General features: G+C 39.2%; 3 protein-coding genes and 2 long non-coding RNA genes across 6 annotated transcripts; 2 read left to right on the forward strand and 3 right to left on the reverse strand.

The window, feature by feature from the left end:
• Positions 1-3,730: 3,730 nt before the first annotated feature.
• On the reverse strand, positions 3,731-9,623 carry opn6b (opsin 6, group member b). The gene is made up of 6 exons (XM_069192941.1): positions 8,855-9,623; positions 7,736-7,941; positions 6,871-6,970; positions 6,304-6,408; positions 5,248-5,471; positions 3,731-4,589 (listed from the first exon to the last, which is right to left on the reverse strand). The coding sequence occupies exons 1-6, from the start codon at positions 8,961-8,963 to the stop codon at positions 4,080-4,082; spliced, it is 1,254 nt and encodes a 417-aa protein (XP_069049042.1). The 5' UTR covers positions 8,964-9,623; the 3' UTR covers positions 3,731-4,079.
• Positions 9,624-13,042: 3,419 nt separating this feature from the next.
• Positions 13,043-54,300, reverse strand: scfd1 (sec1 family domain containing 1). Its single transcript, XM_006632166.3, has 25 exons — positions 54,196-54,300; positions 52,979-53,049; positions 52,767-52,855; positions 51,428-51,518; positions 51,186-51,308; positions 50,991-51,078; positions 50,342-50,431; positions 48,472-48,527; positions 47,053-47,138; positions 46,758-46,857; positions 39,545-39,684; positions 37,898-37,988; positions 36,460-36,533; positions 36,241-36,322; positions 29,231-29,327; positions 26,427-26,497; positions 25,032-25,111; positions 23,029-23,091; positions 22,325-22,400; positions 21,806-21,859; positions 17,680-17,732; positions 15,035-15,068; positions 14,014-14,079; positions 13,404-13,472; positions 13,043-13,291 (listed from the first exon to the last, which is right to left on the reverse strand). Exons 1-25 carry the CDS (start codon positions 54,224-54,226, stop codon positions 13,268-13,270), a joined length of 1,899 nt encoding a protein of 632 aa, XP_006632229.1. The 5' UTR covers positions 54,227-54,300; the 3' UTR covers positions 13,043-13,267.
• A 3,118-nt stretch (positions 54,301-57,418) lies between these two features.
• On the reverse strand, positions 57,419-64,109 carry g2e3 (G2/M-phase specific E3 ubiquitin protein ligase). 2 transcript variants are annotated; one of them, XM_015350078.2, is made up of 10 exons: positions 64,011-64,109; positions 63,123-63,212; positions 61,836-61,930; positions 61,243-61,344; positions 60,963-61,087; positions 60,189-60,363; positions 59,389-59,495; positions 58,965-59,081; positions 58,547-58,671; positions 57,419-58,463 (listed from the first exon to the last, which is right to left on the reverse strand). In XM_015350078.2, exons 2-10 carry the CDS (start codon positions 63,166-63,168, stop codon positions 58,411-58,413), a joined length of 945 nt encoding a protein of 314 aa, XP_015205564.1. In that variant the 5' UTR covers positions 63,169-63,212; positions 64,011-64,109; the 3' UTR covers positions 57,419-58,410. The 2 variants fall into 2 exon arrangements, with proteins under 2 accessions (XP_015205564.1, XP_015205565.1); XM_015350079.2 differs by lacking the exon at positions 64,011-64,109 and adding an exon at positions 63,916-63,989.
• LOC107077728 (uncharacterized) lies at positions 63,151-64,444 on the forward strand. The gene is made up of 2 exons (XR_001478730.2): positions 63,151-63,238; positions 64,213-64,444. It is a non-coding gene; the product is annotated as an uncharacterized lncRNA (long non-coding RNA).
• Positions 64,445-79,046: 14,602 nt separating this feature from the next.
• On the forward strand, positions 79,047-88,167 carry LOC138241008 (uncharacterized). The gene is made up of 3 exons (XR_011190190.1): positions 79,047-79,278; positions 82,768-83,717; positions 85,721-88,167. It is a non-coding gene; the product is annotated as an uncharacterized lncRNA (long non-coding RNA).
• Positions 88,168-113,223: the final 25,056 nt, after the last annotated feature.

The raw sequence follows: 113,223 nt of genomic DNA on the forward strand, positions 1-113,223 counted from the left end.
GTGGGCTGCCAGTTGTGAGTTGCTGGGTGATATGGCTGCTGGTCCCTCTCTTTGACTCCTGTAATGCTGTAAATAAGGGTGTCACATTCCTCCTAGTAATCCTCACTCATGCTGGTGTTTTGAGAGGTGGCAAGATGGGACTGTAAGAATATAAGAAAGGCTACTAACAACAGGGGTCCTGCTTGAGTAATGTTCCATGTGGTACAGGCACCACCTCCTCCAGTCTGCTAATCAAGCAATACGGTCTGGGGAGCTAGCCTAGGGAAACTGCATGAAGAATATCTTGCTGAACATCAGTACAACCCGATATTTTGCCCGTCACACAAACCCACCTGCCTCCATCTCCCCAAGAAATCAATGGGACACAACAAACTGTGGTAGAAATCAAAAGTCAACATCAGAGTCTTTAAGAAGTGCCGGTTCTCTGTTGAAGCTCGAAAAATTAACTCTAAACACCCACCAGAATCTGATATTGTGGGTGAATTCCAGCCAAACTTTAAAGTTACTATGTAGTATCATATTGGTATCATTGACAGGAGTAAAAAAAAAATCAATTAATTCTTACTGTACGTAAAATGCTTCAAAACACAGTATACAAATGCCTGTTTTATGACATGGTTATGGTAAAACGTCTCCTAGATTAATATGAACATTGAAGATTAAATTTCTTAGGGTTATAGTGTTACAGGGTACAGTATAATGTGTGGAAGTTTTCCATTTATGGGATGCGCCTGCCCTTTTTATGCATTTAAACCACTTTTTCCACTCCTCTCCCCAAAAGCTGCGACATAAACCCTAAAGCCTAGCCTAGGGTTGAGGTAACCTCATCACCCCCTTTTATTCTAGTCTGAGCAGCTCTTTTACCAGCAAGACATCCCAAAATCCATGACTTCACTGCTGCCTGAAGGATCCCATGTGCTGTGGTAGCAATGCCTCTGTAGGGGAGTCAAGTTGATTACATGTGCGCATCATCCCACTAGATTTCAGGCAATCAACACCTGGACTGCATCAGACTTCCCAGCATGACTTATGCCCCAGTCTTCAAACACCTTGGTGATGGAAGCCCTTTATTTAACCCTTGACATCCCCGCTGTCTGATTGTTAGCAATGTACCCTTGCTGCTGGTCACCTCTGAAACAACTTCTGTCAAGCTTGGGATTTGGAGATTTGGGCAGCCTTCAGGTTCCGACAAACTCCTTTTTCATCAAGCAGGTGACCATCACAAGAAGAAATTGGCTACACAGCCCTTTTTACTAAAACCCTTGGTGTGGGAAAAAAGATAAGCCTTGTGCAGCAGTGAAGTGACGAGAACTGACACTCTTGATTCTGTTCAGTCCAACGGCCTTGTGTCACGTTTACACCAATGTGATCCTTCTGAGAAGCCTGTTCCCACTGATCCTTTACAAGTATAAGTGCACTTGCTTTACTGCAATAATAACGGCTGTCAGACTGCCCTTGATGTTTATTTCTCTTCGAAAGAATAGAAAGAAAAACTAATAACAGAAAAAAGTCCTCATAACATCATTTCGAATTGCAGAAATGATGTGCAGACTGAGAATGCTTAATAGTATTAGCAATATAAAAGCCACAGTTGTCATTCTATGGGAATCATAATGAATTTGTTTCTTAATTAGACAGAAACTAATCTGCAATCCACTTTGTTATTAGTTTAACAGTCGTGACTGTGAGGGGAACTTGGTTATTAGTTTGCTGATGTGAAACTTAGTCCTATAAATTATGTCGCGTATTATTTCTACATCAATTATCAGTTATTTCTCATTTCCCATTTGTTTGCTACACGATAAAATACAAATTCTGCCGTATTGCTAAGTATCAGTATATATATAAAAAATTTCAAAGAGCTGTTAAGACAGTAGACCCAGTCAAATTACCACAATTAAGAAAATGACATGCAAATTTGATTATAATGAGCATATTCTGCATAATCCCATCAAGTTTCAGCTTGTCCTTGCCAACTGTGGTAAAATGAATAAGGTATAATAACAACCTTTCTCTGTTTCATGAATTGTTTACAGTATGTGGACTATAACATATGAGTTAAAACAAAAATAAACATTTATATCCTTCTAAAAGATTCCTTTTGAAGTTACTTTAAAAAAATGCATTTCTCAGTCAATATGTGCTCAGTCCCGATGAAGATTTATACAAGGTTTCTTCGCTTTAACACTAACAGTAAGGCATTCGTTGAATTGCGTTGCTAGAACTTAAAATATAAACTTACTCTTCCAAACAGTTAACAACATCCTCTGAAAGGGTGACTTGCTTCACAACCTGGATACCAGAGCATGCTGAGAATCCAGGCTCGTGTTAAAAAGAGAGAGGTTTAGACAGTCTTCCCGAGTCACAGTTCACTATGCTGTGTGTCCCGGTTTTGAACTGCCTTGTATACAAGGTCTTCCTCCATTTTGCTCTCTGGACCCCGTGTCCATGCTGAGTGCTCTGCTCTCCCTGCACTCTGCCAGCCAGGCCCATGTCTGCAGAGACCGTAGCGGCCCTGCTCCGTGAGACGAGGCCGTGGCTCAGTCTCGTTGTCAGGGGCTCACGTGTCTGAGACACGGGTTCCCAAGCTCCCTTCTTTCGGAGGGCAGTGCAGGACAGGCCAGCAGGCCGGAGGGATTAACGAGTTTGGGTCAAACTGTTTTTTTGTCTGCTGCCTCCTTTCAGACTTCGGCTCATTATTTTCACAGAGAGTGCATCACGGGGTCATTGTCACCATTTGTGTAACTGCGGGTTCCTGAAGTACCGATTACTCTCTGTGTAGCTTTAGCTTTGTTTTCTTTTTTAAAAAGGGGAACAACCTTCGGACAGAAAGTTTCTTAACTCGGGGCTTTAATTGTCTTTCACAGGCAAACACATACAGCTCTAGTTCTGTAATTCTACACTGTGAATTACTGTGATACTGAAATAAAGTCTTGAAACAGACTGACCCGCTTTATTGCAGTCAGCCCATTTAAAAGATGATGTGAATGGAAACTGAAAGAATACAGTAGTTGGGACACATACTGTAATGAAAGAGCTGATTTTGTCCTTCGTGACAAGGTATCTAAACCAAGGACCAAAGCATCTCAAATACGTTGTTCTGAGGATTAGGGTTTTTTTTCCTATTTCCTATGAGAAGAGCATTATACCTATTGAGTATCATCTTCTTACGGATCAGATTAAGCAAGTCGGTTCCACGTGATTTGGCTTCATTCTGAGACTAAAGTCATGTCATTAGTTTTGCAGTTCCAGTTTCTGTATATCAGCTAACTAGCCGGAGCTTCATGCTGAGACACACACTCTTGCACATCCTCCCACCTTCCTCTCCCATGTGAGATCTTCTAAAAAAACCATGGGCCTCAAATTTCAGGGGACTCTCTACGGACTCTCTTCCATAAAATGTATTAACAGAATCGCTGCTCCCAGTAAGTGATAAGCAGAAGTCTCTCTTCCCTTCCCTGTCAGCCCAGTTTCAGAAATATGCTCAACTGCGGATTCTTAATTTTTATAAAGCTGAAACATGATATTGTTTCGATTGACCAAAGTCAAAGACTCACCAAACGGTTGGTGTGGGAAACAAGGGAGAAGTCTATTACAACAGAAAGCAGAACCGGCAAAATATTTTACTAGCGAGGGTTTATGTGACTTAGTGAACATTTCGTGATAAAACAGTTTTCAAGTTTATTGATAAACAAAGAAAATACAAAAGACATTTTAACCACTCTGAAGGGCCAACAATTCAAAAACGAAAGAATTATACAAAAAATAAGCTATGGATTTATTTATACTTTAGTTATTTACTTACATTACAAATACGGATGCGAAAATCATGCGACCCGCATACACAACAGCACTGGCATCCCTGAATGGGGACACGATAGATAAAAGCAGATCCCCGAGGATATTCAGGGCTCCTCTAGAAAACACCCGAGACCTAACTTCCATCTTTCGATGTCAAACGCCATGTGTTCATTCAGCGCTGAAGCGTATCAAACATAAAAACTTTACACTTTGCACTTTACAAAAGGATCGGGATCAGTGACCATATATACATAGGTACAGACTGGGATTATACGGGATCAGAGGCGCCCGGAGTCACTGTGTTTCCTCAGGAACGCTTTCGTAGTGAGGTGAGCGCTGCTCTCGATCCTGGGGGAGGCGGGCTGGGCTGGGGATCCCTCATCTATGAAGCTCTCATGGTTGCCAGAGTCCACACCCGAGTCCGCTGTGGAGTCGTCGCCCTTCGGCCCGGCCTCGCGGTCCTTCTCGGCCGCATCCATGGCGACTTCCACGTGCTCGGGCTGGACCGGCCCCGGCTCCTGCCCCCCCTTCGCTGGCGGCTGGAGAGCGGGCGTCTGGGTCTGCCGCCCCCTCGCCTGGAGGCAGCGGAACAAGAGGCGCAGGTCCTGGCGGAACTTGGAGCTCATGCCCACGTATATGAAGGGGTTGTAGAAGCTGGCGGACTTGGCTAAGAGGCTGGCCAGCACGCTGGTGAGGGGAGGGACCTGGTACCCCCACGCGGACCACATGGAGATGACGGCATAGGGGGACCAGGCGAGCAGGAAGGCCGTGCACACCACAAATGAGACCTGCAGGGGGGAAAGGAGGGAGAAGCCGTGCCAGTGTCAAGGAAGGACGCTGGGAATCCTGCACTGCAATGACGCCGGGAGGCACTGGGGTGATGATTCAATGCCGTTGAGCACTTCAGCTTGGTAAACTGATATTTCTAATTTGCATGGATCATCCTCTAAAGACTTTTCCATCACTTTATGACTCTGCACTTGTCTACACTAATATTGGGGGTTTGCCCAGGCTTGAATTTGATCTAAGCCTTTTTTTTAAATTTCATCTGCTGCTAATACAGTATTTGCTGAGCCTCCAAATATTGTATTATCAGCAAACATCACTAGTTTACTAACTGTAGCAGTGGTCCTAATACAGACCCCTGTGGTACTCCACTAATTGCATCATTCCAATGTGCTGAGTTAGTAAGCTTTTTCAACTGAATAAACACTATGTAATCAGTGTTACCACCACTGTGTGATACACTTCGAGACTTTGCTTATTCAAATCCAGTTAAGGTGTTCCCTCCCTTAAAGGTACCCGCACGATCCTATAGTTGGAGAAGAAATGGTTTATCCCTCTTAATAAAGAAGCCAGAGGCCCAGGCAGTGTGGAGATAGGATTGCCTGGTAAAGAACTCGGTGAGAGCAGGCAGCTCACAATCACTCCTGCTTGGTGTCTTACCCGTGTAATACTGCGCTCCATGTGTCTCTGGCGCTCGCTGACGTCTCCTCCACGCGTTGACTTGTGACTTGACCTGACCATCCGGATGATGGACACGTAGGAGAAGACCATGATGATTACTGGCACAAAGAAGTTGAAGAAGAAGATGCCGATGACGTAACACTTGTAAGACAGAGAGATCCCGGCCCTTGCCCAGTCGATCTCACATGTTCCATACTTGCGGGCTGTAAAGAAAAACAGAATGCTGCAAAAATGCTCTAAAACCGGAGAAGATGGGGTGTTACTGTTTTTAGCAGCTTCAGTTCGTGCACACAACCAGCATTACTTCGTCTCATTCCTCCCAATTGAATTCAAAGCTGTTAAAAAGGTTTTGTTGATTTAACCACTTTAAGGTGCTTTTCCTGGTGTTGCTGGGAAGCAGCATGATAGCACATATTTGAAAAGAAAGCCTGTCTCTCATGGGAGATGAAAGCCTGTGTGATTGTGTCCGCAGTGATATAGCCGAGGTTATGACTGTTCACACACACTCGGTAAATACCTTCCCGGGAGAACAGCGGGAATGATCTGTGCCGAAATGAGAGTGATGCTCCAAAAATACAACGGAATATCTAATTTATTATCAGTAAGTCCAATATTGCAAATAAAGGAGTATGTGCACTCCACACAGAAGATGACCTACGCCGGAAGTGAACCCCAAGACTTTGAGACAGCATAACAAACCGTCACACCACAGTGCTGCACACAATGAAATATACCCCCATTTCAATCTGGATTATTTCATGTGTGAGCAGTCAATGGTTTAATTTACAAAAACAATCCCAAGTAAGATTATTCAACAGCATTCTCCACTAATACATTTATTGTAATTATTAATGCAAAGTCATTCTTGAAATTTTTATTTGGGAGGCACTAACCGATGCTCATGATTTTTTTTTAATTATGGATTTAAATTTAAATGATGGACTTCTCTTCTCTGGAGTGTTAAAAATGACACATCACTGCACTGCCAGATTCCCGTGAGAGGGGACAGGCCAGCCCCTCTGCTGATTGTCCTACCTCTGTAACTGCCCCAGCCCAGCAGAGGGGCTCCAGCCCAGAAGAGAGCCCAGAGCCAGGCTGCAGCAATGACAAGCCCCACACTGCGCTTGTTGACTCTGTAGGCTGTAGAGAAAACACGACCATGAGCAAACCTCGCTTGCATAACAATCAATTCATGGACTGCAGATCGACATAGACTTGACAGCTGGACGTTTTGTGGTTAACTAGCCAATAGAGGTGAACGAAAACGCCCCACAGTGGTTCTTTATTGAAGAAATGGGTGCTTAAGGAACATGTGAAGATTTGTTATTCCTAATGTGGCGTGTATCCATAGCAATAAATCATTCCGTACACATAAATATATATATATATTTTGCCCTATTATGAAAAATATACCCTTTCTGATGTTTAACAAACATAAATTAACCCGGGGCTGTACCTTTTAATGGAAACACCCCGAGAATGAGATGTCTTACACTGGAGGGGCCGTGTGACAGCGTTGCCTTGATAATCCTGTCAGCACCTTTAATAACAAAGCCTCAGCGAGACCTGGACAAGCTCCAGCTTGGCAGGAGCCTGGCATACCTTGGTGAGCCTGGCATCCTTTGATGTATCGGATGACACTGATGGCTGTCAGTGTATTGATGCTGATCAGACCGAAGAGCAATATCAGGAATCCGTCCACCTGGCAAAGACACAGCCCTCTCAGATTAGGATGAAGAATGAGACCTGAGCCAGTCTTCTGCAGTAATTCCTCAACACTACATCACTGCCCCCCGGCAGTACCGCAGAGCACACACAATCACAGGGCCAACTGGTGTTGAAAGATAAAGCATCGCTGCGCTGGAATGTCTCCCAGTCGTTTTTGTAGCTGAATTTATTTATTCAACAGCTAATGATGGAGAAAAGCCTGCACATCATGATGCTCAGGTGCTGTACATTAAAATTTAGCTTCAATCTAAATTCTCAATTAATCACCATTAGAAGCATAAGGATAATGACTGGACAGATTCCACAGTTCTCAGGAAAAACATACCTTGCAAATACAAAACAAGTGTTGTTAATTATAATTTTAAACAATGCAGCAAGCATGGGAATAAAGTAATCCTAATTGTATTTTAAGACTGTTCAATATCAGTTCAATAACAGGGTAAACAACCCAGTTTAATATCAGGTCTGATTGACATTCTCCCATTCTTGTCTTTATCATCATGAATAATATTAATTGATCTTGAGATCATGATTAGCTTCTTACTAACATCATATATTTTAACATACTAAATGTCTGATATTTTCAGGTTTTATTGAAAAACTAGATTAAAATGGATTTTTCTACCCAGAATATTCAGATTTCAAAATCTGCCGGCATGCTTAATACATACTCATATAGCTTACTGTATATTACATACATTACAATGTATACATGTATAATTATGTATATTGTGTTTACCTTGCAGGTCCATATAGTCTTTATGATAAATCCATCCTCTCTAAACACATTAAAAACCTCAAGAATCCCTCTTGAGTATCCAAAGATTGAAATGCTGGCATCTGAGACGGCCAGGTTGAAAGTGAGATAGTCCTGTGGTTCCAGAGTTTGTCTCTGCTTGGCCATGAGGAAAATCACGACACCGTTCCCAATCCAAGAAAGCCATCCTGGGAAAACGCACAGCAAAGAACAGTTGGGACATAACCAAGAGGGGCACCCGGACAGTCAGTGATGGGATGCTGAACAGATCCTGATCGTCTTTGATGTGTAACTCATCTGAAACATTCACACACTGAAACACCAGTGTAGGGGTGTGCACCACAGGTCCTGGAGAGCCAATGTCTTTTGGATTTCTTTCCAGTTGAGCTCTGAAGGGTTTAACTGGTGCATGCAATTGTCTAATTAGGCGTTGACATGGTTTCCACATCACTGCTCATTAACCAGTTAAAGGTGCCTATTCGAATCCTGGAGCACTATGTCTCTCTAGGAGCTGGGCAGACCACCACATCAGTCTATACTGTACCATCCATACAACTTCTAGCCTGTTTATCCAGTACAGGGCTGTTGGGGAGTTGGAGCCTATCTCAGCAAGCAACAGGCGCAAGACAGGGTACGGCCTGGACAGGACACCAGTCAGTGTATGCATTTCTACAATTTCATTTAGGAACCAGAAACGGTTCATGATAGCTCTTCAACAATCACGAACAATCATTTCTTTACAAGTAGATTTAAAGGTTACTCTTGACTGAAATCCACCTGAAACATTATGTGTTATGTATATAGAGTCTTTTAAAAATAAATGCTCATAGAATAGCAGAATAGCACAATCTGTCAATCTGTTTAAAATGAGAATAATCACCATCGTCAAAAACGTACAATAAAAAGGTTACTGTCAGCCTACATGAGAATGAATTGATACTTGAAATAATCACCAAGAATAACCTATTATTGTTTTTGGAATAAAAACGTTATTTCAACGTTAATCATATTGTATTTCTAAAAAAAATAATGATGAAGTAAATTAATAACATAATTCCAAAGGCAAGCACGATATGACAGAAAAAAATGGTATTTACTCACCTAAAGTTACCAGATAGATACCGATGGCGGTTTCCCCTTCTTCGGAGACCCTGTACACCGTCATATTGCTCAGATACATATTGGAGCGATCCATCAGCACCCCTTCCATCGTGGACCTCAATGACTCAACCCAGCCGCAGCCCCAGAGAGACTGTCACGCCACTCGGAGACACCAGCGCCACGGGTACGCGCCGACCCTCGCTGTTTAAATCGTGGCTCTAGCAACAGCTTGCGTGACGCACGGAGTAGTATCCACCTGTCCTAAATCTGGCCTTCAGCTTTCAGTGTCTGGACTAAGGACGGAGGAGGGGGGGAGACGAGTCGAAATGCAAGGCATTTTCTCGCAACCTTTAATCTTGTTAGATTTCAATTGCATTTTGGATGCCGCTGGTTCCCTCGTTGTAATCAGTTTATGGACTTATGCTGTGATAGGTAGCATGAAGCAATCCTCTTACGGAGCCAGACGCTCCCGGGTTCCAAGGTGCAGAGCCCACCGGGGGTATCTTGTGAAGAGCCCACACGTGACGACCGCCAGCCGCCTTCGCACAAGATGGTGGTGGGCAGCTGGCGAAGCGCGGTGACCCTTCAGGGAATCACGTCTGCCACACTGTCCTCGGTGCAGACCTTTGGTGGCTTACTGTAGCTGCCATTGCCAGACCTCAAGCAGACGCGAGACCACCCTGACTAAATGAATCTGATTTATCTGCCCCAAAACAAACGCCCTTTAACTTACATGACCATCCTCTAAAAGTTGAAGCTCGTTGGATGTTTATCCTATAAAAATGTGCTTCGAAGAGAATACGTCTTTAAGAAATAAAGCAACAATAGTACCTTAGTTACCAAGCCTGATTTTTTCCGTGCTCTGTAATGAAGGGAAAAAAAAACCACATTTTCACCAAAGTAGGGATCTCACAGTGTCCTGCAAAACGGACACTACATAACTTTTTTTTTTTGTGTATTCAAGTAAAGCCTCGGTCTGGGAGCAATGAACAACACGTTCATAGGCAGGAAAAAAGACTGAAGGCTGTTGTCATTTCCAGACCTCTTTTTGTCTCGGTGCCGACCAGTGGCAGAGCGCGAGAGGACCCGTGTGACCCTCCAGATGAAACGGGGGCACAGCTCACATGAACAGGAGCGAAAGAAGAAAGACGAAGTTATGGTTTGAAAAGAAGGGGGGGTCAGCCATGACACCTGCCTTCGGTTCCTTCACAGGACTTCATGCTGCGCTGGTCCCTAATTGCTTAATTACCCAAGGGGCTGCAGAGCACTTGGAACACTACAGCAAAGGGCTTTCTCGGAGACACATCTTCCAATTGTTTTCCAACAAATCCAATATGGCACTAAATCTATCTGTCCCGAACGAGTCTATATCTTAGACGATAGGTAGAATTGTGCACCGAGTTTCACATATTTATATGGTGTAACAAAGACCACCAATTTTCAAACTTCTGTACTCACTGAGTGTGAGAGAAGAACGATTGTCAAAATGTCAGTTTGTCAAAAACCCAATATGGTGACCAATCCATGTAATCAACAGGTGTAACTTTCCCCTGACAAGGTAGTCCATATGACTTTAGAGTCCTGCCAAATAATTAATAACCCATCTAATAACCCAGAACCCGTGCAGTTTAGTCCCCTAATTACAATACTTTCTTGAATATACAGTAAATGTTTTGTTCTTAAGTGCTTTTCATTCCTAAACATTACTAAGCAATTTACTTACAGTATAAGAGTTAGATAGATAAGACTTTATTGATCCCGAAGGGAAATTGATGTTACAGCAGCCCAAGACAAGCAAAAAAAAAACAGACATCAGGATAGACAACAATTTTTGAATACGTACACTAATACAAAATAAATATAAAATAAATAAAAATAAACACATAGGTGTGTGCAAAATATGATCATGGTCACTGTAAAAGCAATAAAATATGTGCAAAATGTGCATAGGTATATACAGATTGAGTGTCCAAAAAGTACAATGGAGCAACATGCTGTCCATAGACGAGCAGATGAAGGGCTAACAGTCCCAGCCCAGGGCAGCGTTATGCACACCGAAGCTGATCGACTTCATTAACCCCTGAAGTGCTGCACCTACCTGGGTGATGTGAGGAAGCCATTGTGTGCTGGAAATGAAATCAGAAATGACTTCCCCAACTGACATAGGGGGGAACTCAGTGGCTGCGCTGTGCAAGCACAAATTGTGGATTTTAGCCAGGACACAGAGGTTAACATTCCTGTGTATGAACAATGTTGTGGGATCTTTAATGACCAAGTAGTCAGGACCTTGACTTCCGATCCTCTCCTGCAGAAGCTCCCCACACTGAGACCCAGGTTCAGAAGTGCTGGCCCAGATGGAAGGCTGCCACCTACTGGACCACCACATCACTAACACCAACATGCAGGAGTTTCGAGAACTCCCATCTGAATGCAGTCCAGGCCAGGGCTTGATTTGTTTCTGTTTATGTAAACATAAGACTAAAAGATGGTAATTCTCCTGTCATCAAGAGTGTGTGGGCACACAAAAAAAAAAAAAACTCTGGCAACTTTAAATTCCTTGATCACAACGTAGCACTGTCAAAGGCCAAACCAGAGGATTATCCATATCCCACATCTAAATGCAATGAAATTCAGACTTCTGTTTCTTATCATATGAAAATCAGTTATTTGGTGAGATAGAATTACAGTTTCTTTCAGCAGTTATATATTTTTACTTATTATCTGTCAGTTTTGGCAAGATATCAGACAGGAAACCTAATATATGCGCTCTCTAATGCAGCATAATCCAACTCATTTATTGCAGATAATTAGAATTCTAAATTTCAAGGTAATATCTTCTACTTTAATTAAAATATAGTGTTAGAATAACGAGCTTTAGAAATTAAAAAAAAACTTTTTGAGTTCAGTGCGAACTACGACAGATTCTTAACATATTCACACTTGATGAACAGACTGATTTAGGTCGAATATCCGGGTGTGACAGTGATTTAATGAGCTGAACTACAAATACTGTTCCAAAACCTATTTAAACTTGTCAGCATTAGAGAGTAAACAAGCCTTTATTACAGCACGTACACCCAGGTGTACATTCAATATTTTTGGATAGAAACAAATCAAAAAGTATAAAAGACTTGCATGAAACTGAAGTCATATATAATGGAACATCTGTCAAAAATGTTATATACGTTATAAAAATGTATGATGGGCAAAAGAATCAGAGGTTCTCCTGATGACATGGTATAAGGGGTTTTCCTCCTTCAATGCCCAGTGGCAGTCAAGGTGACCTTCATAAGCTTTACAAAGTCTCTGAGGCTTTGTGAAACTACCAGGCAACTGATAAACATACAGAAAAAAAACAGGGTTACTTTTTAGCATTTATTTTCAAGATATTTTCAGGGTATTAATAAACATGCACACCATATACATTCTGTAGAAATATATTTGTTTGATCCTGTTTTGGTATGGATATATTCAGGACTCCTTTTCATATCGATGAATTTCATGTCCATTTCACAAATTTCATACCTGAGCTCTCCTTGCTATGCAAACAATTAAGTTTAAGTTACAGTTCATGGGTATGAATAAATTAGGGGGTTACTGTATGTGAATCAGTGAATTATCATTCAGTGGCACCGAGACAGGGACTGACCAAATCTGCATTGTTGAGCTGTTAACGCCTGAACGGGTCTGATTCTTTGCTGTAATATTCAGGACACTGATCAGTGGAAGCATACTGTCTTTTGAATTTCTAAAAAAGCCTTTTCAGTTGATAAAAATAAACTATAATACAAAAACCTAATCATGTTAAATCTCAAGAGAAATTGTTTTCTTTTGCATTTTGCATAAAATGCAAATTTGATAAGACAGCCAAAGTAAACTGCAGTGTTCTCATTTTTTACAAAGACATATTTTCATCAAGCAAATGACAGTTAACCCAGGCTGACTAGATACTGATCTGATTGGGAGTCTAGTTCTCTGAATAAATGATGTGTTTGGGAATGAAAGTCCCACACAAAGGGAGATATTTCCACAGATAATATAGTTAAACCAGGTATCTGTCAAAATGGCATACACCTGAAAGCCCAGTGTAAACATGATTTTTCAAGCCTGTCATCAGGAATGAGAAAGGCTTCCTCAAACCACATACTGTGTGGGGGGAAAAACACAAAATAAACTAGAAGGCAAAGCTTTGTATGGCTGTTAATAAACTTTAATTGCTTCATGTACAGTATACAGAAATGGAAGTAAGCAAAGCATTTAAAATAGCAAAGTTTATTAAATATGATCAAATAAGAGGAATACCATCAACTCAGGTCCTACAGGGGAGTTCTAGGATACTGTGGCATGATGTTGACAGTAGTCTGGTGTGTTCAGAATTCAGTGAACACTGGGAAAGGCGCCGAGATACTGTTCCTATTTCTGCCCAAGTTGAGATAACTGCAAATCGAGAAGCCAAAGCAAAATTAGATACAGCAGAGCAGTACATTCTGCACAGTGATGATAGACCGATTCCACGATGAAGGTCAGGGATTCTAGCAGGTGGCCCTACCTGTTTAAGAAACTGGGAGGCGTTGAAGAGCTCGCTGCAGCCATACATCACACGTTTGCCTGGCTTAGTCTGCGAAAACAGGGTCCACAGCATAAGGCCTTAAAGTAAGAGGGCTCTTCGTCAAGCTTTCTGAGCATGAAGTACCTGAAGCTGTTAAAATCAATACCCCGGCTTCTTTCAATAAATGGCTGCATGAGATCCTTGGATCAATTAACTACGAATTAACAAATGAGCTAGACGGGCCGAATGGCCTCCTGTTTTTTTGTGACCTTTATGTTTGCATTTTAGGAAATATGGCTGATCTCGCATCTACAGGTTGGTCGTTTGTGATCCTGTGCCGAATATGATCCAAGATTTACAGTTTTTGTTCACGATTCTAAAAAAAAAACAATTAAAAAAACAACCTTAAAATCAATAGAAAATACTAAGAAAAGTTATGCGAACTGAAATCATAAATCGCTCAGTCATGACATAATGCATCTCCTGTATATATCAGCCCCCTATTAAATGGATTTCAGATACTGCCATTATCTCCTCTGTGCTGCCCTTGTTGCAGTGCAATGCAAATCAGTTATTACTCGAATGGTGAATTCTGTAAAATAACATTTACCTTGGCATAGTCAACAAGATTTTGATATTCAATATAATTTCCTCCACCGACCACAAACACAATTGCCTGGAAAAAAAATGGTTTTAATACTGTAATACAGCAACATGGCACTCAATAAAAAAGAAAATTGGAAGGTATTTTCATTGCATTGTATATATAGATAATCTTCCTCCGATTTACAATTTTAACAATTTAAAAACTAAAAACATTCTTTTGATACTAATAAGCAGATAATTAAATAATATGATAAGCTTGCTCCCAGAACAGGAATGCAAGAAAAATACAATAATACTGTCAGAAATGCATAAACATGAGGTATTTAAAATATCTTTCAGAAAAACAAGTATGTCCTAATCGCTCGATAAACGTTTTGCTGTGTTTAAGAACAGGGCTGCAGATAGCTTACACCCACAAGCCAATCAAGAGCGATCTGAGAAGTGATCTGGCACAGGAACTAAGCCACTGCTCAGTCAGGAAACATCAGGCAGGCCAAAGAGCAGTGAGTCCTGACCCAGTGCCACCTGCTCAGCACTAACATGGATCAACGTAATGCTGCTTATAGGATTTGGCACTCCATGACCAGCGCTTGATGGCGTCACTAGGTCACTGTCCTGAAATACTTTGCCACAGATTTTAGGATGCTGAACTAAAAAACATGCATGTACAGTATGTACGCAGTTCACTTAACACAAGCCTTCAAGGGGCATTAATCAAGAGCTACGGATCTGAGTGAGTTCAGGAAATGAATGAAGGAAGAAAAAGAAGGGAATGGGGAAAAGGGGGGCTTTAAGTACATTTTTCTTCCATTTCAGCTGGTTTATAGAGGTCCAGATAAAAATCTCATGATAAAACAGCAGCCTATAGATTATCATCATCTTAATTGTGATGCCATTACGAATATGCACTACATATATATATGATGGAGAAAGATGGACAGATTGATTCAACAGTCTTTCAATGAGATGCGAGAGAGATTTACAGACCAGCATCTGACCAGGAAACAACACTTAGTTTGACTCACCTCCTGGAATGGATTCTTGTTTCTTGGGATTGAACTAGAAATAAAAACAGATGCTGAAGGATTCTTATTGCAGAGATTATGATTGATGATCCTACATCCTGTGCAGGCATATGATTTTCTTTTTATGTTCACTCATCTGGTCTTACTCTAGTGCTGACACAGTTAAATGAACTGTATGCATCTGACTGGACTGAAGTTAGAAGCACCCCCAACATAGACCCCATGAATGGTTGCAAAAGAGACAATCAGGTTTGCACTTGCAGTTAAAGAGCTAAATTCCCCTCAGTAACAGCACAGCTCTATTGGAATTTTAATCTAGTCTCCAACTAGATTAGGTTTGTCTGTCCAAGATCACTCAAGCTCATTGATTAAGTTTCAGTTATATGTAATTCTTTCATCTGTTTCAATTAGCTACTCCTCGACATCAAGCACTATACCATCCTTTGAATGCTGGTAATCATGTACGAGATAGTCCAGAGAAGACATCCTTCATAAAGTCTGTAAATTCTACAGGTCTGAGAGCTGATTTAATTAACAAAAGTTTCATTTGTGCTTAACATATCCTGAAAAATTTGTAGCTGCAAAGCCTCATTCCCAGAGCAGTGACACGTATTGAAAAACAAAATGCACATGAAACGTAGATCAATAAACAGTGGTCAACAGATCAATAAATTAAGCTGAAGCAGTCAAGGCACAGTAGCTTCAATGGGTTATTTGGAACAGTTTCTCCCTAATGACAAGCCCTGACAATATTTCCTTTGGGTATCTTTAAACATTGCAATACTTTAATCATCAACCAGAAAATCTTATATACGACCTTGATCAGAAAAACAAATAAATTTTCCCATGGCTATTTTGCACTGAACTGTAATTCAATGAATATAATGAGATGTACAGGATCATTGAATTATGACTTTGGACACTGACTGTAAGTGTTTTTAATATTAGTAAAGAAACATATAATTTTATGGTTAACATTTTCCATCAAACACTATCAAATATCATTCAGTTGAGTTGTCTACACTTAAACCTATACAGGGGCTGACACATTTTCAACAATTTTCAACCAAGTTAAAAGAGAAGCAATACTAAACAGTAAAGACATATGTCCATTCTGCTAATTGTGTGCTTACAGCTGTTACAATAGCCAAGGAAGGCTAATAATTTACATCTCCTGGGGTCAACCCAGTCCAACAAGAACTGCTACAACTGTGGTGCTTCACGCATATAATGATTTTGGATAATTGATGTGTTGAAAACTGAACGTTTTCACTGACGTTTGAGGGATCATTTAAATGTGATCGGTATGTAAGAGCTGCCAGGAGCTGTGTCGACAAATGGAAATGAATGTAATCTGCACCTGACTTTCGACACGAGCATCTGAGGGGTAATTCAGCGCAATGTTTTGTGAATGAGGCTGGAGATCCCTTCCAGCACCGGACCGCTTCTTTCTCCAAGAAAAACGCAGTTACTTATATTCTGTTCTGTTACGTCTCTAAATCATTTGAGCTCCGTTTGCTCTCCTAGGGGAAGGGCACACATTACAAAGCCCAATGCCAATTAAGTGTTTTCTGAATTAAAGGAATCATCAGGAACAACCTTTGATTGCAAAGGTGTGCTGCTGCAAACCCGAGTTCCTCCAGCTTCTTCAAACCAAACCAATGTCCTTGCAAACATCTCTCTTTCATTACCTAACCCACCACACAGGGAACAGGCCCCATTTGTAAAACCCTGCACTTGGGAAGTCAGATGATGCTAAATTACATAAAAATATTATTTCATGAATCTCGATTCATGGGGAAAAAAAACGTGACACTCAGATTATGTGGTTTTTATGAGTTTCAAACATGACACGGCTTTGAAATAACAGACGTGGATAAATGTACTTACAGATAATGCCGTATGTTATACATAAACCCATTAAAAGCAACGCTGAATTAGGCAAACAGATCTTATTTAACGTCACAATGCCAGACTGTCATTTTACTTCTGAGCTGGCATTTACTTGCAATCCAAAGATTTGACAACAAATTAAGAGGCGATTTTCTTGTTATGCACAGGGTAGATCTTCAATATGATGGAAACAAAAAAAACCAAACAATCTGAACGAAAAGTACATTATGTCTTACCAACAGATTTGTTGGTTTTCATTACAGCTCAGCTCTTTACTTAACTGAATATTTTAAACTGATTATGCTCAAAGTTTGGACATCTATTTATTTATTTATTAATTTATTTATGATACACAGCAGATAAAGAGCTCCGACATAACTGAATACAATGGAAGATTTCAAATTAATCCTATGTCCTACTATGTCAATTAAAGGTTACATCATGTACTGTGAGAGCTCAGGTGAAATGAGAGCCAGCAGGCGTGCAGGACATCAGGGCTGGGGCTGGGAACACCACTGTTAAAACCACAAAGTCATCTGGAATTGGATACATGCTGACCAAGGATTCTTTAATGTAATTATATATTTAATTATTGATCAGAATTTTTTTTAAATAAAACTGTTATATTTTTATGATCATCTTAATTTGGATCATGGTCTGAATAAGGGCTTGACGTTTTTGTATGAACTTTAAGTTTAGAGAGCTCCTGTGCTATGTACTGCCAAAGGCTTCGCAGAGCAATGATCTCTTACCTTTCACTGCCACGCAGCATTTTTGGGTCAAAATATCTGTAGTCATCTGTTTCCTGTCAGGGAAAAAATATGTTTAAGAACTGCAAACACTAGAAAACATAAAGAACTATTTATATTATGTAGATTTACTTAAAGCACTGATATACACCTCCAGCACTCTTTACTGAACAGGACAGAAGACTGTGAAAAATGAATATCAAGACATGTTGCAATTCTGGATCATCAAGTACAGCCATCAGTGAAACAGTTAGAAGTTTGCTGGAAAATAAATTTGAATAACTGAGCACAAGTGGGTACAAAAATGCAATTCAAAAAGTTTTATCAACAATAACCTTCAGTGCGACAAGGTACAGTTGCATTTTATCATGAAAATAAAGACGTTTTTATATTATTCATATTAAACTCATGTTAAAATGTTCATATCAAAAACAGTTCATATTTTAGATTTTGTATATACAGTATGACACTTTTGTTTAGGGAAGGCCAGCTCTTTTAATGAACACTTTATAAAGACGTGGTCTAATTTCATTTTGACCCCTTAAGCATCTGATTTCCTCAGTTAAGTATGAGAGACTATTTGCAATCAAAATCCCCAACAGCCTGTACCTCTTTAAGTCCACCATTGGCCACTCTTGACCAATTGAATCAATTAACATACTATATCAATCACAAGTCACACGGTCTGTGTTTTTATAATTCTACAATTCGATAATTTAAAAACTAGCAGATAACAGCTTTGCAGTACCAGAATTTACTGTCTATTTTATAGAATTATGTAGCATGACCAGTGAAATATGCATGACCAGTGTTACGAAAACAGCACAAACGTAAGACAACAAGATTTAGAGTTTAGGTAAAAATAAATTAAATAAAAACCATTTAATTTGAAAAAATCTCACTGAAAATAATAGCTACATCAATTAACAGAGAAATACAAAGATGGGATTTAGGATAATTAGGTTATGGAGTCTCATACTAACTAAGCACTAGATAACACCATTACACTTTGCGCAACAACAAAACCAAGGAAGAGACTGCCTGAGAGCAGGGGTGGCCCAGGTGGACTGGCTGACATCCAAAATACATTGACATTTTGGAGCTGCTAATGGAAATCTCTCCCTAATTCCTAGGACCAGGGTAGATTTCCCTAACCCCCATGAACTGAAGCAGGAAACCCCATGACCACAATCAGTCCTCCCCACTTGCATACCTTCATATGAGAAGAAATAGTTTCCAGTCAGGCTGGTGAAAGAGCAGCTTGCACTCTACTCCAACTGTGAAATGCTCCAGATTTTTTAGCTATCGGCTTACAAAGGCAGACCTGCATTAACTGTCGAAACGCAGATTTTGATATAAAATCTGAGCTGGCTTTATTAAACTGGGAGAAGAATGGCATTGTTTTGGTACAAAACACGACAGATCACATTTAGCTGCAGGGTCGCTGGATTTAGGAAGCTGCTGAATTTGTGCTTTTTCTACTCGTCCTGGACGAACAATCCATGCATTGTGTAGGCAGCCGTAATTTCAGAAGCTGAGAAAATGATAACATCATTACAGCTAACTCACCTTTTAGGATAATTTTCAGTCAGAAACTTGATATTTTAGCACACACTATGCTCTCCAAAACAGTCCCCCCCCCTCATTAAACAGAAAAACAGAAAGAGAATTCAGAAGCATCTTCAACTTCTATAATGGATTGATGTTGCTTTTTATAAGGAATCTGATCACCAGGGACCTGGGCATTGCCAGCATTCATTCAGCAACACGTCTTTGGCAGGGCTGTCTCTGCAGGTGACACACAAATCACACCAGAGACATGCACAAAAAGGGTCCACAGAGCTCTCCACATAGGTCTAAATCTCATTGCCAATCGTCATCGGCCTCGCCATGCTGGTAATAAATAAGAGTTCCCCTTAGAAAAACTCATTCCAGCTCCCATTTTTCTCACTCTGAAAGACTAAAGGCTGATGCATGTTCTTTCAAGAAAGGTTTAATGGAAACTTCACGGCGAGGGAATTCAACAACTGTGTCAGTTTTCCGAAACGCTTAGATTGAGGTTTTTTTTTTTTTGAGGTTACAAACATCATGTTGTTTCAGCTGAGAGACACCAATGACTTAACACTTACCACAACAACTAAGTCTGACCTGATGTGGTTTCTTTATTAGTTGTGCTGAAACGCTTGCATATGTTTATGTACAAGTACATTTTACAACCTGGGTTCACGTGAACTGCTTTAAGTTCCTACCAGTTCACAAAAAACAGGATGTAAATAAGAATCTGGGCTGCTGTTTGTGCTTAGCTAAATGTCCAACACAGCATTCCAAAGACCACACTTTTAACTCCTGTATAAAACAGTTGTCATGTGTTGTCATACAAACTGGATTAACCATTGTGTAGGTCATGGGATTCATGAACATCCACTTCCCACTAATTCCAGTTATAACTCATCGAAATGCCACAGTTCACATGGATATGCCCTCCCTCCCCCAAAAAGGAGTGCATCATTATATTTCTAAACCCTCTCCCAGGTGGTAAGTGAATGAAGGAAGCCCCTTTGCACAGACAGACCACCTTGTTTGTGGTTAAATAACATCAGTTGACATGCACTGACGAGTACAAAAGCAGAGCAGCAGGGTGCAGCAGTGGTTAAGATTTTGATCTTGTAACTAGAAGGTTCTGGGTTCAAACCCCAGGTGAGGTTATAGCCCTCAGCAAGGCACTTCACGCACACAGCTTCAGTAAAATGCCACCTGTATAAAGTGGTACCAATGTAAGACGCTTTGTATACAAGTGCTACATAAAATTAAGCCTAAAGAATACAGCTGCTCTTTTCTGCTAAAACCTAAACTTGGAAAATGCAGCCTTGTATGAGCTGAAAAAAGGCTTGGCTGTTAAAGAAATCACTGTGAAAAATGATATCCTTATTTATCTAAGGGGAACACTGCTTGGCCAAGGAAATAGTCATTACTGCTTTGGAATTCCAGCTCAATAAAGGAGAAAGAAAATCTGGGGGGTGGCTAGGGGTGTTGTCATTTAAAGGATCTGATCTAAAATCAGACCTTTCAAAACGCCAAGGTGCATGCAGCAGACAGCCTTCGAACGCATGTGAAACATCCGACTTATAGCAGCTTTAAAAAATTCCAAATAAATGGAGTTCCTTAACCAAACTAATTAACACATTATAATTCATAACATCTGCAATTTCCCTCAGGGGATCAATAAAGTATCCATCTGTTACTCATTCTAATTTGCTTATGCTTGTTTACAAGTGAAAGCTGTTTTATCCTACGTTGGGGGCATCTGGATATCCAGCTTCCGATCTCAAAAGCAGTTTTAACCAGCATTTGCTTTTTCAAAAAAAGAACAGGCCCCGATGTTTCTACTGAATTATTTGCACAAAAATCAACACTAGATAACCAAAATGATTTTTTTTATTATAACAAGCTGAATGTCTTCATTTACTCACTAAATGGGGTTACTAACTGCCTCAACCTAGTAAAAAGTTTTTCTTTGAAATATTTTTAAATTCCCAGTACAATGATTTTTGATTTTTAGTAATATGTCAACTTTTTTTCTGTTTTTCACAGCAGCCAGGTTAAAATACCCATTACAACACATCCACACATCTGCTAAGCTCAAAATGTAAAATAAACAAACAACTGCTAATGAAAGATTCTGCTGCTTTGAGCACGGCTCCTGACATGTCTCACTGGGCACTCCTGTAGGAAAAAATGGCTTCAGTACCATACTATGAGCTCCTAGACTTCACTGACCGTCTTTTTGGGGTTTTTCTGCTCTATACATTACATGGAATAGCCTTTCCCTGATAACTAGTACATTTAGAATAATAAGGAATTTGCCACTTCATTAATTATGTTTAATTAGGTTTGTTACAGAAAGTCATTAGCAGGCCATGATCAGCACTGACGAATAGGAAGATTCACTCTTTGAATGAAGAGGTTATTGAAGAATTACTGCTTTGCGAATTAATTCATGGAAATCTTGCATCACTCTCTCATTCAAATTGCTAAAAGAGCCGTATTAATATCCAATATTATGCACACGTGCAAAAGAAGGCTTGCTTTCACACAGGAGCGCAGTGCACAACAACTTCCAGAAACTTACAGGATTGCATTTCATGTCCATTAGGTTATCCAGAATGCGAGCCACTGGCAGGTTCTGCAAAACAATAAGGGTAAACTGTCAGGGTGAACTTGTGCTGCCTGTTGCAAATTTAAAACACTTACACACACACAGTCTATTTCACCAACATCTAAACACCAGATCAAAACAAGCAACAAAATCAACAAAGTGTCTGAAGGCTGCTAATGTCCGGTCAGGGTTGGAGCAACCAATACACCCAGCCAGTGTGGTACTGGAATAGGGGAGGAAACTGAAGCACCTGGAAAAACCCAACAGCAGAATGGGCAGAGCATGCAAACTCCACACAGTGTCAGAATGAAATTCAGGATCCAGGACCTGTGAGGCTGTTAGTGACGGCAGAACAAAATTATTATTTAGGAACTATCAGCACAGTATAGCAAAAACAGATTTGACACCATGCATTCCTTGTAATTTTACGGCAATAAGTAAAAGCTTCATTTGCTGTGGGTGGAAAAATACAGCTCCTCTGACACTACTCACATGCTGCTTCAGGACTAAATTTTTCACCCCTTCCATGACGAACTGGGAGCCTGTATTCATTACCCTTGAAATTAGGCTAAGAAAAAGACAGGAGAGTTAATAATACTGATTGGCTCTGTTCTACAAAACTGCTTAATTAGATGAGAGAGAAGTGTGTGTAAAACTCATGCTACTAGAATGAAAACACCTGTAACAACACAAAGGGTGCCATGAATTGATTAATATTTAAATACTGATCAGCTGGCACAGTCATGCAGCCAGAGTGTCAACAGGAAGTTTTCAGGTAAGCATTTGATACCAAGAACAGGCTGTGCTGTGAGTCTCTCAAAAATAAGATTTCAGACACACTGGAAAAAAAAAACTATAAACCATAACAGTAGTTAATAAACTACAAGTCTCTATAAACTATACCAGTATGAACTTTGCTGGCAGGATGCCTTCAGAGCTTTCAAGCTCTGGGACAGAATGCTGCACAGGAACATGGAACAAAGCCCACTACTTCCCAATGTAGGATGATTGTTTTAGGAGTTTAAGAAAAAACAAGGTCCTAACTTACTAAACGTTTGATTCCATTAGTCGATTGATTTTGGCTGTGTGGAAAAAATAAGGCAAGAGACTCCTAATTGCTTGCAGCAGACAGAGCACTCGGAGGACGTTAATGGCACTGGCCTTACTCGCTGATCTGAGTGAAGCCAATGTCTTACCCCATTGGTTTAGTTCCACTGTTCCCATAACTAGCGGGTGTGGCAGCCATCTTGGTAAACGCTCTGGGGAAAAGCCACAGAAATAGACTTATTAACATTTGGTGCTTACAATAACTTAATAAATTTGAAAACTTTTCAAAAGATGCATTTTATTGTGCTATCAATGTTAATATTACAGTGTGAAAACTAGCAAATATGTTTTGTGCATATTCCGCAAAATAAGTAAAGTGTTGGATTGGAGAAGCATTGTCTGCAGAATTGCAATTCATAATAATGCGTGTTTAAATTGAAACAGAGTTACAACAAAGGGCTGAATGATCAAATTAAGGAGATGCAATTGGTGGAGTACCACAGGGATCTGTGCTAGGACCACTGCTTTTCCCAATTTATATCAATGATCTAGATTTTGGTATATTTTGTCATGTTGGCAGATAATTAGGAGAATTACCAAACACTATAGAATTAGGAAATAAAATTCAAAATGATTTAGATCAAATTCAATACTGAGCAAGCTCTTGGTAGTTGGGATTTCACATAGACAACTGCATGATTATGTATGCAGGTAGCAAAATAAAACTATAAATACAAAATGGGACATGTTGGGCACAGTAAGCAATAAAAAGTTAACCAAATGTTAGGATATATATTTAAAAGAGTATATATCCTCAGTGTGTTTAAAATAAATAATACTAAAACAGTATAATGCACTAGTAAGACCTTATTTAGAATATGGTGTACAATTATTGTCACCACATTATAGAAAGACATTACAGAAAGATCTGTAATGTGTCCAGAGAATAGCAACCAGATACCTTCTGGGGGTTTATGTCCTACACAGACAGGCTGAAGGAACCAAATCATCTTGGTCTTGAAAAAAGAAGATTGAGAAGGGACCTGATCCACTTATTAAAAATTAAAAGCCCAGAAGATTTCTTCAGAATGCACAATAAAACATAGAACAATGTTCCAAACCTTACTGCTGAACATACCTTGGCTTTTTCAAAGAAAGGGCTGGATGTCATCCTTGGATCAATTAGCTACTAAATACCAAATGTGCAAGCTGGGCCGTTTTAACTGTTCCCATGTTCTTATAATGATGCCATTAATGATCATCAGTATTCAAAGAAAAGCCAAGGGAAATTATGAGCTAGCCTAACATAAAACAGAGTATAATGACTAAGAAAAGTATAGTTGTGTAACATTGCATAGTAGAACTTTCTGTTCAGATGCTCAACAGAATACGGTCTTTATTTGTAGTAATTTGTTGTATACTGTTCTTATTTATATTAATACAGTATATAATCGAAATTCTAACAAAAGTAGATTGCCTTTCACAAAAAAGTAGCACTTAATTTAATGGTAAAACGGATTACCATTTTGATGCTGTTATAAAAGCTGAAAATACACTTAGTTTTAATAGTTAAGTAGTGAATATTAGTTAACATGCAGATGATATAAACCTAAATGACAACAGCAAAGATCTAGTTGAAATTATTTCAATTTTTAAACTTTCAATTTTTTAATCTACTGTAAAATAATCCTCAGGTAAACCAGTCACAGCCTTAATTGCTTTGGAATGCTGGGCGCCTGTTTTATATACGAGAAAGTGAGATCAAATTCTGAATTTGAAAAAGGGAAGTGATAAACAATCGGAAAACAGAGCTGTTACTAGTCCCACAAGGCCTGGAGTTGTAGAATACAGGTACAGAAATATTCCTGTTTATTTCGCTCAGGGACCTGAGCCACACATAAGCTACAACAGTATAGCGTGTAGCTGATCTGGAAATGCCTGGGGAGGGGAGGGGGATGTCTGAACCTGGAGCTGATGTCTGGGGCTGAACAGGCACCGCTACTGCAGAACCTCAGTCTCACCAACTTCAACTTGCACAAATTGCTCAGACCTCAATTCAGAAGAGTAAAACAAGAACGCTCGCACACACTGGAAACGGAACTAAACACACGAGAGAAGAACGGAAAACAAAAAGCCGTTTGAGCAAACTTACTTCCACTGCTTGATGTAGTTTAGTGGAGCAAGGTTGCATCCAGCATCTGTCAGAGCCCTCTTGTACTGTTCCAGATCAGTCTACAAAAAACCCACTCAGTCATGGCCACAGACTCAAAGGCACAGGCAACTGTTCAGGTACACTAGAGGTGGGTTCACATTCTTTCACTGATTCACATTTAGTTTGCAGTATTACAAAGTTACAAAGAAGCAACAATAAATGTTCCATAATGTGCTGTGTAAATGTGCGCTTCTAACTCAGAATGGAAAAGAAATTTGGCATCGCAAGCAGTAATTCACTGCAACAAAACAAATAGAGGGCTCATTCTCAGGAGTTCAGCCCATCGCTCTTGTGCAACACAGGGAATAGGATATTATTTTACATGTTCCATATTATTTCTCCTTTGATCTTGCTTGACTTCAGTTGCCAGATACCCACCTAAAGAGACAATCAGCCCCAGTATCGATCAACAACACTGTTGATCAACAACACAGTATCGATCAACAAGACATCACTTTACATTATGAGCCGTTTTACCCAGCAGAAAGACAAAACACAAGGACACTAGCCCTCACAGCACATGTAAAAGAAAACTGCTGGGAAGAATAAATAACACTCTACAGCTGGGGTCTCCAGTCCTGGCCCCCAAATCACTAACTGACTGATCAGCATAAATCGCCTGCTTCATGGTCTTTGAGAGCTGCCCGTTTCTTTTCCAAACGTTCTCTAAATGACTAAATTTAACTGTACCACAGTTACACCATCAAGAAAGAGAACATGCTAAAAGTCTCTTTCTATTCTTTGCAACTATTGCTGTAATGTTACAAAAAGATGTACATCATTTCAAAGTGATTAAAATGTTTTAATTAATATGGATCTATTACTTCATTTATTCCTAATGAGAAATTTCCTGAAAGAGAAGACATTGTTAGAACTGTAACTGTAACTTTTAAGTTACATGCACATTTGTTACTTAGAACTCACTGCAAATTGTTAAATAAAGTCTCCATATGAGTGCTTTATTTGCAGGACATTCACCTTCATATAAACACAGAAAAGATCAGAAAAAAAGAAAACAATCAAAGTATTGTTAAGCGCTTCAAAATTGTTGCTATGCATACTCTTTCAGTCAGATCATTTAAAAATAAAATAATAAAACAGTAACTTTTTTCAAAGAAAACTGGAAATGAAGATTGTAGAGGAAAATAGTTTCACAAGACAGATTAATGGATAAGAATGTTTATTCAATCGCACCATGAACATGATAATGTTCAGACGGCAACAATGCCGAGCCAGCACTTATCGGGGGGCTGCACTGCAGATCTGGGGGTGACGCTTGCCCCTGCTGTGCCTGTACTGAACAACTGAGGAGCGTAAGTGGTTTAAAAGTTGTACCTCAGTGGGAGGCTGCTGGGATGTTATGTAGTAGATCAGGAAAAGCCTCATTTTGTCTTCAGGAGTTCCAGCTGTGGGAGGACAAAGCACACACCCTTTAAAGAGTCCTTATCCTGAGCAATGATATGTTTAGATTACCGTGTACAGGCGCTTGCAATGCCTTGTTTCAAAAACACAGAATATGTATTAAGTGTTCCAGATCACAACATTGTCACCAGCAAAATACTTTCTCCTCCCCACCTGCTATTTAAACCAGCCATGGATTGTTTTCCTATGGCAACACAATAGAAAACAGGAACTTATGACAATCTATCTCCTTGCTTTCCCACGTCCTTATGGAGAAATGGGATTGAAATAATGGGGGCCTAAGGGGAGAAAGAGGGAATTTTTTGCAAGAGAGACCAGTAATTGCCATGGTTAAAAGTCTGTTTTCTCTAATTACTGAACGGATCTTAATGAGCTTAATGGACACTGACTGACAATCATTCTGCAGCTGCTAATGTGGTCCAGTGGGCAGTGGAGAGGAAGTTTCTGTAGAGAAGAATGGCTAACAGGGAAAACAAAGCTGCTAAAACAATGTTTCACACAAACGCAGTTTCATCCACAGATGGGACACAAGAACCAACAGAAAAAAGGATAAACCTCTAATCTGAGATCACTACTGTATGCCCTTCTTTTTCTACAAGACATATATGACATGTAATTCATCTCAGAATGCCTAAACCAGAAAATAGATGCAGATGCAATAGATGCAAAAATCAGAAGTGTTGTGACTTTGCAAATTCACTGTTAGACTTTACATTTCATTCTTTTGTAAAAGTATACAGTCCAATAAGGAAGAGACCATTTTACAGGCTATCTTTTGGAAAATGGTACTAAACACTATTATCAGTAAAACAGCAATAAATGCCAGCCAGGAAGGCATGCTCCTTCAGCAGATAGGCAGTGAAACCTCTCAACACCTCTTTTTTGACATCTAGACAATGATGCATATTGAAGTTTTCAAAAAGTCACACTAGTTAAGGTACCACACTAGTACCATTAAAGTACTTAGGATTTCTCTGGTCCAAAAAAAAAAACAAAAAAAAGAACATTAGTATGGTTAATTTTATCAAAAACATAATGAGTAGCAAGTACATATCTTTATATTTGTATTTGCTCATTAAATAAGAAACTACAGTCCTTGGAATTTCAATTCTGCTCTTGTGGGGGTTGAAAACACGCCTTGATACAATAACGCCTTGCCTAGGGCTGCTTCATCTTAGGGCTCCATATACACTTGTATAAAAGAATGTGTGCCTGTCTGGGGCGCACACACAGGCAGGGTGGAAACACCCAGAACACACTCAGCAAAGGCTGCAATTGCTTATCCTGCTGCTACTCATGCTAAAGGCAAAATGCAAAGGAAAAATGAGTGTGTGGCCAGTAAGAGTGTGGCACGATGCACATGGTTACAACTTAGCTGGCGTGGTTTGTAATCGCTCATCTGAGAACATCTCAGCCCCCCAGAAGGAGCCAGGGCCTGGCCAGTCCTGGCAGGTGTAGCTCCTTCCAACCTCCTGCCTCGGGAGCAGAGAACTTATCCACTCGAGCTCTGGCTGAATGAATCGGTGTGCTGCTAGATCTGATGTTTTTCTTCTGGAACAATCATTTTCAAATAAACCCCTTGGATTTTAAATTCTCCTCTGTGGTAAAAATATCAGCAACACCATTAACAATACCCCAGTCCAGCCTTCATACGTCGCTCATGTGTAAGAAATAGCGCTCCTGGGAATGGATTCCCGTTAAACCCAGGCTATAAATACCTTTAATAGAGCCGATTCCCACAGCGCTACTTCTTCTGGAATACATCCCTCAGTGCTGAGCGAGGCAATGTGGTATTCAAATTTTTTTTAAAAGCTTTCAGATTGCACTACCCTCTACATTTTGAAAAAAATTCAAAGAGAGCCAGGATTAAAAGCTTCTGAATCCTGGGGAAGTATCAGTTAATTTTTACTTCCATCTTAGGAGAAATGGCAAAATTATGTAAATTCCAGAATCTGCTTAGAAACTTCAGTAGCCTAGGCACACTGTATTCAAACTAAGAACAGTAAAACAGCACCTGTAACTATGAAGGCCCAATAAAATAACCTACTTTTTTATACCTCAGAGACACACAGTGAATTAATAGTACCTTAACTATGGCAGCCATGCAAATATTTTCTGTGTTTGTTCTGAAACTTCAGTAACTATGGAAGCAAACATTATTAAAACACAGTTGACAGACTGTGGAGTGGTACCACAGCGCCAACTGTCTATGACTCTCTAATTAATAAAATTCAGCTACTGTTTCTTCAGACAGGAAACACTGTCTGGAGACTGCCACTACCATGGGCATGTCCTGTGAGAAATCTGAACACTTTCTGCTCGTGCAAGTTCTTGATATGAAAGAAAGTTTCTTTCGCCCTCCCGTATTGACCAGTAAGGAAACACTTTGGCTGGAATTCACCAGGACTTTGGAGCCAAATGCAATTCACACAAAGCCATAAATCCTCCTAGACTTCAGAGAAAACGTTCCAGGATTTCATTTGACACCACAACGCAGGTGGGACACATTAACTTAACATGCTCCTTATATTAAAGGATCACACAGTATAAGAAAAATGACAGCATTATTGTTCATTATTTCCATCTCAGATATATAAATAGCCCCTATTTGATCTGAAATAGTCAACAGAATTTGAATGGCCAGCGTGTAGGGGAAGTGGCACAGTAGCTTCAGTGTTCTGGGTGTAAGGTTACATATTAAAACCGACGACACCTACCATCTGGATCACTGATCATATCCAGCAGAGACTTGTCTAGGGTGGATTTGCTCATGAGCTTCTCTTCATACTCAAAATACACATCAAGCTTACGTGTCTGCAAAATAAACAGTATCAAGATACCACTTCAGCAGCTGAAACAACTGTAACAAAGAAGCAAAAAACAATCTACCACCACAGAAAATATTTTTCAACATTGTACTTCATTGTATTTCAACATTGGCCGATCTGCAAATAAAGGGAAACGGAAAAAACAAAGCAAACCAAGAAAAAAAAAGATACATGGTCCATAGTCCATGCTTCATGTTGGAGGTGAAGAGAAGTGGTAACATCTGACACATCTGGCACCACATAACCTTCTGCCAGAGGTTTTGGCTCTGCAGAACCCAGATGATTATAGGCAGATGGTGATCCCAGAAAGAGAGCACAGAGCACAGAGATAAGCCCTGGATAAGCCTGAAAAAGACTCTCTGATATGAAATGATGTTGCTGTGGAAGTGTTTATGAGATGAGATTTATCAGTGTGTGCTGATTTAATATAAGGAGTGGATCAACCGATGTAGAGTCAACACATTTTAAACAAGTGTCAGCTTGTGCTTTAAAGCTTATTGTCATGGTATCCGCTTGATCATTTGCTCCAAACAACTGTCTTCTGTGCCTTTAACTGAAATTTTGGTGTTTGATTGACTTAAACAGTCATCTGGACAAAGCTGAGGAAGCTCGTAAGGATGCGATGGGAGGAATGACTGCATGAGAGATATTAAGTTATGACAACGCAAACGCAGAAGATGAAAGATTCATCTGCTTTCATGTTTACATATTGTTCTTATTCCTTACTGCAGCTGGGTGCTACAGTATCAGAATGCTTCCCACCAGATTCTGACTGTCAAAAGCTTTTGATCAGTGTGTCTATCAGAACAATTCAACATTATTCTCTTTCAAGGGTTCTCAGAAAGGCTATTTAAACCGTCTTTGCCAGGAGATCAAAGTGGCTGGAGGATACAAAACATAATTCCTTGTGCATCAAAAATAGTTGCATTGTAAATCAGAAGAAAACAAACCCTATGAAATTGAGCAGTATTAATTTGAGGATTTCTGAAATAGAAGGGAATGCCAAAGCAAAACCTTTAAGAAAAGAGACTGTGTTCAGGAGCAGTGGGATATAAGAGTAATAAGAGCTCTTGCGGCAAAGCACAGCAGTGAGGCAGGAAATCTAAAAAGCAGGCATGGAGAGTGAGATCTCTGTTCTGTTTATGAAGAGACGTTTCCAAAACCCTCCACTTCACAACAGAACAACAGCTCCATTATCACTAAACAATAAACCTGAAAATAGCACAGCAATGAAGGCAGGGCTCCTGGTGGTCTGCATATAGAGAAATATCACTGCATCCTCAACTGTTATATTTTAAATAAGGACAAATGGGATGAGAGATCTCTTTTTATGTTATATCTTGAGAAGTGAGAAGAAAAAAATCAAAAACGTGTATAAGGAAATAGGACGACCGCTGCTTCAGTGCTCAGGTGAAAATGGCTTTTGGAAGGAAATTATGATTTTGAAATGCATGCTTCCCTGCATGTTATTCCCTGTAGAAAACTGTAAAATATCCCTACAACTTAGTCCAGGATCATCATGGACTGTACCAACAGGTGTACAAAGACACACTGCAACCTTAACGCAGAGAGATGACTTTGCAAAGAAGAAAAGACAGTTATTGATGGGAGGCAGGAAATGGCCAAATTAAAATGATGAAAACATTATGTATTTAAATATAATGGCTGCAATATTTTTTTGTATAAAAATGTTTTGCTGGAATCTGTTAGTTGCATTACTTTTTAAATCTATTTCAATCTTTAAGGGAAAACTACTGGGGCAATTACCTGGTAAGAGTAAGCAACCCTTCTGCTGTTGATGCATCTCAGCTAGGCTGAACTACCTGAACTGCTGCAAACCCTCACATGGTGAAAAAATAATGAATGCAATGAATCCCCTTTGACACAGATCAAAAACACTCCCCTAAGGGTTTTTGCAGTCTTCTGATAAATAAACTGGAAAACAGCTCAGTGGTTACATTAGTGCAACACACTGAAGTCAACAGCTGAGAAGGCGATTTTTGCAGGAAACAGGGGAAGATCTAAAGTGATTGTATCAGTGGATGAAAATGTTCATTTCATATATAATATATCAATATAATGTAGAAAAACTTTCACATATCTGAATAACCAAATGTTTAAATTAGATTTGATCACTGTCCAAATACATGCGTTCTGGAAGACATTTTCAAATGTTTTATAAATGTAAACACTCCCATGTCATACCTGCTCTTCCTAAAGGATCAAATGCATCATAGGGTTATGACTGTCGTGCAATTTGCAATTCAGTGGTTGAGCAAACATTAGAGAAAGCAAGCAAATAATTTTTGCCAGTGTGTCTATTTAAGTGTACAACTGAGCATTTTACTGATTATGCATATTGTTATTAAGGAGGCCTTAAGGTCACATCCTGAGGCTTACAGTAAATGATCCATTCAAAATAATTATAATATTAAACATTCCCATCATAAATCCTGCCTTTATGAGTTTATGTACATGTTAAGCAGGACTTTATTTTCAAATAAATGCTAGATAAGAAGAAGGATCATGGAACTGAACTGCCATAAAAGAAATGTTAAAGTGACCCTTAACACAGTAGCACAGATGCTGCCAAGATTCATGAATGTACCATTTTTTCCAAATTAAATGCAATGGATAACTTGTGCATCTGGATGGCCGTGGGTCTCTCTTATGTAATCCGGTTACTTCCCATCTTTAGATTGTATCAGATGGGTACACCGTCTTTCAGCGTACTGCACTTTCAGCTGTCGTTTCTTGGGGCTTCAATAAAGAGCTGAGGGACCACCGAAGGGAAAGAGCTCTTTCCAAACAAGTGTTTCTTTCTTCTCAAACTCTAACATGTCTTGACATAATTTATTATAAACACTCTCACTGAAACCAAATTAAAGTGGGCTATTTATGCAAGTCTTTTTCAAATATCTCAGCATTAAATATGACAGATTGTACTAAAATGCTACCCAATGCTTCAGTAAACACAAGGCAGATGTCTCATTCTTTACAAAATTCACCATAAGGAAATAGTCACCCTATCTGCTGAGGCGCCTGCCTTTGTGTGCATCTAGGATAAATGAGATCAGTGTGTTATACAGTAAGTACATTATTTCTTCATAGACTTGGAAGATAATTCATTCTGCATGTGCACACATATATGCACATAATCACTGAAAAGAAAACAGTATACCTCTCCTCTCAATATAACTAAGAGAAAACATCCAGGACAGACTAGAATGACACCTTCTCCCATAACTTAATATGTTTTAAACACTGCAAGGTGTACTGTACATACAATCTTTAGGAACAACGTAATTAGACCAACAGTAGCATTCTGAGAAATTCCAGAACTCCAGTGTCATTATGTGTCCATTATGATAGGCTGAGCAATAAAAGATACAGGGGTATCTTTACAGGTATGTATCTGGAAGCCATACAGCTTAATTGGCTGCTGGTACTCAAAGCACAGGAAGGACATCAAAAACACTTGTATATTTAAGCGATCATTAAAACATGTGTGCAACTATGTAGCCTGGTGTGTACATAATATACCAAACAACTGCAAATCCCATGGGGAAATCGTTTGTCTTTTTAATATTAATTTGATGTCTGAGTTTGCATTAAGAATAAAAACAGGGGAAACATTCTTTATGCATGTTGTGCATACAGTTTAATACTGAGTTTTTTTTTTTGGGCTGGTGAGCTCTAGCTCAGTCATTTTAGTTCTTGGTCTAGCAGAACCACTGTCTGACTGGTTGTCATGCCTGAAGAGCCCTGTTATTTGTATTAAACCGTTATCTAAACTTATGGGTGGCATATTTCGACCTCTACAATAGTTTGTAAGCCTGCAAAAGGAGAAGGTAGTTAGGGTGAGTGCTCAGTTAATTAACTGACAAGTTAGAAAGAATGAAAACCAGTCAAGCACCGTGGGTCTATAGGACCAGAAGTGAACAGCACTGGTCTTGCTCATTTTCACTGCCATAAACGAGCAGGAACAGCTATTTTAAACGCCCTCTAGTGGTCACTCGTTTGGACAACAAATTAATTTCATTTAATCTATTTACCAGACAGCCTCGAAGAAAACAGAAAAAGTCCTGCCAATTCCAAATACAAATTATTCAAAGTGTGTGGTCTCTCCCCCACCTCAAAATCATATGGTATCAATAAATAACACTGGTTTGTCACTCTGATAATAAACCTACAATAAAGAAAGTGTTAACTGAAATACACAATATTTAAAATTAAACTGTGTAATAATACTCTTGCATATAACCATTTTCTGATTCTAAAAACACTTTATACCACACAGTTCAATCTGTCATTTATAGTATATTTTTCACAGTGCCTTTATCAGTTACATATACAGTATACTGCAATGTTCTTACTGATTAAGGTTTCACCTTTCAGTTTATTAAAGCACAGCACGACAGACATTTTATACTGTCTGCTCCAAAGCAATTGGAGTGTTTCTATTTCAACACTCACTGCCCAACCCACGTATATGCAGGGTCTGATGAAGACCCAAACAAAGAAAAATGCAATAAAGAAAGTTTTATAGTTTGGAGAAGCACGAGTTGCCAGTTTGGGCTTGGAGATGACAATAGAAAGGATTGCTTTACGCTGCCTATGTGCCAGTAATGTGTCGAGGTCCGTCTGCAGGAGATTCATTTCTGGTTTCCTCGCATTTGAGACAGATACAGAAATATCTGGAGAGCAGCCATGGAACCATAAGTAGACAGTATTAACCTTACATGTGAGGGAAGACACCAGTCTAGAAATAACAGTCACAAAGAAGAAACATCACAGAGTTTGGAAAAGTTACTTTTAAAAAAGTAATACATTCTAGTTACAAGTTACATGTGTAAAGGATTAGTTTATAAACATACGTTGCGGGGGAGGGATATAAAAAGTCACCTGCAACAGTATTCCATCTAGTGTGTGTATAGTTGCTATGTAAAATAATGCATTACCTCTTAAAAGCAATTTCCTCCAGTTCCTATTAATTTGAAAAAAGTAATCCCTGACACGAGTAACTGTCGCTGTAATGGTGTCATTCTTAAAAGTAACTTATCCCAACACTGCACACAGACCTAGCTGACTGGGGACGCTAATGCTGACGCCAACAGATCCCTTGTCAGGGACAGCAGCATACAGTGTATTGCATAACTTCCTCTCGAGAGCGTCAAACGTAAACACATGACAATGGCACCTGAAGATAATAGGCTCTATGGGAGGTACCATTTGTCCCAAAGAGGAACACCAAAATGGCAGAGTGAGAAAAGTGGATTTATCTCTATCCACTCCTTAATGAGAAGACAGAGCTTATCAGAACAAAAAGTGTGTGAAAACCCATCACCCTTATTGGCGGTTGGAGACAGGGCTGTAAGAGCTGGTATTAGAGATGATGGGGGAGGTCAACAGGATCAAGTGGATCAACCGGGAGCAACAGTTCATGGTAAGCGATCAGGAAGAGGGACTGACTGGGCTGTTTGAACAAGAAGGTCCAAAATCTCAGCGCCATCCCATCACCCCTTACAAAGCTGAGAATCACAAAGCAAATGGCGGTCTGCAAACAGCCTGCAAGAGAAAGCATATGGCAAAGCTGCAGGCAAAAGGCAGATGCCTGCAAGCTGGTCCAATGCAATAAGAAACTTGCAAGCATGCAGCCGAAATAAAAATGAGAGCACTGTTGAGATGGGGCTTTGACAAACACTAGCAGCAGGCAAACCTGCATAAGCGAGTAAAATACTAAACGCCACCGATAATGCCTTGGAGAGTAAGAAGAGAGCAGTATCGTCTATACGACCAGGATTATGGTGTTTGCGCTGCATACGAAAACCAGGACAGATCTCCAGGAAATTCCCACTGAGGAAGGGGAAGCTGGCAACAGTGTTCAGGACAAAAAAAAACGCAGATAGGGGAAAAAAAAAGATCAGCTATAAGGAAAAAGAGCTTCCCACGCAGAATGGCAGCTGTCTCCCCAGGGAGACGCGGAGGTGGTGGAAGGTGAGCTGCGCTGGCAGGGATACGGACAGCCTGCTTTTCCTCTCCCCGGATTCCAGCCACGCTGCGCCGGGCCATGTGCTCAGCAGCTCTGGTCCTTTAACTCAACGCCCTCACCCTGAACCATGTCGCAGAACACACTGTTCCAGTTAGCTCAGAGTTTCTCAAATATTGTGCATGGCACTAGGGACAGCAGTTTAGATTCTATTTATTTCATAATCTGATCAGCACCCAGTGTGGAAAATATGAACAACTTGCAAAAAAAGCGAAAATCTGATATGTTCAGCACAGCACACTGGGGCTTGGTCTTACAAAAGCCCTTTATTAGGATGATACAAGAGTTTATATTATTAAACCCCCCTGTAGGATTTATATAAACTGCACTGGTAATATTGTATGTCTATAGCAGACGCTCAGAGGCCCTATTTCCAGTTCTTAGTGCTGTAGTTACGATGAACTCCAAACAGACAAGAGTCCCATTCAGTAGCAGTGTAATCCAATTTCATTTCTATGAGCTCCCAGTCTTTGTGTAGAAGCCAACAGCAGGTGCTGCACAGAAAAAAATGGCTGCCAAGGAGAGGCCATTTGGCAAGCAGATATTTCCTGTTCGCTGTTCCACGATCTTGACCAAACATGTAGAGTGATGTGGCATTAAAAATCATACTAAAATGTATTACTGGTCTGGTTCTTCTCTAAAAGTTGTTCAGGTATCCGCAGCTCAAAAAAACTTGAAAAGATTCAAAATCCTACAAAGGACTTTAAATTTGAATATTTATCCATAGTCACTATTGTGGAAAATAAAACATTCCGTTGTGAATATGGAATCGCTAAAAACACCCTTGTATGATGCAAGACTTGAGCTTGACCCTGCTGGCTCATACTAGCAACAAGCTGTAATTATTTACCTTAATGTTGTCCAATACAGCCGTAGCAACATTTGTGTGAAGATCGATCAGTCTTTTTTTCTCCAACAACTCAGGTAGCGAACTATTGAGAAAGCAAATGTGAGGAGTCAGAAAATGAAATTAAAATATTTTAATTCCTTCGAGCTCTTTTGCGAAAAAAAAAAGCTAAACTGTTAAAGCTAACAACAGTCATACAGATGTGGAGCAGCTGAATCTTACCTAACTGCAGAAGTGAGTTTCGCAGTGTTATCAGACAGCATACTTATTGCTCCTTCATCCTCTCCTTCTAAGCCCTTGAGGAAAAAAGAATATCATCTACAATTAATAAAATCTAGAAAGGGCAAATAACCTAAGAGAACTCCAAACCCTCTGCATAATATTTTATTTAGGAGAACACTTTCTTCAATTAACTTTCTTCCTGTTATAGATAATATTGGCTAGCTTTTACAGAATGTTTAGGTCACGGAGAGATGCATGTTCCACAGAATAACATTACCATTAGCATTATAAATATGGGGTCAAGGCAGAATAAGGGCTGAATTAATATTGGTGGAAAAGCAAAATTCCTTATTAACTGGTCATTATTCCCAGAAAAAATCACAGCCAATTCAGACCAATAATGAATCACAGCACAGTGAACCACCCTCTCTACTGTCAGAACCTGTCTCCTAACTGGTAGCCAACTGCAAAGATGACTGATGGACGCTTATGGAAATCTAATTACATTCACAAGCTAGCCTTCTAGTTATTATTTATTACATTATTATTATATATTATTTCTTACTGTAGTTCATTACTTTTGGTTCAAGTAAAATTAATCAACAGCCTTTTCTTCAGCACATCTAAAAAGAAAACTCTGAAGATCTGATACAAGAACTAGTTATTTTCCTTGACTATAGAGGGTATTAATGACATAATGATTACATACTGTTTTTTCATTCTGCATTTTAACCTATGCAATATTTTCTTCTTTCTGGAAAATTCATGCATGTTTTTAAAAAATTGGACATAAAGAAACTACAAACATTGATGATGTTTGTGCTCCAAACACTGACAATGGGCAGAAAATGCTAATAATTATAATACCTGGTTTAAATGCTTGAGGTATTAAAATAATGAGTTCGCTTATTGCAGCCACATTAATCCCTTTCAGAATAAAGCTTTTGTTGCGTAACTGTTCCAGATAGGTTGCACTGTTAGTGATGAAACCAAGACAAACGGTCTTCTAATTACCCATAATCAGTTGTAAGCACAGCCAGTTTTCCTCAACAGCAAAAACAGAGATGTCAAGTGCGAGTGATTCAATGTCTTTCTTGTTTGTCCCAGCTTTAATTCTCGTAAAGATCACTGGTATAATCTTTAATGGCCTTTGGCTGAAATAAATGTGAACCATCATCCAGAGGGCAGCTACGACGGAGCTTTTCATTAGCCAAAAAAGAAAGCCTGTCCTCCAGTTTGTCTGTCTCAGAGCACAGTGGGCTCCAAATCCCTTAAAGTGATTAAGCCACCATATACTTGCCTGGTTCTTCTAATACATAACATTGCAGATTTGTATTGGATACTAGTTATAAAGCGAATTTATAATCTCATGATGTTATACTTCATTATTACTTAAATAATTCAAGAACACTGCATTCTGCAGCAACCACCATCATACCATGATGCTCTTAAGACGTTTGACCTCATCTTCTTGGGCCCTGTAGGTGTCCAGCTCTTGCTGTACGGATTCAGCTACTTCTGGGAAAGGACTGCAGGAAAGAGCAAACACATTACCATTAACTTTATATCACCTTATATCTCCATCCCTTATTTACATAAAAACTGCAACATCTGTATCCATTTTCTTCATAAAAATGAAGGTTTCTTTGTATGTCCTCATGGAGAGCAAGCTGGGGTATGCGAAAAAGACTAATTCCTAATACAAGAAAATTGTATCTGGCCAACAAAGTGATCTTATCTTATCATTCCTCACCAATGGTTCCATCCAAGTCTGAGCAGGAGTCAAATAAGGACGAGCCACCAAGCTTTATTTTCACATTTCCTGCACATCATGCCCCATCTGATAGCAGACAAGATCCTGGAGTGCATATTTGTTAATAACTTGTGTCTAAAACTGAAACCACCCCAGCTTCACTCACTGAATTCCAGTAAGATGATAAGGCATATGTGAGAATCAGTCTTATACTTAACACTCAGAAGAACAAAATTCTTCATCAGCAAGCTCCACATGCACAGACCACAGCACTGCCAGGTCTGATTCATGATGTGTACCTGAAGAATATAGAGGACTTCCTGTACCTTGAAAGTCACCTCTCACAGAAGACTAATATTGACCAAGAAATCCGGCGCTGCCTAAATTCTGCAAATGCAGCTCCTGGTCACCTACGGAAGCAGGTGTTTAAGGACTGCAATGTCTAAAAACCAAATTAATTTGCCTACCATACAGTCATTCCAACTATACTGTATGGGGGTGAAACTCAGAATACACACAGGAGACTCTTAGAAGGTCTAGATTCACATGCTAACACTCTTTGAGGAACAAATGTATCAAGTGGGAGCACAGGAACACCAGCATTAGTGTTCTCTTCCAAACAGGCGCCACAAACACTGAAGCTATGACCATCCACCATTAGAATAGTTGGAAAGGAATAAAATGCTTTAAGACCAAAAGAAGTCTGATTGAGAAGGCAAGGTTCACCACGCAGGGCAGGGCAGGGCAGGGCCGGAGGCCAGATATCTCTTAATACGAGACCTGCTGAGCTTGCAAGAGAGAGTACAGATCACATATTGGCCTTATCAGTCACCTTCTCGGTCATGCAAGACATTCCTTGACCATGAAGGTTAGCCAATGAATGAAATAAAGTGATTAAAAAAATTCCAAGGTTTTTATATGCTTTGCAGGGATAAAATGAGATGAATATGACAAATTTCCAGAAAGCAGAAACTTGTTGACAAGCCGCTACAAGAGCCTATGAAAACAATGTGAAACTCAGACTTGCGCTGTTAGGTAAACAAATGACTTGGCAGGCATCTAGTATTACTGACAACAACTTAATCAAGGGCATGAAATTATAGGGGCTCTAAACGGTTAGGATTGTATCCAAATGCTAATCAACACCATGGCTTAAAAGGAGAAATCTCAGTTCAAATGGCTTGGCAAAGTACTCCTGTGGCATGCATCAAACAGATTCTTCCAATGACAATTAAAAATAAATTGATTCAGAGGCTGAATTGATTATATATTCGTAATCCTCGCAGGATGCCAAAGTGAAAGAAAGGCTAGCTGCTGATGTATGAATCTCACCTGCCCTTGTGCTTCTGCCAGAACCTGTCAGCTGCAGTCAGGTCATAGCTTTTCTTGTTTTTCTTCTTTGGTCTAGCGCCTGACGGGGAGGCCTCGGGCCCTGAGGACTCCTCCAAGTTCACCCTGTTCAGGTGGAAGTCCTGCAAGGACATGGCAGTGGTCATTCTGGAAACCACACCCACAGTGTCACCAGACGAAAAGGCAATGCCCCACCCCTGTAGTCACAGACATTATCAGCCTACCTCTACTGTACTGAACAGTTTTTTTTTCCCCACAATAACTTCTTGAAAGCTTGAAAAGTAAATCTGGATGACCAAAGTGAGAAAGATTTAATCATATTTGAAAGCAGTGAAAACTGGGGGCTTGGCAAGACTCCCATGTATGAAATACTTTCATAGGCCATCTGGAAAGGGGTAATGAAAGGGAGGTGAGCCTCCATCATCCATCAAATGTCAATAAGAAGCCAAATACTAGTTATTTTAAAAAGTTAACAAAGTAGCTGGCAGAAAAACTAATCCTAAATTATGCTAAATCGCATCCTTCAGAGATACAGACACATGATAACAGCACAGCAGCACCCTAGACCACTGTGAGTGATATAGTGAGAATTTCACAAGAGAATCCTGCCTCAGCATCTTAAAACCTGGAAGTCATGCTCCATTATTCAGCCCCAAAGAGCAGAACGTAATAGATGTGATGGTTCCTACATGTAAAATGATAATGCCAGCTAATTTTATAAGAAACAAAAAGATGAAGATAAAATAAAAATTCTAAATCATTTCAGTGTATCATTCTACTCTAAATGAAGTATGACATCTCAGACTTTCAAAACAGGAATTTTATGATCTCATAACCCAAAAATTAAAGTAATTATGAATTCCTTATGGTGCAGGTTTGAAAGCCACAAAATAGAATTTACAGTTTTTTCTTTTAAATATTGCTCATTTCTAAGTATATATTTTTTAAAATACTAAAACAGAATTAAAATAATAAAATGAACCCAAATTCTTAGAAAGCAATGTAATAAACTGAATGGACATTTTTATGGTGCAAAAACAAAGACGTGCTGCTACATTGATCTAACCTGTTAAAACTAGCTTTCTTCTATAAATTAGTATAAACGCAAAAAGAACGGCACTGTTCTAGTCAAAAAGAAAAAAAAAGCTGTACTACTAAGTCCTGGCTTTGTTTTAACACTGTTGTTTCTTAGATTGTTTTACAAAAAATACAAAAATCAAAATTCCAGTATAAGAGCAAAGGATTTGACTTCAAAATTCTGGCATACTTTTCTTACTGCCTGATACTCACCAGAATCATTCAAATTATCCCTACATTTGAGGACTTAAAACCATTAGAAGACACAACGTGCCTTTTATAAATTGGATACCAACCGAGTCTTCATTCCATGTCAAAAAAATTTTAAAGTGCACTATAATGTTACTCATGTGGTGAAAGACAGGAACCAAGAGTCTTTGCTAGAAATCATTTTCATGTTCTCATTTTTGGATTAAGGGAGAATATTCAGTATTTGATGGAATTCTGGGGAGACGTTTCATCAGCTTTCCCACTATTCTCTGTTCCTCCAAGATCAACTGCTGAGGTAGCCCTCTGAAGAGACTTTCATGGTTGCCCATTAAAACTATCCCTTACTTTAGTAAATCTGTACAAACACAGAAAGAACAGCACTGTTCTCTTCACACCATCTTTGTTTTTCTTTCCACTTCACACCATCTTCACCCACTGCAGTACAGAAAAACATCCCGTTCTCTCATGACAACATCTCCCTCTCCCGACACGCTTACTGGCAAAGCTGCTTGAAGAAGCTCTTCTGTTTTAATCACGCATGCAATCCATCACTGCCATTTTACTCAACAAAATGGCACTGCCACAACGGTTAATCTTGTGACTAAACTGAGCTCTTGCTATGAGGGTAAGAAAACTCGGTGGTTTTTATTAACTGCAAAAAAAGCTGTTGTTCTCCCTCTCAACTCTGGGATCACTCCAGCTGCGTCTCCCACTCTGGAAAAGGAATGTCAGAGAAGTACACTGAGACATCGTGGGGATCTCTGACATCCATCTGGCGGAGGGAAAGCTTGGCCACGAGAGCGAGACAGTTGGAGCCCCCAAGGTGCAGCCGAGCAAAGAGGATGCAACAACGTTGGCAAAGCTTTACCGGGGGGTCCGGCACAGCACACAAAGCACTTAGTAAAAGGATGGAGTTCTGGGAAAGCAAGATGAATGTCATGTAATTACATGGAGGAAAGACGCTGGGCCACTGGCACGAGCTGGCGCTTGTCTTTCCTCCTGCTCTTGAGTTTTTAAGTTCTCTTTAGGACGGACTTGGCTGCATCCCTTCATTAAGGACTCTCCTCCAACGCAGCACTTCTGATCTGAATTCCATCATCGAACCCATTATTTGGATAAGAGGTGACATCACCTGTATTTTAGAGCTTACCCAGATGCTGACTGAGAAGACCCTAAAGCCTGTATGTAAAACGCAACTCCTCCTGCTTGTCAGTATGGAACTAGTATAGTGTCCATCTCATTAGCTACATTTGATCCACACTCATCATTAAAAAAAACAACTTAAACTTCTGCCTTTCTTCATTACATAATACAACTTATACCTTTCAGAAGTATCAACTGATTTCTCGTAAAGCATAAATTCTGGAATCTTGAACACTAACACTGGGTTAAGTCAACTTTTTATTGCATGAAGCAAAAGCGAATAAAAGATAAATTTATGTGTTCCCATTAGCTTTGTCTAATTTCCAAAGAAAGGCTTTTGTCTCAACAGCAAAGCTTTGTCACCGGAGTCTCAGAGGAAATGGTTCAATTTCAGAACAAACACTGATACTATCTCCACTGCATTCAGGATCCCTGTAACCAGCTGTGTATCAAAAGAAAGTCGTTCTATGTGCCAGAAATCTTAAACAATAAGTCATTTTCAGAGGAGCAAGCAGCACAAGAACATAAGTTATACTGGGGAAAAATACTCACTAAAAAGCAGAGCTTGGCACAAGAATGAGGAAAACTCTTTCAAGCTGGGTGCAGCAGGAACTAAACTACTTAACTCAAGAAAAATGCAATTTATATGTGGTGCTGACATTCAGGTGTACTGCAGATGGAAATGATATATCCAAGTGTGGCAGGGCAGAAGTCTATGTACAGTATGCAGTCACGGGGAAGGGGTACTGGCCTGCTGACATGGAACAGTCAAAGAGGTGATAGAGGCAAGAAACAAAGTTAGTTACCACTTAAGCCCAGGCACAGATGTACGAGAGGCAAAAAGCTAGTTTCGTAATTCAACTGTGGCCTCCACGTAGCAAAGATATATTATTTTGCATGCCCCTTTTAACCTATTTACTTAACTTGTTTCCGAAAGACCTTTAATACCACAGCAACCCAACTAAGCCGAGTTATGTTTGTCACTTTAACTACTAGCCAGCAATTAGTATCACTTCCCGTTTCCTTTGTTTGTTGTGCATATTGTTGACAAGCTTAGGCACTCCTTCATGAAGAGGTCTTCCAAAACTATAATTAATTTTTTTTTAATTATTCTAAAGTCCATATTTTTAACATCTTTGGTTTGTGAGATCCAAGTAGCTCACCAATAAATATAATTTGGGGAAAAAAAAACTGCTGCAAAAAGCAGATGGAAACAAGATTGCATGCGCTTTGAAATTCTGAATATCATGTTTTCAGAAAGCGATCTGGTCATCACCTGGGTCGCAAAGACAAATCCTAAAGAAAGGTAAGGCTCCAGAACGGAGATGAAATTCCCATGCGACCAGATCAAACTCTGCCCTGGACAGTGTGTGAATCAAAAGAACCATCTTGCGGCAAAATGTGGCCAAAAGATCAATTAAAGAACACAGGAGATTGCAGTCTAGATTTTTGGCCAAAACAATTGCTTAAGTGTCTTCACGGTGATGTATGAAGTAGCTACGTGCTGATGTGCTGCTCAGTGAAGGAGTGACATCTGGAGAAAAGGCAGGAATTTCCTGTCTGTACGAGCATGGCTAGGAAGAACACTCTCTTCTTATTCTGGCTGGAGAACAATAACTTGCACACTCAAGGTCCCTGAATTCTGATGAAAGTAAAATTGGTTACAGAAAAAATAACCAATATCTGGGGGGGGAATGAAATAAATGGTTTGTCATTGTTTCATCGGCATACTATTCGCTCTTACGACAATCTCTGTCATTCTACCAGAGGACCATACATAAAACGCCATTAATTACAATGGAATGCAAAAGATCTCTTAGCTGTTTTGCCCTTCTTCTGAGACAGAAGGTTGTTTCCAGGCCAAAACAGATGGGCATTTAAACAGTGAAGAAAAAATTTAAGAGCTGTTAGGCCAACCCCCAGACTGAATGATGAGAGCCACTGTGGAATGACTTGAACAGAAACGGGTATCTGTGCACTTCAGAAGATGTTGTGACAGGCAATGTGCATGGAGCATGAAAGGAATATAATGACTGCAAGGATCAGGCAGGCTTACAAGATCCTTTTCACTTCATCACATACTAGCCTGTGAGAAGAGTTAATAGTTCAGTGCCAGCAAAAATCAGAAGCTCCTTTACAATTCTGTATTTTGTACACAGACATGTGATCTTTTCACAGTTTTCTAAAATCTCTTACTCGGATAAAGATGTTTTTTTTAGTGTTAAAAAGGAAGCAATCTGCATGGGGTACAAAAACAGAAGGAAAACTCTCACTTTCACATCTAATCTGTTCTTATTTTAAAATGAGAAGAATTCCCTTCACTGAAGAGTTAAATGAGGTTTTTCTTTTTGATACTGGCCTGGCTTAAGCCTTGCACTTAGTCCAAACTGTGGAACCAGACTTCAGTGCGTCCGTGATAAATGATGTTGCCAGGCACTGCAAACTATAAGACAGTCTGGATGACATCATTATAGCAATAAATACTAGAAGCGCTTCAGGGAATGTGAGACCCCAGACTCCTGATTTTTTTATTTTGAATTTGCAATTAATCAACACTGTTTTAGAGGTTTTTACAACGGAGATTGACGATACCTGGCATCACAGTCTCTGCACCACACTTGCCACTACTACACCTCCTTCCTGCATGCCTGTTTTTACTGGTTCTCCTTTGTCTTATTTCTCTCAACAGGACACTGCATGCCTTAGTCAACAGCTATCATATGTGAAACCCACCACCTGTCTGCTAGATCCCATTCCTTCCGTTTTAGTTCAGTCCCGTTTCCCAGCCCTCTGTCCTACTGACCTCAACATCATACAGTAAATAAGTCCTTGAGCACCTTGAGTGGTACCAACAGCCTCTAAAATGACTTCAGTTAGACCTGTGCCTTAAAAAAAAAAAGTTCAAATTTGCCATTGCAATACAATTTACCCATCACCTCATTGCAAATAACCTCTTCAAACCCTTTCAATCTGGCTTCAGACAATTACACTGCACAGATACTGCCCATCCAAAGTTACTTCTTATGGCAGCAGTCTCCAGTTATCAAACTCTCCTGTTTAGTTCAGAAAATGGGCTCTGGGTTCGTTAGGTCTGGTGTTCCCCAAGGCTAGATATTGGGCTCCCTGCTACTCTGGAACTCTACATGTTCCCACTTGGGCAGAAATTAAAATCACATGAACTGAGTTATGTTAGCATTAGCATTTCTGTGCTGATGATACTCAAATCTATGGTAATCTTTTTTTTACACCTACTGTAACATGCTTTAAGATACAACTGTAAAATAATTATTATAATAATAACAATAATAATACAGAAGTGGGTGGGAGGTTCAGCACTGGTGGTCTTCCCTGATGACAGCGATGGCCTGCAGGGGCCTGGGGAGTCAGAGTGATCACTGTTTTGCTGAGAGCCGAGTCGTTCCTGGCGACTGTCCTTACCCCCAGAGGACCAAGACAGCTGCACGCCATCAACTGGGGAATCCTGGTCACAGTTGGCTGGCGACACGACCCAGCATCAAGCTCACAATGTCTGCATCACAGAACTTAGCCTGTTGTCAGACCAGTTCTTTTACTGGTTGAGCCACAGAACCTCCCACCTCCCCCTACTCCCTTGATAACGTGATCCAGTCTTTAGTCACCTGGATGATTTCATCCAGAAAAAAATCTAAACCACTCCACAATCTTAAATTCAGACTGATGCTGCCTCGGTCCAGCACCAGATGGTTAAATTTCTCCTGTTGTCCGTCGCAGAAACTAAATTACTTTTTTTTTCCCCTGCACAAGGCATAGGAAAGAAGGAAACAGACACTTCAAAACATTGCTAAAGCCGCCAGTGACTCACAAGGCTTTTGCTCTGGTCTTGCTTACAAATCTGCAGCTTTGTTAGAATGGTTTTAATTGCAGATGGGAATGTAAACATTACAAAGCATTTTTCTTGCTTGCTCAGAGGACGTACTATATAATCTACTAGATAAAATTCACTTCCAGATGGCACCCTTCTTCAACCTGCTGCAACAAAATGCACTTCAGATGAAAGTGCTTGACTGTAGCCGAGGCTAAAGATGGAAATAATTTGTTCTGGTTACTGCCTGCAACTCCAGCTGTGACACAGAAGTGGCAAAAGTGACTAATATATTTTATGAATTAGCCTGTCTCCAGATAGAAAGTTAGATTAAAGAAAAAAAACAACAAAAGTTGATTTGTCTTCATCTCCTAGTAAACACATATGGCTGTAATTTAAGGAGATTTCATGAACAAAAGTTATTTTCATATTTCTGCTTATATAATACTAGAAAATAAATGACTAAATGGTTCAGTAAAAGACACATGGGTTTCATTGTGGTATATCCTTGGAACTTAGAACCGATGCATTATGCAATACAACGTATTTTTAAGCAATGGATTATGTGAGAATTAGGGTATTAAATCAAAATTATGAACTACATTTTTAATCCATTTTAACAACTAATGAAGAACTTAAATTAGTCAACATTCTCATATCAAGACTTATTGGCTTTACCACCCAAATCGAGGGCTCAGTCTAGCTGCTCCTACAATGCAAATACAAAGAATAAAAACCGTCTGTGAGGTTTTGTCATTATTAACAAGCAATACACTTGCACAGTCCAGGGCCAGTAAGAATTCCCAAATAACTTGTCACCTTCACCGATATCCATGGGAGTGACCCTGAGTCATTTCCCATCGGAGGATACATGAAACATTTTCTCTTTGCAGGGTGTCGTGACCTTGCGTGTCACATTCTTACCAGAACGTCGTGTATGAGGGCTTGATATGTCCAAGTGTGGTGGAGCGGCGTTGCCAAATCGAGATTTCGATCAGCAAGGACAAATAATGGTCTTTGAAAGCTGAGGGGCAGAAAAAAATATTAAATCTAAGTCTTCAGCCAGCAGCATTGTAGTAAACGCAATACATGGATATACTGGAAAAACAAACAAATATATATATATAAAGGTCTCCACGTATATGTAATGTTTAAAGCAGTCAATAATCAAGGCAGTGCATGTGTCTCAAACTAAGGAGAAGATTAAAAAAAAGAATACCTGAATTGTCCAGCTCCCATTGTGTCTCCAGTAAACAGGCTGTTGCGGGCATCTCTCAGGTTTTCACGAAGTTTCTTGTCCAGTTTCTTAAAAAAAAAAAAGTAAAGTGAAATGACACGTAAACCATTCGGCCCTTACAGTTAAAGTAAAAAAGCCAAATTGCCATAATTCTACACTACTTTTTAATGAGAATGCATCTATTGCTGCGTTGAAAAGCGGCATTTTGGTTAAAGCATGCTATGACAATTTAGATTTCTTAATTAATTAATGTCGAGTTTGTGAAGGCGGTTCTTCAAATCTCTCTTTGGTGCCAATTACTTGATCACATGAAACTAACAAAGATTACAACTGTCAATCTCTTTTCACTTGTAAAAATCCAATTAGATATGCCCCAGTTAATACATATAAAGATAAACCAAAATAGATTACTCGGAAATCAAATCAGAAAAAAAAAACTGATTGTAACGGGCAAAAAAAAGCCTAAAAACAACAATACAATGAGCTCGATTGTGTATGTTTTTCATGTTAAAGTGGTTGTGAATATGAAATTTATGATTTAGGAAGAGGATAATACAGCTTAAATGATGGGTTATTTTTCTGTTATTTCAGATATCTAGAACTTTCCACTTTGAAAAGACAAATCTTTTCTTTCAGCACTGCAGCCCCAGTGAGCTGCTGTAAAAAGCTGCTGCCAACGTGCAGCTGCGCCACTTTGACACAGATTTATATTTTTGTACTTCACCGTTCTTTTCCTTTGAAATCCCATCTTGTTAACTTCCTTCCCAAGTTTAATTCTTTAACTAGCCTCCAGCACCTGGATCAGTCTCTTTTATTTTACCTTGACGCAACTCATATTTTATGATTTTACGTCCATCATCTTTTTGAGAGTTGTCAGATGTCAAAACACCTCATTAACTCTGAATGCTCTTAACACAAATCTAAGCCCGCAGTTAAAACAGCTTTTCAAACAAAGAGCCATTCTTTTGAAAAGCAGTTAGAGCTATTTGCCACTACAAGCAAAACATGAAAATGCGAAAATATGTTGCCCATTACCTTCTGCATCCTAGTCTAGTAACAATGCAATAGGCAAGACGTGCCTTTATCAAAAAAATTATAACATGCAATCTGTCCTTGAGTACCCTATAGTCTGTCAGTGCAATTGTACAATTTCAGTCCACACTTTCTCTATTTGAATCACAAGGCTATAGAGTTTCAAACTCAGGATACACTTCTATTTACTTTTTATGTAGGCTTCCAGATCTACAATTATTAAGTTATTTTCAATCTGAACAGCCCAGGCGGCCAATAAATACTGACAAACAGAACAAAAAACAACTGGATAGGCCACTAGCTTATACTGCTGTGCAACCGTGAAACACTAAACATCCACTGCAATAATAATACAAGGTGGACTCTTACCACAGCTACCATTTCTGCTGCATTTCCCCGTGGACATCTTATTATTGGGACAGCACCTGATAGATACAATAGACAGTCACAAATATGAAACTAATAGTTTTGACATAACACGGATCTAACTCACCAAGTTATTGTTTGCGGCTTCTTGAGAAATCCTGGACTGCTCAAGACACTTTAACATAAAACTCTATGTTTGGACATTTTGTGAGACATTTAGCATCTGAAACGTATTCACATATAGTACCTAATACGCCACTTCCTTTAGATTTCTGCAAAGATTCAGTATCCAACAGGTTAAGATTCACTTTTAATGAGATTCAATTTTCCCTGCTACCACAATTTAGACAGCCTGATAAAAATGACTACTTTAAATATGTTTTTTAAATAAAACTACTTGGAGGCTCTGTCATTTACTGTCAGAATGACATCACTTATACATGTGTAATATGTTATTATACTCTCCTGCTGACTTAATTACTTTAAATTACTTAAGATCAGAAGAATGGTTGTATCCAGCTTCACACTTGAGATGGTGAAACCCAAGATAAAATACGGAACAAAGTGAAATGTACAGCAAGTCTCTGGCCAAGACTTGAAGAATTATATCTGATTTTTTGTTCTGGATCAAACTTCCCCCCTTAACAGTAGCAGCATTGAAAGTTTTGACTGAGCACAGAATAAGTCACATATGCTGTACTTGGGAGTTAACATTATTAGGTGTAAGACAATCTTTCAGCTGTGTTTTATTATACGTGCTGGTTCTCTGCCTCCTTTTGCGAAAAGCATAACTTTCCTGGCAGACGACCCCACACACTGGACGTGCATGGAGAATCGGTTAAACGAGTGAAGCTGCCATTCGGCTGCTCACACTGCCCTTCACAAAGTCCTTGCTTTTGGCATTTGGTGACTCTCTGTAACTGGAAGCAATAAAATTGCATCTTAACAAATGCCTGACAGTCAGTTTACAATGCTCCATACCATTTCAACGATAACTGAGCTTGCACCAATCACAGTTTTGAATGCTGTATTTCTGAACTCCAGATCACGAAGGCAACAGTATTCTGGGTCTCTGCAAGTCTTTTAAAACTTATCAACATGAGGGAAATAACGAATCAGACAAACTGAAATCTCAGCTTGGAATTCAAACTCATTTTCCTCGTTTTAAACTGCTGACTACGTACAGACCTTGAAAACCAGCTGGATTAGTGCCTCAAAGGACCCTGATCTCCGCAGACAACCTTTCAGCCACAACTCCCCAAATTCTTAATAAGCGTTTGTCTAATCCCAGCAAAGGCTGTCAACACTCTGGTTTCCAATGCACTTAGAAAATACAGATCCTTTACCAATTAAATAACAGATGAACTGGGGAACTGCTGCCATCTAGCTTACAAAGTAAGATCCTCTAAAGAGGTCATTTACTTACACAGAACGGAGAACATTATTAAAAAGATAAAAACACTTGCACTAAAAATTTGCAAAAAACATAGGCTGGCAACATCATACCCATTTATTACACAATGCTTTCAATTCCTTATCTGAAGCAAATTTAACAATGACATGTTACATATGAATTCATTACTCTTAAAGGGGAGATGGTGCTTACTTACAACTGAGAAGAGTAACTTTGTAATCATGGGTTTAACAGGGTTAGTTTATTTGTTTTGCTTCTGAAACTGTCATAGTCAATTTGTTACAGATGCAAGAAATCAATTTTAAGATCCATTTGGAATTGGCTACAAAAAAACTCTCAAACTACATGATCTGTTAAGCATGACTGGATACGAATGCAGGTTCATAGCTTTTGGAAAATGGAATGGAGGTTCATTAAGCGGTGTAGACATGTCAAAAAGAATTACTGAACTGAGCTCACCCAGTGTCACAAAGAAACAGAAAAGACTGTCAACTATTGTGTCCATTATGGCATCCATTTCCGTGTCCATGATGTCTGGCTTGTTAATGGCTGTTAAAGGTAAAACAGATTCATGAGCACAAAATAAGCCATGTCCTTTATAAAAGGAGCACATCTGTCATGGTACTGTCGAGCAACTTCATATTTTGAAACAGACTTCTAAAGCAATGAAATCATCAGTGAATGTGGCAGACCTTAATATACAGTACAAAAACATTTCAAGGTATTTTGTAAAGACGCAACGTCATTTTATTTTGGTGACTCAAATTAGATATTTGGGCATTACAACACATTAACTTATTACGCAACATTGTATTCATTTGTAAGCATTTACTAATCAAATCCGAGTCTTACGTCTCAAAATAACTAACATTTCAGTAAAGGATTATAGAATCGTGGTTCTGCATGAAGAAGGTAAAACACCAAATGAAAGGTAGTCAAAATGCAAATTAAGACTGTTCCACAGAAATGTATATCTTGAGAACAAAAAAAAAACATTTTAAAATTATATGAACAAACATTCAAATTGAACATCTTTTTATGCCCGTATTATAAATAACTCTTTACATGACACAATAAAACAGGGACCAGATGACACTAGGGAACTTACCATGGTAGGAGATGAGCTCTTTATTCTGGTTGCAAAGAACAAACATGTCATCTTCCAGTGTAATGAAGTTCAAATACTGATCAAACACCTGCAAAAACAATGACTTGCTTTTAGATTGTTGCAATCAAAAATGAAGCTTAAATCGATGCTCAGTTTCCTGATTTTTAGCCATTATAAATAGTAGCATTTCCCTACCTTTGTAACTTGGCTTACAGCATTAGCCCCCAGGGCAGCACCCGCAATATCTTCTAATTTACTTCTTGATATTGCAGAAATGAAGTTCAAGTAGTAAGACTCATAGAGCTGGTTCCTTAAATCCTGAAAAAAGGACATCAATACCTACTGTAGATTCATATACTGTAGAATGGGTTCTGTGCAGAGTTACTAAAGTTAGAAACAATTTTGTAGAGCATGTTACAGGACACTATTTTCATTACCTGACATATTCTGTCAACGTTCTCCTCAGTGGGCATGACAAAATAAATCGCAGGAACATCAGGAATTGGGTCTCGATCTGAATGCAGGAGGCTAAAGAACGACATTCACATGTGCTTAAAAGTTATTTCCTAACCCAATTTTTAACCAATGTAACGATCAACTCGGTATTAAACAGTAAATGATGATTAGATGGGAAATCTAATTATTCTCATTACATGATATAAAGTCACGGTTACAAAAATAAAATAAAAAACGTTATGGAGTGAAGATAGATACAATGGGTAACTCTTGGGTATTGTCAACATTTCCAGCTTCAAAGGAAGGGGATGTTTGCTGAGATGTTTGTGTCCCAGATTCATTGATCAAAGCAATTGTAAAGTTTACTTTGGTTTACCTTAGTTAAGTTCTGGGTAAATGGTTAGGTGTCAGACAGCTTAAAAAAGGCAGGTATAGGAGAAGATGGGGGGTAGAGTAAAGAGGGAAAAAGAAGATGAGAGGCAGGAGCTCCTTTTCTAGATCAGCCGGAGAGACCAGACTGGAGCTCAGTATTTGGACCTTGGTTAGAGAGCATGTTTCTGTGATTTTTAGGGAACTTTGATTTCATGTGTAAATAACCCCTCGGTTTAAAAACGCCTCTCCTGGTTATTGGGTGCATTTTGTGAATAGCGAGATAGGATCCCATTCATTTTGTGGCATCGGGGATTGCTGAGAGAGATTCAACTGCAGGTCATATTCTGTTTGGTTTAAGAAGACAGCTGCCCTGTTCTCTTGGTGTTGTAGGCCTTACACAACAGTCAAATATTTGGTAGCAGTCTGGTGTTTTTCTGGATGGTTAGGATGTGTCTAACCACCTGGGATGGCTCGTGTGTACATTTGTAAATAATTTAACTTGTGTGTTGTTTATTAACAATGACAAGACACACACCAAACATTTGTTTAAACTAAGTGTGCCTGAATTATCACTTTTTTCACATAGGTTGTGCCAGAACACAAAGAACTCATGTGCCTCTAATTATACCCAACACTCAAGTATTTTCTTGGCAGAACTCAAACAAATTGGGGGTTATGATTATTTATTTTTAATATCGATCTGCTCGGTCACTTCCTGATATTTCCTATTTTTCAAAAAACCCCTGATATTTCCTATTTTTACAAAAAACATTTGTAACAATACATAAGTAAAGACCAATGAAAAAAGAAGTCAGAATGTCTCTAGCTAACCACTTCAGTGTCACACCAACGCCTGCAATGCCACAGACAACGAGGTTTCTGAACAAAAACATGAGTCACCAAACACTTTTTGCCTGTTAAATGAGGGTGCTTTAAGCTTTGACTTACAGGTGCAGTGTGATCCCCATGTCTCTGAGCTCTTTGACTGACAGCAGAGGTGAGATGATATCCTGACCAAACCTGTCGTAGATGAGCACCTGCAAGGGCCGGAGCACAGACACGACCTCATTCTCAGCCCTGTACACATGTGGGTCCGCAGCAGCAGTCATACTGTACCACTGCTGTGCAATCACCACCAATAACTACTATATTCTGCTCACCTTCCATACCGGCTCAGCAGCGCTGTTTTTCAAAGGAGGAGCATTAAAGTTGAGCATCCGCCTCAAAGCAGCTGCCCAAGACAAAACAATAAAATAGGTCAAATACCTACAAGCAGGCATTATGCATCTGCAATGCAATATTTATTAAATCTAATAACAGTTAAACTTTATGAATGGTAATGAACTCTTTATTAGACTGGGACCAACTATACAGATCTTTTCTTTTAATACGACCCACAGTCCACGTTTAAGTTAATGTAAGTCATTTTGGTTAAGAGAGTAATGCACATTTGCATCCATGAATATATCTACTCATTTCACTGGAGTACTCTTAGTCTGCCCACCTAGGACTGAAAGCCCAACCCGCCCACTTTCTCTAGCCACAACTCCACCATATAGCGAATTCTTTCTTCCTCTCCGGTGACATGCAGATTCCTACTGAAATGAAGTTTAGATTAGTTTTCCTATGTCGTACTTATTATTTTCAACTAAGACAACTAAGAACGCCTTCGAGCTAATTCGTCAGAGTGGATACAGACTTAATTACACGCTTTTGCTCCAACACCAACTAATAACGCATCGTGCTAGTTAACCCGTCGAACTAAAGGCTTAAACATTGATAAAAAGCCTATTATAAGACATCTAAAATATGGTAATAAGTCCACTTTAAACACGTCAGGTGAATTTATTACTGACAGTTTTGACTTCAGTAATAATTCGAATGGGACTCTGACATCCTCTTTAATCCCCTAGTTGAAAACCCACCTATCGCCCGAAACGATACGGCAAATAGCAATGATCACTGAGGAATAAAATTCGTAACTAAAGACAAGATCTGGAGATTGAAGGATTCTTTGAGACGTAGAGCCGAAAACGTAACATTTAATATTTTTAGTTGGCTATTTTTTCCAGCTGTGCAAAACGTGCAATTAAAGCTGTTGATAGAGAAAATAACATAGTTCTGTGTTGCAGAATTTACTGTCGCCCATTTGTTTGATTCACGCAATTAATAAAATATTAAGAAACGAAAGTGACAAGCTTATCTGGCAAAGCCGAGAACTGTTATGACCCAGACAGAGACGTTTGTTCACAAGACAGAGCGAGTTCTGAGCTATCTAACGGCCCAGCAGCCAAGTATAGCTCACAATCTCAACAGCTCGACAAAATAAAAGCTCGTGTTCCCGCAGTCCCTCCGACAAAGTATGCAGTTTACGAACCTGTCTGTTTCTCTCGGATGGACGCAGCCATCTTTGCTGTTTCCGAATCACTCAGTGACGAGCACCGGGTGACGTGGCAGCTCGCGCTGGAGCGGCCTGCAGGGAGCGTCTGCATTTTGTAAGAAGCGGCCCTGGGTTCAGTTCCTGGGGTGCTACCTGCGTGGAGTTTGTATGTTTTCGCCCCGTTCGTGTAGGTTTTCTGCCACAGTCCAAAGACACACTGGTACATTAATTGGAGTCTAGGAAAACTGGCCCTAAGTGTGAGTATTTGCATACGTGTGTTTGTGTGTCTAGCCCTGCGTTAGACTTTTGTCCAATCATGGGTGTACCCCACTTTGTGTCCCTTGCTTGCTGGGATGATCAGCAGTTTCCCCACGACCCTGAATTGGAAGAAAGGATGGAAGTTACTATACAGCAGATGCAAATACTCGATCTCGTCCTGAAATAAACAGGCGATTTGAGCTCGAAGACAACTTTCAATTCAATTCCAATTTCAATTCAATTCATTTTTATATAGCGCCTTTCACAGCACGGTTGCCCCAAGGCACTTAACAAAGCTGTGTGACAATACATGACATCACGACACAAATTTCTTCACTGCAGCGTAGTTTTTTTTCCCCCACAGTACAGTAGTGCAGTGTAGAATTTAAATTTGTCTTTTTAAACAGCGGTATTATAAAACTATACCAGCCATGCGTGTTGAATTAATCTGATTAAGCAAGGTTTTGAGCAGAGTGCTTTTTCCTGGGAAAACTGTTGCTATGGGAATAAACCAAGCTAGTGAATTTAAAAGTACATCTGATATAAAATGCATTGAAGCACCAAAGCTTGTGAGTCTAGTGACAGCTTTTTAAAGTTCAAAGAACTCTCAAAAAAAAGCTCTTTAGCTCTTTAATTAGCAGATGGAGAAATCTGAAGGCAGGTCTCAATGTTCCTGAATTGTGTGATGAGGATTTTAGTGTTGGTAAAAAAATCAAAACTTGCATACATTGCATACATTTCTTCATATTCTTATTAATACATGGAACTATATGGTGATATGCATTTCTAAAAGATCAGTAACAGTACTGAATCATGGAATTACTCTCATTAAAATTCATGATTCACATCAGTGTCTAGATTGCTAAAAAACTAAATTGCTAAATTAAAAATTTCTAGTTCTTAAAATGTTATTAAATATTTGATTTCAGTATTTTATTTTCTATTGTTTGTAAGCTGTTATAAGATAATTTCTCAAGTGGAAATTGTTTTCTATAAATTTAGTATTCAATATATGACAAGCAATATTTATTATCTCCAATTAAATACCATTAAATGCTTTGTGTTTCTTGATCAGTTTTTAAAGCTTAATTGAAGGATTACAAAAACTGCTACATCCTCATGTAGCATGTATTTAAAATTAAAATTGACTGCAGCGCTTTTCAACACATACATTTTGAATTTCTCCCTTAGGAGAAATAATACGTTTAATGCTTTAGCAATCGGTTTATAGTTTTTTCCGTTACTGTTGGTGCATGCATTCATTAGAAGTTCTGTGTAAAAAGTTTTTCTTTTGCAAGATGGTTCCAATATTTTTTAATTATTCAAATAGCATGAGGTTCCAGTAAGAGGGGATATTTCAATCATTTTCACGTGACATACATATGATTGGGAAATAATAGCTAGACCCTTCCCAGAAACATTCTCTTTAGGGCTCACAATATGAATTGTTTGAAATATTCTCTAAGGATTTCTTTTCTCATTCCAAATTTCAGGTTCAAATGTTAATCCCTGGGTAATAACATTCGATATTGCTCTGACATTACCTGTACTCTGACTATAATTGTGGATTGAGTTTGTCATCTTCTGCACTGCTCTTGTGCACTGTTTTTGAGTTTCAGATATTTTCCTGTATCAGTGAAACACTTGCGCCTCATACAGTAGATCACCCAGGAGTTATTAAAAACCAAGACAAAATACGTGATTGCAACAGACAGTTCCTGGAAATATTAATGTCCTGTAGAACCTGGACTCAAACCTCTGGAGCAGAACTCTATCATCTGCGCACTTGATAAATATGCTAATTACATACATAATATCTACTTGATTAGGTCCATCTAGCTGATAGCGAGTTGGTCCCCGATTTGCCCTCAAAACACCCTGAATTTATCAGGACATGGACTCAACAGAGCTGTCGACAGTGCCACACAGGGATGCTTGCCTATGCTGGCTACAAAATGCCCCATAGTCATTGCAAATTAGTCAGTGATGGATCTCCGACTAGCTCCCACAGATGATTGATAAGACTGAGATCTGGAGACTGGGGAGGCCACTGCATTTAGCTGAATTCACCGTCACGTTCCTGCTTTTCTAGCCTTGTATCACACAGCACCACAGATGGGTACCTTGCAGCGGTGTAGGAATGCACCTGATCCGCAACAATCCTGCAGCATTCAAGTGTCGTTCTTCTCAGAACGAGGGACCCACTGTGTGCCATGGACACCTACCCCCCACCCTGCATTATTGACACCCAGCAGGATGGATCCACGGACTCGTGTTTTTGCCGTATCCTGGTCCTCACATCAGTGTGGAACAGCAGGAACCAGGACCAGGCGCTGTTGTATCAGTCCTCCAGTGCTCCTTAGCCCACAGTACCCACATGTTTTTGTTTTTTTGCCGACTGGAGTGTTACTCAGTTGGGCCGCCAGTTGCCATACCCCCTCCGTGACAGGACGGGTGGTGCATTCCAACGGGCCTCTCTCGGTGCTGCTGTTGTACTCGCCGGTTAGTTGACTGGCTGTAGCTGATCCGTTGCTCTGCACAGGCCGTGCCAGCCGCTGTCAGCCCCCTGGATCACTGGACTGTTTCCTACCGTGGTCAGCTGGATGTCATCTGGGCGGTGGCCCATTCACAATACACCCAAGACCCCACTGTGCACGAACAGCAGGGTTGAGGTTCCTCACACACTCATACCAGCACGTCTGGGGCCCACTTACCCTGCCACATTCAGAGTCACTTTAATCCTGTGTCTTGCCCATTCTCCCTCTGAATCGCAAACACACACAATCCATATGTCCGTAGGTGAATTCCACACAGTCCTGCCTGCTTTCAATAGCACTGTCTGCACATATGATGCTGTCATTGACTGAGCAGTCAATCAGATGGGAAGGGCTGGTGTACCTAATAAACTCTCAACTCCAGTGTAGATACAAGCTCCACAGCACTAGATTCCAAGAATAAAGAATACACTGTATGAAAATATTTTATTAATTTACTTTTTTTCCTCAAAGTACAACTTCTTAAGGTAATACTGTGTCAAACATAGTACTGTATTTAGAATGGGGTTCTACAGAACATAATTCGGAAGACGTAGTGGGATCTTCATTCACTTAAAGCAGCTAGATAAAGCATATCATCATAAAGTACAACAGGGTCAGCCCATGAGACCTGTGGAACAGTTACACACACATTCTCCCAAGTCGAGAATGATTCAAAAGACAATGTAACTTTTGTAGTCGTTGCTAAAAAAAAGTTTTTTTTCACATGACAAATGTAATATTAAAAAGAGATCACAATTTGTGTAACAAATCACAAATGTCAATGGGAAGGCAATAAAATGTAACCAAAACAGTTAAGACTACATTTTGAAAAGTAGCATAAAAAAAAACAGTAATCACAAATGATTGGTCTATGATTACTGCAATACATTTATTGTGGTAGCCCATGTAAGTTCCTTTTAGCTCTGCCAACTATTACCAAACCAGAGTGCTACAACACACACATGCCTTCAGTCAAACTTCACTGAGAAAAGCTGGAGAGAAATGTAAGTCAGCCGATGAACTAGTTCCCAGAAGTTTTTTCCGTTTCTGGAACAAGAGGTGTGTCTGCAGGTTCAGCTTCCGTTCTTCACACAGAATTTGGAGACATTCTTCAAAATCTAGGATACAGTCACTTTCATTTTCAGGTAATGAAACTGAAATCTAAAAATGAAGGCTTTGTTTCCATTGACCAAGTTGTCCGTTTAAGGCTACCGCTTGCAGGTTCCAGCTTTATTTCAGTTTTTTTCTTTTTTACTCTTGTGCTTCTGGTCTCTGCCGCTGGTGCAGTGAGGTCTTGAAATTGCCCTTTTTGTTCTTGCAGAGCCTCCTTGCTCAGTATCGAGCATCTTTTCCTCTGCTCTCAATGCATATCAATGGAAACATTCACCTGTAGGCAGAACGCATGGGCCTGGAGCTATCAGTTGACCGTTTGTAGAGGCCGCCTCTTTCTTTTTTCCTTGTCCTGGAGCCCTGCGTTGAGACATCAGACATGAATTCTGTTTCTGCTCGCACTAGCTCAGGATATCACTCCTGCACACACTGCAGGCCCTTACCCATTTCGTTGAGAATGAGGAGACACTCTGCACAGGCCCAGTTCTCTTCTAAGCCTTTCAGAGATGAGCACTTTCGATGAGTTCCTCTGGATCCACAGCAGTGGCACCGTACGATTTCCCACAGGCTGAAAAACAGCAACAACAACGGCAACAATTTGGTGCTCCCTAAAGCCATATTAAAGCCGTCAAAAACGTCACGTGGACAGATTAGTTTCAGTTCATTTGCTTCACCTTTCACTTCTTGTTTTCATTTGTTTTTAATGAAAACAAAAAACAAATGTGAATAACTGACCCAGTGTCATTTACCGATGGTTCATCACAAATATTTGCTTGCAAGTAGTCGCACATGAAACGTGAAGGAGCTTTTCCTCAATCAATTGGAAAACTACAGTACCATGTAGGTGTGCAGGTACTGTACCTGTCAGGCTTACTGTACTCCCTCCCACATTGACAGAAGCACATCTCCACATCACAGTGCTGATAGACTTGTAGCAAATCACTGTAGGCATTTTCTTCCAGCTCCCAGGATGCATCTCTGCGATAACCACAAAAGATCATAGAAATATATACACATAAACATTACACATTTCTACCAGTACTATTCTTGAAAGAATTCAAAATTAAATCCATGAACTTTTTAACCTTGTGTTCTGGCATATTTTTTGCAGTTTGAACTGTTATTGAGAGTGTTATTTTACAAGCTGTAAGCAGGCTCGGCTTAACCAGTCTGACCCTGTTTTATGTAGCTGTAAATCGAAAGCGCTACTTTAAAATCCTTTGGATTAATATATGAAAGGAACGGGCTTCTTATTGCTGGTTTCCCTGGAATGCAAGTAACTTACTTTTCTGGTATGTAGATGCCCATTCGTAGCATTTCTTGCTGAAATCTGTCTTTGTTGCTGCAAATGGTGCACCTGAAGAAGAACATTCCAGCACTGTGGGCTAGGTGCTGTTTACAGAAGATAAAAAGAATGTGAAGCACGCATCTGACACTGTCACCTGTGGCATTCAGATTAATGGACTTTCAAATACAAAGACACAAAATACAGCAGACAGTGGTTTACGTAGTTTAGTTCTATGATGCTAATGGAGCACAATTCGTAAGAGATATTTATGCTGCTGTATTGTTTACAGAGAACATAATATTTATAATAATTAGTTTAAGGAGTGGTGTAAAATCTGAGACATCAAGAAGAAAACAAATCCTTAATTGCAGGAATTCTGAATATCTATGTCCTTGCCACCTTTAAAAGGTTTTCATAGACATGTACGATAATTCACAAGCCTGGTACTTTTAACTTCCTCAAACAAATCTTACAAAAATCACTTACTCTTAATCAGTTGCAAAACAACAAAAAATGTAACCTGTATTATTTCTCAACTTTCACTTGCCCCTTGAATCAGAGAAACGTCTGCAGTGCTATTCTTAAAACTGAGAATAAGTAGCAAAAGTTTACATTAATATAAGGCTGCAGAAGAATGGAACAAACTGCCCACCTACATGGTCAGAAACCTGGCCTATTTCAAGGAGCATCCACACGAGCTAGATGAGCCAAACGGCCTATTTAATATCCTTACCTATCTTTAAACATTCGGTGCAAGAAAGCAAGAAATAGCAACTTACTCAGCGTGACACACGTACCTGCACACAGTCCCTGTGAAACCAGCTGCTGTTACAGCAGGGACACTTCAGCACGCTGTAGGACAGGACTGGCTCAATGTACTCCAGGCAAATCGAGCAGCTGAGGGGGCCACTGAGCCTGGAGGATTTGGATTTTGCCATCGTCTGAGTAGGTCTGTGTGCAATGCAGAAGGATCTGTACAAAGACAGAATATCCCATCAGAAATTCGCACTGGAACAGGCCTGGGAAAACACGCATACTTTTACATTCCTCAGAAAGCAAGGCCTGGGTTAGACTGCTCAGTATGGAGTTATTACCTTCTTGGTTCAACAAACAGTTAATCAATAACCACAAGAACAGAACAGAAATGAGAGGAGCCCACTATGCCCACTGAGTTAAAAACCAAAGGATGATGTTGTCTAAGGCGATACCAGCATGTTGTTTTCAGGAACAGCGGGATGAGATCTTTGGATCAATTAGCTACTGAAAACCCAAAATAAACTACAGGGTCTGAATCAAAACAGGGTTCACATCTCTTTAGTCAGCGACCCAACATGCCAGTTTATGTTTGGACCATAATAATCTGTGGTCCATGTATTATCTGATCTTCAGCAATAAAAGGTGAACATGGTTATACACCAGCGATCAGACAGGGACATCGTGGGAGAGTTTTATCCAAAATCTGGGGGACAAACAGAAACAATCACTAACAAAAATATAACCTTATAATCAATCCTAGCCTAATTACCAGTAAACAACATTCGTAAGTGAAGAAAAAAAACCCAAAAACTTACGGAAACTGTCCAGTAAACTGGAAAATATATTCTTTTTTCAGCCCACATGGCAGATGGACCTTCTTTGGACAGGCACTGACTGAACACCCAACCGAAGCTCCTTTCCTTTTGCAAATTCCACATGTCTAAAAGGACACACATATCAGTATTGTTAAAAATGAATCACTTTGAGGAGAAGCACCCTCAGGCATAATAAGGAACCACTGACAAACGTTTCTAAATTTCTTTTAATACAAACAGGACAAAAATACTACCAGATAGTATATGACACTTCGCTTACCAATTTGGATGCTCTTTTTATCTCCTGGTTTATGTCATGCAACAAAAATCCATAGATGTCCTGATCTTCATTTCCACGCTGATATATGCCACTGGACATCAGCTAGACAATTTGAACACAAAACATTATGTTGATTAGGAGGACTGCCCATTTTAGCAAAGGCACCCTGTGGATTAAAACATCTAAATGTACTGTAGCTTTAGCTGAGTGCTTAACCGATGTATGGTAACCAACTTCTCCCTTATCTTGCGGTAACACTTGCACTGATGTCTCAATGGTAAAATGTCTTTGTGTTATGCTGGGAGTGTGCTTTAAAATGAATTTCCCCAAACAGGACAGTAAAGCTTGAATTGATGCCATTGGTGGTTCAGATTTTGCTGTGCTTTAGGATCAATACCATTCCATTCATAAGTGTAAAATACTGCAAAAATAAACAGACATTTTGCAACAGGTTATTTTCAGCTGATGAATTCAATTCAAACGTTCTCACTGACTTTTTTCCCCTCTTGGTCAAAGCAAGAACTGTGCAACAATAAGCCTCTTCTTTGCAAGGCCTCTTCCTGTGACAAGCACAACGTCGACTCGATACTTACAAGACAGAAATAATGAAGAGTGAGCTGCTGTTTGTAACTTATCTTCTCGCCATACTTCTCCGGACAGTTGTCAGGAAGCTTACAAAACACACAGGCTAAAACAGGACAAAAACGACACTGTTACAGACACAGGAGCAGCGCTGAGAAGGTCAGGCGACGGGACAGACATCACGGGCAAGCTCAGGAAGAATGACGACCCAAGAATTCAATGCGTTGGTGGATGTCTATCGAGGTTTCAAGGACGGCGTGACCTGGCCCTGCCCCCTGGCCAGAGGACGAGGGACCCCGGGCCCCAGTCGGAGAAGTGAACCGAGGGTTGGCTGCGAAGGTGGAGACAGGGTGAAGGAGAGAGGAGTGATGCGTGGTGCAAAATGGGCAAAAGGGAGTTGCCTGGGATAGATATATGCACTGATGGAAAAAAGAAACGCAACATTTCCTGGAATGAGAATACTACAGTTATAGCTTATGTACTTTCACAAAAAGTTGTCAATTTGTTTTAAGCCCTCTGACCAGCAATACAGCTTGTGCAGTGAGGCATTGCAACTTGCCAGTGTAAGAAAAGGCCACACTTAGTTTTCTGTGCATTCCATAGTGCCTCGACACTATGGAGTAAACCGCTCCACTGTGTCCCGACTGCAGAGAGTTTCAGCAGACTGGCAGGACAGATGACCGTCCAAGATCCGGTCGCCATCGAATGACCACACCAGAGCAGGACCGACACATCTGAGAGATCGTTTCAGATCTGCCCCCCCGTACTGCTGCTGAAACATGCCGGCAGACACAATGTCCTCATCAGTGACAGGACAGTGAGGCTCCATGGTGCTGGCCTTAGAGCAAGGCGACCCCTCAGAGGCCCTCTGCTCACACCTCCTAGACGTCACACCTGACTGGCGATGGACTCCTCAGCAGTGGCATCAGGTCCTCTTCAGCCTGTTCCACGCAGACGGGAGGGCCAGAGTGTGGAGGAGGAGGTGTTGCGTTTCTTTTTTCCCCCATCAGTATGTTCTTGTCAAATAACGTTTTACGCGAGGCACGTAAATGTCCAGTCGTATTTTTGTTATACTGCAAAAGGGTGTTAATGCTCTGTTGATTGTATCTGCTTTGGCAACAAGGTAATTCATCGGTCACTCCAATAAAACTCTTTAAAAAAAAATACGACTTGGGGATGATTATGACTCAGAACCGGCCAGGGCGACAGGCTCCACAACGTCAATTAAGGACGTCCACACAGACTCGATCAAACCAAACCTTCCATGTTCTGGAACTGCTGCAAGATCAAAGACTTACGCTCGTCCTTGTTTTCGTCCCCGGCGCAGACGGGGCTCTTCTTCATGGCTGGAGCCGACCTCCGCTACTCCCACATTAGAGTTAACCTGCCTGGTACAGGGGATGGAGATGCACCGGTAACTCCTGTGCTCAGTGCACGCCGTGCTTAGCTTTCATTTTAAATGCACTTTACAATCGTCGAAAAGTACAGACATCTGAATTGAGAAGACGATCAAATGTCTGACAGGTCTGCCTATCTGTAACTAAAAGCTATGACACAAAAAAAAACCCCACTGCAGATTATCCAGGTCTCACAGTAACATTGAAACGTTAACATTGTTAGCAAGTGCAGCATTTGTGGCTTTCCCTTGAAATACAACACCCCTTTGAAGGGTGAACTTGAAAAGTAAAATTATAGAAAATAGATCACATTTTACATGGCTATACTTCAGAAAAGATAGCAAAATGTGCCGTCTAGAAATGCCATGACCACCGGCATAGAAAATCTAAAAAACCGAGAATAGTCTAGTTAAGACTCCCCTTCGCCGTCAAGACGTCTGGTTTTGCTAATCAAACAGCTCTGTCAAAAAAACCCGTTTCCTTAGTCAGAACTAATATTTAAAACAACATATTTACAATTATTTTCTATATCAGTCCAGATGAAATGCTACATTGCGACAAATTTCTCCCTTGATCGATGGAAACTGGCAACAACACAGACAGACAGACAGACCAGCAGGCTTTCAAAGCGAAAGCAAAAGTTCGATGATAATACTTAAGCAAAATAAAATATTGTGTAAAAAAAAAACCTCACAAGCCTGCCCGCGTGAAACATTGCGATTGTACCGTTTAAATGTCCCCATAAGAAGACGTCCAGTCATAATGACAAAGAGAAACCTCTATTCTTACCAGTTTTGATGGTTTCCAACAATAGATTGCTTCCACCTCAGGAAGTTCAAATTTCCCGTCGAAACGAGATTCAAACCCAAACTTCCGGGAGAAGGGGGCGGAGCCCAGGAAGTTGTCACCCGGCGGAGGCGAGAAGAAGTCGGTGTCTCAGGCGCTCCGTACAGTGAAGTATTGTTTTGTTGTTGTTGTTTTTCTCACTGAGGTTCAAGAGAAGTAGCACCCTATTCAAAAGGCCTTTTGCGGCCAAAACCCAGTTGAGGAAATCGACGAAGGAAGAGAGGCCTGCACCCCATTCGCAGAGAATCAAACACAGCGGTGAAATTTAGGGCGGAAGCAAGTATCTTCACAGAAACATAAAATTCTTTACAACTGAACACCCTGAATACAAGGGATATGTATTACTATTTCTGTCTATAAATATATTTTAACCCTCACCCTTCTACCCCTGGGCTTTTTATTTACGTCATTTGCAGAACTGTCATAATTATCAATGACCAGGTGAAAACGATTACACAGATGCATTCTGAATTACACACGTCTGATTCATTATTTTGATGTGCCGTCAGGGATCATTTGGGAAACATTGTTTTAGATGTGGATATCGCTGTACGAATTTTATGTAGAACTGCTAAATATAAAAAGCATTTTTGATAGCGGCTGATTCATAACATATTCAAAATATTACTTTAAAAAACGAAATCTAGACTTCAGGAATATTGGAAGCAATTCATAAACAAAGTGAATATAGATATGTGACTAGCCAGGTTTAAATCTCATGCTCACAGGGTTCGGATATAACTTTTCAAAATGATTTTTTAAAATCATTTTCGGCATTGAATACTGTACCATTCTTTGCCGGAGCCAGTTACGCACAGTTCAAGCAGTATTCTCAGACGATAATATACAGTACAGTAGAATGTCTTACGCGATATGTGTTTTTTTAAGCTAAGCCTTCAGTAAAAACATGGAAGAAAAACATTTTTGTAAATGCGAGGATAGCTCTGTTATTTGTGTTCTTAAAATCAACGGATAATAGCACCTCGGAACTACATTTGAAATTGAATTTTGCGATCAAGAAACAAAGAAACAGCGCTCTTTATTACGGGATCTGAAATCTTTGCTCTATTATCCTTGTAGGACGTCCTCGGATAATCCAAATGTTCATTTTTTAAATCTATTCATGACCAACGGAGTATATGATTTTTCTGTTTAGTTTCCTGAATAGCAAATTGAGAACTTTTCCAAATGCAGCTAATTATGTTGGCCAAGCTTTGTCCTGGACACAATTATCCTGCAGGCTGTACATTCATGCCTTTTCTTACTAATCACCTATTGCTTCAGGGCCATACGATTGAAAGACACACACTAATTACAGTGGTACACACAGTGCCATGACTTGGGCATCAAAAAGCACTCCAGATTTAGTCATAATTAAATACAGCCATTGGTTTAGACAACATTTCAATGCTTAAAAGAAAATAAGTCTTAATAAAGAATAATATTACCATATAAAATAGAATTTAACTACAGTAAAATACAAATCCTTTGCAGCATACTACACATTCACACCTCCAATTAATCTTAAGATCATTCTGTATTTATTACTTCTATACTTGTACATGCTGTAGCACATAGAATACATACACTTACAATATTTGTATAAAGGTAATATGTATGACAATATAACTATAACACAGGCTAAACAAAAGAATACTAGATTAAACATGGTAAAATCTGTGAATTCTGTCAGTGATATAAATTGTCGACAGTATTTTCTGAAGTATTCTATTTCTGCATGGAGATAGTGAAATATCATTGATTGAAAATCATAAGTAACTAGTTTAATATTTAATTATCCAATTGATGGATAGATAATCTACATGCACACACAAATGTATCACAGCAGAAAAAGTATAAAAATAGCAATTGCAATTTTTTAATTAAATATATATACCACCAAAAGATTCATGAAATTGACACAATTAATTAACACAGCTATGCAATTTCAGTAAGTTATGTTTTAGGGAACTCTTCAGAGCTATATTATATATTACATTACCTAAGAAATCTCTGTCCACATTATTTAAAAGGTTTAGAGAATTAGTCTAGGGCACAACATTGACTATTTCAATGCTTAAATACTACACAATCATCTGCTGTTCAAACAAGACATACTGTACATAATACGAAATAAAACAGCACAAATTGTGATGTCACCCAGGAATAAAAGGAGAGCAATGTTTTAGTTTAATAATTTTGTGATTTTAACAGTGCTTCCATTCGATGTTTGTGTACTGTCTCCAACTTGAATATTGTTTAAAGGTTTTGCAATGCATGTACTAAAGGTAGGAAAAACAAAATATGAATCAGAGCAAGATGGTTTAGAAATGTGATGCAACACAAGAAGCTCACTAATATATTCCAGCCATTTCAGGGATTCAAATCTAGTTTTGCTGCAGGATACTCAACTACTGCTGAGTAGACTCTAGACTACAAGACTTCTGTTCACAGTGCATGCAGGAGCTGATGGAAGCAAGTTAATGTGTATTGACACATTTTGAAAGCTTCACCTTTTTCTTTAAATGGTGATAATTGTCAGTCTGTGTTGTTTCCACTTTTTTACAATATTTTTTTCTCGTCAATATTTAGACTACAGGCTGGAATGACAATCAGAGATGCCTACGTTACTTGATCCTCACTTAAATAAAGATAATTACATGTTAAATTATTTTCCTTATTGAAACTAAAGAATGTAGAAAATGTAAACAAAGCCATTTCTATGACTCAAAGCCAAATTAAGTTTATATTGTTTCAACAAATCAAATACACTATTTTAAAAACTACAGATTTTTAAAGGACATTTTATATACTTTTCTATTGACAGTCCATGGTGCAATTGGTCTCAAGTGAAAGAACACACATTTTAATCTTTTGTGCTTTAAACTCTGTATTTTTCCTTGCTGAGGGAAGGGATGGCAATTTACAATGAACATTTATGACTGCTCACAATCTCTCTTCTCAGTATTGTCTCATTGGTGGTGGTCCCATTTAAAGTACTTGCTGTGTCATATACCAGTTCTCTTGAGGCTGCCGATTAATATAAATATTTATACTTCGATGATGTTTTTATCTTTTTGAATTTTAAGATTTTCTGCTCCTTTCTCCAACATAATGAAACATACAGATTTTTCCACACTTCTTGAGATTTAGGCTGAACACCTTCCTCTGTTCTCTCCAAAACAATTCTGTCCAACACCATCGTAAATGCGGTACATAATCTTTCAAAATATGACAAAAAGGCTCAGGTTAAAGAGGACAAACAGGTAATGGACAAAAATGGATATTTAATCACATTCTCTTACATTTATTTCAATCATATTAATGCTTTAAAACCACAGCAGGTAACTTAAAAAAAACCTATTTTGATAACTTTTGCTTTGAACATCTTTAAGCAGCTGAGGGTCGATTATTATTGTGTCAAAAATGAAGGCTTAAAGCCTGCATTAAGAGCTTGCCATCCAATCCAGTGGAAGGCGAGATGCTTACTGTTGTGTTAAGAATCATGATGTACAGTAGAACAGGTGTGGCCAACATTGGTTCTGGAGAGCTACAGCCCAGCAGGTCTGATAGGTCACCCTTAAATCAGTATATTTCAGAAGATCAGGAACATGTGAGTTTGATCAATCTGAGGAATTTTAGCAATTACTGTAGGTTAGGAATGGCCAATTGTGATCCTTTAGAGCTACACGGTGTCCGTTTTTAATTTCAAGTGATCTCTAAATGACTCAGTGAACAAATAATTTGCCTCCGCCGTTAAAACGAGATAGTTTCAATAGTGTGTAGGAGGTGATCGTTTGAAATGGGGTGTGGTTGCCCACGCCAGGCAAGAATTCACAGGGTGCGCGCTTACGCCTGGAGGGCAGCACCTCGGGCAGTCCTGAACAACAGGGATGATGAAATCTCCTGTCTGCTATTGATTATTTCAGGTAGCGAACACTGGAGCCCCTTTACCTGATGCTCTGCCTTAAATATTGTCCTGATCTGTTTTGGCCTTAGCGGTTGTAAAATTAAAAACCCTTGCTTGAAGAAGTTCGAGGTGCAAAGCGAGCTGCCATACAATTCGTACAATTCCAGATAAGATGCAAAATAACTTAAAATTCCGATCAGTAATAGAACCTAGTAAGATGAAGACAAGTCATCTCTACACCATTAACAGTGCTTCATACGTTATGGGAGAGAACCTTTCATTTCTCTGTGTGCTAACCACTACGATTTTATTCATTTACTTAAAAATCTCTTTTTTTTTCTATCACGCTCTTCCCCTTTCGAGGAAATTAAACCCGTCCAATGAGCGCCATTCTGACCGCTGATCTCATTAAATGGGGGAAAAAAAGTGCAACCCAACTGTGCCTTCCCCCACGCGTGAATACAACTGCATGGATTAGTCACCTTCACCAGCCATCATTTAAAAATCACAAACACCTCTCTGCAACAGTGACAGGATGTCACTGTCTCCACCGGGGCACCGCACCGGGTCCCATCTGCAGCGTCTTTCACAAGTCTCTCTGTGCACCGGGGCATACATCTGGCAGGGCCGAGCTGGGAAGAACTGCCCTGAACCCGTTCCAACAACTCGGGAGCCGAGCGCATTCTTGTAACACCTACAGTAGGCTATATGCTCACAGGGAAAAGGGTAAATTTAATTTCGTTCTTCTAAAACCGCAACGACTTGAGATGACAGTTTAAAAATATCTTTACTTCCAGCAGCCAGTAGATAAGAAAAACTGGATGCAACCTGCAAGCACAATAAAAAAAAAATGTTAACCTCTTTTCATCCGAGTAGTTGTTAGGTACCCATTGCAGAACGCCCTGGCAGGTTTACAGAATTCATTCAAAGTGGTTTTTATTTTCAAAACATTTCATGCCATTAACTCTAGACATTCTCCACGGGATCCAATTATGTAGTGCAATTTAGCTCAATTATCACTATGGCAATTTTCATTGCTTTTGATTTTTCTGAGGAATGTTGCTGGAATTTCGTAGCCTAATATTACTGGAAATTATTAGTGCAGTTTACTATGCAGACGAAAACGAACGTTTAATTCATTACCAAAATCTCCACAAAGAAAGCAAACTCATTTTATGTTTTTTTTTTAAAACTTCTTTAAAACGTATCCCAAGTATTTTCGTATAGTATGACCAATGCTAATCGGTTCGATTTGGCACAAATGGAAATCAGAAAATGGAAAGAACAAATATACCGTTTTATCGATTACCCTTGACAATAACTGAATTTAACCAAAGTGAAAAGAAAATAGATGATAAAATATATACAATATAAATGATATTTGTAAATACCCATAGAGAAATGGTTTGCAATAATAATGTCGAATGTACATAAATTAATTTGACCATTTTTAGCTATTTCTTAGTTTCTTAGTTCATCCTTTAAAACATTTCAGCCACTACAACCTACAGTATCTTTTGTTCTACAATTTTTATTTTATAATGTACTTTCCCATTAAACATATTTTCGGTTTTGCACAACACACTGAAACAACCATTGAAGAATGTTTCCTGGGTTTACTAAATAACGAAAAATGTATTGAAAGAAAGATTGATTAATATTACACATGAATGCTTCCCAATTCATTGGCGTCTTGTAAGGTTTATACTGTATGGTAGCTCTAAGTTATTTCTAAGTAAAAGACAATCCCAGTGTTCATTTTCATGCATGGGTGTGTTCTGATTTTCATGCAACTTAACAAATAAAACCCGTCGTTTTGTGTAATACAGGCTTACTTTGGATAAGTTTGAAATGAACTTCTGAACTCGTTTTACTAGAAAAATATCAAAAGCTGCCAACATGCAAAGGGAGAAAATTATGTATATATCGATATACACAACGATCAATTTTCAATAACCGCTTAGTCCAACGCAGGGCACGCTCTCACAGGGGACGATTCAGAGTCGCCAATTAAGCTGCACAGCGGGTCCTTGGACTGCGAGAGGCAGGAAACTGGAGCACCCCGTGAAAACCTGCACAGTCCCGGGTAAAACATGTACACTCCTCACAGAAAGCGCCCCGGTCTGGAGTCGCACACCAGGACTCAGGAACACCGCCGTGCCACCCTCTGCAAAAAATAATCTCCTGTAGCTGCACCTCAACATAAACCTTTGAAAACACAGGAACTAAAACTTGTTTGATTGAGTCGACTTAAACTGGAAAAGAGACTGGTATTCCACTGGAGGCCAATGATGCAACACAATAGTGCACTGTGCCACGACAACACGGGAAATAATTACAGGCCGGAGAGTCGTGGGACAGGTTCGTAATTGTCTCCTATTTTATACGCTTGTTGTCCATCACAGAAAATGACAGTGGTTGTTGGAACTGGGTTTATCCATTTCCACTAGATGACAGCAAAACACAACTAACAAAATGCGCAGGCTGCCCCTGTTTGCACCTTTGTGTTTGTTGCTATAAAGTGGCACAGTGCACAAAAATATTGACCATTTTCTGTAATGTAGAATTCCACATGCAAAAGTATTGATGCAAAATAAAATTATTTGAATACGCTTTTTTAAAAAGGTCAGTTATTTCTTTACAACTACAAAATTTATTTATGAGAATTTTATAATTATTGTAATTGATTCGAAAAGATATTTAAAGCGAATCAAGCCCAGTCTTTACCGCATCTTTAAAAAAATAAAACAAGCAACTTAATTTTTAGCCTTAATATGTATACAACGTGGAGATGTTGCTATCAACTGCAATTGCTGTATGTCTCCTCCTTGGACATAATAATATCGAAACAAAAGGCTGTTAACTTCAGAACATTATAAAAATATCTTTTTTCACAGACTTTTTCCTTCTGTAATAATGACAACAATGAAAATGACACAATTATGTGCAATTATTATGAATAATAATAATAATAATAATAATAATAATAATAATAATAATAATAATAATAATAATAATAATAGTTGTGCATACTTTGAGTTGATTTGATCAACTACATTTGGAATTAGAGCACCATGAATAGTGTTTGAAGCCGGCAATTTGCGTTAGATTTTGGTTTACATTTAGCAGCATTTTGCAGGACATAATTTGATTCCAACGCACCTACTGTACAGTACCACCGTTTTCATATTAGCGAGGGTGGCGAGCTATGAAACACGTGTGAACGGCAGCCGAGGGATTAGTTCGGATGACCTTGAGTTAAAATAGGAGCTAAAACAAGACGTAAAACCCTCGGCTAGCGGGAACGGTAATCGTGTTTGTCATAGAGATTAACCACGTTTACATTTATGTTCCCTCTCTACATATCAAGCCAGATAATAGCGTTTTAATACAACAGCCCGTCCCCTGGGCCTTGTGTGAGTGCTGGGGCCTACCTCTTCCACTCGACAGCTTTTCAAATCTTCATCAAGTAATAAAGTAATAGTGTCCAGGCACGCAAAGGTGTACAATGACTAAAGGGTACATTCACAGACAGAATAATGCTGACTAAAGTTTACTGTTGCATAGGCTACTTAGTCTCATTCATACATTGTACACACTGTGCATTACATTTACATGAAGCGTACACCGACGTAAGACCGTAAATCCTCCATTTACTACTGGATGGATGTGTATGTTTCCATCTGTGTATACATCCTCTTGTTTTGGCTTGAACAAGCTCCTTGGTAAATTGAGTATAAAGACATTTGCTATCTGTTTGATTCAGCAGATCACACGAAGAGTTGTGGGTATTTGCAACCACCTGTCTAATTGTGTTGAAGCTGAATCCCTGGGTTCCTGCACCCAGTGGCCGAATGACAGCCTTGGATCAATGAGCTGCTAGCAGGCAAGCAGGCTACATGGGTCAAATACATTCCCTCCATCTGTTCTTTCTTACAGTACGTTCTCTCTAAGGAAACACTGCAAACCTGTCACGTCCACCTGTAACCATAAACGACCTATCCCTAACCCGACCACAGCTATGGGTAATTCCAGCAAGCGCCAGCGCACTGATCGATTATCCAATCACGACACCACACTAATTACCAAACCCTCCACCTTCCAGGATATTTAAACCCTCATTTCCCTCAGGTCTGTGCTCGGTATAATCCTCTATCCCTGGAGCTCCTACCTCGCCGTTGTTATAGAGATTTTCTCTTTTGGATTGTTACTCAGGTCTTTGAATAATCTTTCTTCGTCCCTCGACTCCGACTACAGCCCCGTGATTTGGATCTCTAGCCTTCGACCCCCTCTGACAGAAACCCTGGTCTTCGACATCCTACGTTCGTCCCTTGACTCCGACTTCAGCCCAGCGATTTGGAAAAGTAGCCAACAATCTCCTGAAACTCTCAGAATAACGCACAGTGTCCTTCCTCTACCTCGTGGACACAGCATCTGTTACAAAAACATGTCTTTAGACAGGCGAATTTGTACAGGGGAATAAAGACTCTGGTTGAATCACCATAATCCACCTCAAATCAAATTTTCAAATGGATTATCCAAAATTATGTAGAATATGGAAAAAATGCTGATTACATCCTTAAGGGCTTAATTTAAACCATTCTAATACTCAAAAGAATGGAAACTAAGGGAAATAGCTCAGAACTGACTGGGGGTGAATTTTGAAATGTAAAACAGAAAGCAAATGCATTCACAAGGACTGGACATCTGTAACAGACTGTTAAAGGGTAAAGCGTAGGTGTTAGATGTTTCTTTCAACATAAAATGAAAAAGAATGGCTATTATTTTCTTATAAGTTTGAAAGGAGTCTTTACAGATCCAGACCAGTGTTGCAGAATGTTGCCTCTATGTGCCTGGTGTCTATTCTAGTGCATGGTTTTGTTGGCAAGTCCGTGGTTTCAGTGTAGGTGAGGTGACATGGCCAAAATCCTGTAGTCCCTTCAAGACATAATCTCTGTCATAACTCCACAGTTGTTCCTGATACTACATGGTGCGAATCACCAGTTCTGTGCACTGCTTCATCAGTGGAAAAGTAAGTCAATACTAAAACCCGGAGGGTCTTCAGTTCCTTCACAAACTAGCCAAGAGTGACACTACAGAATGATACCATCCGAGGACACTACGCATTTAAGGAATGTCTTTCAACAAATGTCTACTTTTTACAGAATACAGGTAATTTTTATTTTTAGTATAAAAGTTAAAGAGTTAGTGGAATGGGGTAACATGTCATACAAAAGCTGCAGAGAGGTCTTTTGATCTTTTGTCTTTTGTATTTTAAGATGTGATTTTATTGCAATTGCCTGTTATGATTTTCTTATTCCACGCTGAAAGGAAAAGAAAAGAGACACAATGTTTTGGCTGTGGAGTCTTCTTCAGTTGTCACCTTCAGGGTCACTTGAAGAAGACTCCACAGCCGAAACGTTGTGTCTCTTTTCTTTTCAACATGGAGTAAAACTTGACCTGTTCCTTTACAGCCAACACATTCTGGCACAGTTACCCACTCGAAATTATTTTCTTACGCCGTGTTAATATGATGTCACCAGTTATTCATCAGTCTGGCTCAGCTGATTACTAGCGTTGCAACAGCAAGGTGCTTTACTGAGTTTTTAAAGAGATTTACAGAGAGCCAGCCCTGGCTGGAACTGAAAAAGCTCAGGTCCCAAGATACTCCCATTTGTGCATCAAATCAAAGACACTACAGAATGATAACGTCCCAGGACACAACTTTTTTATGAAATCTTTAGACTAACTACCGAATACAGTAAAAAGCTGCAGAAAGATCCTGAAACACATGAGCTTTCATCTTTAGTATTTTAAGATGTGACTCGCTGACTCGGATCCACCCAGCCCAGTGACACATAAGGGAAAAAGTCAGCTAATATGGTCATTCAATCTCTATCCAGTGATGTCTGCACTATAACTGTCTGTGCTCCCACTGAATGTGGAACTTCATTTGCAGAGACTTTAAGGAAACCCCTGAAACAACAAATGTGCAACTGATCTCAAGAAATATAAAATGAATCAGAAGCACACCTCCTGTAAGACAGTCAAATGAAATCAATCCATTTTTTAGCAGACGATTGTGCAAAAGATTGTCAAGCACAGAGGAGTGAGGAAGAATGTTAAAGAGGCCTTTTTAATCAGCTCCTCAACACGATGTTGGTTTGTTTTTTCTTTGGCAATAACCAGTATTTCTGAACTTTAAATCATTTGATTTTTTTTAAATTGCGTTTGGAACTGGAAACTGAAATTCTAAGTAATGTGCATATTGCAGGGTGAGCCCTGCTGTTTGCATGCAGGCCATCTGCATAATATAATCAAGACACGGCGAATTGCTGATTGCTTTCAATATGCTGGACTGTATTTATCTAACTTTAAAATGTGCTCCTTTGATTGGGTTTAGATGATTTTTGAGATTGAGTAGTTAGCTAATATTTATTATTATTATTATTATTATTATTATTATTATTATTATTTTTATTATTATTACTCATACTAATGCTGAAGTCAAATTTCACACAGCAGCCAGTTGTCTTTGTCTTTGTTTATGTCTGTAAGGTATAGTTTAAGTAATCCAAGTTAAATTGAGAATACGGTGCAGCAGAGCAAAGACTTTCAATTCACTTCTGCGTTTTAAAGTGATCCTTCTACAATTACTGTACAGTACATTTCCGTCTGAACAAAGAGTAACAAGACAATTGAGAAATTATTCATCAGGCCAGCTCTTTTTTACAGATGATGAATCTGGAGAGTGAGAAAAGGAGAGGCTAATTATCTGCAACAAGTGAAACCGATGTTCACAGCTGTATTTCTGGGAAAATAATTTGAATTTTAAACAGTAATTGATTGATTTTGACTTCACTTGTGAGTGCCTTTCATTAAAAATGTGTTTCCAGCAAAACTGTGGCATGTTAACTGGACCCATATTAAATTTGAATGTTGACCAACAAACCCGTCAAGTTGAGAGCCACTATGCAAGTACTAGGTTAATAACGCCTAATAAGCAGGTGAATTTCATTTTTATCCAGGTCCAAGCCCTAGTTTTTTACATTGTCTCAAGTATTCTTTTGTTCATTCTACTAAACTGACACAAGAGTTATGAGTACTTTCAAATATAATAGCTCTAGCAAACAAGCATGTGGTACAGCAGACCACTTATAGCACACCATATTTCATTTTTAGGAAAAAAATAGGCATATTAAACAAAAATCATAATTATCTCAGAGAACTCAAAGCCAGAAAACATTCAAAGGGTTACAGAGAAATACGAAAACTCCAGTTTGTAAGGTCTGAGCAGCTGAACACTAGGAGGTGCTTCACGGGGTCACCAAAGTTGCTTCTGTCCAGAAGTTACTTTTTAAATGCAGTTGGAGCTCTGTAATATACTTCTAATAAACTGCACCGTTTGAAAAAGATTACACACCTGACATTTCAGTTTAGAGTGTCAGAAAAAGCCTTCTGCTGTTTGGTTACATGCTGTGAGACTGTAGTTCTCCGAGACAAAGGTAAAACAAAAAGCTTCAGGTTTTGAAGACAGAAAAGCTTGTTTTCATCACTCCAGCACTCTGAGTGAAACATTCCTTGAGTGAAATGTCAGCATGCAATTTATTTCCTCCTGCCACCATTACAGACTGCTGAAGTTGTTTTTTTCCACGTGGAGTTTCTGCAACCAATTTTCAAATACTGACAATTTATTTTTCATAAGATGCCTGAGTAATTTAAGTGTTTTTTTTATCACACCAACTTCTTACTTTTTTCATTTCCATGTGTTCTGACTTATCATTCTTTCAGATGAATGACTGATGTCTTTGTTTCTGTCAGTTCTGACTATTCTCTCTCATTTCACAAAAAAGGCTTAAACGTCTTGGTGTACAATTATGTAGTATATCTGTCTTAGTGAATTAACGGACCTGTATATGCAACAACTGGTACTTCATTAGAGGAACAAAAATGTCTTATGTATCACCCTGAACACAGAAGCGGTTTCCTAGTTGTCTTCAACAAAGTAAAGTAAGGTAGAATTCAGTAAGGAATATAGACTCCTGATAATTAATTGCCTGTGCTGTGCTGCCAAAAGACTAAGAAAGGGCTAGTCAGTTTTTTGGCAGTGCACATCCACATCATTATTCTATTTTCTGACTTTTTTTAGTGAAGATACTGGAGCCTAAACATCCATTCACATTTAGACAGCAACCCGCTATCTCGGTATCTTTTTCCAGCATTCTTCTTGGAAAAGACCTGGAATTATACTAGCTAATTAAGCCTATTAAACACAGGTGTGGTGCTAATTCATCACTTTCATACTGAGCTCCAGGTCTTATAAATAGCATAATTATACATCAGCTCTCCATTACCTGTCTCTACTTTGTACAGTTGTCTATCTTTTATACACCTCTGTATACAGGCAACTATCATGAACACCTTCAACTAACTAGGATCCATGACTCACAACTATTAACGTAACCATTGTACTTCAACAGCAAAGTCTCTGCACATCGTTTATAACTTTTATAGCTTACAACTATAACTACTTTTGTACTTAATTTTATTTACCACCTTTAAGTATTGAATATGGTTTTAAAACGGAGTTGTTTCAGAAGACCTGGAAATGTCAATGAGATTAAAAATGATTTAAAGTGTTGGATGTAACCTCCCATCAAGAAGATAAGACTATTGCATAATACTGTTGGACATAAAATATTTGTATCCATTATTTTGTCATAACGAGGTTGAACTTAAATCTACTGTATTGTAGCAAATATCCTGGCAAAGCATTGGCACAGGAAGGAAACTATGTAAGTATAAAGGACATGTGTGCATAACAAAAAATAAAACCTGTACTTTGGGCACAAAGATCTTTTTTATTATCTTTTATAAACCCAGGACAACTGGTGCAACAAAGCAGTCTTACTGACATACTGTGCAGACTTTTGTACAAACATAAATAGTGAGAACAAACAAAAACCTTCCTAAAAGAATATGACATTCTTTTTAATTCCAAGGGAAACTTGCGATGAGACACGACACGTGGGCAGGTCTTGCTTGGCAGTTGAAATTTCGACGCTTGGTAAAGTGCTGTGATTGGCTCCCTGGCACTGTCTTCCTATGACATCATCCACAGCAGCAGGCTCAGACAAGATGGCGGCACCATGCTACTAGCTGCACAATAAATAGCCAGTGATTTTCTTCGATTAGAATGATTATGAGCTTTGCGTTGTTGTGCTGGAACGTGAAGTTAAAGGAAACACTCTGGTTGGCCAGTGGGGTCAGGACTAAATCGGGCGACTGCTGGTTCCTGGAGCAGAAGAATACCTGGACGTTGACTGTGTTGTAAATTGGATGAAAATGACCTGTTCTCTTTAAACATTTTCTGGGGTCGTCTTGAGTTATTTTCGTATGGCAAAAACCTAGTTTCCCTTATTTTCAACGTACATAGAGATGAGTGATACAAATTTGTGCAGAATTATTACGTATATAGCCTCTGTTTCTCATAGGGCCATCATGATTTCCAGAATATTGGTGGTGCCTCATATTATATGGGCCTTGTGGTGCTTTGAACTCACTTCTGCATTAGAGCACAACTGTTTCTGGGAAAACTGCTCCATGTACATTGGGAGGAAGGGTCCCAGTGGTACTGAATGAATTCTGTGACGTTGTGCAAGATTTGAACATGCACATCTCTTGAATATGTCTGTGTTTCCAACACATCTTCTATTGCAAAAGAGATTTAATTGTCTGTTTTGAGCCTTGCCGTTCGGTAGAAATGTGATTTGTACAAGACACAGTGCCTGTATCATTCCTGATATATTTAAAAATGGTTCTATGCACACACACACACAAAAAAAAACATATTTAAAAGCAACTCCTTAGACAGACCACAAGCAGATCCAGGCATTATGAAGAAGGACCTCCCCCATCATTAATTTTTGCCACTTTTGATGTGTTATGATGATGTGACCACCAACCAGAAGACATAATCTAGTTCTTTTTTTAAAAGGAATCAGATGTGATTATTAGGCTGTGTGGGAACTGTGAACTAGTGCTACAAATTGAACAAAATGTGGGACTCTCCTTGAAAAAAGTCAAATTAAAAGATCAGTCCCTAGTTAGTAGCCACTTTCAATATTCTTAATACTGCAGGGAATTGAAATCTGGCTAGGACTCGTGGCTGATCACTCCAGCACACACATTTGTAACAGCTTGTGGTATGTCATCTCACATGGCTTAGGGAAATTGCTGTCAGCACAAGCCAAATAATTCTGTCTCTTTGACCCTCAGGAATGACTGAGGAGTGCAATGTCTAATTATCAAACCCACCGCTCTGCTCACTGAAGTCCCACTGTAGCGCCGTGTCACTGGCCCTGCTCACACCGTCACCTCTTTGTCTCTGTCAATGAAAATTGAGTTTTTACAAAGTGATAAAATGTGCTCAGTAATCATAAATGTGACATGTCCCTGCGGTTTAGGTAAAACTCGAACAAGACAGCTGGACAAAACACAAGAGACGATGGAGGCGATCTCCTTTCTGTTCTCTTTTATTTTATCCTCTCGCAAAACAAATCAAAATGTCTGTCAAAGACTTTCACACACTTGCCTGAAAATCCTTAACTTTCAACTTTTTGGAGTTTTCGAAAAAAAAAAAAGATAACAATTACAAAAACGTGGCCGACTGTGAAAGAAAAAAAAACTTTAGCACTGAGTTTCGTATCATGATGGAATCGATTCCACTTGTAAAAGCACGATTCCTTAAAAAAAAACCCTAATGTGAGCAGGGTGCTTTATAATCTTTTCCTGAAATGACTAGTGAAAAAAGTAGTTTGACTACCGGCTCAAAAGACAAAATCACGCAATCTCAGGAGCCTTGTGCTCTTCGTTACATGTTACGGTGGGTGAGCTAGAATAATTCTTGCTAATTGACCGAATCCCTGATATTATATCTATTTTTACATTTAGAAAATGGAATCTCAGGCTCGGCTTGTGACTGAAGCTGTTTGAAGTGAAATTGTGCAGTGAGAGAGAAAACTGCTTTCCCCCGACAGAGCCCATTTGCCTCAGAACCATTCTATAGGTAATTGTCTTGTAGCCCTCAGTTAGAAACCCCCCCTTGGTTGCCTCCAGGCTAGTGAAGTCGGGGGAGGGTGGAGGCTGATCCGCAGAATGCCGAAGTTTCAGCGCAGGGCAGAAACAAATAGCACTGGCCAATGCGACTCCTGCCTGCGGAGAAGCGAAACCCCCATCGAAATGAAGACGAAGACAAGACATACAGCGTAAACTGCAAAGAGAAGACCACTCTGATGAAAGGTAACACAAGCCAACTGCTGACATCCGGTTAATATCGCAACGGTGTATCAAACTTCTCTGTACAGCTTTGTCGGGCGTATTTGTGCATATGAGAGGTGTCGTTTTCAGGAAATGAAAATACGTTTTATTTAATAACTTTCCAGCAACTGAATTTGAGTAATGTGAAAACTTTATTGATAATTGTGTTAGAAGCACAGAGAAATGGATAGCCAGTAAGTGTCTGGAAATTTGTGGATGTTATGAAAGGGTGACTAAAGTGTAAAACATCTTGCGTAGTAACACAAACGTCACTCCACCAATCGCAGAGACTCACCATCTTGAAATTTGAATTTCAGAAAGCTATTTATCTATGGAAATGTCATTTCTCATTACAAATGTCCTGAATAACTTGCTTGTAAAATGACTTATTTATGACAATTTTAGTTACTATGCACTCATTTAAATTCGCAAATTGGTGAAAAATGAAACATCCTCCATCTTCCGATTACCTTTAAAACACAATGGGGACATTATGATTCAGGTTCCTCCCCGTCCCTCTTAGAGCTATTCAAAATCCACAGCACATCCCCTGTGGTCCCCAATAGCTTCTTAAGAATATTTTTATAATAAATTAATGAATGCATTCTGGATTTTGTAAATGCATAGTTTACTTTGTCGATGCATTGCTTAAGGGGAATCTAATTTGAGAAATAGAAGCAACCCAGCTGTTCTTTTGACAGAAATGAACCAAAACATCAGTCCTTTCAGCATAACACACATACTCAATATTCAGCAGCACATGAATGCTTATTTTCTCTGAAGTAGGCCTATAATTAAAACAAAGTGTTTGGAGGTAGAGTGATTTCTCCCTTGCCAATTCAGTCTTTTCTTCACCTTTATAAAATCAGGTAGCAAGGCAGTTTGTCATATGTTCAGTATATGTAGCTGCACTGCCTTCTTCACAATTTCTATGGCTTTGTGTTTTGCTGTCAAGCATGAAATGCACAGCTGAGAGGAGACTAAATAGCCTAATTTATTATGCAAACAAAAAGGATTAATATTCTACACATTAGTATACGGCGGTTAAATGCTTCATAGCAACCGTTCATAACCAAGGGCTCACAAAAGAGCTTTTTTCTGAGTGGCTTGCAAATACATGTACTGTATGTTCTCAGACAGCGTTGTCTGAATTCAGCACTTGACCTTGTCCAGGCTGGTATTCATGCAGACTGATGTAGGGTTATTGTTCTTTTGAGATTTTGTTTCTCTCTCTCCAAATTCTGAATTGGAAAAAAAAAATGTTGTTTTTTTCCCATTAAATGTGATTTTGCATACACATTGAAAATGTGCAATAAACACATTTTCTCTAGGGGTAAGTGACACTTGGAAAGCGTGGAATATTATTTAAGAGTGGTGGAATAAAAATACTGTTGTGGGTAAAATTTAAAACGATTCTTAAAAGAACGGACTCAACAAATTCTTGCAAATTAAAAGTGTCTGGAAGTATATTGTTTGGGATCCAGGCAGTAAAACAATTACATATTTGAAATAGTCCACTTCAATTTAAAATCACCAAAACCTGTGAAAAACATATTAATTTTATCTTGGTGTTTCACACCTATTCTGTCTTCAGCTTTATTAGCAACTTCAAACATTTATAATTACTGTCAGGAAATCAAGAGCAGTGCTTGCTCTGGTGCAAAACGTTTTAAAAAAATCCCCATTTATTTATTTTTTTCTGGAAGATATGGTCCTCTGTTAATGGCAAATGGAAAATGTGAATTGAGGCGTTCGACCAGAGTAAAGCATCAGGCATGTGGTCATTTCCATGCTGATTTCAATTAAGATCTCTTGCCGCTGAAGGCTATAATGTGAAAGGGGCTTAATAATGAGCACATGTTTTTAGAAGATAGGAGTGCTGGAACAGAAGACTGGGACAGAGACAGGTGCTTGAGGAGGCAGTGGGCAGGAGTTCTGGAGTCAGAACATACAGATCTGCTTGCTAACCCCTATCCAATGCAGTGCACCTTAAAATAAAACATCGAATCCTTTTAACAAAGGTGGGTGTAGCTGGGAACACAGAGTCAAACATTCAATGAGAAAAAAATGTAGCTAGATATAAACATGCACACAAAATATATACACTATATAATATATAATGTATATACACTATAATTCATCTTCTATATTTAAACACATGTTATGATGTTCCTCTGTTATGCAGTGATAAGATAGCCACTATTGATCACAGTTTTGTGCCAAGAAAGTTTGGCTATGTCAATAACACAACAGTGTCAGCAGTGTTGTATTTTCACCTCGTTTTCCTAATATTTTTTAGCAAATGTGCTTCAATAGAAACTTGAAAATATATAAATCTTAAATCTAAGTTACATTCAGTATATGTACAGTATACATATGCACATTTAGAATAGCTTTTATTTTATTATTCATGTATTACTATTATTTTGAGGCTCTGATTACTCATAGCCTGTTCTACTTCTGGAATAAAAATACCTTGTGCTGCAGTCATTCCACTTGCTTTTTGCCAGTATTATTTGTCTTAATCTTTTCTTCTCGTTAATTCAGGGCACTCAGAAGATTAAATGATGAGAATCATGTAATCTTTTGGAAATTGTATTCTGTGCTAATAATTTATCAACACCATGGATAATCTTAGAATTGCCTTCAACAGGTTTCACTTTAGCTACTTAGATTTCATATTGATTGTATCCCTGCTAAAAAGCAAATTCTTTCAGTTGATGTAATTTTGTCTCAAAATATGCAGCTTCTCTAATTTTTTAGTACATATATTCACACATTTCCTCTCCACATGAAAATTAAGGAGACATTCCCCAAGTTGAAAAAAAATGCAATTCAGTTTAAATTTGTCCATTGCATTTACTGAGACAAAAAATAAATTTACATTTATCAGTTACTGTAATCACACTATCATATAATAAATTATATGATACTACTTTTCTGCAGTGCAGGCTCATGACAGAACGTGGTCACGTAGGTAACTGAAATACCATTTTGGCAAATGATATAGTGGAGTTCCAGGGAAAACACAGAGCCTCGGTACAAATTGCATATTTCAAAACATTGAAGGGTCCCATCTTCCAGCGCTGGCTTTAAAGCACAACATGCTTCTCTGAACACCATTCAAGGTCAAACACATAATGTGATTTGTCTTTTCCTTACAGGCAGATATGTTTCAACTGTGACAGATACATCCACACTTAAAATACAGTTCTGTTGTGAATAAGCTTTTCTAAAACGTGGACCCACGTATCAGATAGCGAGGCATGAGAAGATGTCAGTTTTGTTGGGGTGCTTACGTCAATGGCATTTCCAGCTGGGTTAACCTCAAACTGTAACCTCTGTATGAACTGATCGCAGTACACATGGTCGTTAAAGACTAACACAGCTAAATGTGTTCATATCTGGTCGGAATTTCAGCTGAGTAATAACAGTATGGTTGTGGTCTGATTTTATCTCAATTTACCCCAGGTTCGGGAGCAGTGATCCGAAGACAAAAATGGATGGCCAGTGAAAAAAGCAAAGCCAGGGTTTGCCAGCTTGGTGATCTGTGTATTGCTGTGCTTCCGAACTGCAGCCTTCTGTGATTTAATGTTGTGCGTTTTGACTTCTCGTACTAATAATGATTTTCCTAGTCTAAACGTTGGGCTCTGCACAGGGCCCTCATTTGTGCGCAGTACACTTTGCAGCGCATAATGTTAAAGCGACCCACACCGGCCTGTGGGGGGGGGCAGCACACTTTCATTTCATGGGTGTGCACGGAATCAGATGCCCTGTCTCCTGTCCTAAATCTGAGCAGCACCAAGGGGAAAGAGGTATTGCACCCAGAATAACAAATACAACAGAAGCAGAGTTTTAAGTAGATCAGTTTAAAGCCAGGCTTATATAATCGTGGAACCGATATACTTCTCATAGCAGTTGCTTTTCTTATATTTCATGCTCGAGATTAATAATGCACTCATTAAAGGGCTGGTTTCCTGACAGGTGCTTAAGCCCATTATATGTGTGGCTGCTGATGGAGGGGCTGCAGCTGCACCTCATTACGGCCTGGTCCTGCGCAGCCAGGCCCGGGCCGCCAGCAGCTGCCCCGCAGGCCTCTTCCCCGAGGAGCTGGGGCTGCGAGCGCAGCTGAGGGCAGGCCAGCGGCCGGGGGAGGCCTGCCGCTCAGCTCCTCGCCAGCCAACAGGGAGCTTCACACCCACTTCCAGAAAGCAGGCCGCCCACACCTGTGACCCCGGCGCGGGATGCTTAGATCGGTCTGAGGGGCCGGGCAGACACTAACCCCGGTGTCATTTTTTCATTCGAGTGTTTAATCATCTTCGACGGGCGGGGTCAAGAATGACCGGTCGTGCCCCGAGGAGCTCAAAGCTTCAGTGTCCCCGCCAGGCTCAACCTGGCACTGCATTTGTGATTTGCTGTCGGTGACCTGTCCAGGTCTGAATCTTATTCTGTGGATCTAACTGTTGACTCATATTATGTATTATGCTGTGTGTGCATGATCCTACAGTACATGTACTCCCAGGATGCACGTGGTTATGTAAGTATGTGATTGTATCAGCGGCTGGTCAGGTCCAGGTGTGTCTCCAGCTGTTAAACAGGTCCATTTTAGATTGAAGTTGTCAGGAGCTGATTTGGAATGAATTGGAGAGCCTGGCGAAAAGATAATATATATATATACTGTAAATCTAAATTAAGTGTACAAAGTTGTGGTGAAATTTGTAATCAGATGACACCAATTGTGTATCCATTAAGACATCATTAAACTTTGCACTTGTGTTTTATTCCAAAATTGTTGTGTCTTTGGATCTTGCATGTTTTGGGAATGAAGGTAGTGCTACTGAATGTCTCAGCGTATTCTAGTTTTGTTTCCACTTTGGACATTTAACCTGCTTCTGGTCTTTAAACAGTCAGGGCTCCTGAAAGCAACATATCCTACATGAGAGAGAAAAGTGGGCACACAATTTGCACAGCTTGACAAAACAGTCCTGGAAAGGATGGATAACAGTGCTTAAAAAGAGCCATGTAACTTTCATGTCGGTCGGGAGTGTTCTGTAAATGAATTTCGGTAGTTCTTTGTCAGCAATGGGGAGCATGAGAAAACAGAAAGTAACTGGGCGACACAGTAAATCTGACATTCTTTTGAATGGGCTGTAGGTCTTCTGCCTCGCTTTACGAGATTTATGAGATTTTCCTGTCAGTTTGCACACTGAGTGTGTCTTCTCTACGGGCCACTGAGCCCAATCTGTAGCAGTACAGCTGTTCAGAGCTGGCGCCTGGCCAACAAAGCCACAATTTCTTTCAGTTGTACAGAAATGCCTGATAATTTCAAACAACATGTGGCTTCCCTCTCTGTGTTGTTATACAACATTCGAAGAAATGTTAGTGTCAGCTCTTACTTGTTACTCACGGCAGTGATAGGACTCTATCAAAATATTGTAAGATGTAAGACAAACTGAAGGAAAACACAATTGTGGTTCAGATTTCCCTTGCTTTTAAAAACAGCTGCCAGTGACGCTTTCATGATGGCTGTTAATAAGCCTTATTGCAGCCAAAAGGGCCTTGTAGTGTTTGCGTGTCTCGCTCTTCCAGACTTAATGTCAAAGAAATAATGATAGCATCAGGATACTCTTAACAGAACATTGTTTCCTGTACAGTTGGGAACATTTTACATGTTATACACAATTAAGGAAAGACAAGTCTTAATGCTTCCCTTTCTACAATGATGAGGGTACAGTGGGATTCTGGTCCACACTGCATTCTGGGAAGGGAGCAATACTTATCTGAAGCCTATCGAAGAAATAAAGGTGATGTCTACGTTTGATTCCATCATACAAGTATAATAAAGAACGTTTTCTGAAGAAGGTGAATAATTTCTGTATTCTTTTATGTCAGTAGCTGCTTTGCTCCCAAAACGTGCTCTACTGCTAGATGGGGCAGAAAGGGGACATTTCTGTTCTTACAAACAAAGCTGAGGAAGGACTGCAAGAGGGCGTTCTTGCTCTTAGGCACAATCCATTTGTAGAATAAATCTGCAGTTAGAAATGCTTTGAGGTATTTGTATCACTGCATAATTGCACTGCTGTTCCCACTTCTATTTCACTGCAGTTACCCACAGTTGTACAGCAGTTACTACTGCACAATATAATAGCATAGTTCTGACAGACATTTGATCTAAATGCTACTAATATTTGTAACACAGTGACTCCTGTCAGAAAAATACTGGAGTAAAATACGATTGTCTCACAATGTGGAAGGACTGGCAATCTGGAGCCTACGTCGTTCAAAAGACGGTACATACAGCTAACAATAGAGTTTCAATCCATCATATTTTGATACATGCTCTAGTGTACACAAGGCACTTAAAAAACTTTAATTTTTCAATTCTTACTTGTTAAAGAGAAACTATTGCTTCTTATTTCCACAGGGGAGGCTTAAGGATGGAGCAGGGTGACTAGGAGCCATCTGGGTGGCAGTGGATATGAACAAAGCCCGGATGAGTCCATATTGTCATTAACAAGCCTGCATTATTTCTCTTAGTTGATCATGACAAGATCAACAATAAGGTTAATAATCAGTTTTAGTCAAGGGTGAAAACATACAAGAACTATTCATTAGGTCATTATTTATGAGGTTTACAAGATGAAATTGGTGGTCCTTTAAGTATACAGAAATGGAGAGAAGGAAAGCTTGTTATGCTGACAGATGAGAAGCGACAGTACAAAGGCTGTTGTACAGTATCCAGGCCACTATTTAATGAAAGACAATGAGTCCTTCAGCTAAACGTCTTCCTTGTTAAAAGTCATGAATGTTACTATTCTTTTCAAGTATGTTTTATAAGGTTTTCTAAAGATACAGAAAAAACATGATCATACAATTGGAGAAAGCGTCTTTCATGATATTTTTGACGTTATCACATTTGATTTAAGGGTGAAGCCCCTCATCCATGTAGATGAGAAATCTGGAACCCCCAGAAGAGTGAATCAAACAGGTGTCTCGCGTGCCGGTGTAAATGAAATGTTAAGATTGTATCTTAACATCCAAGAAAGAGGTATGGCAATCAGTCGGTTCTGATAATCCCAGAAATACAATCTCAAGAAAGGAAGACCAATTAACCTAAATGTCTGGCCTTAACCTGCTTGTTTTGAGAGTGGTTGTCTGGCCATGTGGACGAGGCGGCTGGTCTTTTTAAGAGAGGATTGAGCGAGGAAACTGTATTCTGGAACACAGCAGTAAATGAAACTACACAGACCTTTTACAATATAATTTTAGAAAGTTATACCTATAAATGGTATAAGAACAGGCAAGTTTGAGACATTTTTAGAAAATACACCTAAATATAGATTGAAAAATACTCCATTCAGTACATTATTTTATTAAGATTTTTTAAATTTATTTTACAGACAGGCCCTCTGGTCAAAACAGAACAATTAAAGCTTGTGAAAATGTAGACATTTATCTTAGAGATTGCCAGGAGTCTCCAGCTTCTGCACTTTTACGTTGGACAGAACCACGTTTCAGACGTTAAACCGTATTTAAATACAGACCTTTCTGTTTGTGGTGGTACCAGTTGTCTCTTTCCCCCTTTTCATGTCTCAAGGCAAAAAAAAATACAGCATACAGCTTATGAAATCGTACGGTGTTTAACCACTTGGCTGCTCCTTGATTGCAGGCTTGTAAATGCCGTCTAAATTCATAATCCTCTCAGCAATGTATAATTAATAAGGCGCTGCCTTTAACCATTTCCCCTCTGCTGCTGGAGGGCTGTAAAAGGGTCCCTTGGGCGGTCCCAGCTGTTTTCTGTTTGCATGTCAGCAAGGCTTAAACAGGGCAGGACCTACTGTACCTTTATTTGAAGCTTTTTATATCCATCAAGAGCCATGACTGAGAGCTGACTCGTGGGCTGTCACAAATTGTGGTTAGTGCTAACGGACACACAGAACAAGTCATTGATAAGAGAGGTTTGAACAGACACTGCTTTAATGGGCACAGACAGATTTGCTTCATGACATGAGTGAGAATATTTTACCCACCTCCATTTATACCGGATGGTAAATAAATTAATCATTGTCTCCTTATCACAAAAAAAACTCGGGACTTTTCTTTATGTTTTGTGTCTTTGAATTCGTAATCCCTTGCAAGTGGAGAAGAGGAATCTACACAGCTAAAGTGTAGATTGCAGGAGTTGTGATTAGGTTAACCCTGAGATGTCGGCAGTGATTTGCCATAAAACATGTATTGTACAGCTTAGAAAAGAGACAATTAAAAAAAAAACAATATTTCCAAATTGGGTAAACTCATCATTAAGAGTATTTTTTTCATTTTTGTATTTGGTCTGTCTGATGCCTTCTTTCCCAGCAATAAATTAATCCAATGTTTAATCAAACGTAACAAGCAGCAAGCAAAGAATATTTGGAAGGTGGTTGTGCTATGTGACTTTGCTTTAAAAAACGTGTTTATTTGCAACACTGAAGAAGCTTTGACTGTCTTAAAGAACAGCTTGCAAAGGAGAGCCTGATAACAGTGAAGGTATCTGTGTCCATAAAATGTTTTAATTTAGCTTGTGCAGTTGAAACTCTCTTTTCATTCGGGAATATTCATAGCATGTTAAGTTTTTACTACAGAATGGATCAGATTGGAGCAGAGCGGTGGCTCTGTGGCTCAGGATCTGTGCCTGTGGCTGGAAGGTTGCCAGTTCAAGTCCCGCAGCCGGCTGGGAAATCCTACTCCATTGGGTCCCAGAGCAAGGCCCTTCACCCCAACTGCTCCAGGGGCGCTGTACAATGGCAGACCCTGCACTCTGACCCCAGGCTCTCTCCCTGTCTGTGTGTCTCATGGAGAGCAAGCTGGGGTATGCGAAAAGATAATTCCAAATGCAAGAAATTGTAAAGGGTTAATAAAGTAATGTTATTATTATTATTATTATTATTATTAGATCTGCATTGCCAAGTGTAAAGTTCCTGAAATACTGTACATTTAATGTCACAATTAACTGTGATAAGAAATACTATAGAAAATCTCTAGACATTCGGTTTTCAATCTAAATCTGTGAATAAATGAGATATTTTTAAAATCAGCACTGCTTTGGTGGTGCATCAGCTTTTGAACATTTAGTGACAGAAGTAAATGTCATTTTGATTGTGCAGTTAGTGTGAAGTGTCAGGACAAGGTTATTCTCTCCATTTAAATGTCCAGATCTTACATCAATTAAAATAGCAACAGTACCAGCACACGAAAACTAAAGAGGAGGACAGCCCAGGTATACAGTTTTAGATTATCTTATTTCATATGCAATAGAGTCAACAAGAACATAAATAATATGACTTGCAGGCTAAAATGAGAGCTAACCTCCCCGAAAATCGGGCTGTTAACTAAAAAGGGCTGGTCCTCAGTAGCGAGCTAACAGGACTAGCAAGAAAAGTGAAAATCTGACTTACAGTGAAATTCTTGGTGTTCAAGATTAATTTAATAATTTTGTTAAGCTGCATACCCTGACTAACTGATTTACAACACTATACCCTGATCTCCAAAGACCCACCTGTACTTGGGTTCCTGTTTAGCACTGGCTATCTCGAATCGCACGCTTTGTTGCCGTGATATAGTGGAGTGGATGGGTCAAAGGTATCAATCACGAAATTGAGGCCTGGGAACACAGCCCTAGAATTACACTTGTTGTTCTCAGAGAGGGTCAGAGCCAAATCTGAGATGACGTGCGCATCGCTCCTAACAACAGCTGAGAAAAGCCAAGAAAGAGTTATGTGTGGTGAAACGGGACATGTTTGGTTGTTTCATTGTTGACGCGTGACTCAGTAATGTCCATATGGCCTGGGCAGCAGACAACAGCCAAGACTGCAGAATTAATGCATAGCAAAAGTACATGGATTAGTAAATACTGTCATTAATTATGTTAAATTCACTAGACCACAAAGCCTTGTGTTAATGAGATGAAAACCGAAATATTGAGTAATGTTTTAAGGGTAAGTAACAGGTATTGTTTCGCCTGTAATTCCAAAAGCAGCAACATGACTAATATTTAAAAGCATTGCATAAAGACAAATATATTGCCTAAAAAGTTCAGTCACCATTGTTTCTGATTTAACTGTTTTGAATAAATAAAATAAGCCTATTTCTCACATTTCAATTGTCATTTTATTGAAAACTGGGCATTTTTATTTTTAGTATGCCGATGACATAAAAAGGCTGGTATTGTAAGGCAACTTCTGTACATTCAGTACTTCCTGCAAAGAAAATGTGACTCAAAAGATTGTAATAGGACAATGATTCAAATATTAACTTCTGGTTCATTTTGGGAACTATCCATTGAAAGATTGTGGAGAAATATACTTTATGCCAGCACAATTCAGTAAATAAGCACAGATCAGATTGAAACCAAAGCTCTGTTGATAGATATTCACCTTACAATTAGGCCTCATATGAACCAGATCTGAAATAGAGCAAAATAACCTCAATCACTAAATAATATGAAAATAATAATCAGGTTGCTAGTACCTATCCCCAAATATATTGTTTTAAAGAAATCACTTTTTGTGGTTTAAACCTTATTGATGTCAGTGGAAAACGCTGGACCTGAGATTAACTTATTTCCATCAAAATGTTTTTTTCAGTGCATGTTGTCTTATGAATCTTATGACTCAGAAAAGCTCAACAATGTAGCGTAACTTGTGTTGCAGTTAACTTCACCTGCACAAACAGGTCACTCGGGAAGGCTGGAAATTGGGTTTGACACCAACAGCTTTGAGATTAATAGAGTTACGGAGGTCAAACAGTGTGGGACTCAAGAGAATGGACAAGCAAAACAATGACTCATTCTTCCAGGAGCATCTACATGTTCTAATTATTTTAATGAAATATCAAACGTTTCTTATATGTGAGAAACCTATGTATTCTAGAACTAGCAACATCTTGTGTCTAAAGTTAGTAACTGAAGATCTTAACAATTACATGCTTTGACATTCATTCAAACTGCACGTGAATACAGTTTAGGAAACTATTTTGGTTACTGAGTCAATACTCTTTCTGACTGATTCCTGCCCACACTTTCATGTAACGAATCTTTGAAGTTGTATTTCTTTATTTTTTTTATTTTCCACCCAGACAGAATGCACTTTTAAGGACTGATTTCCACAAGTCGTTTCAGACGAGAAGGTCTAAAATTAACCCCAGTGTCACACAGGCAGGCTTTACTGGATCAGTGGGCATGCAGGTGGACTAATCAGTCCCGCCAGTTTTTCCAGACCCCTGGTAACGATAGGAATGCCATGGATCAGAGCCCTGTCAGCGAGGTGCCAGCGCTAGTACCTTCTCTGCTGGAGTTCCAGTGTGGATTAGCAGATCACTCCTCGGTTTTCAAGCCCCTTATTAGGATTCTTTGGGCATCCATGTCTCAAGTTTTCTTGGATGACCGGGCTGAAATGTAGTTTTGGCTCTGACTTAATGAACTGTGGAGAAGCGTTTAGCAAGAAATTCAAAGGAGCCATTACTCACTCTTAAATTGGACATATATTTATACAACACCACACTTAGAAGAACAAACAGTGTAGGGGAGAGCTGACATCCCTTTTTTACTCTTCCAGTGTTTTTGTCAAACACCATCCCTGTCAGAGCGGCTGTCAGGAAATAAAACAGTCCTCATCGCCGCCCCTGGAGTTCAGTGCTGACAGGTGTGATGAATGAATTGTGCTGTTTTATACCACTTTAGACATGCCCTTTAAGAAACAGTGCTAATCTTGCTTTTTTTTCCCTAATGAGAAGCAAAATTGCTTTTAGGAGATTACATTTCATAAAAGACCCATAAAAGACATTTGAATGTTTGCTGAAGGATGCCTGTGGGGCTACTTTTGTCTTTTGTCTTTCGAATACATTTTAAACTCAAGATACACCATTCACGAATGCTGTTGTGTACTATGCAAAGAGAAATGGATACAGTCCATTTCAGGTTTAGGAATTGCACTGTACATGTAATAGCTTTCTACATGGTAATGTTTTCAAATAAAAAAATATTTCCCTTTGTCTTAGCTGTTTGTTACATGACCCCTAAAGACAGCTGTGTGTAAACTAGGTTACATTCAATATGCAATATCTCCTTAATATTTAATGCACTTCAGGATTCTGTCACTTTGGAAAGGTTTAGAAATAGTTAAGAACTCAATGTTTTTTTGTCATCTCAAATTCTTTATTGCAATAACGTGTACAAGAAAATGGTTAGCCCACTTTAGAAGTAGGATGTTTTTTTTAGATTCAGAATAAAATCATCTGATATGTTCAGGCTTCTTTTGAATAATAAAAATGGTTTTAAAATATTTCCCCCTGGAAATTAATTTTCATTATTAAAGTAATGATCATGAACAATTTTACTATCTTTACTGGATTGTCAGAAGCTGGGCGTTCCTGCACTCCACAGTAATATCTCTGAAATGACAGTTTTTGCTCTCTTGACATTTACAGTCCCGTGTCTTTGATTGGCAGTCACATGTGTTTAGCTATTGCAGTCAAAATAACAAGAGGAAATCATCAATAGGATGTCAGCAAATTGCCCTCTGATGAGATAGATTCTTTCCCCCTGAAATGAAAAAAAAAATCAAATTACTCAGCTCAGCAAGATACACATCCATCAAAAGTGTTGGGAAGGCAATGTGTCACACAGAAATCTTGTCCGTTTTTCTAAGGTAAAGAAATACACTCATTGAAGTTAACTCTCAAATTCACACATGAATTACACATCAAATTAAAATAAGTGATTTAACCCTTGACTGGATTATAAAGATGCCATTGCCCAAGTCTATTATATATTTATATATTACAGAAAAAGTAAACTACATTCAAAGAGTTAGCAACTAGAATGTTCCACGTTGTCATACCTCTGAAATTTGAGTTATCCCCCATAACAGATCCTAAGTGTGTGATTTAAGCTGCAAAGACATTAAAGAACACATGTAATGTACGTTTTTACAGAAACTTGAAAACACATTTGTAGACGTAAAGAATGGAAAGTATCAATTAAACCAATTACATGAAGCTTTTTGACAAGAACGTTTCTTATTCTGATGGCTGTTGAATGTTTACATTAAGACCGGGGCAGAGGAACCTTCTCCGGGCAAGGGGCACCTTGAACATGAGACGTGCATCAGTGCGCTTTACGTTTCCTGGATCAAAAAAAAAAACAAAACAAACTTGAACTGGAATCCATGAAGTTCACATGATGGGTGGCCCGGCGCAAATCACTTAAGCCAGACTTGCTTCCTGAATGAGAGACTGAAGCACATACATCTGCAGCAAGCTCTGCAGTCGTCGCACAGTGAAAACGAAATTAAAAACCCACACAGGGCGTACTGTACGCACATATGTAATATGTAAAACATGTGCATGTAAATTTATTTTATTGGATACGCATTTGCAGGGCACGGACCGTGCTGTCATTGCGACGCTAACGTCTTATCCCGCCGAGTCTCTGCATACTGGACGTCTCATAATTCCGACCAAATTAGAAGGTTGAAAAAGAGAAGGGAAAAAAATGAATAAAGGCAGGGTCTGGCGGAGACATGTCTTCTTCCTTTGCTATTTACAGCCACTGGGGTTTAATGCGATCTATAAACTCATCTGTCTGTTTACATACCAGCAAATGATACGTCTCTCTGATCCACTTACATCTCCTAACCTAATGTATACACAGAGCACTGACGTTGTGTACACAAGACACAGAGATAGCTGGGGGCTGTGTGCTGTCCCTGCTTTCGCCGCGTGCTGTCACTCTAATAAATAAAGCATTCGCTCGAGTAAAGACTCTGAGAGGCTCAGAGCCACATTGCGTGCAAATCCAGCTCAGTGCTTGAGCCTCCTTGCTTTTGAAGCTAATCCGAACTGACATGTTACAGTAAAAGTACTTTATAAAATCAATATTAAATTCACAGCCTTTGACATCATGGGACATCTAAGATAAAGGGGAAATAAGGCGTGGAGTAAGTAGTCCTGCAGCTATGTCAGTTGCTCAAGGAGGAAGCCAAAGGAAGACACAGGAGACCATGGGGTAAATTAGTGCAGTGCTAGTCATGTTTTATACCAAGGTCTTGACATCAATGAAAACATTATAAAGCGGCACGCAAACTCTTACAGGAAAAAAAAAAAACAAGGGAAGACCTACTATACTGTACTAATTCAGTGCGTGGTTTATCTGTCTTCCAATCCAGTGACGAGAGGAAAGACGCAGGAGCGACACTGAGGATGGATGTTAATAATGAGCCCAGCCCTGCCTTTTCATGCCCGACATGCAGAATGTTTTCTAGGAACTGCTTTGGTTTTTATTTATTTATTTTTTTGTACCTTTTAAGAAAAGCCTCTATGATTTGCCGTGAACGCGTGCCTCCAGTTGGTTCAGATACGCGGTGGGAGATAACGTTTCGCCTCATCTGAACTTGTTGGTCCTCAAGGCTTTCGGGGTTTAAACGGTCTACAAATGAAGAAGACGAGCAAACACTTGACAAAAATCGAAAGCAGCTGTCCATTATATACATCGCTGCAAAGTTAGACTATGTGTAAAATTACTTTTTTCGTATTTACAGTCTGTAACTGATGTAGTTCATCACCTATTACAATGACTGTATTCAGAAATCCACGATTATTTTGCGTCTGCACACAAGTGTCAGTATCTTATCAAACATACTGGATCATATCAGTTTAATGAAAAACCATCTGCTTCTAAGAACATTTTGGTAGCACAGGCAAATAAAGCAAACAGCAGGTCAGATGGGCTTGGGATGTTTTGACTGGACTTTTAAAATTCTATTCTGCAAGACTTTTAGTGTCCCTCCTTTTTTTTAAACGGTTTGTGAGAAGGTTGGCTTTCATCCACCTTTGATATCTGTGATATCTGTGAGTCAGACATTGGGAAAGGTTACATACTCTTAGGACTTTATACCACAGAAGCACCAGACATGTAGTGTAACTTACTATTGTGTATGTATATAAACAATGTCAAAGAGACATATCTGGTATGCCTCACATTATTTCAAATGTATACAGTATACAGAGTCAAGAGCAGTTATCAGGGTACATCTGTGTACAGTATGTACTGTCATGTTCTCTGTGGGTTACAGTAAGCTTTCAGAAAATTATACAAATTGTTTACGACAGTGTAGTTAAAGAAGGTTAAAACTATTTAGCATTGTTCCTGCTTTATTCACATACTGTTCTGTATTTTCCACAATATCTTGTGGATATTGCAGTGTTTTGTCTCAATTCAATGCAGCAACCTAATGATCAAATCATTCATTATTTTCTATATTTTAGTATCTTAGATTTCATTACAGTGGCAGTTTTTTCCAGCATACCTGTACTGTACATTAACTTCTACAAAGTTGTAAGAAGCTGAAATGTTTCAGCAAGGAATATAATTTTTCTGCCCAGTCCAAGCATAGTGTGCTGAGGAAGAGAGGGCAGCACAGTTCAAGAGGTCACTGCTGAGAACATGTGGTCATGAAATAGCTTATGACAAGGAATAGAGTGCCAAAGGTCAGGTGTGTGGTGACAAAGGCTTGTCTGCTTGTGATTCAGGAACAGTGGCAGCCCAGCGTCTCGAGATGATGACAGAGACACAGAGGGGAAGAGACGGTCGTTTAAGGGTGGGCATCATGTGATGTGTGTAAAAAATGAAACATTTCAAAGCCAAGTTTAGATCCAAAACTCACACTTGAAAAGGACTCCTTGTGGTTCTCATTTTGCATGTCTTTAAGAACTTTGCCGATATTGTATTTCAAGCTTATTAACTTTGTATTTGCAGCTGAAGTTGAAATTAAAATAAAAAATATATAGTTCATAGTTTTTAAACTCTGTCAGAGAACATTTAACAATTCTACATTTCAGAAATAAATGTATAATATAGAAGTAAGAAGATCCAATAAAGATTATACTTAAAAATATCAAGAACAAAAAGGTGGGGTTAAGGGTTGAATCTAATTTCGATCACAAGATGAAATAAATTAATCTTTTTAGTGTAGGTAGATACTAGATAATACAGTGTACTTTTAGGTATTGTCAAATTGGCTGTAGGTTGTGTGAATATCTGCATCCCTCCATTGACATCAAATTCCATATTCAAGTTAAAATCAGGTTACTATTGAAACTAAATCAAATTGTGCATTTGGTTTCTTTATTTACGGTACAGTGTACACTTTACAGGATCGATTTCATGTGTGTAAAAAAAACTGATTTGTGTAAATCGCAAGACAGTATTTTACATTTTCCTCTCAGGGGTGTTCCACAGGCAGGCTTTGAAATGCTCTTCTCATGTACAGTGTTGTGCTCATGAAAAAGCTAACAGAAAATCTGCCATATCCATGTGTATTGGTGGTGTATTATTGCATTTTGTAAAAGAGCGCCTTTAATGAATTAAATGTTATAACATTAAATCGAACTGGCACTTTTACTACTATCATCACAAACAGCACAAAGACATTGGGTTTGGGGTGGAACTACAGTACATCATTCTTACTTCAGTCATGAAACACAAAACCCTCATGCCTCCAGACTGGAGGAACAGAGTCATCTGCGTCTCTCTGTCTGCTCTGGATCTGTTAGAGAGACTCCTATCCCACTTCTCCTTCTTCACAGTTAAACACAAGACAGTCGCTCTCACTAGCTTTCATTTTCCCATGGTCATATTTCTTCACCTGAACATCTTTCTGTCTTCTTCTATGAATCGACTGTTTTGTAAACTGTACCTCGGGTTTTTATGTTTGGTAACCTGGTTCATTTTTATTTTCGTGTACATTTTTAAACTTCCTTTTTAGTTTCATTAAAAAATTGAAATAATGTAGTAAAGGTCCAATTTACTAGAAAATAATGCTCTGTAAATTCATGCTGCAATTCTCATTCCTTGCAGATGCTTACTTTAGAGTTCACTTATTATGTACAGTACATAGAGATAAAGACTGCGATGATGATATCATGTTTATATATAGCGCAACAATATATTTAACACATATTCAAAATATATACTGTATATATTGATTTCTGCTTAGCAGTTTCTTACTTCACACATGTCAAAAAGCATCCAGTGGAAAGACAGCAGCTTTCAAAGAATCCAATTTGTTTGTTATCTTCAAAGCAATTTATTTCTAAGAATACAAGCTTTCCTTGCCCCATGTGGCCTGTTTTGTAGTGTGGTCAATGAAAACAGAGTGACATGGGCAGGATGTGTTGGCAATGTGCATATCAATCTCCTGTCAGCTTGAGCGTCAGTGCAGGCAAGGCTGCCCGTTGCTGTGACCTGGGATGTCACAGGTTCCTGCTCTCTTTTCATGGAAGGCTGCAGTGGGGCCAGGGTGTGTGTGAGGATGCTAGGGCTGTGCAGTATTCAGTCAGGCTTGTCCTGCACCTGCCTGGTTTCGCCACAGCTGTTAGGAGAACGGAATGGTCTGTGTGGAAGTGACGTCGGCAAGGGAATCAGAATCAATCTGTGTTGGTTTCTTTGAGCCCAGCCTCACACACATGAAAAGGCCAAACTCCCTGTCAGGCTGCAGGCTGTCTCCCCTGGCCCGGCACATCACCGGTGTGGTGTGTGCGCTTGTGAGAGAGCCCGAACACAGCCCACCTGCCTACAGGCGCTCACAGCTTCTCACGGAAGAGGGACTGAGGAAGGAGCTAATACACCCTGCAGAGACTCCCTGGGCTCTCCTGTGCCATTTAGAGCAGTGTCTGTAGCCGAGAGCACGCTTTCCTGTACCTCTGGTACCTTGGTACTGAAAGAACAATAATTTCATTATACTGTACAGGACTGACATGGGGACAACATGGAAATTGTACACACTGTAAAGAGAAAAATGGTTCAGATTGTTATAGGTATCAGCTCTTGTCTTCTTAGGAGTAGCCTTCAGGCTAGATACGAAGTCCGGTCAAGTAGCGAAAAAATAAAACACATGTAAACAAAAACACAAATAAATACATCCTGCATGTGATTGACGGCTTTAAAAGGGCAGCAAATGCTATTGGTCCCAAAATTAATTTCTTGCATTTTTATGCCTCTCAGTTTTGCAAGAGTGTTATCATTGAAACACTGAAAATGCATGAGATTGAACATTTTCTGAAAAAGTGCTTCATACTTCTGAGGCTAGCTTTTGAGGCAGAACTATAAAATCAAAAAAATGAAATCCTCAGAAAGCATCTTAGTACATTGTTAGGAAAAAACAACAAAGGCTTTGGAAAGCTGTGAAGGTGGTGCAGTAATATTAAAGCCTAAAATTTAAACTTATTTTTTTGCTTTTAAAAGTCTGCATAGGCTAAGACTGAGTAATACTTCTTCATTCAAATCTTTAGAGAAAGATATATACTGTATAATGAGGTATTCTTATTTAACATGCCTGTGTTTTTAACATGAGTAAATATTTTTATTCCTTTACTAGTTTAATCCTTATGTCCTGTTTCGAATGAGCAACTTTCACATTTGAAAGAAGGTCAACTATCCTGGGACTGGAGAAGTGATCTGTGTTCTCGGCCTTCCTGTGTGATTGTCACAGTGGAAAAATCTAACCTTCTTCTTAACAGCCACCTGCTGGAAACAATCCGAGGGATTTTCCATAGAAATACTGAATAGTCTCTCCATAGAAACCCTTCTACCCTTCCATGAAAACTGTGGAATAAGGTGTGTGAAATGTCTTTAAAAACTCCAGGAAGAAATAAAACCACATTTTTAACACCTCTACTGCACAATTCCATTAGAGCCTGTGACTGTTGTTATATCTTTCTTACATTTACTGAGTGTATTTAATGCCCTTCTTTTAATTTAGGAAAATCTACATGCTGGATTTGGGTTTAAAAGCTTCCTGAACTCTATCATTTATGTTAGTATAAAATCTGAGGTGTCTGAAATTCAGTGCAGGTCTGCTAATATTAAATGTAAATGAAAAACAATCAAACTTGCATTCAACAAATCAATAGGGCAAAATGATTCTGTTGCATATTGTTGGACCTAGCTATTGCTGGAGCTTTTAGGTTGAAATCATGTATTTGAGACAGAGCTTTGTCTTCATCAAGGTAGCTGCTCATTTTACAATTTTACAGCGTTACACACTATAATTGTTAAAGTTTAAATTGCTTAAAAAGAAAAAAGTTGCCCAGCAGTTTTCCAAGTACCACGTTGCCCCCATATTTTCCATTTGACACCTGTGTAGTAGTAAACGTACACTGCAGTAGATGGATCAGAGAACGTAGAACAGTTTTACATTGAGGGATAACTTTTGGATTACTGCTTTCGGTCAACTAAATACCAACCCACCCATTTTCTAACTGTTTTGTCCAATACAGAGTTGCAGGGGAGCCGGAGCCTATCCTACAGAGAGACACGGGCACAGTGCAGGCTACACCCTGGATGGGATGGCAGCCCATCTAGCTCAGCTCAGTTCAGTTCCGTTTATTATCATCTGCACAAGTGCAATGAAATGCTTATTTGCATGTATGCTCCAATACAAAGACATTAAGGAAACACCAACAACATAAACACAGGACAGGGGCAGCAACAACAACAAGCTAAATAACGTACATCTAGAGACAAAAACATACAGTAAGTGTGAGGCAGTGGCAGGGGTAGAGTTCAGTAATCTGACAGCTTGTGGGAAGAAACTGTCTCTGAATCTGGACGTTCGTGCCTTTGTGCTCCTATAACCCTTACCAGAGGGAAGGGGGGAGAAAAACGAGAAACCAGGATGACTGGTATCATTAGTGATACTTCCAGCCTTCCTGAGACAGCGAGTTGTAAAAATGTCTGAAATAGAGGGGAGCTGTACTCCAATGATGGACTGGGCTAAACTAAACTAAATATAATAAATACATATATTGAAATTATATTTATATTAACATATAATTAAACTGAACGAATATAAATCTAAACTTAATATTAACAAACAAAAAAAGATAAACAGGGAAACAGAAACAAGAGACTAACTGGTGAAGAGGGCTCCTTAGGTGCCGCCATGATCCATGTATCAATTGATCTTTTCCTAGTATTGACCACTGCACTGCACTGCAATCATGTCCGAATAACTGCAAGAGCCGAGGCTGAAAACAGAGGAGCTGGGTTTTCATGTTTGCCTTCAATTAATCCCCAACCCATGGCACAGAACCCCTGAGGCTCTGCCCTGCTTGCTAGCCCCATCTCACGGAGTCCAATCAATGCAGAACCAGCTTTTCACCATGGGGAGGAATTGGCTCTTGTCATACTCCAATCCATAGCACTGAAAATAATGTCTGGTCAATTAAATGAACCAAAGATAAAATGATTGTCAAACTTCCCTCTTAATTCCTTCTTAAAAGTGCAAGAAATTATCACATCAAAATGAGTAAAACCAAAAACTGCAGGACTATGGCGTAGAGGAAAGAATGTAACTATATTTTCATAATTGATAGGAACTTTATGAAAGTGCAGTTACTCTGAAAATTCCTTCTTTCTTTTTTAATGCTGCAAAGCCTTATCTCTGCATGAACCTTGTTTGAACTTTCATTTACATCAGCTCAGTTCAAAGACAGAAATCTGTATTCACGGGTGGTTTCACTGTCTAACCAGAGCAAGATCAACAAATTCAAATGAAAATATAACGGTACAAGGAAAACCTTTACACATCAGTTACAGACAAGGCTAACATGGGAACAGTTGATGAAAAGATTTTTTTTTCTTATGACCTGAAGAACTTTGCTTTGGTTGTGAATATGACAATATTGCTTTAAAAACAGATTCGGTTTGGAGTTTTAAACTGTATTATGTAGTACTATGTTTCCTTGGGGAATAGCTGAAACCCAACACAACACTCACGTCTACCTCCTTCTACCAAAAACCGTAGGCTGAGAACCTGTGTATGTAACAAGCCACCTCTCTTTTTTCAAAATCTGTAATTCTCACAAACATTTGCTTGCTATGCTATTGACACTCCACAGATCTAACAAGCTACAGAATATTTAGAACATTTCTTAAATGTTAGTATTCGATCAATATAGTGGCACGCTTCTAACCTTTTTGAAAAAGTGCATCTGCAATAAGTATTCTTAACAAGGATAACAAGAATTGCATCCTGTTTCTGTTTCCCTATGCGTAAAATTCAACTTGACAGCTAAGTAGATGTTCTATAAGCACTGATAGTGCAGATTATCGGCCTTCATCAGTGTAATTAAATATTGACGCTATCGACTCTACTGTGTTGAATGTGGCACTTACTTGATGGCTCAGCCTGTTGGTGCCCATCTCTTACTAAGCCCTCTTCCGTGATGTTTGTGAGTGCGATGCATCACAGCCAAAAATAAACACCCTCAGAGCAGGCTGAGGTGTGCGAACATGCTGCTCTCGATTTCAAAGAAAGATCGAGAACCAAAATTAATATACCCAAGATAAGTGTCACTACATTCCTAGTAAGAAAATATGAAGTTATAGGTTTTGCGGTTGCAACAAAATAAGTGTTCAGTTTTTAAAGTGTCCTCATGCTCTGTTATTTACAATTCTGTCAGCTATTCCTTTGTTCCCATAATTTTTTCTTGTTTTTACCCTTTTCCCTTAATCCCCCTCAGAAGCTGTTCTTCAGACCCCCCCAGACTTTACAAACGGGGCTCTGTGCTGTATGAGGTACTGTATACCAGCTCAGAGTCCATCTGAGTCCCCCGGTGCAGATTTCTAACATATCTCTGTTCCAGAGAGCACCTGTGATTTGAGCTTCCCAGAATCCCTCACTTAACAGTCGTGCCCACCTTCCGCTACACTGCGGCCAATGTCCCATAAAATGGCGACAACATCCCATGTCCTCATAAATGCACAGATGCCTTTGTGTGAATAAGGCTACTTTGTGAAATGTAGATCCTATCTTTCAGGAACCTTATGTAAAATGCTCTTTAATCCTATCAATTTATGTTTTTTAGCCCCTTGTGTATCTTACTGTGGCTTGGCATCAGTAAAAGCTATGGTGAACTGTGGTAGTATTTATTGATCCTACATTATTAATTATATCTCCACTTCAGCATTTGGTTTTGTATCTAATGAGAGTAAACTAACGTATATGCCAATATTAATTAATTCAATAATGAGCACTGACCCCAAAATAACCCTGTTCTAATGGTCCTCTGGCCAGAACACAAACTGCTACCACATTGTGGCCAGAGCATTCACTTATTAGATCATTGCAATCAGAAAACGTGGATGGAATACAAACCTGTTCCAGGGAGATTGTTTTGAAGTATTAAACGAACATCCAAGACACACACTTGAATTGCAAGAAAAAAAAAACTGCCATTAATTAGTGTAAATTAAAATATCAAATATGCACTGTCTTTACAGGTTTCCATAGCAACCTCTCCCATGTTCTGAGTGTGTGGGCTCTGAAACATGTGGCCCACCGGCTCAACTAATCCATTTCACTGAGGTGCCAGGCCTCGAGTCACCCTCCTTGTGCGGGGGGGGGGGGGGGGGTTCTTTCTTCGGTCGGTGACACCGAGAGTGTAAAGCAAGGCTTGTATTTTCAGAACACACAAATAAATTCATATGTTCATCTGCAGAGAAATCAGGGTTTTGTTTATTCTCTAATAAAACGTAGTGCGATAAAAGCAGCTCTCCAGAGAATGCTTACGTTTGAAAAGATGGATGCATTGAAGCTCTTTTTATTGCTGCTCTACAGTACAGCTTTGTTGTTTGTGTTCTGAATTAGAAAACATTATAGATGGTGTTTAAAAACATTTTAGTTAAGAATTATTCATCCAAATCCAGTGGTACACGAATTGCTGTGCTGTTCTACAAAAAAAACAGGAACAACAAAAAACACACATATCAAAAGAGAAACACAGTGTTAAGTTGGATGTAGAGTTACAGCTAAAGAACGTTTCCGCCTCGTAAATGTAGCCATTTTTTGTCAACAAGTGGCTTTATGTGTGATCTGTTAGATAGGAGCGCCAGCAATTCATCCCTCCTTGTTAACTACAGGTTCTTTATGTGCTGAGTGACAGACAGCTTGTCCCACTCAGCCCGGGAGACAGGCTTGTTAGCAAAGCCAGAGTATGCCATTTCTAATGAAGAGGCCTAGCAGCACATTTCACTCCATCTATTAGTATCTCTGTTTCTTTTCTGTGAGCAGCTCAGAGCCTCTTTCAGACAGGGACAAATAAACCCCCAGACCTGAAGTGCTCGGCAGCCTTATGGACAGCTGGGTAGTAAATGTCACATGGTGTATAGAATGCCCATTATTAGAGACAGCTATTTTTTCTACACCACCCCTCCTCCCTCTCAGCAACCTAATGTAATACAAAATTGACAAATCAAGTCCTATGTCTGTGACAGAATATAATGAATGAGAAAGTGGGAGCCAATTCAACACTCTTCCCTGGGATCTAATTGGCCTTGGCATCAAAGATGTCACTCAACAAGAGACTTCCTTTTAGTCAATTTTCTCCCTCGTTGTGCTGCTGAGCCTATTAAAGAGACCACCAGGTCACCATACAAATAACCAATGGCAAGCAATAATTAGTCATTTCATTTTAGAGCGTTTCTTTAACTCTTGACAGCCTCTGCCACATAATTTGCCATTAATTCCACTAGAAATAAAGCTATTATCAACCCCAATAACCACGCTATAGTTAAGGAATTTCAGTATAACACTGCGACGCAAGAGGCCTTGTCTTTGTTAATTGAACGCTCCTGAAATCTGACAGTCCCTCTGTGAGATGTTTTATCTGACAGCCACACATCGCTTGCTGGCTGTTCTTTTAGTTGTAGTAATCAGGAACAAACAGCTATTCTGCTTTGGTTTTGTACTCAAGAGGTGGTTCGTATTTGTCACCTTTATTGCTTTAGTGTTCCGGTTCGGTCACTTTTTATGTCAGATTAATTTAATATATTTCAATATATATAATAAATGGAATTAGAATCTTGATTAAACAATCCGAGCTGCTAACAGGTGCTGGCTGACCCCCAGCTTCTCTCCCTGTCTGTGTGTCTCATGGAGAGCAAGCTGGGATATGCAAAAAGACAAATTCCTAATACAAGAAATTGTATATGAGCTATAAAGTGATCTTATCTTATTTTATCTACCATGACTTGTCGAGGCTTTGCATTGTGACCTTTAAAATAAATTCCTACTGTAATTTTGTCAGCTCAGGGGCCTCCCAGTACACACAAGCCTGAAGCTTACTTTTACAGTGCTCATTCCTTCCTTCTACACTTCATGAGACACCGGCAAGGGACTGACAAGGTTAGTATCACCATAAACTCAATGTCCTATGAAGTGGGAATGATTCTGAGATAGTCAGTTGTTGCCCTGCATTTGAAGGACAGATGCTGAAATATCCCAACGAGATGATGGAACAAGGGCTTAATGCCATAAACCCGGGGGATTTTCCCTTCTGTTGTATCCAGCTGTGATTGCAAATGAAATATGTTCTTCATGAAAAGCCCAGTGACCATTAACCCATAAGCATATCTGTTTTGCGCAGTTCCACACTTAAGGAAAGGGTCCAATTCAGAACAATGTTGATACGCCCCCCCCAAAAACATGATGAACACACAGTCCTCACTGTAATTAGCAGGACTTTCTGGCTGCTCAGATTATCTTCCTCAAGGGGAGATTCGGACTGTTTGTAACATAAATGACAGGATTAATACACAGGTACTTTAAAGGGCTGGATTTATGAACTTGGCAAGAAGGCAAAAACTGTTGCCCTCTTCAGGGTGCCCTGGGTTTAGTTTTGACTTTGACAGTCATTAGCTTATTAGCTGTGAAAAGGCAGGCGAACTCTTTTGGCATGTTGCTATTAGATTATCACTCTTTCATAAAAGACCCATGCAATTATTTGGCCTGAAACAAGTTTTGTAGACAGTTAACTCTAATTGCATTTTATGAAGGGTGTTATGAAAAGCGACCAGTAATTAATGGACACTTAGCAAAGAGAGCTTTGCTTCATGCAAAATGCGGCTTTGCCGTATGACATAAAAAGCTGGTACTCCAGCTCCCTTCTTCAGGGCTAATGTGCTTTGACACAGCGTACTACCTACACAGCCACATCACCAGTAAAGACAGATGAGACATCATCAGTTGGCCCAAGTGACAACTGATGCATATAAAACACTGACACACAACAGGCAGCTCATATAAGACATTGTCAAGCATGATAAAATGGTGCTTGTGCAGTTGCAAACACAGAAACTTGGCGAAAGACTCATTTTGTCAATGAATATAAAATATAATTCTCAGACAACACAATTCTGAGACGCCAGTTAACCTAGTTTTTGCCACATTGGAGAAAAACCTGAGAAAACCTGCTTTTACCACACGTGATTTGGTGCTACATAAGTTCAGTTTCCCAACTTTGTCCACAGTCTGCGTTTTTTCCAACAAACTTCAACCAATAATCCTTCACTAGGCAAAATCATTCCTAAGGAGCAGACTTTGATGTGTGCTGTGAAACCATGCATATACGTCTGCTATTGTTTTAGCAGATCCTTACTAATAATGCTTAGAAAAGGAACTATAAAACTATAGACTGGTGCTTTATGAAACTCATTGTCTTAAACCACAAGGGAGAATGGCGCTTTAGGGATGGACAGTGCGTGCTTGTTTTGGGAACAGCACACCACCTCACAATCTGCCAGACAGAGCAGCCAGCCCTGCCCTGCGGTGCTGTTGGATAATGGTGTCATGTGTGAGAGGTGACATGATCATAACATTAAAAAAAAACCTTTTTGGGACTTAATGTGTAAAATTAGCTCATACCAAACTGTCACCCCTTATTAATAAACACCAGCACAGATGAGATCAGACTGGAGCATTTTTATTTAACCCTCAGTATCTCGGCTGTGCACATTCTGGAAGATTTATCTCAGATGGATTCACTCGCTGTGGAACCGTGTACATGCGTGGAGAGAGTAGAGGGGGCTGGGTAAACATCTCACTCAGCTGGCACAGCAGTGATCGTACTCAGCTGCCCATTAGCCTCTCATTTTATGGGCATTCAAAGCCCTGCTCTGCTGCTATGCACCTTAATACACCCTGCCATAGCCTGAGACACATCCCCCCCCAGGGCTGGGCCAGGGCAGCCCACACTTCCCCTAGAGGTCATTCTCTTCTGGGTGCACAAGACATTACCTGCTGCCACAAAAGAGTGTGTTGTTACTGTATCTGTCTGTTATGCCTACTTACTATAGGCTGTACCTTCTGGTTTTGGACATGCACTTTCATTCCTAATTCCTTGAAATGAAGGATTCTGTTCATGCAATTGTCCTTTTTATCCATGAAATTATTAAATTAAACTATACTTTTTGTCCACCTCTTAGAAGAATTTAAAATATATTCAGCAAATGATTAGCAAATTCCAGGTTTTCAAAGCGTGATGAGTAGCCTCTTATCATATACACATGCCCACCTTCCCACACATAAACAAATATAGAAATACTCAATATAAACATATTTCTCTGTCTAAAAGTACAGTATTTGTTACTGACTGCAGATCAGTGAATCACTACATGTTCATATATATTTTTCTAGCATTTGTAAGTTTACTGTGAAGCAACCAAGACATATCCAAATTCTCAGTGTGTGACAGAGAAGCAGCTCTGAAACTTATTTTAGTTTTCCTTTTAACATTGAGTCAAGCTGTTTACAAAAATAAGACCAAAACCGATCCTTTAGTGATAAGCGTGACATCGCCCGTTCCAGGAACAGAGTCTACAAACTGGTACTGAAGGGCTCTTCTCTCACAGACCGGCCTTCATCTATATACAACCCACTGTGTGCCCTTTGTCAACACTGTGGTTGGCCTCACTGGATCACTCTGGATTAAGTTCAAACCCTGCCGACTGAGGATGAATTCAAGTTCATCTACCCCATTGCTAATTAATTTAATTGGCACAGCAGGGGACCAAAGACATCGACTGGCGCTGAGTAATGACATCATCAAGTAGTGAAACAAAAGTGCACATGCTTTCTTCATCAGCCTTTAGTTGAGGCTAGGGACGCCGTTGAACGTTTTACTATATTGACAATCATACCATCCATCTACAGTGTGCTAGCATTGAAAGAAATGAAAGAGAAAATAGTATTTTTTCAAATATAATGTGCTTTCTGACATTTGCAACTACCCTTTCATCTTTTAAGAGGTTTCTTTGTGTTTTAATGGCTTTAGGATTGGGATTGTTTAAGAATTAAGAGTCTTTTCAACCTCTATAAAAATAAATGTATTGATTTCAGTGTCCTTGGACAATCGGGTGGTAGTTTATCTTATATTAATAAGTGATGAATCTTGGGTGACATGCACTGTATAGATTTGTGGGCTATAAAGTGTAAAACACAATACTTAAGATGGACATAGTCTGAGAAGACTATTCCAACCAATCAGAATCCCTAACCTCAACACCTGACACCTCCATATACTGATACCACAGTTCATCAGCAAATATGAAAAATCTGCACCCCCACAAACAACAACCCCCTCTCACAATCTGTGCATGTTACAATCATAGTCAATATTTAATGAACAGTGCCATTCTGTATAATTAACTCAGGACATTTTAGATTCCCACAGACTGAAGTGAATGGCCACCTTAAACTATTAAATAATGCTCAAAGGCATCTGGATAAAATTCTAGTTCGGTCTTCACTAGTTGGGTATTTTCACTGACGTTTGATTTGATATTTGTGAGTGTAACTGTAGTTGGGTTATTACACTCATTTCCACTGTAAGAGCTACTTTATCTTACCTTACTGAAAGTCACCTGCAATGAGCCTTTCTGGGGTGATTAAGGAAAAATAATCCACCACGTGATGGCAAGCATATATTGAACCTCACAGGTTCAAGGACTGTGAGAACAATACAGAGCAAATCCAAAAATTAGTTGCTTACGTGTTTGTGGTCCCTGATGTTTTTAGTAAGTATCTCTTTCTGACTACACGACCACGACTCTTTCATTTCCCTGTATTATTCGCAAGAAAATGTACTTATTACACCTCATGCTGCAGAAGTGAATATCATGAGTTCTGGAATGCATTGTCTATGGTTAGGGATGACAATGGTTGTGTACAAATCAGTTTCCCATTGGAAGTGTGCTGTTTGTAAACCATATCCATGATCTTAAAGTGAAAGAGCAAGCATGCATGAGCACGTTTCACCCTCTTTTCATGGTTGATTGATTAATTAGCAGAACTGTTTGAACTAAAACATTAGAATTCTTGAATTACAGAAGAAACATGGAAGATTTTGAATAATGAAATAACTCTTCTAGGCTGGGCTTCTAGTCTCAATGATTCAGTCAGTATTTTGGCATGCAGGAAGCATCTCAGCTTTGCATTTCAGTGTGCGAGCTCCCATTCTGGGCAGAGTGACTCACTTGTGCTCATCACTCTGCATAGCATTTCAAACTCTTGCAGATGACACAGGCATTGCCCAATCTACTTTGCAAGAGAAGACACTTTGATTTAAATGTCAGGAAGCTTATTATTATGTAATCACATGCTTCTAATTGCAAACTACCAGTTTTTGCCTTTCTGTGATAACTGATGATGATAGATTAAGCGTTTACTTTAAAAAAATCCAACCTTACTAATGTTGCCCTACCATAAATGGAATAAAAACTGCCTTCAGAAGTTCAGTGCTCGACAGCTGCAGAACAGCTACAATGTGATTGAAACATCTACATCCACACCAGGAGACAGCAATCACATCAGTTGTGACCAAGCTAGAAAAGTCTAACTGAAGTGCATCAAGTGTTACAGAAAGATTGACTTTTAATTACCCAGATGCTATTGTTTTGACAGGTCAACATTACAGGCTGTATAGATTTATTCTGACAAAATCAAACTAAAAAAACATTATTTAAAAAACATAAGCAATTTAATTTGAATCTAGACAACATGAAGTGGTATTATACAAAAATGCTAAAAAGAAAATGTGAGCATGTGAGTATTAGCAATGCTATTACTAATTTACTTTTACTTAATTTGTTTATTTTTAATGGCTCCCAAAACCCACAGACATGTAGGAATGATTAGCAGATCAATGTTTCAGATCATGTGACACAGCATGTGGGTTGTGTAGACTGAAGTTCACCATGATTTGACTGGATGACAGTATGCTTTCGTCTGTGCAGAGGAGTGTGACATACAGTATCTAGGGGCTGTGGGCTTAATTTGTAATGTCCAGATTCAGTTTTTAACAAGAGAGTGGTTTTGCATTATAAGCACTACATTACTCAAAGATGGTAAAATTAGCAGCAGTTCGAATATTTAGACTCAGTTCTATTAAGACTCACACAATTCAGTCGTATTTTCTTTTGCATGAACCTGAATTAAAACGTAACTTGAAAAAAGAATGCTTTTCCCGATCATTTGGTTTTTCATTTCTCAAGGTTATTGCTCATAAACAGCAAAGCAAGATGAAGGACAGACTGGCTCTTAGCAAGAGCTTGTGCAGGCTGTCTGAAAGCTTGTCAAGTGTTCTGTTTTTTAAATCAAGGTATTTCAGATCTATACAGTTACCTGGCACAGTCAGTCATGATTTACAACAGAGAATCGTGATGTTTTACTGAGCATTGCTGTCATCTTTGTTACAGAATTACAACTTAACCAATGCAAAATTAAGCTCATTGTTCAGGTCATATAATTTAGCAATGGAACTCAAAGTGAACTCATTATTTACAGAATCAAGTGTACCCAACTGTACTTTTTTGCCAGCAGTTTCATTTAATAAAAGTGTGATTCTTTTTGATCACAATGTGCACAATAACCAATGTCAGTCATCATTTCTTGTGGTGTGACCCAGCCTTTTCTTTTCAGAAGCTTTTGAGTTATTATCAGGAAGCAATCAGCTGCTGTATTTGAGGTTATGATCAGTCATGATCATACACTTTTCCTGCTTCCTAATGTATGTAAGCTTTCAGCTGGCCCTGGTTTGCCAGAAGTTCTCTTTCTTCCTCTATTAAATATCTTGGGAGACCAGCTGCTCTGACTCACTTTGTTTTTTTCTTCAGTGGGAAGGAAAAAAAATCACAGAAGTTAATTAAAGCAATCATTTTGCCGCAAAATGACAAATAATACAAATGCATTCTACTTTGAAAGAGCAAAGCTTTGTAAACATTATTTATGAAAACTCTAAATGGAAGTTGCTTCATTCTGATATTAGCACTTAAAATCCATTGAATGTTCTATTATATAACATCACATCACTCCACATTTTTATATTTCCTGGAGAAATGTCCAAGGATGTGCTTTCACTACACATGTACATAAAACACAATCAGTTAACTCACTAAAGATTGTGCATATTTCAGAATTATTACATCACAGTTATGTATTGTAAAACAGAAAAACATATTTGAAAAGGATGTGAAATGCTTTCCTTACAACAAACATCATCCTGATGTGTCATACATGTTAATAAACCTTTCAAAACATTGGTTTTCACTATGTATATTTAAATATACATGTGCTATAGACAATACTTGCTAAATCACTCCTAGGAACCCAAGGGCAGTAAGAAAGCACTTCATGTTTATGTCAGCATTATATCAGTGCAGGTTTTTAGTGAAAGAAATCACTCTATTCCTTTACAGTACAGAAGGAAGCAGTACAACGCACAATGGTGTTGCATTAATGTTCTATGCAAGTATCATTTTTCATCTAAATCTGATTCAAGCATGAGAGGGAAATAAAAAAGCAATAGTTACAGTATGTGGGACCATATCATCCACTAGAAAAACTGCTAATACCGCCGATCAGAGAATACACATAGAACAGATATTGAAGTCAAGCAGTGTATCTCTACAGTGTGTCAGATGAAGCCCTTTTGCTCTGTTAAGCACATAAGCCATTTAGCGGGTGTTAAATTATGCAGATTAACATTTGCAGCTCCACTCTGACCCTTGATTTAAAAACCCAGTGCATACAGCACTCTAGTTTTGAATAAAGCTGACTTGCAGAAATGCTCAGTTTCTAATCTCCTATTAAAACGATTAGCATAGGAAAAACAAATTACTCGTGGCACATTGGCTGTCAGCACTGGTGCCAGTCTTCCATCTCATTCAGGAGTGTGGCACTGCCTGCCATTTGGTTACTTCTGCTCCACATATGCTGGAGTGAGTAGGAGAACTGCAAGCCTCTGGTGCCTGCAGCCACACTTATCAATCGATTTGACTGCTCTCAACTTTACATGGCGTGCATAAGATATTCCTGGAAGGGTCAGTGCTGCACATTAATTCCTCAAAAGAGTCACAGTTCCTGGTAATTGCATTCCCATTCATAGCCCGCTGTAAAAAAAAAAAAAAGCTTGAATTCAAAACAAAGCTTGCTCATTTAGCCCCTAACCTGCCCCAAACCAGCCATTGAGTGAGCTTGGCTCAGTATTTGAAATTTTAAAAAAAGTGTGCTTTAAATGGCCAGGGTTTTATTGTCATTTACTGCCACACAAAGTAAACCAGGTAAAGGTTTGCAGTTACAGTACTGTGTATCAAAATTGTAACCACAGATCTTCACACTGGGCCTGAATTCCTAAATTCATATTTCCGTTTTGACCCAAAAGAAGCAGTAGTAGCAGTATTAGCAGCAGCAGCAGTGGTACCAGAGTAGTAGTAGTAATAGTAGCAGTTATAGCAGTAGTAGCACCAGTAGCTGTATTACTACTGCATTAGCACTGCAAACAGTACAAAGCCTCCTCACTAAATTCAATTACATATGACCAAACGATGAGCACTGTTTTGTCCGTGCTGCAACAGTACATTCAGCAAACATTTCTTGATAACAGTGACACATCACAACCCTTTCCACTCTAATTTAACCAATTAAACTGTGTGGTTTAAAATGTAACATACAAAAGTAACGTGTCAAAGGGCAACTTCAGGATTAAAACTGTTAAGCATTTATGGTCCTAAAATAAACAGCAAAACGCTTTGGAATGGATTTACCACTGTGGGCAAACTGCCCGTATGATTAATCTACCGCGGAACAGGCACTGTGCCCACAGTGTGCCCACAGTGGGAAATAAAATAACTATTTTTCATGGTTTTATTTTCAAAACAAGACCAATTTCAGAGCTTTTCTAATGCCCTAATAAGTTAAAACTGCAAACGAATCCAGGCATGCTCCTGCTCATGTTATAAGCTATTGCTTAACATTCATGTAACAGTGACAAATAAGCAAAGACCCCTCTGTGTTCACAAAGAGTGCCTCAAAAGTGCTTGGAAACAACAGTTTCCATAGCGACAGCCCCTTGCTGCTGTATGAGCCTCTTTTGTCACTGTGACTGAAATGGAGTGCTTAAAATTTAGAAAATATCACAAATTCTCAAGGGCAACCTTTCTCAATTGAATGAAACATTTTTTATCTATTGAAACAGGCTAGAACTCACTCTCAATTGCCTTCCTGATGCCTGGCATTCTATTGAAACGTAATTAGCTGCAGAGAGCGCTCTGGTGCATTGTATCTCTGTGCGGCCTATACCTGGCTCCCAGTCTCATGGCTTTCACAACTGCTTCCTGGCTACTGTACATCTCAGTCCGCCTGGGACTCCAGATGACATTTCATCTCAAATTGCTTTAGCCTGCGGAAGGTACTGTACATGTCTTTTCCTCACGCGCAAAGAAAGAATGACACTAACATTTGTAGGACCGAGGTTTTTTTCTATGGAATAATAGGCTAGGACTGGTGTATTACATACATGTTACAGCAGTCAAGGAAAAGTGAGTGACAGACTGCCCCCACCTCACCAGGAGAGCTGTAGCCCCACAGAGCTGTACAGGAATCCAAGTGCTCTATGGAGAAAGAACCAACACAATGGTGAAAACACACCAGTACGTATTTAGAAAAAATGATTAAATTCTAGCATATGAGCTTGTTAATGAAAGAGTAAAGAATATTGTGGTTTTGAAGCCCTTACATACTCACAATGCTGAAAAGAGAGCAAAAAGTCATTTAAAATTCCAGGATGAATGTGAAGCCATAAAGCAGCCTTTGTACTTCATATGCTTATACAAACAAGAGGGGACTACTCCCATAAGAATATGAATAAACATTTTAATGTACAGATTTGTCTCAGTTTGCTCAGTTTACTAATACTTATATTCTATGAAATTAATGTGACCGAATCCTGTACATACAAGGAAGACAGGTCGATATCTCATTACTGTATGAAAGAAAAAATAAAACTCTTTTAGACTGAGAGAACACTGAAATAATAGTCTCACATCTGGTTCTACCCAGGAGAATTGTAACAAACTCTTACCACATCTCTTCTGAAGCTATTCTACTATTGCAACATAGTCTGTGATTCTGTCATAGAACTGCTATTCTGTCATGATGTATGACAGAGACCACACAGGACTTATTTATCGCTTGTGGCAGGAAGACTACGACATGCTGTTGAAGTGCCTCTTCTTATTCATTTTCTGCTAACCTTTACGCAAACCCTAGAGGTTCTCTGATCTGCATTCACTCCCCTCTGATGCCTGATCCATTTGGATTTACACTTAATGGAGGTTTCCCTTCTAATGTAATGTATAGAGCATTTGTATTCATTTTCTTCTTTTTCAGATCGCTGTAAAAATGTTTCCAACAACCTGTTTAATCTTAACTGACACTATTCTGACTTTTCACATTAAACAACATCATGTGCTGAAGGTATCCTGTGCTGCCTGTTTTTACCACCTTCTCATTCTCCTCCATCAAGCCTACACAAAGCTTTGTGTTTACAGCATTCGCAAAGGTTTCTAGGTAAATGCATTTAAGAATTTTACTTTCGAAGAAAAACTGCTTCCTGCTGTGCCAATGGGTTTTTGATATTTGTCTGAACTAATGAAGCAAAAAAAAAAGGCAAATTGCAAAATGTAAAAGATGAATAACATCATTATCAATATTAATAACTGACTGATCTCAAAACACCACAATTACAGGTGTCACTAAGAACAGGTTCTTTGTGAAT

Source organism: Lepisosteus oculatus, chromosome 8 (genome assembly GCF_040954835.1).
Source record: "Lepisosteus oculatus isolate fLepOcu1 chromosome 8, fLepOcu1.hap2, whole genome shotgun sequence".
NCBI lineage: Eukaryota > Metazoa > Chordata > Actinopteri > Semionotiformes > Lepisosteidae > Lepisosteus > Lepisosteus oculatus.

Bases quoted from the DNA above. Each gene is read 5' to 3' on its own strand.
- g2e3 (XM_015350078.2), bottom strand. From the start codon at position 63,168: ATGAAGAAGAGCCCCGTCTGCGCCGGGGACGAAAACAAGGACGAGC. The intron at 61,088-61,242 runs GTAAGCGAAGTG...GTGTCCTTTTAG, and splicing joins TAAAAAGAGCATCCAAATTG to ACATGTGGAATTTGCAAAAG. The intron at 59,496-60,188 runs GTACGTGTGTCA...TTCTGTAAACAG, and splicing joins TTCACAGGGACTGTGTGCAG to CACCTAGCCCACAGTGCTGG.
- scfd1 (XM_006632166.3), bottom strand. From the start codon at position 54,226: ATGGCTGCGTCCATCCGAGAGAAACAGACAG. The intron at 50,432-50,990 runs GTAAGTTCCCTA...TACCTTTAACAG, and splicing joins AGAGCTCATCTCCTACCATG to CCATTAACAAGCCAGACATC. The intron at 29,328-36,240 runs GTAAATAATTAC...TTTATTTTGCAG, and splicing joins CTGTATTGGACAACATTAAG to ACACGTAAGCTTGATGTGTA.
- opn6b (XM_069192941.1), bottom strand. From the start codon at position 8,963: ATGGAAGGGGTGCTGATGGATCGCTCCAATATGTATCTGAGCAATATG. The intron at 6,409-6,870 runs GTATGCCAGGCT...TTTTCTCTACAG, and splicing joins AGGATGCCAGGCTCACCAAG to CCTACAGAGTCAACAAGCGC. The intron at 5,472-6,303 runs GTAGGACAATCA...TTTTCTTTACAG, and splicing joins GGGCTGGGGCAGTTACAGAG to CCCGCAAGTATGGAACATGT.